Raw genomic sequence first — 107,879 nt, 5'->3', positions numbered from 1 at the left:
GGGCCGGACTCTGATCATACATGTAAAATTTCAGGCAGATTGGAGCATGTACAGGCTGGTTACACAGCACTTCCTGTTTCATGGCGAGAAATCCAAAATGGCCGCCAAGTGGCACAAAGATGTGATTAGGGCTGGACTCTGATCATACATGTAAAATTTCAGACAAATTGGAGAATGTACAGGCTAGTAAGACAGCACTTCCTGTTTAATGGCGAGGAATCCAAAATGGCCATCAAGTGCCACAAAGATGTGATTAGGGCCGGACTCTGATCATACATGTAAAATTTCAGACAAATTGGAGCATGTACAGGCTAGTTAGACATGACTTCCTGTTTCATGGCGAGAAATTCAAAATGGCCGCCAGGTGGTGCTATGACAGTGAGTCTATATCGACCTATGGATGTGATTAGGGCTGGACTCTGATCACACATGTAAAGTCTGAGGCAGATTGATGCATGTCCAGGCTAGTTAGACAGCACTTCCTGTTTCATGGCGAGACATCCAAAATGGCCGCATTCTGCTGGTCACCATGGCCACACCGTCAGACTGTTGCAGAGTATTTTGATAACCTTTGATCAACCATCACTGGTGTCCATCCTGACCAAATTTGAGCTCTCGTGGTTACGGTGTCTGAGTTAATAGCTTTTTAAAATGTCCAAAAATGACAAAATGTCCAAAATATGAATCATATTTCAAAATGGCCGCATTCTGTGGCTCGCCATTTCCACGCCTTCAGACTTTTGCGGAGCGTTTTGATAACTTTTGATCACCCATGATTGGAGTACATCCTGGCCAAATTTCAGCTCTCTTGGAGTTACGCTGTTTGAGTTTATAGATTTTTAAAAATGTCCAAAAATGACACAAAATTGTCCAAAACATGACTCATAATTCAAAATGGCCGACTTCCTGTTGCATTGTGGGTAATGATGCAAGAGGCTTTTTTGTGCGTCTTGATGAGTTACATATGTGTGCCGAATTTCAGAAGTCTAGGTCGAACGCTGTCTGGGGGCTGAATTTTCGTAATTTTCTAGGGGGCGCTATTGAGCCATTTTGGCACGCACGCGTGCCATTCCCCTAAAATATCAAATTTTTCGCCGGTCCTGATGTGTGTGGCGATTTTCATGCGTTTTCGTGTATGTTTAGGGCGTCAAAATGCGTTTTCCCCGTCCGTAGAAAAAAGTATAATAATTCCTAGGGTTTCAATAGGTTCCTCGCACCACTTCGTGGTGCTCGGACCCTAATAATAATAAGAAGGAATAATTCCTTGCATTCCAATAGGGTCTTCGCACCATTCGGTGCTCGGACCCTAATAAACCCTAGCATTCCAATAGGGTCTTCGCACCATTCGGTGCTCGGACCCTAATAATTCTGTGCTATTTTTCAATGTGAGTCAGTGGGTGACCGGTGACTGGCTGCTCCAGCCAATGATGCGATTCACATACGTATTTACGCAGATAGTCAATGTCATAAGCAGGCGTCCTTCTGTGCAGCCACCGTTGTTCTAGCTAGCAGAGCGGTGTGGCCGATGTGGAGTGAAGACACGTTAATAATGCTAAATGTTGCTTATGTTGACCCTTTGTAATAATGGCAAAATGAACGGGCAGTGGCACATTCCCTCACCAAGCCACAGTAAAAAAGAAATGCGATTCTTTTTAAGATGGAATGGCTGTCGGAGTTAGGGTTGCCACCCGTCCCTTAAAATACAGAATCGTCCTTTATTTGACAATTAATTGTTGCGTCCCATATTGATTCAATACGGGACGCAAACTGATCCGTATTTTCATAAATGTCCCATACACGTCTGTCACACACTCATCAAAACTGTATCATGAACAAAATAAAACACAGGAAATATTAAGGGCAGCCAATTTCATTTTCGTAGGACATTTGTAGTGAGGACCCGATGCGAGGTCCAGTGGATAGACGTCTCTGTGTGTCCGGTCCTAGTGCCTGGTCCTATAGTCCTGTCTCTGGTTGCCTGGTTACAGACGGTGCTGCACCCGCGCGTTTAAAAATGTCTACACCCGAAACTCCACCACGTCCAAAGAAGCAAAAACGTTTGCAAATGTACCGACGTGAGTGGGAAGAGTGGAACCCTTGGCAGTAGGTACAGGGCAAAGTATGTTTTCTGTTGTTCATGGACTGGCTGAAGCAAGGCAGCATCAGGAGACCAACATGTAAGAAACATGAGAAGAGAGAGAACCCAACCAGTAGATCACAGTTTATCATCCCCCCAATCATCTCCTGAAGTCCATACTGTAAGGGACATTAGTATCTGGTTGTGAATTTACCAGAGGATGCTTATTATCATGCTGATGTGGTCATAGACTCTATAGTATTTTAGTGACTCAATAAATGCCTAAGTTGTTTTTGTTGTTTGTTTTTTTTTTTTTTTAAAGCTTTTTAGTTTTTAATAAACATTTCTTTAATAGCCTATATGTGATCAATAAATGGCCTTTCCCTATCTAAAGAAAAACTCACTCAGAACTCTGATATGTTAACAGTGCTAAATAAATCAATAAATACATGCATACACACATAAATAAGTTAATACATTAACTGTGTTAAGATTTACATTTAGATGAAAAAAATGTCTGTAGAATTTCTTTGTACAGTATTCTGCATTCAGTTAAAGTTTTTTGCAGAATCCAGTATTGCTCACTGGTTGGTCATTACATTTCATTAGTTTGGTTTCACTCTTTAAAATGATGCCACTTATTTTCAGACAGAACCTGCGATCATAAAACAATACAAATTTTTAGTTCCGTGTTAATAAAGCACTTAAAGCTTTAATTATGGCTAAATACTCCTTTCAAAATTAAATATATCACTCCTTGGGTGGTAGTGGCCCCAAGTTCAATAAAGTTAGAAAGATATTCAAAGATTAGGGCTTCCAGCATCAATAACTCATTAGATATAGGTTGTCAAAACATAAACGATGCCTCTTTCCCATCGTTGTAAGGCAGACAAAGTGCTACAAGCCCAGTTTTATCAAAAGTAGCTGTCTTTCAAGCTGCGGAAATAACATTGGTGTCTATGGAGTGCCCAGGTACAGTCTGCAAATTGCAAAACCGCTGCAACAGCAAAGAGAGACACAAATATTCAATAACTTCACTCTTATACATTGTAGTGTCACTAAAATCACTGCAGCCTTCAACTGGCTCCTGTTGACAAAGTGTTTTAACAGAAATGTAAATGATGTAATGTGATTCTTTTAATGAACCATGTAACTTGAATGGATGTGATGCTGGTGTGACCACAGTGCACACGTCTGATGTTGCTCACAGTGGTCCAAGGGATGCTCAGGGAGTTTGTGTGTTTGCTCACACTCATGAAAAATTAGAGGGAACATTGCTGACAGGAGAAACATATATCATTGACTATTTCATTACAATGCAATAGTCTGCTGAAAAATCTTGGCTACTCGCATTCATGTAGATATTACTTTGACAAATATCATACTCCTAAACATTGTTGCAAATGTTGTCTAGAAACACCCAGATCCCAGTCTAAGTATAAATTGAGAATGTCCTGGCAGCACACACCACAAGACACTCAAAGATTCCTGTGTCCATGACCCAATGAGTTAGAGCTGTTTTGGTGGCATGAGGTTGACCTACCAAATATCAGGCAGGTGGTTTTACTGCTGTGGCTAATCAGTGTGGACAGTCTATGGTACAAAAAGTCATGTGTTTTGTGCGATGGTGCCAAATGCTTTAATGTGCCTGCCAGCGAAGACCTTCACATGGAGGATTCTTGCTCATCTTAAGTTCTTTCTTGTCTCTGTGAAGGCCAACAGACCTTTCCAAAGCAGAATGTTTGGCTTGTAATAGCCTGGGAAAGCACAGGAATAACTAACAACATTATAAATAACTGCAAAAACTTTAGGTGAGCTGGCTGAATGACCACTGTACTGTGGTGACTTTGCTATCACTTACTTGAACACTTATTGGAATTAAGGCGCTATTTACAAAATTTGCCTCACCTGTGCTATTCTTGCTATGGCAAGTCAAAATGTCAGATGTGAAAAAGGTCTGTGGTGAGTTAGTCATAGTGAGTCACTAGTGACCCTAATGCAAAAACATGCTGGAGACAAGATGGAGGTACTGCTATTAGTAATTGAGACAAGGTTCCATCATTGGTGATATCAAAAACAGCAACTATTTTGATCTGAAAAGTAAACACTATTACATACATTATGGCCCCTTTCTATACAAGTATCCTCGTAAGCTATGTCTGTGAGAATATAAAAAGCTATTAATTTTTATGTTCTGCTTCACAGTAGCTCTAAAACATACACAACACAAAATAGCACATGTTGACCATCTCATATATTATCTATGGTCATGTGGAAAAATAAGTATATGAAATGGAAACTGTTGGCTTTTTAAAATATATCCAAAAAGCAAACATGTTATCCTACATTCTTGATACGGTGCCTACAGATATAGGTGGCAAACTTCAATGAAGCCATAAGGAAATTAGGTTTTGCTGTAATTCATTCCACAAAAATATCAACAGATCTAACATGCTTTAGCAGTACACCTTTTGCCTCAGAGGCTAGTATTGCCCCCTTTGCAGTTCATATTTCAATGGCATACAAGTCCTGGGTTTGATTAGGTCATTCCATTATGCTCCATTTCTTCTTTTTGAGCCATTCCATGGTGGATTTCCTGAGTACTGAGGTAGTGCAGATTGGCTAGTGCCACTCAGCTAGCATGTGCAATACAAGCGTGTACAGAACAGGATCATTATCCTGTTGAAAGGTCCACTTCTGGCATAGCTTCAACTTTGGGACAGATGGCCTCAGATTATCTTCAAGTATTCTTTGATATGATGCCGAATTCATAGTTGAATCAATGACTACGAGCTGCCCAGTCCCTAAGGCCCGATATTTCTAGCTCCCTGTTTCGCTGCTAGTATGAGGTTCTCCTCAGGAAATGCTCATTATTCCAACAAACAGTATTCCAAAATGCCAAAACTATAGTTTTGCCCCAGTGTTCATTTTAAATAGCAAAAGCTTTTTTCCTGGTATGCTGAGCAGGTAAAACTTTTAATTACAAATCCTGAGATTAAATTTTGGGGTTTTCTGAGACTTCTTTTTGCATCAAACTGTGTGCTCTTGGGCTGAATTTGCCAGGACAGCCAGTCCTGGACAAACTAGTACTGCTTTAAAACTACTTATAGATTATTTTTACTACAGTGGATTGATTTAATTAGAATAATTTGAAATTAACCTGAAATCCCTTGCCAGACTCACAGGCATCCACAACGTTATTTCTGAAGGCCATAGGAGAACTCTTTATCTATACATGATGACACCACACATACACATCAGTCCCAAGGAGACCACCAGACCTGAGATCCAGATATTACATAAAACATGTTTCACTTGTCACCAGTAGTCATTGGTGCCCCATGTTTGCAACCCCTGAATGTAGCTGTGTAGTACTTAGCCTTTTGTTCTGGGAACTTAAGTATAATCTGTCTTCCTGTCAAATACCAAAAACAAAAACAAAAAAGACCAAATGGGCCCATTTTCCTGTTTCCCCAATGCCCATGGTCTTTCTATTATTAACCAATAACAAAAATTGATGTTTTCCCTTTTATTTAAATTTTTTTTTGTATTTGAATACCATAGTACCCAGACCGTTTTCCACTTTGCTGCATTTGTTTCAATTTTCAAGGTGTAATTGATAAATTTTGAGAATACATAATGTCAATTTGATATATAATTACTCTGAATATATCACCTTTCAGCACTGTTTCACAGAGAATATAATGTACTTCTACAGGAAAGGACAGAGTCATCTGTACTTCCTGAGGAGACTGGGGTCTTTCAGCATCTGCAAGAAACTGCTGCTGATGTTTTACCAGTCTGTCATGGCCAGCGTTCTATTTTATGCTGTAGTTTGTTGGGGAGGGAGCATTAAAAAGAGGGACGCTGCACGACTGGACAGGCTGGTGAGGAGAGCTGGCTCAGTCGTGGCAACAGAACTGGAGTCTCTGGTCAGCAGCAGAGAGAAGGACCCTGGAGAAGAATATCTCCATCCCAGACAACACCCAGCATCCTCTGCACAGCACTGTGATCAGGCAGAGGAGTGTGTTCAGCTCCAGGTTGCCGTCTCTGACCTGCTCCACAAACACGCTTAAGAACTCTTTTGTACCCCATCAGACTGTACAAGTCATCACTGACTGGTCAGGGGGGTCTCAGTCATAATCACATTAGGACTTATTCAATGGGATTGTGGAATGTCATGCACCGGCTGTAGTTTATGACAACTGTTTTCATACTGCCTGTCAAAATCACTTTAAATCACTGTGCATTGAAAGGTGTAAATACTGTATATTGACCTTTAATACATATAATAATTCTATAGATTTTAAAATTAATTAAAAATAAGTTTTTATAGCATTGTGCAGCAAGTTTTTCAGAGTATGTACTAACCTTTAATGTTAATGTTACTAACCTGCCTGTTTTGTCTGTTCGTTATTTCTGTTGTTATATGTAAGCTGCTGAAAACTTGAATTTTCCTCGGGCCAAATAAAGTATCTATCTATCTATCTATCTATCTATCTATCTATCTATCTATCTATCTATCTATCTATCTATCTATCTAACTTAACTTTTTCACATGGCTGCATGTCTAATGTTTACCCAACAGAGGGCGCAAGATTACTTGTTTTGGGGAAGAGTGTTTGCACCGGATTCGTTTTCTTCCAACTGTGTATTTTCCATTAGTATAAAACTTTTTTAGGTGGTATTAAATGCGTGATTAGCATGAATGCTACTTGAAGCTAATGTTGCAATAACGGCTGGCTAGCTTACCGTCCCTCGGCTGTAACGTCTGTAACGCGGTTCCTGCTATCAAACTTCCACACAAAGTAAGACGGAAAGAGCGCTAACTCGCTTTCTGCATTAATTTCATTAAATACGACAAACTACCGTGTTTTTTTTAGCTCAGTTCCTGCACACACCGTCGGTTGAAACTTTCGGTCGAGGCACGCCTTCCGCCGTTGCCCGTGCGCGTGCGTGCGTCGCCCTGTCAGTTAACAGCTGCGGCTCGCGCTCCAGTTTGTTGAGGCTCGCGGCGGCAGGCGGCATGTGTAGCTGGGCAGGGGGCGACTCCGTTTGACCAGCAGCGGTAGATTCTTTTCGTCGACAGCCAGCCGGGGAGGGCAACGACAAGCCTTCATCACGGTGGCAGCGTGAAAAAGAAGCTCCCCGTTGACAGCGAGGGAGAGAATAATGAGAATAGTGGATTTGGGTTCTACTTGTAGGTACAGCGCGGCAGAAGAAGCTCTCCAAAAGGTAAGCAGCAGGCAGCGACCGTTTGCTAGCTAGTTTTTGGAATGAGACGCTGGTGTGTGGGTGGTCAAAAAAGACGTTTTAATTTGGTCCTTTGGCATGTGTGTGTGTGTTTTGTTTGTTTTTTACAACTTGCCCAATTCACTACAGACCCATAAAGGAAGCAATTCCCACCGGTTCTAGCGACTACACGCACGTGTACGGGTTGCTTCGTTGTGAATAATAGAGATGAACGTTAAGCTAGTCCTTACTCCGTAGAAGAGAAACAGTTTACTGTAAGAGTAGATGGTCAGCGTTAACAAACAGTCTGTGGTCGGACAGTGAATGTGCGCTTCTCTTGGGGAATTTCTCATCCTGCATCACTCACTCAACACGGGCTTTCCAGCAGTTAAATGACATGTTGACTTGGCCAGGATGGAGAGAAATGTGTTTATGATGGACCACGAGTCTCTACACTCAATTATCGGGTTATCCACTCCAGCAAACAGTATCTGTTTGCGTTTCCCCCCTTTATAAAGGTCTGCATATGAAGCCATTTCTCTTTGTTTCTTGACAGACTTATCTTCCGCATTTTATCAGAATCACCTTTAATGGCCAAGTATGTACACAACATACAAGGAATTTGGTTTCGGCAGTTGGTGTCACCCTAGGAATATGGAAAGAGAATAATAAAAGAACCTATAGAAAAAAGAGCAGGGAAAAAATAGTAGTAATAAAAATAAATATAACACAATATACACAGATATTTACCAGCTAGAAAGGAATATATAAACACAGTTGTGCAAAATAATAATTGCTACATGATGATACAGTGCAAAAAGCAGAGAATGCTGTTGTTGGTGCAAAAAGTACTGTACATATCCACTGATACTGTATATTGTACAGGTGTGGAGGAATGGCTCAGCTGTTCATTAGGATGTATTCTTAAACAAGTTGTCAAATCACACTCATGGATGGCATTCTCAAAGGAAACGTGATTCTTGTCAGTGGAGACAACCAGGATTTTTACCCCACATTGCCACTGCACAGACAGCAGACACTTCAACATCCAGAAGTAGGCCAGTAACTGGTCTGTATGTCATGTCATGCCAAGCGTGGTCCCCTCTGGAAGGTTAACTGTGCGTCTCGCTGGTTCATATGTGGGATGGGGGAGGTTACAGACAGTCTGAGTGAAAGATCTCCAGCAGGATCGAGCTCTCATCCTCTGGCAGATGTCTGGTAGCCTTTGTTTTACTGTCACCCCCCCCCCCCCAATTATGGTTTTGTTTGTCAGTGTAATGTAACAGATGTGCATGTCGCTAATGGCGAGTGCACATAACTTCTAACGTTTATCCTCATTTTAAATGCATGCTGTTATTAATTGGTGCACAACATTGTGAAGGAATAAGGAGCTGAAGGAGATATGTATCTGTGAATTAGTGTGTTTAGTGTATACAGTTGTGTATTTATTGATACACACGATCTAATAATTTCCTCACAAGACTGTCTTCTGGCTCGCATTACTACAGTTAAAGACTTGATGGATTCTAATTTACTACAACTTGGGTGCAGCCATAACAGCATCACTCTCCACCTTGGACCACTAACAATGAACATGAGGCACTCAGTCAGAAACTGGGATATTGTTTTTGATCACAACTTCAATTTATACCAACACATCAATGCTCTATTTCCATCCTGCATTCTACAGAAGTACTGCCAATATCCACCTAATGCTCTCCAAAAACGTTGTTGTAGACCTTATTCACGCCCTCATTTTCTCCCACCTGGACTACTGCAACTCACTGTTCGCTTGGCTTAACAATGCAGTAACTGCTCGTTTACAGTCGATTCTCAAGTGCTGGCTAAAATACCCTGGCTCTCCATTTGTTATAAAGTTCAATTTAAGATTTTATTCATCTCTTTTAAAAAAAATGCCTGGCTCCAGAACCTTTAACTTATTATTCTGCACGTAGACCCCTTAGATCAAACAATCATCTGCTGTTAAAGTTCTACAGTTCAGGCCTGAAATAAAGAGGGACCTCTGGAACAAACTTTCTCTTACTGTCAGAACAACTTAGTTCAAAGAGCTTTTCACAACCCATCTTTACAGATATCCGTTTGTATACTACTTTATATATTTTCTGATATTTTATTATTGTCATGTTAATATTTTATTGTGTTCTGTTCCTTTCAATGCATTTGAGTACCTTGTTACTCTTGTTTTGAACATTACCATAGAAGAAAAGTTTATTATTATTATTTTTAGGAGTTTGACAAACAATGAGGACAATGAGTTCTTTTTTGCTTTGGTGTGCGCACACATTCACAAGCCCATAGCAGAGCTAGACTTGGAGAGTTTTGTGTTGTTTGTATTGTTGCTATGCTCAGCCTAAAGTTGACACACCGCTTTGAGTTTGATGAGGAAGTTTCACCTCAGAAAGATGACAGTTTCGTTGCTACACTTTTTATGTGGTGATTACTGTAGCATGTGGGAATCTCATCCATATCTCACCATTTCTGTGTCACTCTGTCTGCTTTTCATTGTCAACTGGTTTGATTTCCAATGTCTGTTCAAGCTTGGAGGCTTTCAGAAATTAAGAAAAAAGATAATGCCTAGAGAGATTAGGTCCAAATGAGCCAATGTAACTTCATTTCCATTCTTCTTAATGTATAAGTCCTTTATCTCCAAGCCTGTTTAAAGCCTTAACTGTAATCTGGAATCCAACTATGTAGTTTGACTACAAGAAATGAGCATGAATAAAACTTCTCCGACAATAGTCAGACTACCCTCTCTGATGCCAACAGGATGTCAGCCATGTGTAATGCAGAGCATGTGAGCCATTATTTTGTTTCTGTGAATGGGTCTCAGTCAGCAGCATTAACCTTTTATAGAACTCTCAAAAGTTGGTGATGAAGTCTACTCTAAAATTCCTACTGCAAATTCGGACTTTAAGACATTAAAATGCTTAATTCTTTTCTGGATGCCAGCTTTGCAACAGTGTTGTAAATTCTATCATAATATATAGTTTAGTTAGCACAATTGATGAAAAATTTGTTGGTGGTCATTTATTCTGGTCGTAGTGTAACTCAAATAATACATTAACTTAATCTTTATGTCCCACTCTTAGATTGCATTTAATGTCTATTTATAATTTTCTAATAACTCTTCAATCGGCAGCATTCATTGTATTCTGTTGTGATAATATTATTTCAGTGGAGAGAAGCAACAATAGCCTTTTTGTCTCCCTCAATGGCGGCTTTATGATAGAAGTCCTACAAACGTACCAGTGTCACAAAATGCACCAAATAGTGAAGCCTTTTGCCAACCATGAAACAAAAACAGAAAGGCTGTAGCCCTGCTGTGTGACTCATGAAATGTCTCTTCAGTTTCAGTGTTTTCTTTTCAGATGTCCTAGAAATGTAGCCTGTAGTATCCCCCTCCTATTTTATTCAGGGTGACTGGGTCCTGGAGCTTGTGTCACTACACATTGAGCGATAGGCTGATGCACCCTGCACAGATCATCTGTCTTTTGCACGTCCATAGTATAGACACACTCACACCTACGTGCTATTTTGAGTTCCCCATTCACCAAACCCACAAGTGTGAAATCTTGGCAGCCCTGAAGAGAACAAAAACTACACAAAAAAGCCAAAGCATTCCAGTGGATATGAACTTAGGACCATAATTCATGAGATATCTTATATAATACTTAGATACTCACATTGCCATGATGATGATAATGATTATAAGTATCTTATTCTGAGATATTCATACACAGGACAAAGCGTAATTGTCATTAGGATCATTATGGTGACATTAGTTGACACATTTTTGCATTTTAATGCTAGAACAATCTGATTAGATAAAAACCCAAACAAACAAACAAACAAAGCCCTGCAGCTTTACTGTCATGCAGTTCTGTCATCACAATGTTGCAAGGGTTTTTTACATAAGTTACACTGTATCTAGTCTCATGTCATAGCATGGTATAGTATTATTTACAATATAATCAATCAAATGAGAACTATTTTTTCAGGAATTTTGAGTTAGGTTTAAACTATTGGTTGGACTAAAAGGCATATTTTATAGATGTGATATTGGAATCAGGCAAATTGTTTCGCTTTTTTTCTGCGCATTTCATTGACTAAATGATCAATTGATTAATTGCTAAGATGACAGATTAGTTAAAAATAAAAATAACTATTCATTACAGCTTTACTTGCAACAAAAAATGACAGTCATTATTCACTGTGTTATTTTATTGCATTCGGTAGTGGGAGCCTGTGCCAGACATGTGACTAGTTCGAGGTAGTTTGTCTATAAATTACCCAAATTTATGTCCCACGCTCAAGCATTAGTGAAACTGAGGTTGCACTACTATTGTGATTCTAAATTGTCACTCAGGCCGAACACTGCCATCACCACTGAGAACATGAGAGATGGCCCCATGGGATAATAGCTGAACAGTTAGTTTTTTTGGTATTTGGGCAAAGGCTAAATTGGGCTATCTTGGAATTTCCCCTTTATGATTGTGTCTTGTTTGTGTATTTTTTAGATGCCACTTTGAATTTGTTTTTGCTTCAAATACTTAACCTCCTTCTGTCACTGAACCGTGGTGAAGTTACAGTTTCCCTCCAGTGTAAGACGGCTGCTCTTCCATGTACCATAATCCTGTGTTTCTGTCCTTGTAAACAGAAGTTGAACATGAAAAACGACCAAATCACCAGTGGAGTGTGCATCAGTGAACCTAGCATAATTTCTGCTTATTCTTTGCCTTGTGACCAGCTGACTTTAGCCATGGTTGGTCTTTCGTCATTATCATTATATGTGTTCAACTTCTTGAATTATTTAATCTGTAGTGCTGCACTGCTGTGTGGTGGGGGCATTGTTGTGGTATACTAAGAGTGGAAGCTGTGTCAGATCTTATGTGGTGAGCTCGCTGATGACATTTTGCTGTGGAAGAGGTTTGTTATGCAGAAAACTGAGAATTTAGCAGGATATTTTTGTAAATGGTTAGATACAAGATGGGAATTAAAAATAGCACGACTGTCAGCATGATGTTGCAACTTCCCTAAATGCTGCTTATTTCTTTGCATTTCTTAACTGCAATATTAATTGTCAAACTTCATATTTCAGCTTACAAAACTTTTATAATGTAGTAACAGTAGTTATTTTAACTCTGCATGAAGTTTTCCTCCAGCTTCAGTGCTTGTATTATGACTGAATCCTTGCCAGGAAGAGGATCCATTTATGCGAATGTGGCTTTCTCAGCAGGATCTCATGGTTTTGTGTTTATGAATACTGTTCCCTTGACATTCCTGTCCTCCTCATACCACCCCTCGAAAAAGTGCTGCCACTCTGGGAAATAAGGCCTCTCTGACAGGCCAGCTACTCAAGCATCTATAACTTAGTGTGGTCATTGTTATAATTAGACACCCCTCCACCTCCTCCAAGGCAGCAGCAATGACCAGAGACTGTTCTCAGGCTGGGTCAGATGCAGGGTGAGGTGAACCCCCTTCCTCTAATTCCATGTTGTTGTTTCCTTTGTCAAGATGGGGACAGGGGTAGGTAGTGTGGGATGGTAAGTGTTGTTGGTGAGTCTATGTTCTGTGGCCTAACTTTAGGGAAAAAAACAATAAGGCAGAGGGGCAGTGCGGCAGGACAGAAAGACCCCTTGGGGATAACAAGCTATTCCAAGCCTTGTGCTTTTCCCTAGTCTCTGTGTTCTGGATGTATTTCCCTTGGGCCACACAATCCATGTGTTGCTGCTATTTTTTATGCCTAAAAACTGCAGACTTTTAAAATAAACAGGTAGACAGAAGAAAAATGGCCCAGACAGTGAGGAAGACAAACTCTTTTCATGAGCACTGGCAATCAAGGCAGTTCCATTTTCTCTTACTGGCCTACGGTGGTATTGCTCATCTCCTCAGTTTTTACATAGATTCTCTAGTTTATATGGTGTCAGTGTTTGCCCCAGTTCAGTCAAAAGAAGATTAAGTTGATACACAGTTTGTCCGGCTTTGCTGTGACTCAATAGCCACGAATAGCAAGCCCTGAGAAGAACCGCTGGAGTAAGGATAAACAATTGGCCATTGTCCATGCACACACACCTGCAAAACATGTTTGATAGCATGGGGGCATTTCCATCCTTTATTATGTCTGAATGATTCAGATGGTATGGAAGTGTCTTGATTTTTTTTTACATGCACACATCATCAGTGTGTATGTAGTTACTGGCCATTAGGTGCAGCATGTTTAAAGATTGCAAAGAAGATATGACTTAGTAGTAAAATGCATTTGTGTGCCAGTTATGATACACTTTTACTGAAACATTGCCTCATTTCAACTAGAATCTTGAGTGTACAATTTTCAGACTTGAACAGCTTTACTGTATCTCTTAACTTTTATCTAGACTCCATACCTTCCTTTAAATCAAGGGACAGCTGTTAAACATTTTGTACCAGCTCACTTAGATTTTCTGTGGGGTGACGGAGTGATTTCTGGTCTCTGAGGGGCTCCTCTTTAATTATATGTCTTTTTAAACTGCCAGAACAGCTATATGTTGAGAGGAAATGAATAAAAGATCTGTTAAGTGTGTAGTTGATGGTAGTCTGTGAACCTGGAGCAGAAGCCGCTGTATCATTACCTGCCTTATTTTTACCCTGCTGAAAATAGAATAAAAAACACCTCCTTCTGGCCCTTATCTCTCTTTTTATGCTTTCTTTGCTTGTATTTTTATGCTTCCTTTGGAAACGTGCACACTTGCATGCACACACTGTGTGTCTGACACCCATTACGGAACTGGAGCTCTGAAGCCATCTGGGATTTGAGACCTCTTCATGTGGAAATTGAAGCCATGTGGTTGCTTGTTAGCCTCCTTTTTTTCTGAACTGGGATGATATGCTTGTTCTCCACAACCACCATGGACCTACAACATTAAACTGATGTAATGACAGGGATAATAACATACAGTGCATTACACGACATTCTTTAAATGTAAATTGCTCTAGTAATGATTAATGTAATTGCTGCCATGACTACCATCGTTGGTTAATATTTAAGGGCATTGTGGTTTCAAAGGTTGTGCATTTTATTTGTGTGATGGTATCTTAAAAAGAAACGTCAATGTCATAGGATTTAGGGATACTGGAGACAGAATATGACACTAATGAAAGGCCCCTTGATGTAACATTAGATGTTATATCTTCAAGACTGACAAGTTTAGATTTAGGTGTTCTAGAGTGAAATACAAAGGCTGGGGTTTTGAGATCGTCTTAGTTGTGCTTCATCAAAACTGAGTTTAGCTGTCTTTGGCACTTGATGCTTAATAACTTTTGACCCAAATGTAAGGTAACATAAGCCTGTGCAGGGCAGATGATGGTTTATGTTACATACTGATAATGAAGTAGAGATGATAAGAGAGACATGGTATGGGAGTATGCTCTCTGAGGTTAACCAGGTTCAATGACATGGCGTGAGCTTGTCTGATCTCAGAGCCAGAGTGTCCTTTGGCTGACCACCCATCATTGACTAATCATCCAGTGGTAAAAGGAACTAAACATCTGGCGTGTTCTGCTTTGTCATGCCAGCAGCAGTTGTGGTCAGCGTTTTGAGTGCCAGCCACATTTAAGATGTTGAATTAAAGATCTGATCAGATCTCATTAATCAATAAGTCTGTTCCTTGGGATTTTGGTGCAGCATTTGTATTATCCTTTTAATTTTGTGTTAGTAAACCACCACAATGACCACAATTTATACGTGAAACAGGATTACGTCTCCAGCTCAGTAATTTCAGCTATTGTAAACTTTCCACGCCCTGAGGAAGTTTCACTTGAGGTTTCAGCTCAAGATGTCAGTTCACAAATAGTCACAGTGAATACACACCTTACCATACATTTTCAAACAACAGTCAGATGCTTGCACTCAGAGTTTCCAGGGCCCTGCAGTGAATATTGCCAGACTCCTTCTAATCCTGGGCTTTCATTCTTACTTTGCCCTTGTATAATCCTCTGCCTTAAATCGGATGGGACTCAGATTAAGACTGATTATAAGTCAAAACAGAGATGATCATAGGTCAAGGAAAAATAGCAAAAAATACTCAAAACAAGAAAAAGTAAATCTTATTTATATTTTTTGCTTGTTTTTGTGAGGCTTTTTTGCACAGCCAACTGTGTGATGGAAGCATTGTATTCCATTTGTTTTTGCATAATCAAGCAAATTTGGTTCCCATGATTATCCCATGATAGTCAGTTGGCTGACTAGGCCTCAAGACAGGAAGAAATGGCCTTTCGGGTGCCCATGCTGAGACCTTCTATAAAAATTTCCTCTGCACTAGCATCACTTGTCCTAACAATTTTGCCTGACTATTTATGGTTTTATCCATAAAATCTTAGATGATGTTAGTTGTAACCGGCCTGAACAGTGCACCAAGAAGCACCGCATTTGGAGATAGGACATTCCGATGATAAATCAAGAAAGGAAGTTTTGACTGCTGCATCTCTGGTAAAAACCATGTAATTAGCTGAATGTGATTCAGAATGCCTCGCAAGCTGTTTGCGGTGACAACAGTGCACTGAGAGCTTATATACGCACGCTCGATTTAGAGCTCTATGTCATAACAGGAAATGATGTCACCTAAGCTCCATGTCTTCTACTCTGTCAGCAACCAGTTGTCAAAATTTTGCTTTACAGGAAGGCTGTTTGCATTGCACCTTCTGTGTCTTTAATTATCTGATATTCTGCCCCTCAGTCTGTTAACTATCTACACTGGTCCTTTTGTTTCTTTTTTTAAAGATGTAAATATTTTAAACCTTAATTAGCTTCTTTTGTTTCCCATATAATCTTACAACCTACTCTCCTACAAACTATACACTCGCACAGGTGTTATTATACTGTATGTGTGAGCTCTCTCCCACTCAGTGACCTTCTCGGCTGCTTACTCATTTCTTCCCTCCAGCTCCCATCTGTTTGACACCCTGATCCCCACCACAGCTAGCCACCTTTACAGTTACCACTTAAAAAGAGCTGTTTGAAGGAAATTCCTTTGAACCAACCACGAGAACCATCCAGTGAGGATGGCTTCAGCTGTTTTCTACTGGTATTTTGCTTGTGAGTCACATGCAAAACACTAGCAGTATTAATGTGAGCTGCCCACCCTTTGGTTTTACTCACATCTTTCTTGCTGACTACAAATACCAAATCTGGGTGATTTGAAGGCCTTTTCAGTAAAAGGGTTGGAGGAAGACCCATTTTGTTGTCACAGTCTTTCTTCAGTTCTCATTGAACCTGTTGTTGAAGGAGTGGCGGTCACTGGTTTCCTTTTCTTCCTGACCCCAACACAATACTATCAGCAGTCTGGAGACTCAACACAGGAAGTAAGCATCTGGAACCTAAAGATGAAGCAGAGCAGACCTTTTTTTTAAGTCTAGTAAACAGCTCATAATTTCCCATAAGCAAGTTGATTGAAAAACATCCAGTTTTATTCCATGATGAACCTTCAAGTGAATCATGTTTTACTTGGAAACAATTCTTGATCATTTGTGGTCATGGGCCTGACTTGGCAAAATGATTAATCCATTAAATTAAAAATGTAGTCAGGACAGGGTAGAAAGAGAGTATTTAATGTTAACGAGCACCTGCATTAACAAGGACTTGGTGTGATCTAGGAACACTGTAGTGTTTATTAATGTGTAACATTTGTCAACAGTTACAGTCACTGCTATAATGACATATTTTATATAATTGCAACTGTGTTTGATCATATTGTCATCTGTGTCCACCCAGAGGAGGAGTTTTAATTTTTGATATATACATTAATTAACACCTAAAATGCAAACTAGATCTAATGCATCTAGTACACAGTGCATGTTGTTCACCCACAACTTTTTACATAAACTCTGATGTAAAAAGTTGTTACAGATGAGCTATAATTTCAATTATTTACACCCCTGGAGAGGGACCATAGGGCAACATGCAGACAATTAGAAATCCCAGCCTTGCATTAATTTCTCCATCACACATTTTCATTTTCATCTTTAAAATTTTGGCTGTGCAAGCAAGTTTTCCTGGTCATAGACAAGGTTAGAGCCAGGTTAATGGCACAGCCTCATAGACAGCTTATTCAGCTGCTCAGAAAAATATGCTGATGCCTCCAAAAACCCTGAAATAGCCTGACCTGTGATGGATGTGGAAAAGGGAAATTGTAAAAAGAAAGCCATAGAACAGCAGAGTCCATTTGTCCTGTGGTCTGGTTTCACTGACCACCTGTTAGGAAAAGAGACTGCTGTTTTGATAGTGAAGAATAGATGCTGTGGAAAACATCATCAGTGATTTAGGCAAAAGTAGGAGAGGCATAAGTAAAATGAACCATGCCTACTAATTATGTTCCAGCTATGTGTACCACCAGTTCTGGATACTGCTGGGAGTTTTGTGTTTTTTAAAATGTGTTTAGAAATATGTGAGAAGACGTATTACACAAGCAGATACCCAGAAACAATCAGCGTACTCCCTTAACTTATCTGTCAGTGTGCCAACAGTTTTACCATCGAAAGCATGTTAGTTATGTTAGGAAAATCAAAATGCCTCTGACTCAGCGTACAGCGTAAAGATACGTTGGAAAAAGTTAAAGCGTGTATGTGTGAAGTGACAGGTGTCCTCACACCTGTTGTAGGCATTCCAGTCATACATACTGCCTGAGGCCTCAGCTGGCTACACATGCTGTCATACATCAGTAAAAGTGTTCCTCAGTGCACCACATTTGTTGCAGTGAGCGTGCTTGTAGCGCTTTCCTAATGTGTGACCTTACAACACAAATAATAGAACTTGAGAAAGCGGTTCTGAAGTGAATCTTGCTCATCTTAGACTGTCGCAATTTAAAATGATTTTTAGTTGAAATGCTGTAGCTCATTCTAAAATCAGAATTATGTAAATGTCTGTTAAAGTGCACTAACATAGCTCTTTTTCATTTCTCTGTCTGTGCAAAGTTTACTTTTATTTGCCTACTTTCAATACCTGTAACGTGACAACATTTACGGTTGCAGAATAACAAAGGTGTGTAGTTGTCTAACCTGTTGCTCACAATAAACACCTAATAGTAGCAGGTGGTTCTTGACCCTGATTCCTTTTTTTTTTTTTTTTTTTTTTTAGTTTATTTTTTATTTCCTACATTACATTCAAAAGGGTGAGACTGCCTGAGGTTTGGCTTCTGTTTCTTTTATCTCCTTACATCCACTGTGCGAACTAGGCGGAGCTTCTACATTCTTCACATTCAAACATATCTCTGAAATGCTGATCTGGCAAGATGAGCAGAAAAGGCTGTTCTCTCTCAGAGGATTATTCAACCCTGACAACTGCTAAACTGCCAAGCCACGCTACCAGAACACATCAGGCCAGCGAAGGCTAGAGGGTCAGACCAGAGTCAAGTCAGGGTTATACTATGAGAAAAAGGGAGGAAGGTGGTCCTGGGGCTCCTGCAATTTTGGTTTCATTTAGGGGCTCTGTCCTCTTCTTTCCTCTTGTGCTCAGGCCAGTTAATCACTTTAGAGTATCCAAGTAATTTAAGTTTGTTCCAGTGCAGTTGTGTATGCACGCAGATGGAGACAAGAATAACCACATGCATTTACTCGTACATGCTAGAAACATAAGCCTCTATGACTGCCAGCCTGTATTACACTTCATATGTGGCCGGCTACTGGCAAATAACCCTCAAATACTCTGGATTAATTTAGATGAGTATATACATGCTGTCTTGTTTTTTAGGTACTCTGGCCAGTGATTCTAACCTACAACTAATTATGAATCAATGTCATTCCAAAGTAATATATTTATCTGAGTCTGGAGACACATAAGGGGATTGTTTAACTGTTTTACACAGTACTTGTGCACCCCTAAAGTCACAGCAGGAAAAAGGGGCTGAAAGTTTGCTTGGAAACGTTTCATTGCACAGATTTAGTATTGTGAGAGGTTTAGAGATTGAATCTAAACTGCTCTGACCCACTTGCAGTGACCTGAGCTGCCTTTGTCAGACCAATTTTTGGATTTGCAACCTGAAATTCAAACAAATGTAGAAAAGGCATTGTGCAAGCAGCCATTAACCATCAGATTCTAAACAGTCTGAAAAATGGTATCTGCTGTTGCTTGTGACCCAAGTGATACAACGTTAGCATCTTTGTGTGTGTATACAATGTATTATACAGTCCCTGGTAACACATATAATGCACTTTAGGGTCATGTGACTGTTCTAACAATAACTAAATAATTTTCAGCAGGAAGTTGCTGATGGTCCTGTAGCTTGTGTGTTTGCACTCTAGCTCCTTGTAGTCTTCAGCATGCAGTGTTTATTTTAAAAGAACAAAACGTGATCTCAACCACATGCTAGGGAACATAACTGAATGATCGTTGAATGATGATGTGTTAAATCGGTATGTTTTTTTTTTTTGATTTTTACTGTTTCTTTTGGCTTTGGGTGATGAATAAATAAATCAGCAAGTTATTAATGTTATTGATTTGATGATGAGGCATATCGAAATAAGCTGTCTGTCATGTTGTTTCTGTTTTTTTTTTCCTCTTTTGAGGTTGACTTTGGTTTCACAAAGTCAGATGGTGCTATTCTGTGGCCTGAAAATACCTTGTGTTAATATGGCAGACATTTTTCAAACAAACCTATCCGTAGCCTTAAGTAGTCATATGACCATCTTTGTGGTTGAGTCCCAATGTCAGACATAAATCCACACTGCTGAGCTGTTCGTGAGCTACACACTTAACTCCTAAGATCTTTGTATCGTTCTGTGTTTCACCTGCGCTCTTACCTTAGATCAACCAGATAATACACTACCAGTCAAAAGTCTGGACATACCTTCTCATTCAATGGTTTTCATTTAATTATTTTCTACATTGTAGTTTAATACTGAAGACATCAAAGCTATAAAAGATTACATATGGACTTATGTTGTAAACAAAAAAGTGTTAATTTTCAGTATTAATCTACAATGTAGAAAATAATACAAATAAATAAAAAGCACTGAATGAGAAGGTGTGTCCAAACTTTTGACTGGTAGTGTATGTTGTTCTTATACATTGAGCTAACTTACAGGAATAGGTTAAGTCAGAAAATTTCCAATCAGAATCCAGTCTCTTCATAAAGGCAAGCAACAGCTGATTCACTCCTGTTTTGAGTGAAATTTTACCTTCAAGCTAAATGTTGTGCCTACAAATCAAAACATAATCATCCGTCTATATTACCTTGTCTGTACACCACACTCACACAAACAGCCAGTAATATATCTCTGAGCTATAATGTGTTATCACTGTACACCATGGCACTCATGATGTTCACTGATGGCAGTTTTATCTGCTTCCTTTTAGATTTGGACATGAAGAAGGATATAGACACACTCATAGCAGAGGAACGGGCTGAAATCATCTCTAGATATGACAAGGCAAGTATATACACAGAAATACCATCACTTAATGGTAATGACGGCCTCTCTGATGACCAATTTGCAGTCATGCTTAGGTGATTTATAATGAACACATAGTGCATTTGAGGCTTTGTAGCTTATAAACTGTCACGATTCATTTGGAGGAAACTACACTGATAAGCATTTTCCTGCACTGCCTAGCTTGAGTTGAGACAGATTTGCACCACTCCCACGTTACATGTCGTATTTATGAAGACAATTCAACCTAAAAAGTAAAATCAACATCATTTGCAACACAATGTTTTCTGTAAGAAGGGCGGGTAATGTGTACACAAGACACCACAACAGGGGATTTGATAGTCTCTTGTTGAATTGGAAATAAGTGAAGGATACTTGACTGAAAGAACAGTGTGGAAGATGTAGCCCTTATAACACACAGTGCCCTCATTTCAAGGGTTCCTAAGTAATTAGATGCTTGGTTACTAATTGTTGTGTGTTTCCTCGGTGTCAGAGCATGCCAGAAAGAGCTCCCATGTGGCTCAGAGTTGATTGAGAGTATCCATTTAGATTGAGTAGGAATAAAGAAGTGACCATGCCAAGAAGATTAGGAGGCTCAGTGAAGCAAAATTATTTCAGATAGTTTTCAAAGATAGCTAATTTGTCACCACTCGGGTATAATCTTGAAGTAAAACTGAAAATGTCTGCACAGGATGCAGGCTTGCATGTTTCCTTGAAAGCGATCATGAGAAGACTACATGTCCGTTTACGAAAGATTTATTACAAAATGTAGACCCCTGGTGAGCCTCATAAACAAAAGGCCAGGTTGCAAAAATGAAACCAGAAAGAGAGGTGAAAAACAGAACAACTCATGGTTGAAAGCATGCAATCTCATGACGTGTTAGACGTGGTTCTGGTTCTGTTATGGGTTCGGCATTTATGGCTGCCAGTGGAAATCTTACAAAAAGCAGTGAATGCTTAGGAGAGCATGACAAGTACCCAAAGCATCTGGGGATGTCTGAGCATCGAAGACATTTGGCAGTCAGGATCTTCCACAAAATATTAAATATGATGATTTTGTTGAACCTAATTGCTATCTGTCCAGTTACTTTTAAACCTTTACACTTTGTGTGCTATTTGTGAAAAGGAGGGCTTTTTCCTTGCACATCTTTCTACACTGTGTAAAACCTTTCTTGAATCAAACCTGACTTGAACTTGAAGAGCAAAACTGTGTTCTTGTCCAAATACTTACAATTTGTATTTTCTATGGGTGTTTTAGGGCAGGCAGGAGGGTGTCAAGATTGACCCATGGGAGGATGCTGACTACAACATTTATAAAGTCACTGACCGCTTCGGCTTCCTGCAGTAAGTAAATTTAAAGTTCTGACAGCTTCCTTGTAGTGGTTTGAATTCTTGGAAAATGCCTCATTTTGTGTCTGTTTGCTCCCCACTTTCTCCTTTTCCATCTCTCATATTTTTCACATTTTGATAATGTCTCATAGGCTTATTAAACACAGATTGTCCTCTTAAGGTTTGTGTCTTTAACACATATTGTGTATTTATGCATTTTTTCTCTAGTGAGGAAGAACTGCCAACACCCAGTGCTCTTGAAGAAAAGGCATGGACTTTTTTGCTGCATCGCAAGTTCAGATATTGACCTGCCATATGATGTATTTATGACTTTTCACATATTTAGTTAACCACATGTTGGTGTGTCTCTCCTCTACACAGCAAAAGCAGCAGGAGATAGAGCGAGTGGAGAAATGGCTGAAGATGACAAAGAAATGGGACAAGTACAGGAACAGTGAAAAGGTCTGGAGTGGCATCCATCAGACACAAACATATCGTCTCAATTTAGCCCTTGTTGCTCCTTTTTTCTACTCAGCCATAGGATGTGTTATTTCCGTTTCTATTTGTAATCTGTTTTCCATTCCCCTTTAAGCACAGCGCATTCCTTTATCCCTCCCCTTGCTTTGGTCTAGACAGTTAAAACAAGTACATAAGTGCATTAGATGAGAGCTTGTCCTTCAAAAGTAAAGCAGAGTTCATGCCAGACCCTCTGCCTTTGTCTTACGATTGTTGTGGTAAAGACTGTCTTTTTATGTTTAGAATCTTTGTTCATATTTCTCTGTTACATGTGTTTCAGCTGGTGAAGCGTGTATATAAAGGCATTCCTCTTCAGCTGCGAGGGCAGGCTTGGGCCTTGCTTTTGGACGTAGAGAAGATTAAACAAGATAACCAGGGAAAATATGAGGTACTAATTTTAAAAAATTCTGACACTTCCAATAAATGTTATTTTTGTGAGTGTTTTTCTGACGGTTGCCTAGTTTATGAGTATGATTGCCGTTTTTCTTTTCTCCAGAAAATGAAGCAGCAGGCTCGCAACTTCTCCACAGAGATCAAGCAAATAGATTTAGATGTCAACAGAACCTTCAGGAACAACATCATGTTCAGGGACCGCTTTGGAGTCCAGTGAGTTCTTGGTTTTGCCCAGCTGAAAGCTGTGTGGAATTTTGCTTTACCTACAAGCAATACTGATGATTAAATGCAATGATTTCTTCATTTCCTGATTGCCAACTGAAAAAAAAATCACATTTAAAACACTGAATAATTTGTACCCATCTTAAGCATTTATCTAAGCAAACATACCACCATCCTGTGGATCATAATACTGCCTGGCCGGTAGCAGGTCAAATAAGGGACACAGTTTTGTAAGCTTTCATAACAAATGCCTAGAACCTCTTTTTGTTTCAATGTGGCCTCTCCAATGTTCTTGTTTTTGCTGTCACCTCACATGCTCAGGTCTGCCCTCACTGAGGTTCCTGCAGGGCGTGACCTATGGCCTAAACCTTGAAGCAGCCTCACACACACACACACGCATGCACACATGCACACAAAACCAAAGTGGTGGTTTCCTCCTCTCAGCGTTTTATTAGCCTTCCTGTCAGTGCACAAAGCCCCACAGGAAATGGCATTCATACAGAAATGTGCACCGACATCAAGTGTACTTGTACAGAATAACGCTGCCACAACACAAAGAAATAATTCTAATAAATACAGACATAAATAAAACGTACTTTTAATAACATTCAACAGACAAACACCACCTTGTGTTTTATTGCGCTGGTTTAGGACAATGTGAAGACCACTGTTGTCTTAGATTAACTCTGAGTGTGTAACTGAGTGCTCTCCTCTTGCTCTTTGTAATGTACTTCCCCTTCGACTCAAAGCCACTGAGTCCAAACAGACCAAAACACCACTCCATCCTGCTTGGCTACCCACTCCTTCCCTGCGAGTCAACAGCTGTCTAACTCACACCGAGACACTGACAGCTATTTAAAGGTCCTTTCCTGTCTCTGTCACTGTCTTGAAGACATGTATTTACTATAGAGGCCTGGAGGGGAGACATCCTCTCCACATCTAGATTGGTTAATGCCCCTGCTCCACTCACTTGCACATCCACACACACACAGACACACACAATGGCTGCCTTGTGTTCACTGTCTGAAACAGTTAGGGCTCCAGATGTAATCAGCTACATAGCATACAACCCTACCGTCCTAGAAACTGGAGAGTAGTGGCATGCTTTGAAAAAAACAGTGATAAAAATGTCTTTGATATTCATATATGACAGCATCTGCTCACAAATAGAAAATCATTTTTTTTAAAAAAATCAAAAAATCCACTTTAGAGGTCAGCTTGCAGAAAAACGTAAAAGTGTGACCTGTTTTATAAAAATGAAATTCTGAGCAATACCACAGCACTAACAGATCACATGAGGCTGTTCACATATGCAGTTCACAATACTTAAATGTTGCAGCAATAGACAACGCTGCATAGCTGAGGTCTTATTTAGTGAGAAACACTATCCACATGACATACACACAGAATTATACAAACACTACCAGGATGAAATGATGCAGCCAGTGTTTGTCAGCTTCCCCAGAAATATGTGCAGCTGTTTTTAGTCTCTTTCTGCTGATTGATGGAGGTCATTTTGGGATGAGGTGGTTGTGAAATTACTACTATGTTAGGGAATTTTCATTTATGTAACTCCACTATACTCTGAGGCATTGTTTGAACTTGTTTGATTGTTGTTGAGGAATCATATCCTCCTTTTAAAAGGTGGTTTCTCTGTTCCCTACAGGCAGCAGGCACTGTTTCACGTACTAGCAGCTTACTCTGTCTATAACACGGTAAGTGAGTTTGTGTGTGTGTATGCGCATACTTAACACAGTATTACATAATATAAAGAAGTCTTGTGTACACTGACTGTTCAGAAAAGAGCTGACAGTCCGTAGAGTGTGTTAGTTTTCATACATCAAGGACCAGGCCAAGCACTCTAGACCCATCTTTGCTCATTCTTGTTTAGAGCCTTGGGTGAGATCTTTTATTTATGAGTGTGGCTCAGCCTGAATGTACAGCAACACAGTGTAACAGTCAGACCACCAGCATTCACACCGTTAGACCAGATTCCCCTTTTGATACAACATGCGGTGCTTCAAATGGTGGAGCCGAAACAAAAGCGATTGTTTAAGGAATTCTTTGACGTAAAAATGTAGACCATTATCCAGCCCGCACAACTGTGAGGGTTTTCTGCCTTCTTTGGCTGTTTTTATTTTTCTAAGTAAAGAATAACTTTCAGAAAATTGACAAGCATACCATTTTGTAGTTTCATCCATTTTATTTTTCATTTTTAATGTTAACGTTTGAATTTTGGTTGCGGATTCTGAGGACAGACGAGTATTTTTTGCATCTACTTGAGAGTCTTAATGTGTTTTCTGCAGAATTTCTCTCTGGGGTGAAATCTGGTTTTTACAACTGAGCAGGAGTAGTCTATGTAAGGGCGATATGGATCATATGTATTTGTAACCTGTATCTTTACATTCACATCTATATTCATCTGCATCAATTTCTACTTAAGCACAGATTGCTACCAGTTGGCAGAGGTAGAAATATTACCATCTACAGACAGTCTTTTGCACCGTACATCACCTCTCACATAAACACAGCCTGTGTCTGTTTTTCTGATTGAGTTCTGTAGCCAATTCCTGTGTGGTAGAGGTGTTTGAGCCAGAGGAAATGGGCATGTGCCGTTCCCTTTTTCCTTTTTCCCCTCTTCTCACACACTGCTCATAAGAAACTGGGTCAGTAGGAGAGCCAAGAGAGAAAAAGGAAGGCAGAGATGGAGGGGAGGGGGCTGTGTTTGTCCTTTTCGCCTATGTGAGGGTGGAGAAGAATGTGGAGAATGTGTAGTTTAACCCCACTGTAACCGTAATTTATTTATTGTATTTCCTTGAAAGGATACCTCAGAATGTCAATTTGTAGTTGCACGATAAATCGGCCTTAATATGGACAAATACTGACTGTGTTAGTGTCTCTGTGTCTGTGCTTGCCGTGGGCTAGTTTAGTGTAAATCATTGAATCATTGTGGAGTAATTCAAGTTGAAGACATGACATTACTGGGAATTTATGTCAGGCTACTGTAAATATTTGAACAACCTTTGCTTTAAGTGTTTATAATACCGTAGCTGTACCTCCTTGTGTGCAGTACAACTATGCACTTTTACAGTTTCAGACCACATCAGACATTCAGGTGCTCGCCTCCCTTCATCTCATGGCCTGTGTGTATGTGCTCTATTAAATTATGAATAGTCCCTCTCATTTGCCCATTCTCTTTAACTGAAGCATTTTTTTTTTCTCGTGTGCTCCCCCAGGAGGTGAGCTACTGCCAGGGGATGAGTCAGATCGCTGCCATCTTGCTCATGTACCTGAATGAGGAAGATGCCTTCTGGGCTCTGTCCCAGCTCCTCACCAACAGCAAGCATTCCATGCACGGTGAGACAGAGGAAGAAATGTAGACAGGCAGCAAAACGTAGAGCTGATTAATGTCTGGATCATAAATGTTATTAAAAAAGCATAAAAATATATAGTACCAAAATAGTGACTCAATCAATTCTTTAAAGGGGGGAAATCACCTTTTGTAAATTCTACACCTCCGCCATCGCCACCACATTTATGGTTTGCTGATTTATTTTTTGTCTGTGCTAGGATTCTTCATCCCGGGATTTCCCAAGTTGCAGCGATTCCAGGCTCACCATGAGCTTATTCTCTCCAAAATGCTGCCCAAGCTGAAGAAACACCTGGTGAGTTACAGTACATCTGTTTGACTGATGGTTTAGTTTAGAAGGTTACAGACTGCAGCTGATTTAATCGGGTCATTTCTCATTTTCTATTTAATTTATGTTGCCAGAGAGCACATGTTAAGAGTATTACTGCTGGTCCAAGAGTCAGAAGCATTTGAAAAGTGAGATTTATAACTGGGAGCATATTATGAGAAGCGACTTCCCATAGAGATGTTTTCTCATTAATTCCTCTCCCACAGGACAAGGAGCAGATGACAACAGGGATTTACACCACCAAATGGTTTCTCCAGTGCTTCATTGAAAGAGTGAGTATTTGGATTTCCACAGCTTTTTGAACATAAATCTGCATTAATGTTCCCTCTTAAGAGCTCCTCTGTTTTACATCTAACCCCTTTTATCAGTGTATCCCAGTGCATTTGTTTGCTTTCTTTTTAAATGTCGAACTACATCTAGGGTTCTGTCATTACTTTTTGGTCAGAGTAACTCTTTTCTGCTGTGTCTTACATAACAGACCCCCTTTACCCTCACCTTGCGTTTATGGGACATCTACATTCTGGAGGGGGAGAAGATGCTAAGTGCTATGGCTTACACAACCCTCAAGTTGCACAAAAGTGAGTATGAGGCTAATTGCATTATCTTCTCATGCCGTGCTGAGCTACATGAGCCAAGCCATCTTCATGCCCAGATACAGCCATGGCTGCTGTTGCTATACCAGTTAGTGCTACTGCGTGGATTACTTCCCCTCGGTTGGCTGCCTCCTAACTGGATGACTTACATAACACAAGTGGCCGGTTGCTGTGGAGAAGAATCAAAAGCTGACTTTTCATTGGATGCATACACAAGTATTGTCTCAAGCATATTGGCTGATTTCTTGTAAAACAAAGTCATTTGACGAGCCAGTTCTTGCTATCTCAAAGTAAGAACTGTGTTGAATTAGCAATGAAATTTTTAATTATAGCTCACCTTGTCGCAGAGATTGCCTGATATATATCTGCTTAGATTAACTTTCTTTTCTTTTGTGTCTGTATCATCAGAGCGCCTGCAGAAACTTCAGTTGGAGGACCTGAGGGAGTTTCTTCAGGAGCAGCTGGCAGCTTCTTTCCTCCTCCCTGATGATGTGGTGGTCGAACAGTTGCAAGCAGCAATGTCTGAGCTACGCAGTAAAAAGCTGGACCTTCCTCCACCAGGTGGATCTGTGTTCTTTTATTCCCCTTTTCAATATTAAGCCACATTTACCTCCTTTATCTGATACATTCCAAAGTACTTTTTTCCCCCTTTTGTTTATATAATCTGTGTTTTCCGTTTCCTTTTTTAGCCAAGTCAGAGGAGCTGCCAAAAAAGCCTCTGGGTCAAGAGAGACCAGTTCTTCTAATGCCATTGCAGCCTGACTCTCCTCTGGAGGTAAAAATAAATCTGCAGCCTCACATTCAGCCTGATACAGAGTCCCAGCAAACAGATGGCATCTCTCTACATCAGCCCTCTTCTCCTGCTGAAACCCAGGATTCTCAAAGCCTCTCCAGGGCAAACACACCTAGTTTGCCTTCACCAGACCCAGTTGTGGTCCACACACAAGGAACGCCTTCTCCTCTGAGGCCTTGTAGAGCACCTCCGATACCCCCAAAAGCAGACAAACCCTGTGCTGAGGTAGAGTTGGTCAGAGATGTGAAGGAGTCACTCCCTGTGGTTAGCAATGATGGGGAGAAATGGGATAATCCCCCCAGAAACCCAGAGACCCAGGATGAGCCTGTGGACTGGCCTCCACCCTATGAGCCCCCACCTTTGGATACTCTTACCATGCAGATGGAGGAGGAAATCATGGACCTTCCAGATCTTCCACCTCCACCTTTCTTTTACCCTGAGCAGAATGACCAAATGCTCCTGGACAGGAAATCGCCCTGCCTGAAGGAAAGGCCTGCCTCAGAGAGCCAGCAGTACTCTCCTTCCCCCCGTTCTGCCTCACCACTAGTCACTCAGATGAAGATATCTTCAAAACCAGGCCCAAAACCACCCACGTCTCTTGACCTTGCACAGAAAAAACCTCTTCCCCCAAAACCCTCCCCTCACCGTGCCTTCACAGCAGCCTCCTCCTCCTCTCCCAGAATTCCCCCAAAGCCAACCAAGTTCCCAGTCTCACTCTACGTCCCCGTGTCCGCGGGAGACAGACGGCCCTCCAACACCTCCCAGTACGACAACCTTTCTGAGGCTGATGAAGATGATCGCTACCTGGAGAGACTGCTGGGCTCCACTCCTGAGGAAACTCCCAGCATGCAAAGCAACCCACCATATGCCATCGACAGAGACTATGACCCAACTCTCTACCCCCTGCCTCCACCTCCTGTCTTCATCCCTCCGTCCCCATCTCCCATTCCTCCCTCACTATGTGCTCTTGCTAGTTTGCCTCAGGAGCCAGAATATGAAGGAGAGGACAGCTGGGTGGAGGATTCCATCATTCCCCCTCCTCCCCCCAGTTTTGCCGACAGACTGTCTCCCTTCCAGTGTGCCACTGCCAGCTGTTCAGACACACACAGAGCCATGTCGCCTGGTTACTCTAAGCCTTTCTCCAGGGGCCCCAGAGACCATTCTGCCTTCCCAGCACCACTGTTGTACACTGGGTCTCCTCCTGGTCACTCCAGGTCCTCAGGACAGTCGCCTGTAGGGATTCCCTTGGTTCAGTCCAGCCCAGACTTTTGCAGGATGCCTCCATGTGGACAGCAGCTGCCAAAATCAGTGACATTTTGAAGCGTCATTCTTCAAAGCCAGTTAAGAAGAGAAAGGCCAGTAGCTATTCAGTTTGTCAAAGTTTTTTTGTGTGTGTATGTGACTTTTTCATTAATGTGTACAGATTTCTTTGATTCTTGCGCCTTTTTAAGGGCGGTAGTGTCAAACTTGTATTTAAAACTGCTGGCTGTGTTACTGTTGGCTGCATGGATAGTGGGTGCATTAACTTGCCTGCTCTTGTTTAGAACACAAGACCACATTGGGTATCAAGTTGATAGATGGTAATGCAAAGTATACACAAAAAGGTGCTCGTACCAGCTGCACATTTCACCATTGCTTCATCTCCAGTTAGTTTCATTTTGTTCCAACAAAGTGTCTTAACCTTACACTGAGTGTAGCAACTCTAACACAAGGGCTCTGAGGCTGTGAGTAAGATCGTCTTTGCAGCCAAAGCCTCGAAAATTATACTGAATTTCTGGTGAACTGTGAGCAGGCTCACACATCCTAATGAGAAACTGTTAACTCTGTTTCTTTGTATTATGTTTAGGTTAATACTTGACAACAAAGGACCACTAAACCAGGTTGCATGAAAACAGTGCACATACAAACTTTTTTTTTTTTTTTTTTTTAAACAAAGAATTACTAAAGTTGTAACCACCAGCAGCAGTGAAGAATGGTGCAATATATCCTTGGTGTAAATACTGAAGCAAGTTTCTTTCATATGAAGCCTGGTCAGATCAGCTATTTCCCATCCAGGTAGCAGTGGGTACTCTGTGGGTATTTTGCTGCTTTTTTTGTTTTTATTTTGTTAAGATACTGTCAGTGTTATACCTATTTGTATGATTTCACAGCAATAATGTACCGTGTCTATGTACATGCATGTGTCAAGGTTAAATAAGACCTAAATACGGATTGAATGAATGCAACATGTCAGCACAGACTATTTTACAGTAAAGAAATTCATTGACATTTTTTTAATGAGAGTAGCCCCCTCTAGTGGTCAGAGGTGTTACACAGTGACAGTTGCTGGATTTATAGGATAACGTTATTTTTTATACCGACAAAGAAAGATGGTCGATATAATAAATAACGTTATCCTATGATAGTTAATGACAAAATGAACATCATCAAAATAGTTGCTGGATTTAGTCTCTAAATGGAGGTCTTTGTATTTTAATACAAATTCAGTGACAGGATCTTTCAGGAGAAACAAGCTATGCCCACAGATATGAGCTATATGCCTGTTTATGAATGTGCACATAGTAAGATAGACTAAAGAATATGAGGACAAATCCAGTATCACTCTGATAAAGACTGTTATAGAGCAGGGAGAAAAGCAAATGAATCAGTCATTCACAGCCATATTTTAGAGCCATTGCAGTGTAACTTAATTGCTCAAAGCAAATGTTCTTGAGAAATGGAAGATGAGCCATAATATACTGTACAAGGACCTACTGTAGGCAAATATGTTCATATTGTTGTTTCAGTTATATATGACATTATACATTGTGTCTAAACATGCGTTTTGTTTTTTTGCACTGACATTTGTCATTATAAACAGGTTTTGCAGTTGTCTGTAAGTAGCGTTTTTCTAATGAAGTTGCAGGTTACTGCTAAAGCTTTGGTCTGGGCTTTTACATTGACTCACGATGAAGTACATTCTCGCACAAGGACTTGGCATCCGCACAAGTATGTTTGATTTACCGGAGTATATTTTATCACCTGATCCAGCCACTAGTTGTACATCACTACTCCTTTTATGGATCTGGCTAACATCAGGGAGGCCTCAGACCAAAGCTTGTGTGCATTTATGCAACTATGTGAGTTTTATAAAGAGTCAAACCTTGGTTGACTGTTGCTTTCTTTTTTTTTTTTTTGCGACAAAGACGATCCATGTTTGCTTTTGGATATTTATTGCACGCCCACAAAATCATGTAGTCCTATTTACAGTACATATATATTTCTTCATATCAAGCTGTGCAAAGTGTTTTAAGTAAACAACAGTGAGAGTAAAGAAGCTTTAAACATTGAGGCACTTAAAAGCTTTTTCATTAAATATGGAGACAAGATGATTATGACAATTACACAAGCTGTTCCTAATGAGGCAATCTACTGATTAAACCCCAGCACCCACATGTCCCATACTTTACCTGCCATCACCCTGATTTTCCTCAACAGAAATATGTAAGAAATGGTTAAAATAGCTATATCTTTGGTCAAAGTCCTCTTAAACCATATTACACTTGAGTTCTCATTGACATACAGTTGGTCAAGATGACAAATATACGAAAATATTCTGTAGATACTTTTGTGGAAAATTAATGGCTTTCAAAGAAACACAACCGTCATGTAACATGGTACAAACTGCAAAATGTGTATTACAACAAAATAAGTAGTTTCTCAAAGCCCAGGTAACTTCAGACCCAAAATGTATTCTCCACCACTGATGTGATTGATTTATTATACAAGTTTTAGGACTAAATTATCACTTAAGGCAGAAAAGTTGTCCATAACTTAAAAACTTTAGTGTAAGTAGCTAACTGAAACTGCATGTAACTTCAGAACAGCCACCATCTATCTGTGGAGGGTGTGTTGGACTACACTGCTGCTTTTCCCAGACTGCTCAGTAAACTGGCCTACGACCGAATCCTTCATATCTTGAGCTGACTCATGAGGTTAGAAAGTGAGGTGACACTTTCTCTGACTTTGGCGTCGTCTTCTTGTCCCAGTGACACACCGGCCAGGCGCGTGGAGCCGTTTGCTCCCATAATGCATGGCAGGCTGAGGAACACCTCTGCACCGATGCCCCCCCAGCCCTAAAGGAAACACAACATAGATAAACACAACTTTTTTTTTACAAATTAAATATCAGTGAAAAGTAGGGATCGACTGATATGGGTGTTAGTTGTTTTTAAAATGTATTTATTTAGGGCCGATGCCAAATAATGGTAATCAGAAAGGTCGATAGGTGATATTTGGGGCTGATATGCATTTAATGTACTGTTTTAACAGCATGTGATAGCAGGGAACCATTCATAACTAGTTTTAGTCATGTAAAATAGAAATATGAGTGAAAACTAATTAGCCAACATGTTCAATTAGTTCAACAGAATGCTAAAAGGAATGCTTAGGCTCTCTTAATAGCATCGTCAATTTCTGAAATCTGGTTCTTCAGTTGGTTCCATTGCTCAGGACTCGGGGAGATAACGTTTTTCCCCAGCTTCATCTCCCTGATGTCACTCAGGACTTTACCCTTGAAGTCTCTGACACTAACATATCTCATCTTTCCAATCTGGAACATGTTGTCGAGCTTCCTGGCTTGGAACTCTCTCCACTTTCTGGTTTCTTGACCGGCTTCTCTGGTGCACTTGGCTTCTTGATTTTGCCATTTTAAGATAAAGCAATTAAAATCTATGAGTTTTCATTTCTAAAACAGTCATTGAAATCGAAGGTCATAACTGTTCTAAAGAGAACGTTTTCACGCTACAAAAATATGTGCATATTACAGCTGTGTTCTTGGCCATTTTTTTTTATAGATTCATGTAACTTTAGTCCCTCTCAGACTCTACCTGAGCCAGCGTGGAGACAGAGTGTGCCTTCATCTTATCTGTCAGGATGCTGTTTGTGATATCAGCAATGGAGAGACCCACGGACCACGAGCGCTGGCCTCGATTCTTCATGATGTCAAACGCTCTGCAGGCACAAAAACATCCACATCAGACAAATCATGTTTGAACTTTACATTTTAAAGCCCTTGTTTGGTTAAATCCCTAAAAACTCAGCTCTGTTTATCAGATCATAGAGGATTTTTCCATTACAATAATAGCATCATGCCCCAAAAAGGTTTAAATGTAACTCCACTCCATTCACTGCTTATTTTTCTCATGATCTCTCTTTTAGCTTAGAAAAAAAATATTTTGACATGATAACAGGGTAAAAATACTTTTAAATTAATACGTAATTTCACTGGATGGGTTTTAAATTCTAATGCAAAAAGCATAAATTCCACTTGATTCAGTGGATTAATCTACAAAGCGTTCAAAACACACAAACTAAATACTTCATTGGAAGTCCTACTAAATCAGGACCGTACCTGTCTAACAACGGTTTGGTAGAGTTGGATCCTGGGGCGATCTCTGGCATTACGTTGGAGCCGAGCCCAGCGCTACTCATCACAGCAACTGCAAGACAAAAACACTGACAGGTTTAATTGTGCAGATCATGTACTTGAGTACTGAGAATGGAAAAAGCAAACCAGATGAGGAGGCAGTGCAGCATTTCTGGTTACACTATTACAAAACAAAAGAATGAAGGCAATACGGCATTGGTGTAATGAATGGAAGAGCAGTCGGTGGCAGGATTATATCATCATTAATGCAGCACAACACCCTCATGTAAATATTTAATTGATCCTCTGCCTCACCTTTGTTGTCTGAAAGTTCTCCTATGACCCATGCCGGTTTGTGAGTGTTCAGGTTAATGTCCAGGACATGACTGAGCCGCTCTGAGTCCAGGTTACAGCCGGCTCCGATCACCCGTGTTGGAGGGAGGCCGCTCTGCCTCCAGGCTACGTGGGTCATGATGTCAACTGGGTTGGAACAAGAAAACAAATGGAGTTGATTGTACTAAAAGCTAATAAGCAGAGTAGTCAACAGAGGGAGTGTGTGTCTCTGTCACTGACCTGGTTGTGACGCGATGAGCATCACAGCATTAGGGCTGAGACGTGCCAGGTTTGGGATTATCCCTCTGTACAAGTCGACATTCGTCTGAACCACGCTAACGTACGACTGCTCGCTGCTCCACGCATTCGCCGTCACTACGACAACCCTGGAGCCTGCAGATGCCGACAAATCTAACACAGGAGAGACAAAGTGTCAGCAATTACTAAACCGAGGGCACTTCATAAACAACCACATCTCACCTCATTTACTAAACATCTCAAAGAATGGCTATTGGAAAATCAGATCTGTGATCATAACTCTGTAAATCTGTTTGCCCGTTGATGTGATTAAGAGGAATGTGCAATGTTGTCATGTGGAATAGTGACAATGGGAAATGTGCAATACAATTATATGTAATAGTGTCAGAAGGATATATGTAGTAGAATCTTATGATACAGTGACAGAGGGATAAGTGTAGTACAACAATGTGCAATAATGATAGAGGGATATGTGCAATAACAGCAAAGAGACATTTGCAATGTAATCATGTGGAAATGTTAATTACTGCTTGGTAGCTGCCTTGGTCTCCCAGGTGTTGTCTGTTCTGTGCACTACGCGTTATCACTTGTTGCTTTTTTTTCTTTCTTGTATGTCCTTGTTCAGTTATGGTATTATGTTATTTGTAATTTCTGTATTTTTGATCTGCCAGTGGGACTCGAGATGGAAATTAGCCGCACGGCGACAATCTGTCGTATTTATGTGGAAATGTACATTAATACGAACTGTCCCATTTTAAGATAAGATCAGATCTACTTTATTCATGTCGGAGGGAATTATTTTGCCAGAGTACAATAAACAATAAACAAAGGTTAGTGGAATATATACAATTACACAGAGGTTAGTAGTAAAATAGAAATAGAAAAGAATACAAAGGTTTCTAAAAGTGTTTGTGTGAAGTATCTCAGTGTGTCAAGTGTCTAGAAAAAATAAGAATTAAGATAAATAAGAAAATATAATAAGATAATGCAAGTACAAAGTGTAAACTGTGTACTAATACTAATAACTAGAAAGATTAACCAAAAATGATCTGAAGTAAGAGTAAAGAGATGTATTGCACCGATTTTTCAAAATAAAATAAGCATAATTAACTCCTGAACAGCAAACCTTGCAGAAAAATAACAAAAGCTTAAATCCTTGTTATTTCTGGCCACAAACACTGTGAAATCTCTCAATTAAAGAAAGCGGTCCTCTGTGAGTCATCAAGTACAGTCTTTCCAAGCAGAATGCCAGTCCACTACCTCCAGGACTATCTGACATCAGCGATGACTCAGTAAAGAGGCCCCTCTCTGTGTTACCAAGTGACAGTGCAGAAAGTGACACACCTCTGGATACCTCAACCTTTGGCAGACTGAAAATCTCCAGGTCCGTGCTGCCACCCTTTGTGGAACTCTCAGCGACGTCAATGAAAACAAGTTTATCCACCTTGCACTAGATGAAAAGAGGAGGACAAAATTACCTGTCAGCAATAAAATGTGAGACTTTGACATTTTAACTGAAGCTTGTTAAAGAATAACCAAAACTCCTGACACAGAATGATTACCTTAGATAAAACGCTCATCACTGATGCCATTCCTAAATCTCCTCCTCCAATAACTGAGACTTTGTTGATAGGCTGATCATGATGTCTGACTCCACCTGAAAGGGACATGAGTTAAGCTAACACGATCAAGTATTTATTTAATTTGAGATCATAAATAGTAGTGCTGGGCGATATGACGATACATATCGTGAGAACAATAGAAGTGTCTATCGTGCCATTTCTCTTCTATCGTTTCTAACCTAATTTTATCAATTATTACAGCAAATATATCATTAAATAGCCTGCGACGATTGTATTAGTGTTTTCTTGACACTGTGCATACTCTAAGTTTATATAAGTAAAAATAAAGAAGAATAAAAAAGAGATTTTTCGCAAAGAAACTCCGTCTTGTGGTTTTTGCGACATGACGCTGCTTTACGTTCTTTGATTGTCACGCGGGTTTGCGACATGCTTTATGTTACTTAACTCATGAGTGCTGAACGATGGTGAACGATGGACGCGCAACAGGTAGGGCTGGCCCTAATAGCAGTTTCTGGGCTTCGGATATTCGGGCCCTATTAATGACGAACATTCGGTCCGCTCCGTAACGTCTGGGAGGGGGGATGGGAGGGAGGTGGGGGGACGGACGGAGGAACGACCCGAATATTCGGTTCGGTCCGTGAGGTCAGAGGCGGTGCGCTAACGGAGGAAAGAGTTTTCGGCTCGGTTCGTAACGCCCGACGGGTGGTGGTGTGTGTGTGTGTGTGTGTGTGTGTGTGTGTGTGTGTGTGTGTGTGTGTGTGTGTGTGTGTGTGTGTGTGTGTGTGTTTGTGTGTGCGTGCGTGCGTGCGTGCGTCATTAATTAATATCCATACCACCATGGGGACCGGATATTTGGGTCCAGCCCTAGCAACAGGTTGAAGTTTCATGGAGAAAAGTAAGCAATGAAATTTTTGTCAAACTTTTCAGAGATTAACTGAAAACATACTTTATTGTGGTATATCGTAATATATATCGTTATCGTGATATAAAATAATCCATATCATGATATATGATTTTTTCCATATCGCCCAGCACTAATAAATGGTAAGCCTGCATATCAAGTGAAGCACCATCATTGATCTGCAAATTAGAGACAAATGCCAGGAGCTCATGGGGGTCTTTGTTGTCTGCTGCATTCTTTGATGACAGCGGAGGATCCTCCTCAAACTTGGCAATCATCTCAGTCAGAAGACCCACCACAGAGGACTTGGGCTGGAAGAAACAGCAGCAAAAATCTGATGAGAACACCACACCATCTCATCTGTGCAGTTTTACATTTTAACTAGACAGTATAAAACCTTACATGATCCCAGTTATGCAGACCCGGGAGGTAGATCCGTCCTCGGGCATCAACATGCTTGCCCTCTCTGATGACCATGTTGGGAGTGGGTTTGAGGAGGCATATGGGAGGAGTGAAGGGGAAGGAGTCCATGAGCCACAGCTGAATGGGGAAGTTGTAAGAGCGACCTTAGGACAGAGACACGGTGACATATTCAAGACGACTGTCATTAAATTATAAAAACATTAAAAAAATCAGAAGAGTGGGAGTGAGCCTTACCCTCATATTTGACCGGAATGTTACCAGTTAATTTCAGAAGATCCTTTTGGGTGCTGTCACTGAAAGCTGCAGTTCATAATGGGTGAAATCATTAAGTAAGTAAGAGAAATATGACAGTCGAAGGTAGAAGTATAAAATGCAAAAACTCACTGTATGTGCCTGTGGATGGTCTCATCCCGGGGTAGATTCGATGGATTTTCTGCAGCTCCTCAACGGCCACATCATGAAATTTGTACTAAGAGGATAAAATGAAAGATTCCTCTGTGGTTACTGAGAGGAAAACATGAAGACATACACTGCATGTGTGCAGAAAGCATGTATGTCTGCATAAAGCATGTATGTACACATAATCAACTTTATCTCTTGTCTGGAGAGTATAATCACGAGGGATATACTGATTATTCGTTTGGTTGAATATTGAATCTAGTATTTTTGCAGTTACTGTTACTGTCTTTTTGTTTTCATTGTTTTTGTACCAATTTCTGGGAAAAAAAATCATTTTAAAATGTGCTGTTTTGGCTCTGATGCAGCCTCCTCTCTTTACATGCAGTGAAATCTGACACTGAAGCATGAATGTTGAGAAGTTCTCTTTTAATTAAGTACATGTAAAGCATAAACAAAGTATTTCTCAACTTTGATACCAGGATTTTCATTTTGATTACAAAAGTATATCTGTTCTAAATATCAGTTTTCGATTTCCTTGCTCACTAATAATTGGGGGTCATTAATAAAATGTATGCAAGATATATCCCATGGACTTCAAAAGTCCTTCAATTGTATATTGACCCCCTTAATATTCACATATAAAGCATAGGAATAACATGCCACAGACGCTGCTTATACCTTCATGTCATCTCTTCTGAATAGTAATGCATTAAATTTTTGCAGCTTTTTTGGAGTTTTAACTTGACATGAAATAACACATCAATCGGGTGAAGCTCTTTCTTTTTATACGACAACTTTTTGAAGTGTTCAACAGATGAATTCAGGTTTTATTCAACAGAATACTGCTTCACACAAACCTGTGCACTTGCCTATAGGTATGTTGGCAGCAGTAAGAAGGACAAGATGACAGCGACTATGCATTAGCTCAGGGGTGTCAAACATGCGGCTAACGGGCCAAAACTGACCCTCCAGAGGGTCCAATCCGGCCCTCAGAGTGTAAAAACCACAGAGAAGACATTAACTGCAAATGGTAAATTAGTAAAACTGTAAATTTAAAGACCATGACATATTGTTTTGATCAGAAAGTAAAATAATATATTGCTCATTGTTCTTTTGTCATTTTGTGTCTCATTTTTGTAATATTTTGTGTTTCCTTTTTGTCTGCTTGTGTTGTCTATTTTTTTGTCACTTTGTAACTTTTGCCTAATTTTTTTCGTGTCATTTGTCTCTTTTTTGTAACATTTTGTCTTGTTTTTGTTGTTTTTTTTGGTCTGACTTTAGTCATTTGTCTCACATTTTTGTCTTTACATTTTGTCTCACTTGTGTTTTTTTGTCCTATTTTTGTCATTTTGTGCATCGTTTTTTGTCATCTTGTTTCCTTTTTTGTCTAAGTTTTTGTCTCTTTTATTTCATTTCATTTGTCTCATTGTCATTTTGTGTCTCAGTTTTGTAATATTTTGTCTTGTTTTTATCTTTTTTTACAGTAAAATACTGTATCATTCAGTTCCAGATACCTGTGACTAAAAGTTTTGTGTATTTATAGATACAAATAAACTCTGATCTGTAAGTCGTAATGTGTACATTATAAACTGAGGCATAATATTGCTGAAATTGAATTTATTTTCTTAACAAATTTCAGTTTGCTCATGTTTTGTAAAAAGATAATTCCTTAAATGTGAACATTTTCAGAATGTAGTTTTTTGCACTAAAACAAAAAACATTTGGAGTTGTGGTTATTTACAGGTTATTATGCTGTGATTTTACTGGTCAATTGAGGTCAAACTGGGCTGAATGTGGCTCCTGAACTGAGTTTCACACCCCTGCAATTAGCTTACATTTCGTATCTTTTCGACAAGCAGGTAAACAGCCTTGGCATCAACTTCATTCAACAAGGGCAATAAAAGAGCTAGTTTATCCAACCACTCGTTCTAACAAACACGAACTCATGAACTAGCATGTGCTTTGTCTTTTTATCATGCATTTTATATTATTTCCGTGTCATACAGCTTTCTCAGTTAAGGAGCAGAGCTGGTTCGGCCAGTTACTGAGGGCTGGCAGAAGCTAACACAAACTAGTCTGCTATATGACCCGGCGTCAATAAAGTTTATACTTTAAAGTAACTCATTCGGTAAATAACTAACCTTGGAGAGGATCCGCTCTATTCTATCCGACTTGAGGTCCATCTATTGAAGTATGACGCCGAAAATAAATCACGTTTTTTCTTACTAGAGTCCTCTTCGGTCAACTTTAGCTGTAGTAATAAAAAAAAAAAACTTCCGCAAACTTTCAGGGGTAGCTAAGCGAGGACACCCCGCCCACTAGTTAGCTCAGGTACGGCAAGCCGCGAAGGAAGAAAAAGTCGGAATCACAATCGCTAATCGGTCCTGCTTTACTCACCTTTTAGAATGATTCTCTCAACAAAATGAACGACTTTAAGACAGAATTAAACAATAATCCACGCAATATATGGCAAGAAAATATTTCATTGACAAATAAAAATCAGACCATTTGCTACAAGTGACCTCTAACTTCTGCATATATTTACTAAGATTGTCATGCTCTCAGAAACACTCACTCAAAACTAGACGGTTAAATTAAAAGCCTTTATGCAATCATTTCTGTCAAATGCTTTTAAAGATAAACATACAACATAGCAAATGTTTCCTGCATATTTGACTGACTTCACAATCAAAGTTTGCTTGGAAAAATATGCAACAACTTTGCTCAAAAATACCATGTTATCAACACTTGACATAGTATGTTATTGTTAGATTAGAAAAAAAACTCTTCTCATATTTATAGTTGTCTTTGCAGCTCAACTCCTTTTACAGATCAGGACTGCTGTAAACCCTACACTCAGCTGGGGGGAAATAAATAATATAAGAGGTGAAATGTGAGACCTTTTTACTATGTCCTGATGCCTGGATGATTTGTGCATATTTTGCTATTTCAGTTTGTCTTTTCACTAAAATTCTTCTTCTCTTTTCTTCTTGAGACAATACCATACATCATTCCACTCGGTTTTTATCCACACACACACACGGAGAGAAGCAGCTAGAAAGGGACATTGGGCCAGAGTGGACACAGTCAGTGGGCTTCAGGTGTTAAGATAGCAGACCTGCTGTTCCATCTCTCAGGATACACAAGGTTCTTTTTCTTTTTATTCATCTCAGTGGCAACAAAGCTTCAGTTGTTTTTTTTCCTCTTGGCACTCTTCCTTTTCAGCTCCTCTTCCTCTCTTTTCTCCTCCTCCAGATCCTCCTGCACAGCTAGTTTCAGGCTAAAGTAGCAAAGCACAGAAAAAAAATACATAAAAGAAGGCAAACAGTCCAAACTCCAGGGACAAAGAGTATAAATGTAGATTTAGAGATTTCGAGGGTTTTTTCATCTTAATACCTCCTGGCCTCTTCTTTCTGCATGTCTCTCCAGCTGCTCTCCATGAATTTAAGTGCATAGTCACTTTCATCTCTGTATCTAAGGTGGTTAAAAGACAAAACAGTTTTAATTAATACAAATAACTGGATTTACATTTGAGTGAAATAACTTACTCCTTAGAACAACACTTACTTGGATCGATCATATCCAAAGATTTCCTTTATGTGCCTGGAAATCGCTTCTTGCTCTTCACCTCCATCATCGATGAAATCATCCATTTCTGAGTCATACTCTTCGTCTTCATCCTCATATTTCCTCTTGTACGCAGACGTGATAGGGGGCAACATTGGTCCTGGATAATAAAACAGAAATCTGTTCTCACCGTTTTTGAAGTACAGAGGGAACATTTGGAATCTTCCTTGAAGGTTAAGCGATGTTAAAATTAGACAACTAGAAATTTCCAAATGTTGTTTTTGAATCTGAGTTTACAAATGTCAGTTTCACACTAGAATGTTTTGTTTATCACAGTTAGAAATGCCGCTGCTCTCTGACCCAGTAATGATGACAAAAGGCTGATGAGTGTTGCTGACACACTTCATTCAGGTTGGCAAACAAACTCTTTGCCCTTTACTGGTTGTTGTTTCAGGCTGTCAGATGGTAAATGCATATATATCTCTATGTATCCATTTATTTCTATACCTTAGATGTAAAGATGGCAATGATCAGGTTCAAATTACTGAATTTCATATGAAGCTTTTAAAATGATTTTGTTTTGCTGCTAAGTGACGTTCCGAACGCTTCTTTAGGACAGCATGCAGAACTCCAGATAGTAAGACAACATTGACAATGATATCACGTGATTTCAGCATCTGTGCAAAAAGTTATTTCAGTTCTCGTGAAAACCAGCTGACATCAGCAACATGCTTGAGCAAGACACTGCTACAGTCAAGATCGTGCATGTAAAGTCAAACAAAATGATTTCATTTTCAACGCGCCTCATTTCAAGCAGCAGCTCTGACCTCACTGCTCTGACTTTAAACCACATTTGACTTCATTTTTGTCTTTATTTCACTTGTGTCTGTACAGCCTTCTCTGTTATTTTCTTCATTCCATTTGTTGCTCCTCTGTGATCTGGAATTATAATGTTAATAGTTTTGTTTATATTGTGTAATATTTTCATATCACAGTTAATGTCTTATCACTCAGTAACGTTATCTGTTCAACCTTGGGTATAATCTTGTGACACTGGACAGAAATATGCTGTAGAAGTGACGGTCACCATGAACTGAAATTTGCACACAAAGTCCATATTTAACAAACCTCGCTCTTTGGTCGTATCATCCATTATCGACTCTCTGGTTCTTACCTGGTGGTCTGTTCATCAGAGGTCTAGGCGGCATTCCCGGTCTCTGTGGCATCCCCGGTCTCTGTGGCATTCCTGGTCTCTGTGGCATTCCTGGCCGGGGAGGGATTCCCTGTCTAGGTCCACCAACATTCTTGGACGAAATGGTCTCTGACACCACAGTGCACTTGGGTCTACCAGGTCCTGATCCAATGCTGCCAGACGGTCGCCCTGGTACCAGTCCTCCACCACCAGCTCGACCTGGACCGACCCCTGGCGGTCGGAATCCACTATCTGCAGGGTGACCCTGTAGTCCACTCCCACCAGGCCTAGCTTGTGGCACAGAACCTGGTCTTGTCTGAAGTGTGCCTCCAGGCCTGGCCTGAGGTTGGTTTCCTGCCTTAGGGGGGACGCCCGAAGAAGGTCTCATCACTGAATTACCACCTGATTTTATGGTAGAATTAATTCCAGGCCTTAGTGATTCTCCTTTTCCAGACTTATGGCCTCCAACTGCAGGCCCCTGCTTTAAGGAGCTACCCTGACTGGGCCTGGTCTGTTGAGAGCTCCCATGTTGAAATTTTTGACCTGTGCCAGCTGTACCAGAAGGCCTACTCCCAGGAATACCTGAAGCTTTTCTTTGAACTAATGATGAGCTTTCTTTTTTGAAGCTAAGGTCACTTGTGGTGCTGGATTTGTGGCTAGATGAGGGCCTGGGGGGCCCTTGTTTGGCTGAAACCTGAGATGATGTGGCTTTTGAAGGAACTCTACTGTTTATAGCACCCGATGAACTAGACGAGCTTGTCTTTGATCTGTCTCTGTCACTATGAGACATCTTCGTCCTATCTCTTTCTCTGTCAGTTACAGACGGCTTGGAAGAAGAGAGGCCTCTGTCGCTAGTGTGTGTTGAATGCGACTTCTTCAATGACCCACTGGACAGACTTGGCTTTTCAGAGGAGTTCTTTTGTGCTCTGCAGTTCTTCTGTTCCTTCTCTAAAGTGCTTTTTCTTACTGAACTAAAACTGGACTGAGACTTTCCATCTCTTTCGCGCTCTACCTTTAAGTCTCTATCTTTGTCATGTTTCTTGGCCTTGCGCTCCATCTCCAGTTCCTTTATCTCATCAGCTGTGCGGAGCCTTTCTTCCTTTCTCACTGCCTTTGGTTTTAGGTCAACTGGCTCAAACTGCTTCTTCTCAGCCAATTTGAGCAGGTCGGCAAAGTTCATGGGAGGTGGAGCAGGTTTGGGAGGCCCGCTGGGTTTTTTAGAGGAGGGTTTGTTGCTGTTACTGCTCCCACCAACACCTGTGGTTCTCCCTGGTCTCAGCGGCTCTGGCTCCTGCTCTGGCTCTGAATCTGTCTGTTCATATTCATAATTATCCTCATCATCTTCTGGGTCTATTGAGCTATTCCTAAAACATTCCTCATTCATTGAATTATTCTGCTGCATATCGTGTTTGGATCTTCGCTTCTTAGGGCCTTCTACCACAGGGATGCCATTGTAGCCTCTGAAATTGTCTTTCGTTCTGGATGCCATGGCTCGCGCTTTACGATCCGACTTCAGCTCAACCCTCTTGGCTAACAGTTCATCCTTCTGTTTCTTCAGTTGCATTTCTGAAAGAAAATCGATATATATGCACATATTTTTTAAAAAAGAACATTCTCTAAGTCAGGGGTGTCAAACTCCTTTTAGTTCAGGGGCCATATTCAGCCCAATTTGATCTCAAATGGGCCGGACCAGTAAAATCATAACATAACAACCTATAATAAACCGTAAATTTTTACTTTATTTTAATGCAAAAAAGCACATTCTGAAAATGTTCACATTTAATGAACTATCTTTTTTACGGAACATCATGAACAACCTGAAAATTCTTAAGAAAAATAAGAGAAATCTTAACAATATTGTACCTTAGTTTATCATTTGTGTATTACGACTTACAGAACACAGTGCGTCTATAAAGGCACAAAACATTTAGTCGCAGGTATCTGGAACTCTGCGATATAGTAGTTTACAACTGGTCAAGATCTGGAAATTGTTTAAAATTTACTTTCATTTCCACATCTGTGTAATAGTCCTGACCACCTGAACTGACACAACACACAAACGAAACTGGGAACTATTAAAGAAAAGGTGAAGTTATCCCCCTGCCTTGTAAATGTGTTAAATTTATACAGAAAAAAAATGTGTAAAACTTGTTGCAGTGCATGAATAATAGGGTTCCAGCAAACCAAACTCTATCATACGGAAGCTGCTGTCTCACGTTATATTGCACAGTGTTCAGTGTCTTTAAATATTTTCACAGTAAGGATTCATTTTCAGCTCTGTAATTTTTACACTTTGCAAAGTCATCCCATATGCTGGATTGGACCCTCTGGCGGGCTGGTTTTGGCCTGTGGGCCGTATGTTTGACACCCCTGCTCTAAATAGTATGTACATAACAATCATAACATCATTTTGCCAGTGTTACCTTTCTTTCTGTTGTCACTGTGTTGCTTCTTGATAAGTGCCTGTACAGCAGCAGGATTGACACCTTTCGACTTTGGGTCCTTTTTGGGTGGTCCAGCTTGTAAACTGTATCTCTTCTGTTCAAAAAGAGACAAATACTACATTTTACAGGTTGAAAATGAAGCAGTCGCACAATCTTGGGTACATCAGAATCAGAAAAGCCTTTATTGCCAGGTGACTACACACAATTAATTTGACTTGGTGTATAGACAGCAGTACCTAGCAAAAACAACAGACAGCTAAATAATATTATTATTATTATTATTAATAATAATAATAATAATAATAATAATAATAATAATAATAATAATAATAATAAATAAATAAATAAATAAATTTATATCTGAGAATTATAAATAAGAAATGCTAAAAAGTATAAGAAGTATTAGTACTATGAGTAAGTGTAAACAAAGTACTGTGTTAAAAAAGACATACCTTTGCTTAAACCAGAGTAATATATTTGCATATTATTTAAATTACAAAATTGCACATAAAAGGTATTGCACATGAGGTTGAATACTGTATATGAATTGGATATTGCACTGGTAGTGACAGGAGTCCTTATAGAGGAATAAAATAATAATTATTATACAAACTGAGGTAAAGATTACCATTGATTTGGGCACATTTGTAAACGTCTCCACAGCCTAGCATGCTGGGTTAGCAGCTAGCTACATTATCAGACCCTCACTGACAAGAGCATCTGCTTTTGACTGCTTACACGGCACACAAACCCTCATTTTACGTATTGGCTAGAGTAATGTCAGTGCAAGTGACAGCGTTGTACTTACCTGGATGCTGCTGAGGCCCTGGTTTTGAGAGGCGATGTTCAATATATTGTCAAAGTCCATCATTACGGTAGCAGGTGATGCAAGCTGGCTTTCTGAGGGGAATCAAGCAAAACTCAACCTGGAATGCTGAGGTTATCGTTTAGCTTCCCAGCAGTTAGCCACTAGCAGTTAGCTAAACGGCTCCAAAACCCAATTTATCACACACAGTCCACTCGAAGAAAGTTCCTGAACTGAACAGATAATACTACTTTACTTCACCACCTTGCGATAGCATGCGCTAGCAAAGTTAGCTAACCTCACTGACGTTAACGTCAGCTAACCAAGAAACATTATAGACGAACTTCCCCTTTGTACGGATAACACACGAAAGTACGACCAGAGCCATCCAAACATGTGTGTAATTAACTTCTATTGAAAGAAAAACATCAAAATATCCTCCATTATAATCGCCGGGTGTTGGCAGAGACTAGCAGGGAGAAAGAACGAAAAATTAAAGGACCAAAGAGTAAACTACATAAATGAGAGGAAGTACTTCTGCGTACTTCCGTCTTTGTAAGAGACAGTCAGCAAACACGTCAAGACATGTTATCAGAGAGATACTTTATTCTTACAGTTTCACTCGTTCGGATTTTGAGGATTTTTTTCAAGCCGAGTGACGATAATGAGGTAAACGTTTGTATTTTGGGTTTATTTTCTTGCTGGTTCTTGTATGTGATGATACCGCGGTGACGCTCCACCTGCCCTCATGTGGATTCATGGCTGTCGAGGAGGGTGTCTATCTTGACTATAAGTGTAGGCTGCTAATACAGATAATACATCAATGATCTTAATTGATAATGAACCGTGGGGAAGTTGGAGCGAGGCAGAGACGAGTTTTACTGTTTAAAATAAAAGGGGGAAACATTAATCTGCTTTGGTATAAACTTTAAGCGTTATCAAGTTGCATGGAATGCCTAAAGCAAATTAAGGGGTTTTAGGACTTCACGTTAAATCCTCTCAGTTGATAACCTGTATTACCTAAATTTGATGTATTACTGTCACTTTCCGCCGTTCCTCCCCCGGTTTCCTTACGCAATGTCCGTCCAAAAAGATCTCTGACAGCTGTAGACCACATGATGTCGCTACTATTGTACATATCTAGAATACTCTAGAACTGTGAGTCGTTATAGCTATTGTACAAGTGTGATTCGTGTAATTTCTCCCTTTATAAAATAAGCATTTAATTCATTTCATGTCTAAAGTAGTTTGCAAGAGAACTACACGGTTTCAGCTGGTGAAAGTTACAGTGTACAGTTCTGCAGCAGGACGGAATTACAAGCCAAAATCCTAAAAGCTGACAACTATAATATATATATAAAAGTGTCAAATATCATGAGCTAAATGTACTTTATTAAAGTATAAGCAGTCACTGTGCAGAGGGTCTCTCTTTGGGTTGAAGTGATAGAATTAACATACTTGTTTTATGTAATGTGCTTTCATAAAACATGTCTTTCTAAATACATAAAGTGAATTGGCAAGAAACATACATCACTTGCACATGCAGTGTAGTAGATCAGGAAAAAAATGAATACTCAAATAAACTAACATTAAAATTTAGACAATATATGAGTAAAACAGTTATATTCAACTCATTTGTGGAATTGCACAGAATGAAAGTGATGGCCTGCTATTAGGTTTTTATAAAAAGAAAAAAAAATCATTGTTTAATGGCACTGTTTTGAACTTAATATGCATATCCAACATATCTGGCGACCCCTGATCAGAGTCAAGCAGAATACCAACCTAAGGAGCACTTTCATGGTATGGATGCGCATATAATTTTTCCAGGGACTGAGGGTGTCTTGATCATACCGAGTCAAGCAGAGTGAGGATATTCACACATTCACATTTCCAAGTGAACAATTCGCACGTTATTGTGCAATCTATACAGCTGTCTCGTTTAGATTTGTAAATATTTTGATTACTTTATTATTTTATAATCGCTTCACGTGCTTTTTTTTACTTGTAGCACTTGCTTCTTAGTTATATAACACTTCATGTCTATTTTGCTTGAAACCCTTAGTTTTTAAAAAATCTTTTATTATGCTTTAAATGTTCTACTTCTCAGTGCTTACTGTTATGCATCGAAATACCAAGCGAAATGGCTCGTATATGAAAACCAGCTTGGTAATAAAAAGAATCCTGATTCTGTTATTCTATAGCATCAAGAACTCCAAGTGATGAGAGGTCCAAATGAAGATCCTGAATCTGTATTGATAGCTAGAAAAGAGCAACATTTTTCTCATATAGATATTTCCAAGGCTTTATGTTTAATTCTAACGTCTGATCTGACCCATTTACACTGGATTTCGCCGCATAATCAAAGATAACTCGACAAGAAAACTCGACACATCATACCAATGAGCTCCATTTCTGTAAAATGTAAATACAGGCCATCTGCTCCGATATGTAAACAGCACACCGACTCCTCCTATCAGGGGGGTTCCTGACTTCTTGGCCCGCCCCTCTAAAGGGCATTCTCTGCTCCTATTGGATCATGATAGACAGTCCCCCCCCATGCTACCACTGCCTGCTCCGATTGGTTAACACGTAACGCTACGTATCCTCCGCCGGACCGCCCACCGGATCGAGGACAAAAACAATCGGCATCTCTCTCACAGTACAACATCAACAAGAGGACAGAAACGAATTTATTTACCGTTTTTTCTACCGACACGGGCAGCACGAAGGGCGACATGGTTTCTCCGGTAACAGTGGTGAGTATCAGCATTAAAAAACAAACATTAATAATAGCAGCTAGTTTAGCTAGTTACACGATAACGACACTTCGGAAGGTAGCACCCTTAATACTGTTTATCAGCGTTCAGTATTCACTGGCTCCAGTTACTCATTCAGCGTTTATCGGTGTATTTTCTGTGTTATTCATAGCTCTTCATACTTTGTCTCGGAAGGCCAGTGCATGGCTATCGGCAATAATTGAACTGCCTGTAAATACCAGTGTCTGTTCGCTGAATTATCAGCCCCTTTAAACACGCGGCTTGTTTCCTCGTTATTTAGCAGCTTATTGAAATGCAGGAAGCGCTGTCATTTTCACACAGCAGCGACTCTTCACTTTATTCCTCCTCGATATTCCACGAACATAAGGACGCTTCCACAAATTTCCAAAGACAAAAAAAAAAAAACCCTGTCATGTGACGACCTTTTTTGTCTATTTCCCCCCCTTTCCTGTACCCTTCAGTAACGCATGCGCCGAGCAACTGTGGCTGGCTTTCTTTACATCTCCTTTGCTTAGGCTGTGCTTTATATAGACTCTATTGTTTAGACTATCCATTAGCTCCATAATCGACCTGATAAGGAAACTGTCCATTTTGACAATAAAAATTATAGCTACGTGAATAATTTAACCGGCCCTAGCATCCTCTTACTTTGACAGAGCTGCTATGAAATTTTACCCCATCTGCAGGGGCCATGAAGGATGGTGTGGTGTAACTTGGCCTGTAGTAAACCCTGATGTGTAGTGTTTGAGAGGAGCCTGTGTGGAGGAATGCTTGCCATACAGACTAGTTGCCTTAGTGATGAGGATGCTGGGCAGGTACCGGCTTTGCTCAAGTGTTGCAGCGAGGAGGTTTGTAGAGGCTTGTGTTGGGATAAAAAATAGTTTTAGGCACTGCTGTTTCCCCAGATAGAAGTAACCCTTTTGTATTTAATTTTCTTTATTTTCTTATTCAGCGATCTGTTGAGCTGCGTTACATTTCAAAAAGTATATATATATATATATATATATCTGTTCAGAGGTAAATGTATCACTAAAAGTAACAATTACCCTGTCAAATGCCCCTTAACATGCAGGACAAGCAGGCTGAGAAACAGTTTTTACCCATGGTCCATCAGACTTCTCAACTCAAAACAATAACGCACAGTGTCACTTTTAATAATGCTGCTTACGTGCAATCTCCTGCCAATATTTATTCTATTTTATTGGCTTTTATTCGATCCCATTACCTCCTCACTGTACTGTATGTATCTTGCCTCTTTGGCATATGTTGGAATTCTTAATATAGTTTTGTTTTCCTATTTGTTGTTGTTAATTTAGCTTGTTTCAATGCACCATCCAGTGGCATCTACTTATATTTTCGTCATGCTTCCATGTATGATGACAATAAAGCTATTCTATTCTGTTCCATTGTATTCTATTCTATTGTATTCTAGTCTAAAAATGCTGCTCTCACTCAGTTGTTACATCTACGTATTGTATATTTTCCTGTCTGTAAACTAGGTTCTGACAAACACTGCCACTCTCTGTGCCATCTGGTGAACAGATTGTTGTGCTCTCAAGGGAATTTATCAGCTTTTATCTGCTTCCAGATGATGTAGAATCAACCGCTCAGAGCACACACACTCAGACTAGAATCTTCTTTTTCAGGTGTGGACTTGTTAGCAAGTACCTGCTGTAGCCCAGACATACAGCTGGAGTTTTCCTTTGATTTCTGGCTCTGTTGATAACACTGTAGAGACATGTCACGAGTAAATGTTTTTCCTCAAATTTTCAAAAATTCATGCGTTTTTATAATGCAACAAATATGGTGTAGCGACTTCAACGAATGAGAGTCGCTGAGAGACTGAGGCTGGGAATGTTTGTCTGACTAAACAAAAGAATCCACTCAGATTTCCAAAGAATATATTTAGCCTTTTATTAATTAAAGAAAAAAGATAATCAACTCGTGATAGCATGCACAAAGTCATAATCAAAACAATCAAAGCGATGGAAGAAAAATAGCGGTCAACAAAAAATAAGGTGACCCAGCTCACCCCCTCTCAAACAATAAAAAAAGTCAAGACAGGTGAACAGGTGTATATATTCGCTTAATTATCCACGCCCATATGCATGTGACCCGCTATCCCTCTATCCAACATGATTTCAATTCAGTTATATTTATATAGCGCCAATTACAGGTCAAATTGTCTCAAGACACTTTACAGAACCCATATGCCTGAATATCATAACCAATCAAACACAACAATTAATATGCCCCTTAACAATATAATAAAACTGTTAATTTATGGCTCCTACATAGGGTCTGTTACAGAGGTCGATGCCCCTGAGGTCCGGTATAGTGTTCCTCTATATGCTGGGCTGTGCTAAGCTGTTCTGCTTGTCCGCAAATGACCTCTGTAAGGTGGAAGGAAACGGTGTAGTGTGATGCTACGCAGAAATACCATTGTCATATGACGCACATGTCAGCTGTGGCTGCCAGGTCCATACTTATGTTACAGTTTGAGTATGCAGGAGTTTGCAGGTCTTTAAATCTTTCCGTGTATCAGGTTTCTGGCATCCTACAAGTGGTGATCCGTAGTCGCGAACTGAGTCCTGGTTCAGAGAAGTTGCTGATAGTTAGATCACAGAAGATATGCAGATCAGTGTCATTTTTCCTCGGCTGATTCTGCACCGTTTACTAACTTGTACATTGAATTGTAATTTTGCACAGTTTAAGAAGCGCAGCATCAAGTAAAAATCTGTTGTTTGGTAAAGCTATTTCATTGGTTTTGGGCACTGGAAAGGAGAGTCATTCCATCTTTTGAACAACATGATGTATCACTTGTTAGTAACCCGGTAAATGCAGTCAATCATTAACTGTGTTATGGTTAAACAGGAGACAGAGGGAGGTGTTTACACCCATTCAGCTGCATGAAGCACAGTGCTTTAGCAAACCGTCTTTATTTATAATGTGATCATTCAGATAGATACATGATAACATTTAGCTCATTTTGTTTGACTCTCAAATGAAGCAGTACGTACTCTGTATCTTTTCTTTTCTTCTTCTATTTAATGATCACCACAGCCAGCTGTCACACATGACTGTCCACCATCATTGACGTCCTTTTGCCTTTAGTGTCCCCACAGACAAACAAATTCCTCAGTCAGTGTAAGTGGAGTACAATAAGGCCCTGGCTGTTCCTGAGAGAAATAAAACCATTACAACCACCGTGGAGCCGTTTGTGAATTCCAGCAAGCAATTACACCTTCTTGATGGAGCAACTTGCTGCGATTACTTTTTAGGTTAATGGGAAAGGGAAATCTTTCATCAGTAATGGGAGATGATATGGCAAAAGCAGTAATATTCTAACACCAGGCCCCATCGTAATTTAGAGTCATCCAATTTCTTTCATTGAACATTAAGCTAAATTGAAGCACATATTTGATTTATATACTTCTTGGAAGATTTTAAAGTGTAAATCCAAAGAGTTGAATTTCACCAGTTTCCCATTTAATCAATACTGTTTCAGTCTCACCTCTCTTTTTCTTTAAGCTCTTTTAGTGGGGCCCATATCCACAGATAACAATCAAACTATCTTAAGACACTGGCCCACGGCTCTCAGGCAAAGTATTTTCCCTGCACTTTATCTGTGTGTCCATGTGTGTTGTGATGAACCTGTCCTTGAATACCGACAGTACGACAGAAATATGTGGCGTTTTCTTGTGTCCTGTGCTTAAGTCGCGCCCACTGGCTTGACAAACAAGGTTTTAATATTGGCTGGACTGGGAATGCTGCCAGATTGTCTCCTCTGCTTGGCGCCCATTTGGCCTTAATGGGATAGATAGGCTCACCGTACACTCACACACACACAACCATGGCAAAGTGCATAATGGTGAAAAGAGGGGTGCATTAGTAGCCATTAAACACCTAGCTCTAGCTTTGCCTGAGTCCAAAATTCCTCTCATCTACTTGCATCTGGAAGAGGGTGATAGTATCTGAAATGGATATGTGAGCAGAATGCTAGAGGCCCTCTTGTCCATAAAAGCAATAACATATCAACAGTGACCAGCTTATTTTAATGCTTATCTCAACCTTGTCAGAGCAGATAGTCTCAAACCTGATATTCCTGTTATTAAGAAGTCTAAACTTGAAAAGAAAATTGACGGAAACTGCCTGTATTTGGATAAGACAAATGAGAAAATGGAATATACACACAGGTATAGTATAGTCACACAGAAATCACAGTTGTAACTTGTGTTGTATATAAAGAATCTATTTGAAAGTGCTTTACGGTACAAAGATGTGAGGTGACATCTGTAATAAAGGGTACAGTACTGTAAGAAAGACAGTGAAAAATGAAAGTACCACTAGTAATAGAAAGTAGATAAAACACGAATGCCAGATGTAGACACTGAGACATTGTAAGTTACGGAAAACTAGGTAAACTGAAGCTTATGTTTTAAGCTGTCAGAACTCTTCAAATGTCCACTAAATATTTTACTGAAATGTCTTCATACATTTGGGAGTGTTTGTCTGCAGTGTGAGAGCATTGTTGAAAATGAAATGTCCAGTTTTTGGTTCTGAACATCTACCAAAGCCACACTGGAAGATCTTCTGAGCAAAACAACAGGGTGTCCGTAGTCATTTCATATACTCTACAATCAGGTCTTAATGATATAGAGAGCCGGTGCAGCTCAGCTAAACCTGAAACGATGTGTTTTTGCTTTTCAGTTTTGGTCTATGCACAAGAATGTTGAATACATTGCGGCTTTTCTGTAGACTTCTTTAGAAAAAACGGTCTAATGTGCATTGCTGTATTCTGGTGTGCTTCAGGCAAACGTGAATAAACTTCTCAGCATCCTGTCAGCTTAGTAATGGTCTACCCAGGCAATAGTTCATCTTTGTTAATTCCTAATTTTGAGCATGCTTTTGACCAGGTGTCAACTTGTCTGCTAGATCCCTGGTGTTTTCCTGCAGGTTGTCGTATCAGGTGCACCAGGGCAGGCCTGAGGTCATTCAAACATTGTACTTGATCCTGTACTGTAATTTGGTCTGCTGTTGTATTGGGCAGTTGTGCACTTTTATCCCTCCTCTGGAAGAATAACCTCCCATGATGCCTCATTCACTTGAATGTTGATCTAACTCACTCCCCGTCTCCCTTTTCTAAAGCTTCACTTTTCTATATTTCCTTTTGCGTTCTTTTTTTTGCCTTCTTCTCTTCTTACTTGTTATTTAGTTAATTTTACAATCAAACTTTGCATCTCTTTACTAGCAAAATGCAAATTAGTCGCTAGAAAATAGTCATCTGAGGCATCAAGTCTGCATTTCTTGCCCATTCTTTTTAAATCTTTCCCCTTCTTCCGCCTCCTTTCCCCGTCTTATTTGAATATCCTGATCTCTCATCCAGTGACCTCAGCTCCACTAAACCTTCGCTCACTTTCTCTTCCTCCCAACTCAACCAATTGTCTGTTCTGTCTTTTAATCCCGGGCCTTCTGCCTCAAGAGTGATTCTCAGAATCATTGGTTGGCTGCAAGTCCAGAGGTGTTGTGAAATCCTTTTCTACCAGCGCAGTTTTTGCCTTTTTGTGACCCTGTTGGGCCCCAACTATTTAGACAGAAAGAAATATGACTGGAAACACAGTTGGAAAGAAGAACTTGAGCTTTACACGTTGCACACTTCACACACTTGAACAAGAAGGTGAAATAGAGGAGGAGCTGGAAAAACAAGATGACAAGTGAGGACAGAAAGAAGAAATTAAAAGGTTACTTGGAGTCAAAGGAACAGGGTGGGAGCTTCTTGCGTTTCCCCTTCTGGAACAAAGTTTAGTTTCATCCATAAAACACACGCGAGCATGGCTGACGTCGATGAATTAATGACCACACAAAGCAAAAAAAAAGAAGACTGTTCCTGTCCAAGCTCAAAAACTTGCAGGTCATATTTCCCCTTTCAGTGAAAAAATCAGATTCTGTACCTCAAACACATAACATGCTCATTGTTTTGATTGAGTGTGATGCATTTCCTGCCTTTAGCCTTGAGATAAAATCAGTTGCAAGATCCTAAGTGCACCCGACCACAACTCGGTTAATAATGTGAATAATAAATCTGTTTTCAGGTCAAGAGTGAAGGCCCTAAACTGGTGCCATTCTTCAAGGCGACCTGTGTTTACTTTGTCCTGTGGCTGCCCACCTCCAGCCCATCCTGGTTCAGTGCCCTGATCAAATGTCTGCCCATCTTCTGCCTGTGGGTGTTTTTACTGGCCCACGGCTTCAGCTTCCTCGGCGCTCACTCCAGCGCTCGCAAGATCCTGGCTGGTCTCATCTTTTCTGCGCTGGGTGACGCCTTTCTAATCTGGCAGGAGCAGGGCTACTTCGTCCACGGTGAGGAGAAACTTTACACTTTGAGTCACTTTGTAATAATTATCTCGCTTGGTTTTAATTTTTTTAATTGGATTTTACAATTCTGTGACAAGAACAGTTTCAGCTTGGGCCTTATTTAGGGGATTTGGGTCATCGCGAATCTAACTGTCCCCATGAAAGCACTGTAAAGAAGTTAAAAAGGACAAGAAGAACAAGCCAGGTGTTCGTACACGTTTTAAATAAACCCCTTCAGGTTAAACAAACATGGAAAAGGAAAACAAAACATGAGCAGTAGATTTATTACCCCAACTCTCAGAAACATCCTTTCTGGTTTACAAACAACTCTTGGTTCAGCTTTGACTGGCTGTACTTAGCATAGTAAACACAACAAGTTTCCCCACAAAATCACACATTATTTCAGAGTATTTGGGAGCAACTTTTTCTGTTTCATCTCCAAGTAAAGTTTTAGATCTAAACTACTCATGTTTTTTGCCTGTTAAGTACAAAGTAGTCATAACCAATACAAACACAGGCCAAAATGTAAAAAAAATAAGAAACAAATTGTATTGACACTAATTAATTAATTTCTGCTAACTTAGATGAGTTAATTTGCTTTTGTTTTTAGCTGTCCTCCAGCTTTGGATCACTATTGTAGTATTTGGCTTTAATTTAGAGTACGTACAGAAAAACTCGACCAATATAGGATTTTTGGGGCCAGTGCAGATATTGATTTTTAGGGAGTAAAAATCACCATAGCGACATATTGGCTGATATTGTTTATATTCAGGAGGGTATATTATATTAGAGTTAGACTGAAAAGGGAAAATTATTGATTCATTTTTAATGAACTTTCCAGAAATGTATTTACAAATTAAGTTAGCAACTTACTGTGAATACACGACTTGACTCCACACCACCATCTTCTTCAGGTACATGTCCACTAGATCCGACAATTTCCTGCATCCCATTCATTGTCTATGTCAAACGCACTGCGTTGCATGCTGGTCCGGTTGCGGTGCATTTCGAGCTGCCATGCGGTGCGTCTCCTTGGAGCTCATTTGCATAAAGTAGACTCGAGTTCTACTTTATGCAAATTCAATGCGGCATGCAGAGGTCCGACGCATCACAAAACTTGCGGCAAATGTCTAAACTAGCCATCGGTGAACTAAAACAAGGACGGATTCAGCTACTGCACAGCTTATTTCTCACCTCAAATGCTTTCAGAAATACATTTCACTGAAGTGTTTTTGAAATAAAAGAAAGTTTGTGACTGAGCCACCATGTTGGTCCGACGCATCTGCCGGACTCTCAAGCTGAAAGCAGGGTCATGTGACCACGTACTGGCCCACTAGTGACCGCCCACCATGCAGGCGATTTTCAGATGCAGTGTGTTTACATGCAGAAAGAGTGGACACGTAGCTTTAGTTATGATGCATACTCTACTACTTGTGCTGCAGAAAGTGCTGAGAATGTTGTAAACACCTGAGCCAGAGCCATGCTACGTGTCCACTAGATGCGTTTTTCCCGCATGTTAACGCGCCACATCTGAAAATCGCCCACTTGGTGGGCGTGTACTTGTGGCCAGTAGCTGGTGTTCAACTCCTGCCGACCTTCTTCTCCAACTATCCTGCCCCTGATTGGACAAACGCATCGACTTGGCAGCTGTCTGTTCCTGGATTTCAAGCTGGACCAACATGGCAACTTGGTGGCAAGCTTTCTCTTTTCATTACGAAAACACTTCAGCAAAAAGTATTTCTGAAAGCATCTGAGATGAGAAATATCCTGTGCAGTAGCTAAATCTGTCCTCGTTTCAGTTCGACGGCTAGTTTAGACATTTGACAAAAGTTTTGTGATGCGTCAAACCTCTGCATGCTACATTGAATATGCATAAAGTAGAAGTTGAGTCTACTTTATGCAATTGAGCTGCAGCCCGCTCCGAGGAGACACACCGGATGGAAGTCAAAACGCACCGCAACCGGACCAGCATGTAAAGTGGTGTGTTTCATATAGACAATGAATGGGATGTGGGAAATTGCCAGATCTAGTGGACACATACCTCCACTCTACTAGACAAATTATGTAATAACCAATTTTCTAAACTAACCCCAGCATCTTACTAAAACGGGTTTTTATTTTATATGTTGTCATCACAAAATACATATTGGCCCAATATATTGCTCGAGCTCTAACAGATAACATACTACCTTGTGTTCTTCTATTTAGATGTAAATCTTACATATGTTATCCCACAGGCCTTCTGATGTTTGCCATCACCCATATCCTCTACTCGTCTGCCTTCGGGATGAAGCCCCTCAACGGGCGCGCTGGCCTGGTGATCACTGCCGTGTCCTCTCTGAGCTACATGCTGCTGTACCCCTACCTGTCCGGCCCCTTCACCTACCTGGTGGCCGTCTACATCGCCCTGATCGGCTTCATGGGTTGGAGGGCCATCGCAGGCTTGCAGCTGACCAACGACCTGTGGACCTGGACCAAGCTGTCGGCGTGCCTCGGCGCCGTGCTCTTCATGGTCTCCGACCTCACCATCGCCGTCAACAAGTTCTGCTTCCCCGTGCCCCATTCGCGAGCCATCATCATGGCCACCTACTACGCCGCCCAGATGCTCATAGCGCTGTCCGCCGTGGAGTGCCAGGATGTGGAGGTGGCCAGGAAGAGAACATGAGGAGCGGTGGTCTCCAAAGAGCATGAGGCTGGGATGGCGGCAGCTGCTCCCCCTCCGGCCCTGAGTGATCATGGACACATCTCACTGCCAGATCCCCGACCCCCGGCCTTCATCTCAGCGTGGCGCTCCCACGCTGTCGTCACCATGGCGACCGGTCCACCACAGTTTATACATGGCTATCACCCACTAATATGGTAGTGTCACACGTGTCTTCTTACCTAGAAGATGGTATTATCTTCATCCTCTCCCGACAACAGTCCTACCTGCCTCCTCCGAACCTAGAAAGGCTGTCTCTTAACCTAGTTACCATGGAGACGAGCGTAGTGATATTAACCTGCTATGTCGAGAGTATTCATTTAGTTTAACTGCTACGTTTTAATTTAATGGGAGCGTGTCGTTGATCACCTTTAGGGAGTGCGTATGGGAGAGCGATGTTGTGTGTGTGCATTTATGTGTTTGATTAACACTCTTACCTCGCCTTCCACACAGTCCTCTCACACACAGTCACACACTGACTCCCAGCACACACGCCTATTTTATGTGGTCCAGTAATGCAATTTACAATTTTATGTTTGTAATGTGTTTAATTGCTTCTTACCTTGTTAAAAAGGGAGTTTTTTTTTAATTTGCCCAGATTTGTTTTTGACTCTCCGTTGCTCTGTGTTCCCTTCAATTAGGGTGCTATTCTCAAAGCCAGGAGCATATTCACTGCTGTTTTATCATCCACAGTCCCTTCCATTTCACTCACTGCCTTTGTTCGCTCACTATTTAACATCCCACCCAGTCTCTCTGGATGAATTGAATCTTTTTTTTTTCTATTAAGATGTCCTTGAATAGCAAGATGTACAGAGGAATAATGGCAGAGACAGACAAAAAAAGTAAACCAATGAGGTGGAAAGGCAGGAAGGGAAAGTTGCGTGTCTACAGAAATTGTAGCTTATTGTAGTACTTATGTTATGGCCCAGAGGGAGGTGGAGGTTGTTTGTGGAAGCTTGGTCTTTCCTGTTGCGTTCCTATTGACACTGCTGTCAGTGTCCTGCCGTCACAAAGAGAACACAGTAAACACTGTAGTCACAGCAGACTATACTGTACACATAATAACATGCTGTACACTCCACCTCTCTCTCCTTTTTGGCCTGCCGGGTATTTGTTTTGCCTGCCAGTCGTTTGTTAAGAAACATGGGTGCAAACGTCAACACACACCTGACACCTACAGCTCCTGCTGGTCGGAGTTATTAGGAAAAGTTCATGGGGATCTTATTGCTAGACGAGATCAGCCGACTCACGCTGTTGCTGGCCTGAGCTCTTGTAATGAAGACTGAAAAGAAAGGGCTATGTTACCGGCTGGAATCTTTTTTTTTGTTGTTTACAGACGCTGTGTGTGTCTATCTGGGCCTCAGAAGGCATTCACTCACTCATAACGACATGAACACAAACACACACACAAACGCACACATCTCCAGGGCAGCCTGACCAAAGGAAGAAAAAAAAAAAAAAGGAAGACAAGGGAACTGGCTGGTTATGTGAGGGAACAGTTATCCCTTTATTCCTAATAATTCCTTCTCATCAAACACTTCATCAGCTTTAATCCACCACAGCTAATCCCCGACAGGTCGGCTGATATTTTGTCTTTCATCTCTCACATATTTCTCCTTCTCACCTTTCATTCCTCCCACCCTCTGAAAACGGTTTATTTTAAAATGAAGTGTCTTACTGAATATTTAAGAATTATTCTGTAATCTTTTCTTTCAGATGTCTACATTTATGCATGTTTCTGAGTGTGTGTGTGTGTGTGTGTGTGTGTGTGTGTGTGTGTGTGTGTGTGTGTGTGTGTGTGTGTGTGTGTGTGTGTGTGTGTGTGTGTGTGTGTGTGTGTGTGTGTGTGTGCGTGAGCGTGCGTGTGTGTGAGTGTTGCGTGAACGTGTGCATGTGACAAGTCAGAACCAATTCAAGGCCAGAAATGCTGTGAACTGAACCGACATAGTTTATACAGAGTAGACACACTACTGGATATTTTAATGTATTCTCACGATGCTCTTAAGCCTGTCTTCATCCCCAAATCCTCCTCAGAACTGTACCTTTTGTTTCGTAACACACATGTATTGATATATATGAGGAGGCAGATCCAAACTTCGGAAGGTCTTGACTTTACTTTTGTAGTAATCATTTCATGCCAAGTATATGTCAGTGGCATTAACACCACTAAGAGGTTATTTTAAAGGAAAGAGTTTTATTACAAAAGTATGCTAGGAAGTATTAATCACTATGAGAAATCAGTGATAAGGGAGAGATATTGTTGTGTAATCTAAAAACACCCAAATATCAGGTATGCTAAATACAGTATCTGTTTATAAAATAGGCATGCGTGGAAAAGAAACAAACCTGTGTTGTGGGTTCCTTCTGCTAGGTCACTGACCCCGAGAGCTGTCGGTAACACACCCTCATACGCACAAAAAAACCCACACACGCATCAAAACGTGTTTATGCACCACATCAGCCACCATGACGGATCTGCAGGCAGACCATGGTGTTGACGCTCTTCAAGGTTTTTTGAATATCAACAGCGCAGTTTATGCTTTGACCAAGAAAGACACTGGCCCAAGTGGCTATTCTTTCCCAGATAGTTCCTCAATCTCCTTTCAGCCTGTCAGCATGCTTGTCAGCACAATCTCTCTGCTTTGTCAGTCACAAGTGTTTCATCAGTCTGGCTATGTGACCACTCGTCTTCTGTTCCATGTTTGAATTTGTTTCCAGCATTTGAGATGAGCCTTTGTGCTGACGGCCATCCACAGAGGCTCGCTAGCAGACGTTTGTGTTTATTCTGTCTTTAATCAGGGGTTAGTGGAGTACAAGTAGAGATGCTAGTTAACACAACTGACTCTAGTACGCTGCCTCAAGTACAACTATGAGGGGATGGCAAGACTGAGTCAAGCAGTCTTACTCATTCGTACTATGTGGGCAATTTATGTAAGCGCTACTTACTTTGTCCTCTGACTTTAGTTGTAGTGGGTCCACACCAGAAGACATGCTTTATTTAGAAGCATTTTTGTAACGCTTTCTCAACCAGTTCACACTCAGAAATGTCACTCTGATGTTTGAACATCTGAAAGCAAGAAATAAATTAGTTATTGTGCCTATTTGGAGGATTTAGTTTTAATTATTGGCTCCATTTCACCTCCAAAGGGCACAAATAACCAAAGCTTAATAGAAAACTGAGCTCATCTGAACCAGTGTAACTTATTAGCATTACAGGCCTCTCGTGTGTCAAACAACCTTTTGTTTTGGAGGTGACAGTCGCCTCCTCGCCGGTGCAGGATTGCTTCTGGCCTTCCAGTTAGGAAGGAGGTTATTGTTGAGCGATATTGTAGCTGGAATTAGGTTAGGAGGTGAAATATGACACACAGGGGAAGACTGTCTTTCCATCCAGCCTGTTAGCTGCCATCCTGTTCCCCCCACAGATGGCAGGCCAGCAGGCAGCATCACTTTACCTCAGCCTGTCAACAGCCCTGTTGTTCTGAGCTTTGTGTGTGCAGACAAAAGGGACCTGAGAGAGCTGTGGGAGGTCAGTATGGTTCGGCCTCCGCAAAGAGCTGGAACCAGTAGCTAGAGAGAGCCTCACGTGGTCCTCTGCAGAAGTTGGCACTTTTCTTTTGATTTAAAGTTTCTTTTCTTTGATTTGAACCGTTTGCTGTGAATGCGCTGTGGCTCACCATCGTGCAGCCGTGACATTCAAAACATAGAGCTGTAAAAGTTTGTATATCTTTACTCATGCATGACAAGTAGCTTGAAATGAATCCTTTTACCACAGTGCTCACTATACACCCAGGTGTTTTTTTCTACAATTGACAGTCCTGCATCATTAGAATAAGCTAATGAGAAGTATGTAAAATAACCACCTTCTCTTTGTAGTGTACCATGTGCTGCACTTTTCTTACCCACATTAAGGCCAGTCTGTCTCTCCTGCAGTGTTTAAAACCAAGGATTGGTGTGTACTGTATCCTCTGAAGTACGTGCTCCTTTTTTTTCCTTTTCTTGATTTTTTTCTTTGAAGAGAGAGAAGACAAAAGTTTTGAAAGTGACAAATCAACATGTGAGAATCTTTTCTCTTGAAGTGTTACCAACCTGTATGTATAACTCTTTCTTGAAAGTGTTATCCTTTCTTTTTCAAACAAGGAAAACCTCATTTTTTTCATTTTTATTTTTGCTTGTCACTGTGGGAAAAGTTAAGTTTATTTCCTACAAATAATTAGATTGTTATTTTTCTTTTGAAGGCCCATTACAATGCATCATTTGACTTCCTTTTATGACAAAGTGTTTCTCATTTTTTTCTTCTATAATATACTGTAGGCTACCTTGCTGTCCTTGATTTTCACTTTGTGATTCATTTCTTTAGAAATAGTTTCTTTGCTGTAGTGAAACTGCTATGAATGTGAATATCTATTGGAGAAATAAATGCAATTACAATGCAACTTCAACACGTTGTGTGTTGGCCTCTTTTGTTTGTGGTTTTCGTAGAATCATTCAGAATGTCAGCTGATATTTATAACTCTTGGGGGTTTTGCTGTTGGTCCTCAGCAGCTAAAGTGCCATTACGGCAGAAAGGACTGGAGGACAACAGAGAGCTCTGTTCTAGTAACTGCTGCACTCTATTGTCTGATCGAGGTGGGAAATGTGCTTCCAACAGCCTTTAACCCTGTAGAAACTCACCCAGGCTGCTACCAGTGAAGCCCACTCTCTCTCTCTTCCTTCTTTTTGTCTTCGTCTTGCCTTCTCTTCCTGTGTCTGCTTTCTTCCCTCCCAACATGCTCACACACATCTTATAGTTTATCCCCGTAGAATCTGTGCCAGTTCTCTCCAAATGTGCTTCATTCATTTGCACCCAAAGTCTCGCCATCAAAGAACTCCAGTCTTCTGCGAAAATGAGGCGTCTCTGTAATGGCCTTTATAAGAACACTCCTGGTGACACACATTTCCTCAGAAATAATGAAATCCAATAAAAACACTCCAAATAAACACTGAAGTAACCTCACTGAACAATACTCTTCCATTGAAATGATATTGGAGAACGCTATGAAAGCCTTTCATCCCGTATCTCCTAGGTTCAGTAATTTAAAAGCTGTGTCATAACACAGCAGGGAAAATGAGCTGAAAGCATTTAGTTCCCTTTGAGTGCAGAACTCTTTCATTTCTCCAAATACCTAGATTGAACATTCAGGGTTTCACTCCAAACTACTTCCACTTTATTGTGCCTGAGCTGAGCAGTGAAAAGGCGAAAGGTAGCGATGACGTCAGTGTTGGTGCTTAATTGATTTGAACCTCAAAATCCGACACTGGCAGTCCCCTGGTGGGTCTATAGAAATGGAGCTGCTGGAGCCAGCGATAGTGACGTCAGGATGGAGAGGGGTTGTAACCTCTCTCTGTCTGTTTGGCAGCTAATTCACAGACCACACTCAGCATCGGGCCACTTGGAAGCAATGCCTTTTAGAGAAGCTGTGAGGCATCTGGAACTTGAGGACACTGCAGTCAGAAAGTATTAAAGACTTTTTGTTTTTTTGTTTCTACATGAATTAAACTTCAAGCGACCAAGTGGGGTCATTTTTGACCCCAGCTGTATAATTATGTTTGCCGTTTGTATATCTTTTGTCAGAAAGATGTTTCCTACCATGAATTTGTCAATCTACTCGTTCTACAGCTGCTCATAGTTTTTTGTAGGGATCGACCAACTGGTGTGACAAAGATAATGGAAACTTGTCCGGGGTCATAAGATATATAAGTTTCTTTTGTTTTTTTTCTTACCATTGTAGGCTTTGGTTTTACCTTTCCACCTCTAATCACTATATTTCAATTTTGCTCGTGGAAAAGCTCCTTATGACTATTCAATACTTATGCTAACTTTGCATTGCATTTTGACCATTACATTGTTTAGATATTTAGTTTGTGTAGATTTTGTTTTTTATGTACTTTTGATTTAGTACTGAGGAAACAAAAGGAAAAAAAATGTTTTCAGAGAAGTGGCAAACAAAGCTTGTCTAAACAAATGTTATTGTGTTCTTACAGTGCGTCATATTGTTCTTATGGTTCTTACTTTAGCTCTGGATCAAAAATGATTAAAATCCATGAGTAATTACATAAGAATATTTTAGAATATCCGTCTTACAATACATGGAGTAAATGACCCCACTCTGTCATTTCATTCGCTAAAATAGCTTGGTCACTTGAGGGTTAAATGCATCACAGTGTGGTTAGAGTGGACTTTAAAGTTCAAAGAATCAAATAAAACTGTATTCAAAGCACCCTGGATGATTAGAGTTGGATCCTTAATTCATCAGTGCCTCAATTTCAATACAGCAAAGCAGAACTGCATCCTAATAATAATGGTTTTAACAGTGAGATGATGAGATCAACTCCATCGCCTGACCTCAGTGCAGCTGAACATGTGAGTCACTTGCTGAGACCAAACTGAGGAGAAAACCCCAAAAAATCAAGAAGTGAAAATGATGGCAGCGGTGTCTATTTGTGACTGTGAGTCTCAGCTGTCTGAGATTTCAAAGGGTTTGCATGCAAATATTCAACACTGTCCTTTTAAGGTCTCATATCTTTCTTTCTTGTACCTAAAATCGGTCTATTTAGATGATAAGGACTTTACAGGGACAGTACAAGCAAAAATATTCTTTTCTTTTCATCCAGTTTTACATTTTGGAATATTTTCCTTTTCTAACATCTTTTTACTTTTATTTTACAACAATTTTTTACTGTTTATCTATTTGTTGTAAATGAGCACATTTTTAATTAGGTATCATCTACTTTGCATGTTTGAACACAAAATTTCAGACAACTTGTGTTACAAAAAGTATTTAGCTAAATCTAACTTCAACTTTCATGATCATACCTGTCAGTTAGCAAGTTAGTAAGGAATAGTGGTTTGAAAATGATAATAATAATAATAATAATAATAATAATAATAATAATAATAATAATAATAATAATAATAATAATAATAATAATAATAATAATAATAATAATAATAATAAAATCGAGCTGTTACAATGCAAACTCTTAATGACCATTTTCATAAAATTAGTTTTCTTTCACCAAACCTCCTAGTTTGATTCCAATCTATATACAGAAGGCTTTCACAGTACGGTCATTGTCTGATTTATAGAACATTTTATTCTTAGTTTTTATTTATTTTTTCTGGCTGATGACAGTATTTTATGAATAATAGAGAGATAAAAGGACATACCATAATTCACTCAATAAATAGCTTTGATATTAATATCTCAGCACAATGAAAAAAATACTTTGAAGCTGGCTTTATTCATTTTTTTTAGATTTCTGTTCTGCAAATGTATGCAAATTCCATATTTAGATAATCAGTAATTTGCACAAGTAAACAACATTTAAGGCAGCTTGCAGCACAAAAAACAATTGCCTCATTGTAAGTAAACAACTGGGGAAATTTCATGGTTTTATCCATCAGTTCCAAATTTAGTCGTACTCAAAAAACACCAGGAAAGTAGGATCATGAGTCCTTCTTACTGCAGTTGCGGCTCACTGCATGTTATGGAGAGTTAAAAATTCCTGTGTCTGTGTGAGATTGACTTTTTGTGGCTTGTTTTTAAATCAGCCACAGTGTAAAGCTGGATTCAAACACATGAGATTTCGGTTTTGACTTGTTGCATGATTGGCAGGAAACCATCCTCAGACTATTTGCTGTGTGGATGCGGTGAGCTGTGCACTGTTACAGCAAATAAGTCTGGCGTTTAATCTTTTTTACACTCTATAAGGCATGTGGTCTGCAGCAGGTCTTGTGAAGCGAGTTATTTGGGAAGAAGTGGAAATCCAGGAGAAAAAGAAACAAATGAAATTCACATTTCTTTATAGAGAAAAGCATTTGTGACTTAGAGAGGACAATCTCTGGCTGAATGAGCCGACTAATGAGAAACAATCTGCCCAACACACCAAACATTAATCTGCTCCTGAAGCAAGACACAAGAATGGCAGCGTGTCTGACCTCTTGTGTTCATTTGATGTATTACCAGAGCTGAGAAAACAACAGTACAAGCAAGGATGAGGTGAAGAACACATTTTTTAACTAATACAAGCAGAAATCAAAGAAAATCAAGGATCGAGCGCCTAAATTATTTCAAGTGGCAACATTAACTGAGGCATGAAAGGAGTGACTCATCTGCAGTTCTTGCAGACGTTTTACAAAATAAGCTTCTCTTTGTTTCCCTGATTGGTCAGGCTCTCCAGCAGACCCTTGTCATCCTTATCTGGAAGACATATAGAGAGAAAAGAATTACAAAAGTACATCCATTCATCCATTGTCTATACACTCCTTAATCCTCATTAGGATCACAGGGCGCTGGAGTCTGTCCCAGCTGACTTAAGGTGAAGGCAGGAGATGCCTGGACAGGTCGCCAGTCTATCACAGAGCTACATATACGAACAAACAGTCACACCTATGGACAATTTGGAATTACCAGTTAACCTCAGCATGTTGTTGGACTGTAGGAGGAAGCTGGAGTACCCAGAGAAAACCCACATATGCACAGGGAGAACATGCAAACTCCATGCAGAAAGATCTCAGGAAGGTGGGGACGTGAAGCAGGGATTACAAAAGTACAATACACTCTAATTTTAATTACAAAATCATTCCACTCACACACTCCTTTGTCCAAACCTACCATATATGACCAGTTTGCAGGAGCACTTGGCTGTGCCAGGAGGGTTCTCCAGCACCAGAGTGTATTCTCCTCCATCTGTGGCTCCACATGTGGGGATGACCAGCGTACACACTCCACTGGCTGTGCTGTGCCAGAACCGAGGGAAGTCAGAGATCTTGGATTCCCCTTTAAACCAGCAGGCCTGCAGAGGAGTTTTTTTTTTTTTTTACATTAAGTTAAAGTCAAAGATGAAAGATTTTTATTGTCATTTTCACTGTGCATTTTCATACACAAGAGAACGAAATTTCGTTTCTCGATCAGTGACTGCAGTGCAACAGAAACATCAATAGATAGTATACATCATGTTAAAATATGTTCATAATGTTTTGTAAAAAGATAGTTCATTAAATGTGAACATTTTCAGAATCCACTTATTTGCACTAAAACAAAGGTGAATATTTAAAGTTATCGTTATTTATCGCTGGGATTTTACTGGTCTGGCCCGCTTGAGCTCAAACTGGGCTGTACGTGGCCCCTGAACTAAAATGAGTTTGACGCCCCTGCATTGGGGGAATAGGTGGTTGATATAATCAACTGCACAGATTAACATCTGCAGTCTTTTGAACCTGTGGTGTTGGTAGTCCCTGATAGGCACAGCTCATGGTGCAGTCACGTCCTCTACAAACAGCATGGTCCTTCAGCGGCAGCAGGAAAGTAGGCTTCACCTGACGTGGTGGTGATGCATATTCCTTCACCCGAAGGCTACTGATGCACTCTTGAACACACATATGTACAAGAGACACAAGAAAATGAGCAACACTAGTCACTTTATATGCATGTCACTAGTAAGACTGAGTCTCTGCTCTTACTTTTCTCCTTGGCAATGATGAAGGGTTCCTTTGAGTCTAAGGGATCGCTGTCACCGATGGAGTTCTGTGCAATGACCCTGAAGTAGTATTTTCTCCCTGGAAGAAGTCCAGTCACAGTGTACTTGCTGCTGAAGACAGACTCGGCCACAGTGAACCAGGAGGCAGTGCTTGTGTCTCGTTTGAGGATGACATAATGAGCTCCATCATCGTCGTCAGCCAGGTCTGGAGTGTGATCCCACTGCAGAGTCACCGTACCCGGGACCTCCTCTTCCAGGAGGAGGTTCTTTGGAGGTCGAGGAAAGTCTGAGGACAGAGGGATGAGGATTAGGAGAAGAAATGACAATGACTTTGAATTTCCTATCTTTACTGGAATCTGGAAGTTTCAATACAGCCATGAAAGCAGCTACAGAAAATACAGCAAGTAACCATTCAACCCTCTGAACGTCAAGCAGCTTTGGGGTGTTTTCTGCTCTTGTTAATTTTTTACTTACTGTGAGATTATTTTTTCACTGCAATATAAAGTCCTGCAACTCTATGGAAACAACACAACCATAACTAGAGGTACAATTGACTCAAAATTAATTCTGTGCAGCACGACACAAATATAATGCCAAATCATAGGAAAAGAAAAAACAGAAGTTGAATTTCTTTGATTATTTATGTAACAAAGACAAAAACAAAATCAACATGTACAAAATTTTTCCAAGTGGCCAAGGTGTTACCAATACTTTTAAAAAAACTGACTTTTTTCATGTGGCTTTTTTCCACAGTGGAGTCCATTCTAGCTCCTCACTTGTGATGTTAAAAGCAGATTTTTTTTTGTTAGTGACAGCATCTGTTTGGTGCAAACAATTTATTTTTGGCAAATCTTCAAATTTTTTTTATATCCCATTTGCAAGCTTAGATTAGGTATTTAATTTTTTAGCAGAACGGCTCATCACACATGATGCATTCGAGGACTGTTGGAAAATTGAAAATCTGTAATATTTTTAGTTTTTACAGTTTCTGTTTCTGACAGATGGTGTATTTTGGATTAAAGTAAAACAAAAGGAAAATTTTATGAGAGGCATCAAGCCTCCGTAGCTGTAACCCTGACATTGACATCATAATAAGCCTCTCCACAGTCATTCTTCAGGTGAACACAGTAGATGCCTGAGTCAGCTCATCGAGAGGAAGAAATTAGGAACTGGGAGTGGTTCTTGCCCTTTGTGATGACCTCTTTCCCTGTAGTGAGAATGTTGTCCCTGTACCAGGTCAGCACAGGAGGAGGTGAAGCCTGCGAGGGTGAAGATGGGTGACAGTTTTATGCTGCATATTCCTTGATTAGAACGCACAATCATTTAAATATTAACCAGTTTACTTGACTGATAGAGTCTTACAGTGAAGCCGAGGTTAAGGCAAAGTTTTGTTCCAGCTCGGATAACCATATAGTTTTTCAGCTTTCCCTGGAGATCAAACCTGGGTACAGCTGTTTAGGCAGAAAACAGACAAATGAACAGAAATTCAAAGAAATACTGAAAAAAAGAAGACATAGCTCCAAAAGAATGTGGTTGTATTACCAGGTGGAGGCATGGCCAAGACACCCTCCGACAGCTCCACAGGCTCTCCCACCCCTCCTTCATTAACAGCCCAGATATGAAAGTAATACTTCATCCGTTCCTGCAGTCTTGCCACCGTGAAGGCAGCACCACTGATGGGGATCTTAGTGGCTTTCATCCACTCTTTCATTCCTTCAGGCCGGAGCTCCAGGATGTAACCTGAGGGCTCGTCTCCTTGCTCTGGAGGAGTCCACTTCAGTGAAATGGAGGAGTTTGTGGAATCAGACACACAGAGGTTTCTCACCAGACCAGGAGCTTCTACAGGGTTGGAAAGTCAGATGTTATAGTTACGATGACTAGTTTGTACACTGATCAGCCACAACATTATGACCACTGACAGGTGAAGTGAAGACCATCCATCATCTTCTAATAATACTACGTTCTGCTGGGAAACCTTAAGTCCCAACATTCATGTGGATGTTTGACATGTACCACCCACCTAAGCATCCACATCCCCATTCCCCTTGACAACAGCAGTCCTTGATGCCAGTTGCCACCCCCAACACACCGCAAAAACTGCTCAGGAGTGGCTCGGAGAACATGTCAAAGCTAAACTGTTCGCTAGGGTTCCACACTCCCCAGATCCAAATCTTGTTGAGCATCTGTGGGATGTACCAGGATTAGTATGATCTAGGTAGGTCCCACCCTGCAACCCATAGGACCCACAGAATCCACTGCCACCATCCCGGTGCCGCAAGACAACCCAGAGGTCCTGAGTCCACTGGGTCAGAGGAGTTTTAGCAGCATAAAGGAGACCAGCAGAGTATTAGTCAGTTGATCATAATGTAGATTTTTTACGTGTTCACCTTTTTTTTCTCTGTTTGTCCTGACTGGCTGTCTGTTATTTATGGTCTTCCTGAGTGTTTTCCATTTTCTTCACCTGTCTCTAAAGCACTTTGTAAACTCATTTTTTTAAAAAGCTGCTATATAAATAAAGTTATGATTACTGTTATTATCATACATCCCTCAACTGTCGAACCTCACATGTCTTTTAAGCTTTCTGGCATTTGTACCTAGATGTATGATATTCATGTCAGCACTGATGATGATAATCTGCAGTTTGAATGATCTTTCACCTATGGGCTCTCCTGCACGGACCTCCTCTGTCTCCAGAGGCTCACTCAGTCCCTCTGCATTCACAGCCCTGATGCGAAACTGGTACGCTTGGCCTTCTTCCACTTTGCCATCACTGAACACGGTGGTGCTGCCGTCCACCTCTCCCACCCTGGTCCAGGACTTCTTACCTGCTGGACGCCTTTCAATCATGAAGCTGGTCACCTGTTTACCACCGTTGTCACGAGGAGCCTTCCACTTCATCCTGATACATCTTCCTGACGGCTCAGGAAACTCAACTTTCCCCTGAGGAAGCTTTGGATGGTCTAGAGAATGCGGGAAAACAATGTTTAAGCATTTAAAAGTGAAGTTTAATATGTCAAATATGTTGCTAAACGTGTGTTTTCACCCACCGATCACACTGAGCTGCAGGTTGGCGACAGCAGTACCACAGTCACTCTTTAGACGGAGCATAATTGCGCAGCTGTCTTCTCGCACACATCTGGTAAACCAGCAAAGCAAAAGGAAATATTTAGAAATGTGAATCTGCATTTTCATTAGAGCATCTGGGAGGAGGATCTCTGCTCGTCCACCTGTTCAGCACCAGCGAGGTTCCATCAGCTGTCCGCTCCACCTTCGTCCTCTCATCCTCCATCACCTCCACTCTGTCCTTTCACCAGGTGACCTTTGGAGGCGGTTTGCCCTTGAAGGGGATCTTAATGGTGGCTGTCTGGCCTGCCTTTACAGTCACAGGTTGGGTCCCCAACAAGTCCAGAACAGAGGGATCAATCTCTGGAGGGTCTGGGAGCAAGAGTTCAAATACACTCGGGTGAGTTTGTATTGATTTTCTGGGAACAGCTCTTAATAGCAGATAAGAGACAGCAGCAAACAGGGCAGTAAACTAAAGTCTAACAGAATAAAGGATCAATATATAATTGAGGGACTTTTGAAGTCCAGGGGATATATCTTGCATACAATTTTACTAAAAGTAAAAAAAAAAAGTTTTTTATGTTCATTATTCTGCCCGCAGATAACAGTTCATCATTTATGATTAAATAATATACAGTTTAAAAAGCAAGTTAAAACTAGTCCATCGGTATTTTATTCTGAAAAGTTAAAAAGGATGCGCTTTGCATTATGGGAGAGAGAAGCAGACACATGGAGATGGCGTTCCTCCTGTTACGTTTTTTCCTACACCCGCGAAAGCAATGGCTGTAAGTTTTTTCATTGTTTAGTGTTGAGGATTACTATGAAATACTTCATTTGGCTGTTGTTTATTTGTAGAAACGCATTTATTGTGGTTTAGTCCGTTTTGATCTCAGAAATGTGTTAAGCTAATGTCCGACTATGTTAGCATGTGAATGAGCACATCAGCATATCAATGGCGTTACATGATAAGTTACGTAGCATGTTAGCATAGCATTCATTCATTAGTCTGATGTTTAGTGGTTGTTGGTAGCACTTTGCTAGCAGTTTATATCAACCTGACAGCTTTATAACCAAGCTAAAAATACACTTTCCTCTTCTCTGTTTGTACATTTGCAGTTTCACTCACAAGTTTTCACCTGTCATCCATGACATGTGAATAAAGGAGCAAGGCGCTCGCTTCCTGGCTCGTGAAAACCGAGTTTGGCTGGCTGTTTAACTGCGTTGACATACAAGCTGTATATAACACGTAGAGAGCACAGTACATTCATTATGAGCATGTCTTTATAAATTCTATGTTTTTTTTAAATTATGGATCACTAAAAAATGACTGGATATAACTAAAATGTCAACTAAATAACCGTCCCAATTTAATAACAACCACCTTATAATTAGCTAAACAATAATAAAATGAGCTTATCCAAAAACTGTTTTGATTGTGTTCTTTTTATTAAGTAGAGATAATCATGACAGATATTTGTTTTTTGGCAATATATCAAATTTTATATGGAAAATAACTAACTGTATCTGTGTTACCCATTCCAAAAACACTTCTCAAGGAAGTGTGTTAATTCCAAAAACTGCTCCACATGATGTCATTTCCTCCTGAAGAAAAGACTGGCCAGACTCCAAGGCTTTCTGAGTTATTTAATATAAACTAGTGTGTGAGTCAAGTGTGGATTTATGGCATGTCAACAGGTTTACTACAATATCTGTAGAAATAACTTTCAATTTCAATTTACTCAATTGTATATATAATATTTAGTAGAGTCTTTCTGTAAAAATGCCATGTATTTGGTTATAGGCGGCCATGTTGATTTTAGGCTTGAAAACAGCAAAAATGTCAACTATGATACCTGTCAACTATGTTACAAACAGTCCCACAGTTATATATTGAACCATAAAGCTGCCTGGATTTAAATGTTTCCCTGGCGTTTCAGTGTGGCAGCAGCTTGTTAATACAGGAAGGCTTCTACACCACATATCCAGCTATCTAACACTCAGACTGACCTGCAATGCTGAGCACAGCCTCACTCTCTGCTCCTTTGGCTCTGAAGGTGTACTTGCCCTCGTGAGACTCAGTCACACCAGAAAAGATGAGTTTGTGGATGGCTCCTTGTTTCCCCACCTGAACCCCGCTCAGCTGAGAGATCTGTCAAATGTAACGCCAAGGACAAAACATGACACTTCCTTTGTAAGTGAAAAATAAATGATTAAATTTAGAGGTGTGAGTGGGTAATAGAAGTTGACTGATATATTCGGTGGAAATGTTTGATTAAAATGAGCCTACAGTCATACCAGCAGCTCTGTGATGCTGCAGTGAGACACGTCCGCTAATTAGTTTAGCATGTTTTCATGCTAATGCTCGCTAATTAGAGCTGAACCCAAAGTACAGCTGAGGTTCATGGGAATGCTATTAGCTTTGCAGGTAAATATTCAAGGTGATCCAAGGTAATCCCTTTAATAGCTGATGAAATTTCAGACTAATCAACTAAGTTACCCTCTGTGTGGTGACCGAGGAAAGGTCAGGGAGTAAAACTAAAACCTAAGTGCTGTACATATTATCAGATAGGCAGCAAAGACTTCTCATTAAAATATAATATAGAGCTAATAAACTAAAACTTGTAAAGACCTATTAATAAAATAAAAACAAAATTGTTTAAAATACTAAAACAGGCAAAAGAGGATAGCATCTTTTAAAATCAATTTCTATAATAAAAATAAATATGAAATATTAGGACCATTAAAAACAACCAAAAATCTGTGCAAACATTTGAGGTTTTCATTTGTCTGTTTGGACATGAGTCATTGCAACTCTACAATATCCTACCAAGTGTTTGCTTGACATTTAGGTGAGATGGTGAAGTTTGGCCACATTTACAGATGCTCATTTGAAGTCGAACAACAGTTTTTGCCCCCTAGTCTCATATTATCTTTTACCTCCACTCCATCCTTCAGCCAAACTCCATCCACCTTCACATCATCAAGGACGACACACAGCTCTGCAGGAGAGCCTGTGGCACACTGAGCATCCGACATACCACTCTTCACTGAGGCAAAGCGCTCTGACAGCAAAGAAAAAGAGCTTAATTAGGGTGTTAATGAGCATTCAGCTGTGTTGCATTGCATGAGAAGTTGGCTGATATGGATAAAAATTGAAACAGACAGAAATTATTACCATCTACAGTGAGATTAGCAGAAGTGACGTATTGCTGTTCATCATTGTCCTGAGTGCAGATTACAGAGTATTGTCCTTCATCTGCCAGGTGACAGTCCTCCAGGATGACCTCTGCCCTCTTTCCCTCCCGCATGAAGACGTAGCGATGATCTCCTGTGATATCACGCCCATCCGTCAGCCAGCGAAGGTGCACGTCCTTGGAGCTCATCTCACACTCCAGGCGAGCGTTGCCTCTCTCCTGCACACGGACATTCTTCAAGCTGCTGGTGAACTTGATGGGAATCCCTGCATTAAAGCAGAGAGTGACTTTGGAGTCAACTTCACCAGCAAGCTTCACTTTTTGGTCATTTCTCTACTACAAGCCCATGCATAAAACGGAATAAAACATGATCACAGGGCCGAGATATGAGCAGAATTTAATTGCGTACCCACTTAATAGGTTTGCTCTTTATATTCAATGGCTACACACACAGCAGACCTTCGTCACAGAATTATAGTTAAAAAACAAGAAAGATAGAGTGTACTCATGAATAACTATAATTAACACAACCTCAATTACTATGCTTCTGTTCGTGCAGCCCCAGAGGACAGCCACATGTCCTTGTGAAGATATTTACATGCCCCATCTTGCACCTTGGGCAAGTAAGCATCTTGTTAGACAGAGCCGTAATAAATGAGCTTGTTGTGAGAAGGGATTTGGTTGGATTACTTTCAACTCAGCACTAGAAGGGAGGATTTATTATGCTACCCATACGTCTTCATTTGGAAGATAGCGAAGATGATGCTGTTTAGCATAGCTATAGAGGAACGAAGGCTCTAATCTCAGGGGAGGCAGGAAAAAAGGGAGTAGCTGCTCAGCTGCAGTCAGAAGGTTTGTTTCCCTAGAAATACTTGCTCCACCAGAACAGCCCTTTTGGGGAAAACAAAACATCATAAAAAGTTTTAAAAAAAGAAAAGCAGACATAAAAAGTTTTTTATGAGACTGAAGCCCATGAAACTGGTCCGTACGTTCAATGAAGAGAGGCACTGTGGCGGTGAGGTCTCTGATGCTGATGGTGTAATCTCCGGTGTCACTGACTTTCACATCTTTAATCTTCAAGGTGTAGGTCAGACCATCTTCAGACAGAGACACATCAAACTTTTCGTCTCTTTTTACTTCCTTTCCTTTTACCTGCAAAAACACAGACACTTCTGGGAAAACTATATTCATATGACTTTTTTTTAACCTTGTGTTTTCCTGATATTCACCTCAAATGTTGTCATTTATGTGTTGTTTTTATTGACATAACTGGAATACCAAGAATTTCAAGAAACGCTCCTGAAGAAGATACTCCAGTTTCATCTTAAATGGGATATAATATGATTGTGTACAAGTGTAGCTAAATCTTTAAATCCGTCTTTCTGAGCCACTTACTAACCTTCCAGACGAGAGGTGCATCTGTCTTCTTGGAAAGACGGACCTCAAACGCAGCAGTCTGTCGCTCCGTCACTTTCTTCGGCTTGAAGTCAGACAAGAATTTAAGAGGTTCATCTGAATAAGGGATGTGACAGAAGACAGAAGGGCATTCATGCATTCATGTAATCTGAAGTGCATAGATTAAATCATGTAAAAACCTCATTGACATGGATTCCATGCCAACAACAAGACGTCTGGCAATCTTCGCTCTGATATGTGTTTGATAAGTTGAGGAAATTGTCTGTTAAACAATCTAACAACACCAAATCACCACACTGACAAGACACCACATGCTGCAAGTGTCAAAGGATGCAAATGGAAAGGTAGAAAGAGCGTAAAAGTGACACTGAATATGCAAATGCAGTCAGCGATGACACTGACATCTGAATTATGAGCAGAAGGAAGGAGTCAGGAGTCCCATTCTTCACTTACCTATGACGTTAAGCTGGGCTGACAGTCTCTTGTCTCCAACCTGCAGACTGTAGGTGCCCATGTCACTGAGGCCCACACTAGAGATGCATAACATGTGTTTGGTTCCCATCTGTTTCACTTCGTATTTCCCTTGAGAGTACTGGATTCTCAGCAGCTCTGCACCCTGAATGGAGAATAAAATGCACAGATGAGGGAGGAACTTTATGTAGTTTATGGCACAGAAACATCTGTATATAAGCAAACTTTGACCCAGAGCCAACAGCTCAGTTTTTACCAGGAACCAGTGCATCCTGATGTTTGGATCCTTCAGTTCCAGGATGGTGTCAAAGACGACGTTGCTGTCAGCTCTGACACTGATGTCTTCCAGAGGCTTCAGCACACGCACCATCTGAGAAAACATTAAAAGCTCAAATAATTATTCACAGATTTTTAAACAAACCACAAACATGACATATGACACGGCAAAGACTTTTCTCTTCTTCATATTAGTTGACTTTATTGTTGCTAGGCAACATAGCTTGGCTGCCATGACTGTGCTGTGTGACTGTGTAAACTTTTTTCTTTTCCATCATGCTCTATTTTAAGCTGTTTTTCATATCACAGCCCAAACCTTCTCTTGTTTATGTGATCCTGTGACATGTGAACAAGCTCTCTGTATGACAGGCCCACCTCCACCTCCGCTTTCTTCTTCATCTCCTTCAGCTTCTTGAGGATGCCTCTGAAGTTGGTGAAGCCGTACTCGGCACAGATCCTCTCGTAGTCCTTCCTGTCAGCTCCAGCCAGGATCTTTAACATCTCCTCCTCTGTAGGTGGCTTCTTCTCCTCTTTCTTCTCCACACTGCTGCAAAAGGAGAAAGATCTCAGATAGGAAACACTGCGTGCATGTGTGTTTACATGCACTTACACAGGTTTATGCAAGGCTTCTGTGCATGTATGACTGATAGTGTGAGCTATGCATATATGTGATGGCAGCTCAAAAGTATTTTCTTCCGTCCCAGCGGCAACTCTGATACACAGCGGAGCTCTTCAGATCTCATCCCGTAGATATTTCTGGATGCATGCATGCATGCAAAAAAAAGTTCTGGGGGTGGATCAGAGAGAGCTCCATCGCACCTTGACAGGTTCTGGGAGTGTCACACCAGCTAGTATTAGACAACAAGCTTGTGTTCCTACCGTTTCTTCAGCATCTTTTTGAAGTCCATCGCCGGATCTGGAAACAAAGAGAGAACAACTTCTACCTGAGGCACAGTATGTAAACCAAGCTGTAAATTCTAAAAAAACTATCACGTCTAGGAAATGTTTACACGATATACATGTGTAAAATGAAGTGGTGAGACTTACTTTCTGTAACGGTGAGGGAAACAGAGAAGGTGGCTTCTCCATGCTTGTTGGAGGCAATGCACTTGTAGACATCCGCATCCTCCAGGCTCAGGTTTTTAAACTGATGTGGAGAAAGTGCATTACAGAGTATAGGAAAAATGGCTTATTGACACCTCTTAGTAGGGTCATTTTAGACCTCACTGCAATACTTATTGTAAGCAGTAGGAGGCAGTGCAATTCTAAGAACACCAGTAACCATTTAGCATTGGAACTTAACAGTCATCCCTCACCAGAGAAACAGATGGCAAGGGGAGATGCATATGTCAGCACCCACAAGTTAATTGCTTTATAATAGCTATTTAAGCTTCACTTAAGCTCCCCGGCTGGTACAGAGAAAGCGCTAAATCCACTCCAGAGTGGTTATAGATAAAAGGATCAGAGGGAGTTTTTTTCTTTCTATCTACTTTTCCTCATGATGCATGGTGTGCCGTCTCAGCCGACAGCCCCAAGAAGGCAGAGTCCTTCGGCTTAATGATGGACCATACAGCACCACAGCACTCTAAGTGTCTCTGACAGGCACATTCGCTTTTAAAAGCCATGCATTCTGACTGCATGCTGTATCTCGGTGAATGCATTTAGCTTTAAATGCAAGGGGAGTCACACTTCCTGCTCAAATCACGTGCTACATTTGGATGAATGAATGACATCTGTGCATAGATGTGATGGATAACAAAGCTGTCAGTGAAGCAATGAGAGTGCACAGATACATGCAAAGATAAGATGTATTTATTTAGTGACAGAAATAAAATAAATGTGGCTCAATTGCAACAAAAACAAGGATATTTTACAAATGAAATATGAGTTTAACATTAATTTACAGTTGAAAAGTATGTAGTATATAGTATCATGATTGTTGTTTTCTTTAATCACAGGCTTGGAGTTGTTAAAATAAGCCCAAACTGGCAATTTAATACATTAGAAAAGCTATGGAATGTGTAGTTATAGTGTCAGACCTTAAGTATATGTTGATTGGTAATGTTGTCATAGAAAGATGTAGTGGCATCAGGCAGTGGGCTTCCGTTGTCCTGCTCCCAGCTAACACTGGGCTGAGGATTCCCTGTCACCTTTATCTTAAACACTGCCTTGTTACCTACAAATAACAAAAAGACAGATCAAATTAATGCTTCTTAATTGCCTGAAAATAATTGCAAGAATAACTTCTGTCAATCGTCTTTTTCTCTACATTGTAAATTATTTTTTAATAAATACATCATTAAATCATACTGGAGGGAAGAGAATGAATGCTTAATGCACATCAGATCAATTCTTTCTCTCTCACCTTCTCCTGTTTTCCTTTTGAGACCACTGAGTGTAGGGTCATTCTGTGAATGCTAATGGTATGGCTTCTCTGCAGTATTCTGCATACTGTGACAGGCTATCTTCCACAAGTCTCTTAATCTATAATTCACAGGTAGAACCAGGGTGAATCAGGTTCAAACACCTACAGTTTATGCAGAAGAGGCACTAGTATTCAGCAGAAGCAGCAAAGGCTTTCTTCCATGGAGGTGACGAGCACCACAAAAAACTCTATCACAGCATCTCTGTGTTTTGTGAGGTCTTTGTCAGGACTTTGATCAGAGTAGACTCACAGTGCACTTCACCCAGGGAGAAAAACACACCAAAGTTTACACAATGCAGCAAACTTTTTGTTTCCCGGTGGAGTTTCAGTTTGTGTCATGCAGAGTTTCTAGACAAACTATGGGCGAGAATCTAAAATGAGCTTGCATACGGTCTCAGGGGCGCACAGTTGTTTAGAATTCAATGTGAGGAGAGATATTAGGGGATGCAAAGGGCATTTCGGGAAAATTTCAAGGTGCCAGTTGGCCTCACCTGGCTGTGATGGGGCGTAGCTTCTCCTCAAAATCTGGAATATCGGGGGGTTTCTGAACCTGGCTGAAGGACTCCACTGCAGCTGAGGTTTTATGCTCCACACCGGAGTGCTCTGGTGCATTCACAGTAACAACATCAGAATCAGGCGCAAACATGTAAACTCTCACAGCTGACAGAGAATTTTCTGTCCAGCAGTTACTTTGACTTATTGTGAAGGCTACTCTAACACATGATCCATCATGACCTGACAATAAAAAGAAGGTCTAAAGGGGAGAAGATCATGTTGATGGATTGTTCCTACCGTCTGTGGTCTTCGACAAGCTCTGAACCACTTTTCTGAACTTGCTGGAGCTCATGGACGAGGTCAAGGTGGAAGAAGACATCTGCATCTCTGACATATGCTGCTCCATTCTGCCTCCAGCGACCTGGAGAAGCTCGGCTGCCATAATGATGATGTTAAGATCTGAACCTGGCTGCTTACAGACACAAACAGAGATGATAGATTTACAAAAAGCAGACAATACTTATATAAATCCTAATTCTACTGAGTCTCATTATGCAAAGCATCTTTTAGTCCTGTTACATCGCCTCAAGTCAATAAGAGGAACCAGAGGACGATCCAACTCACACAGCTATGCAGCTCATATGCTTGTGTTTCGTACCTTTGTGTGTGTGAGGGCCTGCTTGAGCGTTTGCGTGCATGTGCATGTCTTGAGCACACGTCTTCCCTGTAGTAATTGGGTTGGTGTTGCCAGAAGCACGCGCCAGGAAATGATTGAAACTCACCCCCCTTCCCTCGGCTCGTCCCCTGCCCTTTCCTTGCTCTATCATCCCCCCAGTGACGACTGCAGTCTTTGCCTTTGCCAGTCTCACACAAAGATGCAATTAAAAAGGTAATCCACACACCTGCTGTGTGAGATAAAGCGTTGTGTTTGTACCACAGATGAACTGTGCTCTTCCTCTCTTACTTTGAATCTGGATTTCTCCCCCATGCCCAGTCCCACATTTCTGTCTTTCTGCATGTGTGCAATAATGTATAGATATCAACAGTAGCTTAAGGAGGAATATTTTTAACATATTTTGACACTTTAAAATTGTTAAATACTAAGTATAAGCAAACATCAAGGTCCATCTATGGTTTTTGTCATAATAAACATGAAACGTGTGTATTGTAAAAGAAATTGTGTATGCAAGATCATGCCTGAGCCAGTGCAAGAAGACAAACTGTTCTCTCAGCCCGGGTTTAGCATATAAATCTGACTATACAAGCCCAAGGAAGAAACAATTAACCACAGGATGAGTGGTGGGAAATGTAAATCCAAAACATATTTATGTGCAGTTTTGCCTCCTGCAGCAAATATGCAACATGTTGGGGTTAGACAGCTAATTAGTTCTTGTAAGCTTTGATACCTACCATAGGAAGTTTTTTTTTTTTTTTTAAGCAGACACAGCAAACTCTTTGATGGTATAACTCTACAGTCTAAACGAGTAGCAAGTGACTGGAAGCTACAAAGTGCTGAACAGGTTTCTGTCTCACTCCAAGTGGAACACAAGAACATCTCCTTCCCCTGCCTAACTTCTCTGCCTCATTGTTCACTGTCCTTGATCTCTTTCTTTCTCACAACACCCAGCATGGTAAATTGTTAAAGTTTTTTGTTTTTTTAAACTCCCCCCTTGGCTCTATTATTTCAGAAAGACACACAACCAACCAAACTTACTTGCTAAAGAACAGCCTTTACTTTCTCACAGATTGAGTCTGCGCCCCGGGTTTCTGGTTCAACTGCTTCCAGCCCAAATGTCTCCTCTTATGATGCTCTTAATCCACACACTGCTCCCCTCTCAGTGGGGTCCTGCCAGTTTGGTCTCCACTGCTTTCTTGGTTTCCTTTTTGGTGGATGAGCCATGACGGAGCACTCAGCCCGAACACCTGCTGTTTCCTATCTTTGGACAAATAAGGCTCTGATCTGTTCTGGGTTTGCTGGGCCAGAATGCTCCGAGCTGGACCAATGCATCACGCTAATGCTCGCCTCAGGCCGGTTTGTTTAAAGGTCCACTGTGGGCCATCTGACCAGTATTTTAGAACATTAACATTCTTTGAAGAGCATGTGCTGATGGAGAGTTTCCAGCAACCTTTGCCTCTGAGACGATTTCTTGTTTTTCTGCCTCAGTGTCAAAGGTGTGTGTATAATTAAAATTTGCACTATGCAACAGTTTTAATGTAGATTTAACATAAATTATCATTCTCTGTTGGTGTGTGACCTTATGTGCTTGAGTGTCTTCAATGCCACTTCAACTTCACTATTCGTAATTAATTGCAGACAAACACATTTACTCTAGATAACAAGCGCTGTATAGTATATAGAATTATATCATAAAAAACATAGAAGAACAAAATATTCGAAGACTCATTTTCATCTTTTCCAGCCCTTCTCTTTCAGCTAAAACAGGCACATAACACTTTGTGGCAGAGGAAGAGGAGGATGGCTACAGAGCTACCAATCAACTCCCATCTTTGGTATTTCTTTTCTATAAATTGGCAGGTTTCAGCAACATGAGTGAAAATTAGTGCAGTTTTTAAAAAGTTAACACATGGTGAGCCCAGACCAGCATCTTCCTACTCAAGTCACAAACTAACACAGACATGCTCACATTAGTTTTAAGTCTTTCAGCAATAATCAGCTGAACACAAAAACCCGTTAATGCACTTTTAGTTTACATGATTATGGACTAAATCTACAGATTTTATTAAATGTAAAAAATTTATCAAAGCTTTACCTGAAACCAATATGAGGATTTAGTCTTCTAGTCAAGTGGATAACCATACAACATTTTTTTTTTAGTATGAAATCTCTTTTCACATTTGCTTAATGTGGCCAATTCAGACAACTGAAGCGTCATATTAGCTTTAGGTAAACGTTAAAAATGAGGACTATGAATTCTGTCATGCATCATTTACACTGAAATTGCACTAATAAGAAATCTTTTAATGGCCTTAAAGAACGAGGGGGAAGATTAGAGCAAGAAAATCCTGCCTCAGTGTTCATTTGGGCTCCTGACTATTGTTTTAAGACAGGCTTGAAAACTTATGATTCTGCCTTTCAACATGAAATATGCATATTACACTATCACCTTTGAAGGGCTATGGTTGATTTTTATAATTTAAGTAATAGAATTATTAAATTGTTAAGTGAGCGATGCTTTTTGATGTAGATTTTGCCGCCCATCTATTGGCCAGTCTGATGGAAGGGAATAAGGCTTGCAATGTATTTGAGTTTGTTTGACTTGGTAATGAGTGTGCACTCAAGATGAGCTCCTAAAAGAGAAACAAATTGTTCACGATGCTTTATGAGGGGCCCAAGCAGTTACTCAAACCCAATGACTCCTGCATCCTTTGTATGGGCCTGCCAAGAGCACCACCAACTTATGATGGGAGAAACTAAACTGAAGCACAAAGAGTTTGTTATTGTTCTAAATATTTAAGAAATCAGCAAAAATCTGAATTCACTGATACATTCATATCCTTTATGGGTTAATAAAAAGATAAGATTGTTAAGAATGTTTTCTTTTCTTAGTTTTTATGTTTATTTTGTACATTTAAATACAAATTATGATTAAAATGTCTCATGTCATTTAATATTCAAGTCAATGCCAGTTTTTTTTTGCAGAGTTTTGGCCTCCTCCATACACTCATCAAAGTTGAAAAGGCTTAAAAGACGTCACTGTTTTAATGTTTTCAAGCCTGAATTGAAGTGACAACAGGTGCCTCGTAAAATGCAGCTTATTTCTGTTGCTGTTTTTTCATTTTACAAGACCTAAAACCATCAAATGATATTTTAAATTCCAGAAAACGTATTCATCTCTTACTCACACTGTTTTTGCAGAATTCGCAGCCACCTCAGAATGAATCATTGCTCGGCAGAAACATGAGCACCTTTTGTGAGCGCACGGCCAATTGTTCAGTTTTTGGTAGCGCTTGTTGTGTAACCTTTTCAAATAGGTTTTGTTTTTATTCACTTTTAGAATACATAACAAGGACAGAACAAAACAGGACAAAATTGCTAACCAGTGTTCCCTCAAATTTTTCATGAGTCTGAGCAAACACACAAACTCCCTGAGCGTTCCTTGGACCACTGTGAGCAACATCAGACGTGTGCACTGTGGTCACACCAGCATCACATCCATTCAAGTTACATGGTTCATTAAAAGAATCAAATTACAGCATTTACATTTCTGTTAAAACACTTTGACAACAGGAGCCAGTTGAAGGCTGCAGTGATTTTAGTGACACTACAATGTATAAGAGTGAAGTTATTGAATATTTGTCTCTCTTTACTGTTGCAGCGGTTTTGCAAATTGCAGACGGACCCTGTTCACTCCATAGACACCAATGTTATTCCTGTAGCTTGAAAGACAGCTACTTTTGATAAAACTGGGCTTGAAGCACATTGTCTGCCTTGCAACAATGGGAAAGAGGCACCGTTTATGTTTTGACAACCTATATCTAATGAGTTATTGATGCTGGAAGCCCGAATCTGTGAATATCTTTCCAACTTTACTGAACTTGGGGTCACTACCACCTAAGGAGTGATATATTTAATTTTGAAAAAAGCATTTAGCCATACTTAAAGCTTTAAGTGCTTTATTAACACGGAACTAAAAATTTTGTATTGTTTTATTGTCACAGGTTCTGTCTGAAAAGAGGTGGCATCATTTTAAACAGTGAAATCAAACTAATAAAATGTAATGACCAACCAGTGAGCAATACTGGATTCTGCAAAAACATAAACAACTTTTTTAAAAATCTAAATCTTATCTTAACACAGTTAAGGTATTAACTTATTTTTGTGTGTATGCATGTATTTATTGATTTATTTAGTACTGTTAACATATCAGAGTTCTGAGTGAATTTTTCTTAAGATAGACAAAGGTCATTTATTGATTACATATAGGCTGTTAAATGTTTATTAAATACTAAAAAGCATTTTAAAAAAAACAACTTAGGCATTTATTGAGTCACTAAAATACTGTAGAGTACAGACCACATCAGCATGATTATAAGCATCCTCTGGTAAATTAACAACCAGATACTGATGTCTCTCACCATATGGACTTCAGGAGATGACTGGGGGATGATAAACTGTGACCTACTGGTTGGGTTCTCTCTGTTCTCATGTTTCTTACATGTTTGTCCCTGACAGCCGGGTCCTAATGTTTTTTGAGCAACACACCATACTATGACGTTTTTAAAATGATGGTTCTACTATGGAACCAGTTTGACATGTTCAAGTGTTCTTTGTGTGAAAACTCAGAGATTTCAGGTATCAGAAGGTGGTTTTCAACTTTCTTTGTTAACTTTCTGCTTCAACTTTAAACTAAATTTCCTTCACTAACCCAGCCCTCTGGACTTCCAGTAAGCTGTGTTCCTATTGGCTGTCCAGGTGGCTGCTTGGCATTATCAGGAACACCTGAGCAGCTCAGTGTCTTCCTGCTTTATTTAGCTGCAGACAAACATTTCCTCTGCTTCTCTCCACTGAACTGGGTTTGGCTCCGTTGCTTTAGGTTGTTCTTTAGGCGTTGGCTTGCAGCTTCCAGCAGTAAAATCGTCTTTAATGTGTTTCTTGGTGTGTTTTAGGGCTTTGTACTGGATAGTTGTCTTGGTAAAGGTGGTTCTTTAGCCACAGTTAGCACATGGTGCTAATGTCTGCAGTGATTAGTGGGTTTGGTACAGCTGAGTTGTGTCTTTATCTTGGCTGTAGTGAGTCTTCAGAGGTTTTTGGTCAGACACATTCTGTATTCTTGTTTGTCAACCAACGTTGGTTGTCCAGAAGGTAAGAGTTCCTGTCCTGATTCTCTGTTCTCAGAGGTTCTCTGGTAGGCTGCAGGAGACTTTAGCGTTTGGGTTGTGCTAGTTTGGTTTTTGTATGGTTTCATTTGGACGACTATCTTGAAGCCCCTCCATGTGGTTTAGTGAGGTTTTCTGCAACAGTTCTACAAAGCAACCTGCAGCAGAAGAGACTTTGAGAGTTTTTAGGAAGTTCTGGAGAGCAGACTTTAGAGCAGCAGAAACATTTATCAGCAGTTTGAGCAGGAGAAGGTGAGCTTCAGAGTAGAAATGAGATGGAAACCTTCTTGACCCGTGTGGTGAGGTCCTGTACCAAGAGTTTGAGCAGGTTGTGAAGAGTCTGTAGTTCTTTGGTCTGAAAGCACAAGAAGAGTCGACTCATTAAAGGAGAAAACAGGAGATATTGTTGGTTCTTCTGTCACTCTGCAGTTTCCAGTTTCCTTAGACTGAATATCAAGTTTATATTTTAAATGATTTACCATGTGAGCCCAAGAAGACTTCAATAAACTCCCTTCATCCCCTGGACACAACATATTTTATTATCCGTGTTAAATCTTTTTTTTGAAATGTTTTTGAGTATTAATCATAGTTTTAGCATAGTTTTTTCTCTTTGCTTGTTTAGTTTTGTCAACTGTGTAAAAGGTGCTAAACAAATAAAGTTGAATTGATAAACTGAATAACTGACTAACACATGATTGTGACAACAGAAGTATTTTCATTGTGATTTAAGGGTATGTTTCATTTTTAAGGTTGGGGTTAAAATCTTGACAGAAAAAGAAGATTAAAGAAATAAACTACATAACAAAAAGCAATTAACTCAAAGGAAAAAAATGTAATACAATAAAACTTTTCAAAAGTTTTACTATTAAAAAGATTTAAGAAATTTAAGATGTAATTTTCTAATTAAACATTATTTTTTTAATTAAATGTTTTGTCTTTTTAAAGGTTTAATAATCTAATTAAATGTTTTTCATTTTTTAAAATGTTTAATGTTCTTCTTGTTGAATTGTATTTTTAAATGTTTAATTATGGAAAATATTTTATCTGTACTTTTTAATATTTGTATTTTAAAAATTTTGTTTAATTTCATAATGACATGTATTGTATCTTGTTGAATTATCTCATTCAATAGTTTGTCTGTTTAATAGAGTTAAACATTAAATACAAATAAATATTTGAATTTTTAAAATACAAATATTAAAAATTACAGATAAAATATTTTCCATAATTAAACATTTAAAAAATACAATTCAACAAGAACATTAAACATTTTAAAAAATGCAAAACATTTAATTAGATTATTAAACCTTTAAAAAGACAAAATATTTAATTAAAAAATTTAATGTCTAATTAGAAAATTACATCTTAAAGACAATAAAACTTCAAATAGGAATTAAACAGAAAATACAATGAAGCATTTAAAAAGAAAATTAAACATTAAAAGGTGGTAAAACATTTAAAAAGAAAAACCTTAACAAAGATTTAATCAAAAAATTAAACATTGGGAAAGAAAAAGGAATTTTTCAAACAAGCCAATAAAACAACAAATTAAACAATTAAACATTAAAAAGACAAAACATTTCGAAATCAGACATTAGAAAAGAATAAAATGTGAGAAAAAAGCAAAACTAAACATTTAAGAAGAATCAAACTAAAGACAAAACATTTGAAAAGACACCAGTTAAACTTTAGAAGATCAAATTAAACAGAAGAGACAATAAAAGGATGAAAAAGAGCAAAAACAGATAAAGTTCTTAAAGCGTTTTCTAGTCTGAAATGAAAACATCAAGTTGTTTCTTCAAACATTTCCTCTTTCTATGTTCTTGATTTGATTGTGGACAGATTTACTAAGAACTCATTTAAGAAAACTGCTTTCCAGATAAAGTCTACTAGTAGTTGAAGGCATTGATCAAACTAATGTTACTTTCTGATCTCCACAAACTTTACTGTTCAGTGAAGAGAATCAAAGTTTGTTAAGGATTTCTAAAAAACCCACAGGTGAAGGTCTGAGAAGAACTCAGATGAATTGTCTAAATGTGAAATCAAGACTCATGGTCACAAGTTTTAAGGCTTCTGTTAAGCAGAAAGTTCAAACTAACAGAGAAGTACTGAGAAACTTCTAAAACTTCAGTCCTCAGAGTGTCTGAAGGTTCAAACTAACAAAGAAATACTGAGAAACTTTTAAGATTTCAGTCCTTGGACTGTCTAAGGGTTCAAACTAACAGAGAACTACACAGGAACTTAGAAGATTTCAGTCCTTGGACTGTCTGAAGGTTCAAACTAACAGAGAAGTACTGTGGGACTTAGAAAATTTCAGCCCTCAGACTGTGTGAAAGCTCAGGTCCTGAGGACTCGGGAGGTCTGGAGGCTTTGGAAAGTCTTGGAACTGAGGGTTCCACCCTCCAGCACAAAGGCTGAAGCCCAACCTCCTGAGAAAAACGGTCGAGTCGAGACTCGAGTTAAAAAAAAACTCGAAAACGACAAAAAGTAGATGATAAATGCGCAAAAAAAAGAAGAATTAGTATCTGAGCGAGTAGCTCAGGGGGATAAGAAGAGGACTACCAAGCGGAAGGTCGCAGGTTCAAGACTCACCCCCGGCCTTTTTCTTTGTTTGTCTTTGTCAGGATTTTGAAAAACTTTAAGAAGGGTCTGGTCTTGAACCAACGACCTGCAGCTCCATAGGCAAATCCTTAACTCACTGAGCTACAGATCAGATGAAAAGAAATAAATTCGTCGTCCCTTTGGCATCGTAGTTCCTGAAGTGACCACATGGGCAGAGCCAAGGCGGAGTCTGGGTGGAGTCAGGGCGGAGAGTAGGCGGGGAGGTGGGTGGTGGCCTCCCCCCCTCTACTCCCCCACCGCCCACCACACCTTCCCCCGCCCGACATGTTTTTCGAGTCTCCACGAGTTCTTCGAGTCTCCACGGGTTTTCCCGAGTTTCTGGAGTTTCCACGAGGTCAGAGGCAGAACAAGTTGTCATGAAGAGGTGTTGAAGTCGGCCAGGATGGACTGACTTTTTACAGCGACTAGAAGGAAGACCACTAGAAGAGCAGGTCTTTAACCACCATCCATAAAATCCATGGAGTCGCTCCAGAGAAATGAAGGGAGGTCAAATTTTATCAACCTCCATCCACATGTTCAACTTAATATCTTTACTTGGACATTTTTAGCACCACAAACCTTTAGTATCACACTTTATTTCATTTATTAGGACTTTAATGGAATCCACCAGCAGATTTACTTTTTGTTGACAAACTTTATTCTTGTCGTCGTGGGACTGCAGTATTTAAAACTGTTCCTTCTATTTGACCTCATGTTTATTAGTTTTAGTGGAGAAAGTTATTTTAATTGTCGATTAATCTCTTAAAAACCAAATAATAAATTGGGTTAGTCAAGAGCTTTAAATTTCTTACTTTGTCATATTTTAAGTATGACAAAAAAATATAAAAATATAGCATCTTGAGACAATTTGACCTGTAACTAGCGTTATATAAATAAAATAGAATTAAAATTGTATGTATCTTGTAATGTTGGAGTAATTCAGCCGTATATGTTGGAAAACACATTTTCTTTGTCCATTAATCTGTCATTTTCTCCAGTAATTCATTTCTTGTTTTGGTTTACAAAATGTCAAACCCAAATATATTCAGTTTACTGTCATAAAAACCAAAAAGATTTACATTCATGATGCAGGAATCAGGCAGTTTTTCACTTTTTATCTTAGTTTACTTTGATAATGTGTGAATTGTTGCAGCTTGTGAGCCATAAAAGGTTTTAATCTTTGGGGCCGAGTGTCAGAAAAACATTTACAAACCAACATCAACAAAGCACTCAACAAAGATTTGAACATCATTAAAGGGAAATCCAACTTTTGCATTACAATGTCTAATTAAAGGACATTTATTTCCAATGTAAATGTGTGATATTCATCCTCTGGAGCTTTCTCTTCACATCATCTTCCACCTGGACTGGTTTGGTCGGGAGCATGTGCAACAAACATTTGAAAAACTGCACTTTAACATCAATGAATGACACTGAAGTTTAATCTCTAAATAAATGAGACTGAGTCTGGATGTGCTGCTCTTTCATTAACTCCTAAGTTTAGGGAAAGTTCAAACAAAAGAGTTCAGATAAGACTTGAGAATGAGCTTATTTTGACCAAATATCTCAGACTTTCTGAGCTTCAGCACCTCTAGCAAGATAATTTAACAACAAGCAACTCAAGACATCCAGAAGTTGGCGAGAGTTAGCTTTAGCTGAGCCAAAGAACATGTGGGACGCTAACATAGCAAACATTTCAGACTTTTCTCTGTGAATTCTGAGAAATAATTTACTATTTAATGACAGAGCTACACATCTTAACTCAGTCTCATTAAAACAGACTCTAATTCAGTGTCATCCATCCATATTAAAGTGCAGTTACCCAAATGTTTGCTGCATGAGCTCCAACAGAACCTGTCCAGGTAGAAGGCCACTTTGACAAACAGGAAGTGGACGATTCCAAGCAGATTTATAGAAGGGGGAACCGGACTGTACTAAGTTTGGTCGAGTATAGAGGGGTGTTTTGTGTTTTTTTTAAGGTTGATAATGATTATTAGTGAGACATTTGGAGTAGATATTCATTTGCAGTAAATGAAAGTATTTAAAATCTTGAGTTAAACTTAGAACACAAACTCTAACAGAAAACTTTGTTGATACGTTTTTTGTTTACAGATGTTAAGTTAAAGGAGTTTATTCGTTATGTATAACCAATCAAATCACTCCAGAAGACAGAGCGACCACAGGTAGATCAAGGTTCAGAGCCAAAGTAGCACCATTTTTAAATGTATTTATTACCGTAAATCAATAAAAAATAAAATACTGACAATCAGTAAATCAGTCAGCCCACAATTACTACAATTCTACAATGTATGTCTCTTTCCTTTGACTTGTTATTTGTACAATATACGATGTATATGATGGTGTTTTTTCATACCAAAGGCTATACTATGATGTTTTCTAAGAGACATACGATGCTACTCTGGTTGTTCTGGCCCTGGGCCACTGCACTCCTCCTCTGTTGTTTTCTGGATTGTACTCAGCTGCATGCCTTCATCCACCCGGCCTCCGTTGACTCGTCCCGCCTGCCGTCTCTGGAGCTGGAGCTGGATTGGAACAGACCAAAGTACAGTCCAGTCACGATGCCAGCTGCCTCTCAAAAGGCTCCTTCATCTGGCAGCACTTCTTCTGAGGGGAAGCTAAGCTGGCCCAGCAGAACTTTGGAGATGTGTTCCAGTGGTTGGTGGATGTGTGGGGAGATAGAGAGGGACCTTTGAATTGTTCAGAAAGGAAAACAGGGAAGCCATTGGTAGTTTCAGTTTAGGGTGCTACTGCGGTGTGTTTTTGGGCTTTAAGAGGTGAACAGGAAGAGTTTTTTTTCGTATTGATTATCTTTTACTTTGTTCCTGGTTGGAATGCCCATCAATGTCAACATGAAGTTCACTTTTAGTTCTGTTGATTTATTTTTATTTTACTAACACCCATTTGTTTTTAACCCCCTCACATGTTGTGTTGTTGTAAACTTACTCTTTAAAATAAATTCTCGTCTAACCCTCTGGAAACCAGCGTTTGGACTGTTTTTGTGTTGCTCCTCACCTACTGACAGCTGTGGACTAAAGGCTATACTGTGACGTTTTTAGAGCGACATGCTATACTATGATGTTTGTTGGGTGACACGCTATACTATAGGCTATTTTAATTGACATATTACTGATGTTTTTTGTTTTAGTTTTTTTTAGCAACATATAAGAATTCGAACAGTTTTAAAAGTTACTATACTTTTACTTGTGCAATGAAATTATTCTATGGCATTTTTTAGATGACATATTATACTCTGATGTTTTCTTGAATTACATACTATTTTGACAATATACTGCACTATGACATTTTTTGAACCACATATCATACATGACAATTTTAGGCAACATCCTATCATTTTGCGCTTTTTGAACCAAATAATAATCTGTTTTTTTTTTCTTGTCAACATGCTGTACTATGAACTACAGGCCATACTATGTTATTCTTGAGTAAAGCATACTATACTTTGACATTTTCTGAACTACATCCTATACTATGGCGTTATACACAGAGTGCTTTGGTTACATGTTGATTTATAATCTAGATTTTTTTTTCTGTTTTGTTTTTTGACGGGATTACCACAGACCTGACTGTGAACACCGTTGACACCCACCTGAGGGAGACGCTGTCTAAGATCTCAAGGCTGCTTGGTCGTGGTCTTTCTGGCACGTACTCTTCCAAGATGAGCCTGGGAAGTTTAACACTGATGGAATGACACCAGGTCTAAGCCGACAAACTTCCAATTCCTCCTCAACCCATAGTCTCTGGGAAACCTACATGGAGTAAGAAAAGTAGACAGAGAAGTAATTAAGTCTGTACACAACATATTAAAAAGAAATCATGCTAATAAATTAAGTACAAAGAACCGAATTCGCCAATATATTGGAGACCAGAGCTATTTAATTTGATAAGTATAACCTTGTTTAGAACATTTCAATTATTTGAAGAGCAGTCCTAAAGAACTGCCTGTAATCCCAATCATAAAATGGGTTTGGAGGAAGAACATAGATGGTAATCTGGATATACATGAATTAGGCTTTATAACTACTGTACTATTACAAATGCTGATACTAGTTCTACGACTCTAACAGCTGTTTATACTACTACTGCTGCTTGTACTTTTAGTATTACTACTCCTGCTTGTACAACTATACTACAGCTACTATTAATCGTCTGGTATTTGCTTGTCAAGCTGCTAGCTCGCTTTAGCGTTTTGCTAGTGGCTAACTAGTTAGCTTTCATAGACTGGAAGCTCTCAACAAGATTTCATAATGAAAAAAGAGCCAAAAACTATTCTTACCTATGAAAAGTCATTCCAAGTTTCCTTGTCTCAATCGTACGACGCAGTGTGTAATTGTATGCAGCACAGTGAGACGGCATACTTCTTGTTTCCGTTTTCACGCCGTCTACATCAACGGAATGCACTGAAACTTTGCCCTCACTAGCTTAGCCTCGCTGTAGCACGCAGCTCAAAGGGGCGTGTCCTCTCTACTCATTCATATCTATGAGAACAACGATGGCTGCACATAAGGACGCCTGACGTGGATTAGCTGCGTAAATACCATTATATACAGTCTATGGTAAATACGTATGTGAATCGCATCATTGGCTGCAGCAGCCAGTCACCGGTCACTCACTGACTCACATTGAAAAATAGCACAGAATGAATTGCTACGTGTTTATTTTATTTACAATTTAGATTGGATTTTTTTTTTTTTGTGCGCAGATTTTGTGTCAGCAGTGCGCAATTGCGCACGCGCGCAGCTTAGAGGGAACAGTGTTGCTAACATAACCAAGAATTAACTTTGACGTTGGAATGATTCATTAAATAGGGCACTTCTGTGACCATTTTTGTGAGAAATCATTGTTGATGAATTCTGAGGGAATAAAAAATGACGATCCTTTATTATTACAGTAAATACACTCAGTGTACATTGCTTTTAATGTAGTGACAGGAAATTCATATTAACTCACAATATTGCATTATTGTTGTGTCCCTTTGAGTAAAGCAGAGAATAAATCACTATCATCCAACAATTTTGTTCTTGATCATTAATGATATAAGTAAGATGTAGAGGATTTTGTAGCATTCATGCTTTGACACTGACACCCAACTGTTTAATATCATTTATCAGATGCTGTAGCTCACTAACTGATAAAGCACATTCATGCTTGCTAAAGTTCCATCACTCACGTTGATGCTGACTTTGCCCTTGTTCTTATCAACTTCATTTGGAGCCCTTTCAGCTTTTAAACAATCAGGCAATATTTGCTGCTCATATTAGCAATTTACATTAACCCAACACCCCTAATTCACCTCACTCCTACTCCTATTATCATTTTCTTGTGACAGCAAGGGGCATGGAAGTGAATTTAAACACCCATGTACAGAATTAGTTGGTGTGCTGCCGTTTACCTTTATGATCTTGTACCAAAGTCAGACGTGAAATTTAGGAAATATGCGTTTGTTTATTGGCCTTGAAACAAGCTCATCGCCAGAGTTGTAATGCAAGAATGTTTTATTGCAAGTCTGGGCGACTCGTCATGGATATGCTCTTCTAGGTGACAGCAGGGAGCGCTTAAGTGTGATTGTTTGGTTTAAGCGTGAGAGAAAAATAGATATAGAGAAAGGCGGAGAGATAGGCATAGAGAGCCCCATTGGCATTACTACCCTCTAATCCTCTTTACGCTACACCTGGCTGGTATATTAATCACGCAGAAATGACCTAGATTTATTTCTCAGCACATTCATACTCACAGAAAAAAACAGAATGAAAGAGTTGGTTGAATTTTTGTTTTATGTGACTGCTGTTTTTTTTTTTCTCTGACAGCCCTGAATCTGAGAAAGCATAGATGTTCACTGTTGAAGACAGACAGGCTCTAACACTACAATAGTCACTTTGGTTCCAGTTGTTTCAGCTTCTTCAGTGGCTACATAATGAATACAATCTGTGCTTTCACAAAGAGGCTATAACATTGTCAACAAAAATTATACTGATGATGTCTTTTGATACTACACGCTTCAGAACGCTTCTCACCGAAGAAAACAGAAGAATCCTCAATTTCACACGTTTACAACTAACATAAGCCTGACGCAAGACCTATTTTTTCTTTCCTGTTTCTGTATTTAGACTACTTCACATGGGACTGTACCTCATTCTGTGATTCACTATTGCAATGCACAGCAACACCACTAATAAAATCCTTGCGGAGAGACAAATTTCAGTAGCTGCAACGAAGGTTAAGGTGGATAACTGAGCGAGTTTGGCGGGTCAATATATAACTGCAGGGCTTTTTGTAACATAGTTGACAGGTATCATAGTTGACTTTTCTGCTGTTTTCAGGCCTAAAATCAACATTGTCGTCTATAAACAAACACCACATGGCATTTTCACAGAAAAAAAATTATTATATATACAACTGAGTAAAATTGAAAGTTATTTATAAAGATATTGTAGTAAACCTGTTGACATGCCATAAATCCACACCTGACTCACACACTACTTTACATTAAATAACTCAGAAAGCCTTGGAAACTTGCCAGTCTTTTCTTCAGGAGGAAATGACATCATGTGGAGCAGGTCATGTGATCTGGAATTAACGCACTTCCTTGAGAGGTGTTTTTGTAATGGGTGATTTCTCGGACACAGATACAATTTGTTATTTTCCAGATAAAATTTGATATATTGCCAAAAAAGAAATATCTGTCATGATTATCTCAACTTCTTAAAAAGAACACAATCAAAACTATTTTTGAATAAGCTCATTTTATTATTGTTTAGCTAATTAGAATGTGGTTGTTATTGAATTCAAACGGTTATTTAGTTGACATTTTAGCGATATCCAGTCATTTTTTATTAATAAGTGAATGTTTCCATAATAAATAATTCTGGAATTTGAAAAGACATGATCATAATGAACGTAAAAAAAAAAACATGATTTTTTTTTTTTTTTTTTTTAAACTTTTAACCAAAATGTATGCAGATATATCCCATAGCCTTCAGAAGTTCCTCAATTATAAATTGACCCTGGCGCTGTTACTTTGCAAATGCAATCAGAGAAAACAGTGCAGGTGTTGTTTAATATGACAACAGCTGTCTGATGGTAAACTGCTCCTTCTGAACTACGCATCTCTGGAGACATCTCATTTTCAGATCTAACTGTACTTGAAGGAGACAGCTGCAGATGAGAGCATGTGTCCATCTTTGGTGCACATGTGTGGATTGTTGGACATGGGCTAAATGTAGAAAACTTCTCAAACTTTAGGAACTTTTTAAACATCCTTCTACTGTGACTGCCTGTTTTTGCACATATGGGCGACTGTACCAAACAAATCTGCACATTTCTGTTTTTCACAAACCCTCTTGTCTTTTCTCCTCATTCCATCATTTGACTTGTCCTTGTGCCCCTGCTTTTCCCTTACTCATCTGTAAACATGAAAGAATGTTATTTCCCCAGAACTAAAACTCAATAAGACACAGTGGAGCAGAAAAGAAATGCCACTCTGCACCTGTGTTGGGGAGGAAGGAGCTCAGGCATAGAGGGCAGCCAGAACTGATCTGGGGGGGATGCAGGAGGCAAAACCTCTTAATCCCTGTGACATTTTAGCTCAGACCTCTCATCAAAGCCTGCGAGCTGCTGTGCTGCTCAGGAAACAGGAAAGGTTGGAGGAGGGGGTGTTTGCGGAGAGACTGAAGGAGATGAAGACTAAAGGATGGACATACGAGCAGATGAATGAGTAGGAGGAGAGAAATCTTGCTTCAGTCTCCATGAACAGGCCAGTGTCTCCCATGTCTTGTCCTTCGGCATCACAACTTCTCTGCTCAAAATGCAAACATCATCACACTGGGAGACGGTGCTCCCTGCATACTGAATCCCTGGTGGATTGCCTTTCCCTTTGGCTGTGCTCAGCAGTATCATAACTTCAGCGCCACACGTTGACACCTGTCACAGCCAACTGGGCGCTTGCTCCTCCCCGTGGGCACCGTCTCTGTAATACCTCACAAAAACAGCAGCTCGTCTACCTCTATCAGTCCCTACCTCCAACATGCTGTCTGTCCATATCATCCCGCTGCACATCGCCTCCTTCTGGACTCATCCAAGCATGGAGATCCCCGGAGGGTGGGAACGAGGTGTCAAATGTTTCTGTAGGATAGAAAGAGCAAGAGAGGATGCAGAGTGAAAACAGCGTGATTTCAAATTGAAAAAAACCAAACCCCATCCATATGCACCTACATGAGAGAGTGTTAACAACATAATGTTTGTCTCTTTGCCAGTTTACACCTTCTCCTATGTTCCCTTCACACCATTAAATGGAGCTGTATGTTGTGTGTCCACCTTTAATGTCAGTTAAAAGTGTGCAGGTCCCTCACTGTGTGTTGAAACTTGTTCCTTTGTGTGAGTCAAAGATCACACTATGTTGCAAAACGTTCCACTTTATTAACTAAACACTAAGCTAAAGGATAGCTTGCAGAGACGACATTCTGGCCACACGACAACAACAAACCGCGCACAGCATAGTGTGTATATGTGATTGGCTGAGCTGCAACAGACGTCAGACACATAAGTACGGTGGCTCATTGCGAACAAACTTAACAGTCATTTAGTCAAATGATCTACATCCTTTCCCTTTAGCTCACACCCTATATACTAAACAGCAATAACAAAACTTCAGGTGTATACTTACGACACAGACTTTTCAAGTAAACAAGTAAGCTGAAGTCTGTAATAGAAAACAGTTTAAAGTGGATAAACATATCACTTTAACAGGTAAGTCCTCGTATCACTAATAAACATAGTGCATTACCAAGTGCATGGATGAAATGTAGCACAATTGTTCAGTACACACAACTTTTCAAAATTACTGATAACCACATAAACCATATTGTACAGAAAACATTATTTCTTCTTCATTACAAGTACTTTGGGTTGGGTTTACAGATGCGACCTGAATGTGTTGTGTACTGAGCATTTTTGTTCTCAGTGGGGACATGTGTGATAGGTTTGGGCTGTAAAGGGGACATACTATGTGGTTGTATGGGGTTCGGCTCAGATGTTGCTGTGATGGTGGCGGCTCTGCAACAGGAAGAATGTGACGGCGGTTTCTCCTATATGTCTTCCCGTTGAACTGGATGATGTAGGAGCGTGGCTCTTTACCTATCTCTTTGACAGTTCCTAGCTTGTCATATCCTGTTGGGGTTTGCATTCGGACCACTTGTTCTGCCAGAGGCTGCAGTGGGTGGCTCGACTTGTCATAGTAGCGCTTTGAAGTAGCCTTTTTATTGAGGAGTTGGGCATGGACTTGCTGGGTGTCCCTTGGAGTTGGTTCCAGTAGTTTAGTACATACAGGGATGGCTGCACGTGTCTGTCGTGACATTAGGCGTTCTGCAGGTGAGCCTAGTGTTGGGTCACGGGGAATGTTTCTCAAGTTCAGTAGGTTAAGAAAAACGTCAGTTTTGTCTCTGTGAGATTTTTTCATCAGCTGCTTAGCACTGCGTACTGCTCTTTCGGCTAGGCCATTTGACTGAGGAAAATCAGGGCTGCTGGTGGTGTGGACAAAATCCCACTGTTTGACAAAGTCTTTAAATTGTTGACAGGTGTATTGTCTAGCATTGTCAGAAATGAGTGTGTGTGGTGTTCCATGAACTGAGAAATGTCTTTTCAGTTTCGTGATCACAGATGTCGCTGTGAGGTCACGAAGGAGGTCGATTTCAAACCATCCAGAATATGAATCCACAAGCACTTGATAGTGTTGGCCATGCCATTCAAAAATGTCTGTAGCCACTGTGGACCATGGGATATCTGGAACTGCCTGAGGGTGTAGAGGCTCTTTCTGTTGATGAGGCTTTGTGCTGTTGCACATGACACACGACAGCAATTCTTCTGTGATTTCGTTTGATAGTGAAGGCCAGAAAAATATGCCTCTTGCTCTGCGTTTTGTCGCCTCTATACCTGGGTGACCTTTGTGTACAATGTTTATGTATTCCTTACGCAGAGATGTGGGGATGACTGCCTTATGACCTTTCATCACAATTCCATCCTCCACTGTTAGTTCATCTCTGTAAGAAAGAAGGATCCGATAGCAGGCTGCAGCTGGGTTTGTCTGGTGGGCCATCCTTGCTGGATAACTGCACTGAGGATTTGCAGTGTCTCATCTTCTGCTGTGTGCTTTTTGAGTTCCTCCAGACGGGCGGTGGAGATATAACTCACACTCTTGAAAGACTGTCAGCTAAGTACATGTGTTTACCTTTTTTGTACACCAAGCTGATGTCGTAGCTCTGCAGCTGAAGCAACATTTTCTGAAGGCGGGCAGGTGCTGCATAAATGGGCTTCTTGAGAATAGTCACCAGAGGTTGGTGGTCTGTTTCCACGATTATGGGCTTTCCATACACATATTGTTTGAATTTTGTGCGTGCAAACACAACAGCCAAAAGTTCCTTCTCTATTTGCGCATATCGTGTTTCAGTTTCTGTGAGGATGCGCGATGCAAAAGCAACAGGTCTGCCATTTTGCATGCAAGCGGCTCCAAGTCCATAGCATGATACATCACAGGTGAGTGTGATCGGTTCTCTGACATCATAGTAAGCTAGCACAGGTGGGCTAGACAGGCAGGATTTGAGGCGATCAAATGCCTCCTGATGCTGCTGAAGCCAGCACCATGCAGTCTCTTTGTGAGTCAGTTTCCTCAGTGGTGCTGCAATGTCACTGAAGTTTGGAATGTACTTGCCAAGATAATTGACCATGCCAAGGAAGCGTTGTAGTGAAGTAACATCAGTGGGGACAGGCATGTCAGTGATTGCTGCAGTTTTGGTTGGGTCCGCTTTCAGGCCTTGGCTTGTGAAGATGTGGCCTACATAGCTGACCTGGTCCAAGCGAAATTTGCATTTGTGTGGATTTAACCTGAGGTTGACCTCTCTGGCTCGTTCAAGCACTATTTTCAAGTTGGCATCGTGTTCAGCTACACTACGTCCACCGACAATGATGTCATCAACAATGACTGCACATGGATAACCTGCAAACAGCTGATCCATTGTACGCTGAAACACCTCACTTGCTGAGCTGATACCAAAGGGCATGCGAAGAAATCTGCAGCGTCCAAAAGGAGTGCTAAATGTTGTCATCATTGAGGATTTCTTGTCAAGATGTATCTGCCAGAAAGAATTCTTTGCGTCTAGCACAGAAAACACTGTTGCCCCCAACATTTGTGCAGCAACCTCTTCAACACTCCGCATAGGGTGGTGAGGCCTTTTTAGTGCTGTGTTAAGGTCTTTGGGGTTGATGCAAAGTCTGATGTCTTGTTTGTCTTTTTTATGTGCTGCTACCATTGATGACACCCAGTCTGTGGGCTCACTGACCGGAGTTATGACACCAATGTTCTGCATACGATCAAGTTCAGCTTTGACTCTTTCCTGCATCGCAACCGGGATGCGGTGTGCTGGTCTGACTACAGGCGGTACATCAGGGTCCACTGTCATGGAGTATGTGACTGGCAGTTCTCCAAGGTCATCACTGAAAATGTCTTTGTACTGTGAGAATGCCTGTGTGCTGAACTCCTTGTTGCTTTCTGTGGAAATGTGATGGACATCAGGGCTCATTTTCACGATTCCCATGTTCAGACATGCACAGAATCCCAGTAGTGGTGTCACATCTTTATCTACTATGAAGAAAGGCAGAAAGTGGTGCTGCTCCTTTAAGAAGCACTTCAGTGTAACTTTGCCTTTTGTCTCTATTTTTGTGCCTCCATAAGCGGCGAGATTTGTTGTTTTCTTTTGTTTAGCAAGTTGCTCACCATTATTGACCTCGTTGAATGTTTGCAGAGACATCACATTACATTTTACTCCAGTGTCCACTTTCATTTCAGTTGGTCTGTCATTTATGTATATAGTAACAAAGCCTTCATCCTGCTCTTGAGGTTCAGAGTTCACACAGTCAACATAATTGTCCACTTTAACACCATTAACGTAAAATGTCTCGTCTTCCCTTAGTGTAGACTGATCTATCGTCACTTCGTGTACAGGGTGTCTGAAAGGCTTTGTCTGGGTTAGGCCTGTTCTGACTCTGCGGCCTTGACTTGCAGCACTTCATGTAGTGGTTCATTTTCTTGCAGTTGTGGCATTGTTGTCCAAAAGGAGGGCATTTGTCTCGCTTAGCTGCATGACTATTTCCACAGTTGTTGCATTTTGTGATGATCTGTGTAATCTTTGGCTGGTACTTTTTGTTAGAAACCGGTCTTATTACATCAACATTGGTGGCTTGCGTGGCCAGTGTCCTGCTATTTTCTTCAGTCATTTCATGAATGCGACATATTGAAATGGCTTTTGGAAGTGTTAAGTCACTATCTCTCAACAGAGATTTCCTTAAAGAGTCACTGGTGATGCCACAAACAATCCTGTCACAGATAAGCTCATCAGCTAGATCTCCAAAGTGACAGCTTTTAGCTCTGATCCTTAAATCACTGATGAAAGACTCAATGCTCTCACCTTGCCTTTGATTTCTTGAGTGGAATTTGTGTCTTTCCATTGTTTTGTTGCTTTGAGGATTGCAGATTTCATTAAACTTTCTTTGCAGGCACTCTGGGTCCTCTCTGGACTCCGCTGGGATGATGACGGCTCCGTCCGGGCCAGGTGCGCAAAACTTCGCTGCATATACAAACGAGCGCTCTCGTTCAATGGCTTCCGCTCCTGACAGGTTGAAAAGAATATAAGCCCTTGTCTTCGCAGGTTTATCGGAGTGTGCGGCAGCAACAAAAATATCATACTCCCGTTCAAAAATACGCCAATTCTCGACGACATCTTCATTGAACACGACGGGGTCTGGTCTGCGAAATCCGGCCGCCATCGCGTCAGCAAAAAACAACAGGTTGTCCGGCGAAACAGCTACTCACAGGCGAAAAGTCCGTTAAACTTCTGACACCATGTTGAAACTTGTTCCTTTGTGTGAGTCAAGGATCACACTATGTTGCAAAACGTTCCACTTTATTAACTAAACACTAAGCTAAAGAATAGCTTGCAGAGACGACATCCTGGCCACACGACAACAAACCGCGCACAGCATAGTGTGTATATGTGATTGGCTGAGCTGCAACAGACGTCAGACAAATAAGTACGGTGGCTCATTGCGAACAAACTTAACAGTCATTTAGTCAAATGATCTACACCAGAACTGGGCATCCTACGGCCCGCGGGCCACATCCGGCCCGCCGGACGACCCTGACTGGCCCGTATGATCATTGGAAAATATTAAAAGTCAATGCAAATATATATCATCACAATACATGCAAGTAATACGCCTGCACTGCTTTTATTTTGAAAGATCTGCTAAGTTAACGTTTTTTCGCGCGTGCTTTCCGTACTTAGCATGAGGTTTATGCGCTGATTGGTTTGTTGGTCAGCTTCAACCCGGGAAGATGTCTGCTAACGGCAAAGAAAGAAAGATTGATTCCGAATGCAGAGTTTTTAACAAGACATGGACTTCCAACTATTTCTTCACTGAAATCAGAGGTAAAGTAGTGGCCTAGTTTGTGGCGAACAGATCGCGGTGCTCAAGGATTATAATCTGAATCGACATTACGAGACCAAACATGCGGAGAAGTACAAACATTTGATGCACAGCGGGGAGGATATCTGAAGGTTCGCTAGCTAAACTGCTAAAGCAGCAATGACTTTGTTTTACCAAAGCTCACATCAAGGGATGCAGCAGTCAAGACGAGTTTTCTAATATCCTACAAAATCGCCCAAAACAGTAAACCATTCTCTGATGGAGAGTTTGTAAAAGAATGTCTGGTGGACTCTGCAGCGCTTATATGCCCGGAGAAAAAAGGAGCGTTCGCTAATGTGCCCCTTAGGAGGCGAACCGTAATGAGGCGGGTGGAGAGCAGCGCCGAAAATCTACAAAGTGGACGATTTTGACGTTTTCTCCTTGGCTCTGGACGAGAGCTGTGATGTCCGTGATACAGCCCAGTTACTCATCTTTGTACGTGAACTAACAAAAACCTTTGAGATGACGGAGGAGCTGGCAGCTGTGCAGCCAATGAAGGAACCACGACGGTGAGTGATTTATTCACTGAGGTAAATACACGCATGAACAAGCTGGGGCTAAAATGGGAGAATTTGGTTTGTGTTACAACTGATGGCTGTCCAAATTTGACAGGGAAAAATGTTGGACTTTTGAAACGGATGCAAGATAAAATGACTGAAATAAACCCAGAACAGAAACTGATATTTTTGCATTGTATTATACATCAGGAGGTGCTGTGTAAGTCAGCGCTGAAAATCAACCACGTGACTGATGTTGTAGCTAAAGTAGTTCACTTCATCAGGGCAAGAGCATTGAATTACGGTTAGTTTGTTGTCTTTTTGGAGGAGATGATAGTGAACATGGTGACCTTGGTTACCAGACAGCTGTCAGATGGCTCAGCCTGGACAAGGTGCTTAAACGAGTTTGGGATCTGAGAGCAGAGATTCAAGACTTGGGCATTGTACATCATTGTATTGTTTCATTTACTGTTTTTATTGAGATATATTGAACATTGCTGTAAGATTATTGGGGAACTGTTGTCTTTCTTTATGCTTCACGGTCATCTTAATGTATATTTAGAAAAACTGACAACACCTCATAGCGTTCATGATGAACAAAAACTGACAAGTTTCAAATCTCTGCCAGCTGATGGTCATATTGTTGTAGAATAAATTCTGAGTGATGCTTACTTACTTCGCTTGTAAAAACAGTGACTGCTGAAAAGTAATTAAAGCACTTGGAAAATCAGTTTGACATTTTAAGTATGTCTTTATGATAGTAAATATCTACAACTCAATAGGCAGCAGTCATAGTTTGAATGAAAAAACAAAATCTTTCATTAAATAGTTGTGTTCTGTGTTCCGCATTTTCATTATATCATTGTATTGTTTCATTTACTGTTTTTATTGAAATATATATTGAGCAGAGCTTTTCAGTGTACTGGTCCGGCCCTTAACAACCGTCAAAGCTTCTCATGTGGCCCCATATGAAAATTAATTGCCCACCCCTGATCTACACTGTGCATTGGATGCTTGCCTGCCCTTCAGTGAAACAAATAACAGAGGAACAAACAGACACAATATCAGGTTCATCGACTGGGTAGAAAAGAGACTTGTTTCTGCCTCCAGTCTGACAAATACAAGTCAGATGATCAAATGTAAAGAGGATCAGAATCAGAAACCCTAAACGCCTGTGATAATGTCCCGCAGCCAAGTGAGAGAAGGAAGGGGAGTAAAAAATAAAAAAAAACAGTGCATGAAACTGTTTGATTACAGACTTTGGATGACTTTCAAGCCCAGTGTGTGTGATGAAATACCTTCAGTTTTTCCTGCAACAGCCCGGGCAAGGTGAATGCTGTGAAGTTTTTGTTTCAGCGTAAATAATGTTGGCCGAGGTCATTCATTCATTTCAATATGGCGCAGATGAATACCAAAGCATTTCATTTATGCTCAGTGTTTGCTCTGAAGATTACATTATTAATCCACGGAGACAGAGGATTACGGTTTGTGGTCCAACTGATTCAGAAGGCACAGCTGGAACAAACTAAATTGAGGTCATATTCTTATAGGCCGGGGTCCATGTCCTATTGATGCAATATCCAGATTCATAATGGCATCAGTGGCTTACCATAGCTGCAATTGGATGACTGGACACATATCCAACTGGGGATAAACCACATGTTTGATGCATTTCCCCCCCCCCCATTGCATTAGAAAGGAATATATGTTCTGTAGAGGTTTATATAAAATTCTCCTTTTCACACATTTCTTTCTTTCTCTTGCATTCTAAAGCAGACTACACCCAGAGCTCGCCCCCACAGGTATTTAGTCTGCTGATTTGACATCTTCTCCTGGCTGTGTGGGTGTAGTCAGGCTATGCATGACTGACATCTCCTTAAATCCTTTTTTTGAAGACACCTGCCAGTGCAGGATCATTTATACCTTTAATATTCTCAGTGTCCCAGTGCTGTACGTTAACTCTATGCAGTATCTACTCCTAAATAGTATAGCAGAGGTTTTTTCTTTTTAGTTAGTCAACATACTTAACCATTTCGTGGTTTGTCTCACTGGATGTGGAGTGCAGGAATAAGCCTGGGTTGGCTTCACATTTCTCATGGATTCCTCCCACAATTCCTCTGTCTATATGTAACCATTTTCAGTCTCTCTTTCCCTGTGGGAACCAACAACAGCAAACACACTGGGGCCAGCAACCTACCGCGCTGAAAATATTCAAGACTTGTCAAGGATCTGGAGTAAGCAGTGAGTCAGCCTTGCCAGATTTTCTTTAGTGAATTAACCTCCCTTTGTGCAAATGTTAAACCAAAATAATTCCGCAGACACTACTTTGAGGGAACACCATTGCTGCATTCTGGGCTTAGCACCCCTCAATACAATGGTGATTGATTTAAAGAAATACAAATGAGCCAGTGCTTTTCCCACATAGCGGAATGATACTGAGGTGTAGCCAGACTATTCTGTGCTGTAGAAGACCATTCTACAGCACAGAATGGTCTGGCTATGCAAAACTAACTAGAATCATCAATTCACCTACCATTCAGGACTGTAGAGGTGAAACCAGAGCACCTGGAAAGAACCTGCACATTCATAAGGAAAGCATGTAAACTCCACACAATCAATCAAAGTTTATTTGTATAGCCCTTTACAACAGCCCAAAGGGTGACCAAAGTGCTTCACAGTAAACAGGAAAACAAGAAAATAATTTAAAAACAGCACAGTAACTTAAAGCAGGACAAACAATCACACTCGCACCTACGGGCAAATTTAGAATAATCAATTAACCTCAGCATATTTTTGGACTGTGGGAGGAAACCCACACATGTACAGGGAGAACATGCAAACTCCATGCAGAAAGACATTTTGTGACTTTAGCATCTTAATTAAACTTATCATCAACTCTGTCTACAAACAGGCCCTGTCCAAACCTCAGGCTAACAGCCCAAGACTCGGTTCCAGGTTTGCAGCGACCTCTCCAAGCCTCCTCCTGCTTTCCCTGCCAGCTCCTCTCCAACCTTCTCTCCATCCCAGCTGACTCCCCAAAACCCTGCCTGTTTCCTAATCAAACGGTGAGTTAACCAGTTCCCCTGCCTCCTGCCTCAGTGTCTGCACTCGGATTCACTGGTACAGTCGTGACAAATAGCTGGTATTTTTTTCCCCTCCTGTGAGAAGATCTGTCATTTTCTTTTATGCATTACACTGTGGGCGAATAACATCACCACGCTCAGAGTCAAGGCTGCGTTAGTATGCATATTTCCTGCCTTGAATAGACTTATTTAAAAGGAAAAGCAAATTGTGAGTACATGATATACTCGAAACCTACTTGGATTTACCTTGTATTATGAATTTGTTACACAACTCTTCCTGTGAGTAGTATTGGATAACATCAAACTCTAACATTCCCCAAATGAAGACAGATTAATGAAAACCGTTTGAGTGTTTAAAGCCCATAATAAATCTGCAAATACGGGCATTTTTATAGCAGATAATAGGACAATGATTGAACAAGTCAAATAAAAAAAACTGTCTTTTGAGGTATTCTAATATAGATAGATACTTTATTAATCCCGAGGGAAATGTAAGTGTTCAGCAGCTTACATACAACATAAAATAACAAAAAAAGCAGGTTAGTAACATTAACAATAGAGGTTAGTATATAAAACTGAAATTAAAATTCAATATACAGTATTTACACATTTCAAGGCACAGAAGTAGAAAATGTATAGTATAAATAATTTATAGTATAAATTTATACAAATGAATCGCCACAAATCTGTACACTCTGGAAATATCTTCAAAGTTTGTAGATGGTGAGATGGAACATAACAACATAAAAACTTTATTTTTTTTTTCAAAGCTTACGCAATAAAGTGCTGCTTCGATTATGTAGAAATTGTGCTTTTATCTTTTAACCAGTAGGCGGCAGTCAAGTGCGTAAAAGCGTCACCACAGTGCAGGGCAGGGCTGCAGTATCTTCTATCTGGATCATTTCTAACACAATTCATGGACAGCTGTAAAGTTAATCTGTGATTATTGAAACATTCTCTTGAAATATTACACTTTTCACAAAAACTATTATGTCCACTGCCTCACACCAATTAATTTAGTTGAAAAAACTTGAAAAAGCATTCTGAATTCCATTTGGATTTGTCAAAAAATAAGTGATCAAATAGCCTAGATCATGTGGTAATTTCAGAGAGGATGCACTCCCACTACTGAGGAATTCAAATGTTTGATGTTTGGCAATCCTGAGACAAATTAATACTGCAATGTTGAGAAAATTAACACTTTCTAGAGACTAAAAATACACTAAAAGATGATTTCTGTTTCAATTAATCGCCCACAGTCTATTCCAGGGGCTTCATTTCTTTGCGTAATTTCTCCATTACCTGCAAAATGACTAATCATCGCTCATCTAATTAACACTAGCGGGCCATGAGATTCCAGTTGAAAATGGGAGCATTGAGTGGGAGAAAGCTGCACAAGTTTGCAGGCTATTGGACGGTGGATCAGACTAGTGGGCTACCAAGCAACGGTGAGGGTAAACGCAGTCGTCCCGCCTCCTGTGACCCCTCTGCGGGGCTGCGATTGGACGCCGGGGCTTGTCACTCCTCCGTGCGCGCAGGTTCGGTTGCTCTGCGCCGTTAAGATGCTCAATTGATGGGCGTACTGAGCTGTGCATTGAAAGGGGAGCTGCGCGTACGTGTTTCATTGTAGCAAAAACAAAATAACATGTTCTCCCCCGGTTATGTCACAGTTTGTTGCCGCTTTCTGCGCGTCACCCCGCCCGGAGCGCGGCTGGTGCTTTTCTCCTCCCTGCGCTCGCTGACAGGCGGGTTCTGACGATGCTATCGCGGCGTTTTAATGGAGAAAGAAAAAAGAGAAGCTCATGACAGAATAACAACACGAGGCTGGCTGCTGGCGACGCGCATCAGTGTTGATTAGTTTGAATCCAGATGAGTGTGTTTTGCTTGTGATCTCTCTCTCGCACGCATGGTGGACGCCTCGGACGGTGCAGCTACTTTGGGAGAACTGGGGTGAAAATGCACCTGCCGTGAACGCGGACGGAGCAGCCGGAGCACATGGACATCCGTTTTACCCCCTTTCCTCTGGAGCTCGCATTCGACATCTCCCTCGCTACGCCGCCATGGAGCAGCTTTCGATCCACGCCGTTTAATATTTACTCGTCCAAACCCACCGGAGGACCAGGATGACAGCTGATCGCCCCTCCTCTCCCGGCACTTAAATAAAAACGCGCTCCATCTGAATCCGCTGACCTCGATTGGACGCCAGAGTCTCCGTTTCAGCTGTGTTCAACAATAGATGGAGCGCACAGGGCTGTGACATTTGGCCGATTGCCGCCCTCAGCTCTCCTCTCCTGGTCAGGTTACCAACACAGTCCTGGCACCGGCGGCCCTTTAAATTTCATTTCTGCTCATTTTGGAATCTAAATTATCCTTGTGGAGAAGTCCGAGCAGCCTTCTCCGCGTGGAAACTACATTCCTCCTCTCGCTCTTTTGATGCCTACTTTGCGTAAAACCCCGTGGCTGGGGATGATCCTTGAGTAGCCGATAAAATAATCAGCGTCGCGGTGTCAGCAAGGGTTTCAGCTTCAGGGGATTTGTGTAGATTATCGCCGGACTGCTATTTTGTTCCCTCGGTCTCACTCTTAGCTGAACTTAGCGGCTTTTGATCTGCAGCCCTTTTCCCTGCTTTCCTCAGCCGCCTCTGCTAAACGGGGGGGAAAGCCTGTTTACAAGCCTCGCTATTCACGGGGAGAGAGAGGGGTGGGTTGCATTCATAAGCGATGACTGCCACAGAGGTGTTTGGACCCAGATCTGAGGATACGACGAGTCTGGCGCTGCTGCTGCTGCTGTCACCCCGTGGATGTGGGGGAATGAGACGCGCTTCGGGACTGTAGTCAACACTCGCTGTTTACGCACCAAGGCTGCCCGGGATGCCCGTGGCTGTCCGTCAGTAGATCCGACACAAACGCGACGCAGCAAACCCACCTCTCTCCGGACTCCGTTTCGACAATCTACCGGGCGGCTACCGGATGATGTTTCAGCAAGGATGCTGCGTTTCCCCGTGAAGAAGATCAGGAAGCAGTTCAAGCTCCTGCTGCTGCTGGTGCTGCTCACTTCCGCAGTGTGGTTCACCTACCTGCACATCAACCAGGGCAAGACCATCAAACTGCACTTCAACTACGGAAAAGGTAGAGAAAGCTTTAAAGTTTGTCTTCTCTTTCACCCTGATGGATCACGTTCCCTTATAGGTCCATTTAAACGCCCTTTAAATGCCTTTTATGAACACTGTAGGGGCTCCTCTGGAGATTAAACTAAGGTAACAATACTATAAAGCCACAGTGGGGGGATATTAAAGGAATACTGAGATGAAATCACTGCTGCCGTAAAGAATGATGATCCCACCTTAAAGTTGGCACAGTCAGCATACTAGCAGATACAGGGAATAGAATCAGCTTTAACATTAGAGATGCATAAACATTACAGAAACTGCCAGTTGGACAGACTTAAGATGAATGTTCCCCTGCCCTATTGACTTTCTCATATTTCCTCGCTTTACTACTGTGATGGATAAGGAGCAGCTACACCACAAGAAGGAGCAACACACAGACCGAGCATGTCTCACAAATTAACTATAGTTTCTTCCTCCAGGCTGAGTAAAGAGTGTCTCAGGCCGGGCCAAAAGCCAGACTGTCAACATTAATAATCAAAGGGCTACTCATGGAGACGGCTTCAGAGGTCACAGGCGTGACAGTCAGCCTTGGAAAACTATTAATGGGGGTGCGGTGGACATTGCAGGGGATGAGGCAGATTTCCACCTGCTGCTGTTATGCTCCTCATTACTAAGACTTGATTGCGTTCCTCCACTGTGCACAGCGGCGGTGGCTGGCTGTTGGATGATGCTGAGTGTAACGGGAGCAGTGGTAGTAAAAAGAAAAACACTGATCCTAAGCGCTGGATGTAATACACCACATGACAGATTTAACACTGGCTGATGGTGTAGCTGCTCCCCCAGCTGTCTGTGTAAGGTGATACCCGGCGATTATGATGTCCTTGAAGAGTGTACACTGCGCCCACACATGCACACACAGTTGACG

At 40.4% G+C, this 107,879-nt stretch overlaps 6 protein-coding genes and 1 long non-coding RNA gene across 8 annotated transcripts in view; 3 read left to right on the top strand and 4 right to left on the bottom strand.

Annotated features, from left to right (window-relative positions):
• The first annotated feature begins 7,060 nt into the window (after positions 1–7,060).
• On the top strand, positions 7,061–31,418 carry si:dkeyp-19e1.3 (serine/threonine-protein kinase WNK2). The gene is made up of 14 exons (XM_023284656.3): positions 7,061–7,312; positions 20,655–20,728; positions 21,987–22,072; positions 22,286–22,325; positions 22,439–22,519; positions 22,854–22,961; positions 23,070–23,179; positions 24,855–24,903; positions 26,425–26,545; positions 26,759–26,853; positions 27,093–27,158; positions 27,365–27,464; positions 27,888–28,040; positions 28,169–31,418. The coding sequence occupies exons 2-14, from the start codon at positions 20,663–20,665 to the stop codon at positions 29,590–29,592; spliced, it is 2,499 nt and encodes an 832-aa protein (XP_023140424.1). The 5' UTR covers positions 7,061–7,312; positions 20,655–20,662; the 3' UTR covers positions 29,593–31,418.
• A 49-nt stretch (positions 31,419–31,467) lies between these two features.
• On the bottom strand, positions 31,468–39,887 carry uevld (UEV and lactate/malate dehyrogenase domains). The gene is made up of 12 exons (XM_023284657.3): positions 39,718–39,887; positions 37,562–37,646; positions 37,412–37,477; positions 37,157–37,320; positions 36,924–37,065; positions 35,833–35,927; positions 35,615–35,720; positions 34,253–34,423; positions 33,995–34,159; positions 33,665–33,752; positions 33,141–33,264; positions 31,468–32,387 (listed from the first exon to the last, which is right to left on the bottom strand). The coding sequence occupies exons 1-12, from the start codon at positions 39,757–39,759 to the stop codon at positions 32,223–32,225; spliced, it is 1,413 nt and encodes a 470-aa protein (XP_023140425.1). The 5' UTR covers positions 39,760–39,887; the 3' UTR covers positions 31,468–32,222.
• Positions 39,888–39,941: 54 nt separating this feature from the next.
• On the bottom strand, positions 39,942–46,097 carry spty2d1 (SPT2 chromatin protein domain containing 1). Its single transcript, XM_023284683.3, has 6 exons — positions 45,588–46,097; positions 44,759–44,873; positions 42,318–43,901; positions 41,144–41,303; positions 40,973–41,050; positions 39,942–40,856 (listed from the first exon to the last, which is right to left on the bottom strand). The coding sequence occupies exons 1-6, from the start codon at positions 45,648–45,650 to the stop codon at positions 40,763–40,765; spliced, it is 2,094 nt and encodes a 697-aa protein (XP_023140451.2). The 5' UTR covers positions 45,651–46,097; the 3' UTR covers positions 39,942–40,762.
• A 23-nt stretch (positions 46,098–46,120) lies between these two features.
• Positions 46,121–61,855, top strand: tmem86a (transmembrane protein 86A). Of its 2 annotated transcripts, none has more exons than XM_023284653.3 (3): positions 46,121–46,253; positions 54,457–54,721; positions 56,953–61,855. In XM_023284653.3, the coding sequence occupies exons 1-3, from the start codon at positions 46,170–46,172 to the stop codon at positions 57,378–57,380; spliced, it is 777 nt and encodes a 258-aa protein (XP_023140421.1). In that variant the 5' UTR covers positions 46,121–46,169; the 3' UTR covers positions 57,381–61,855. The 2 variants fall into 2 exon arrangements, with proteins under 2 accessions (XP_023140421.1, XP_023140422.1); XM_023284654.3 differs by lacking the exon at positions 46,121–46,253 and adding an exon at positions 48,186–48,343.
• A 2,823-nt stretch (positions 61,856–64,678) lies between these two features.
• On the bottom strand, positions 64,679–79,263 carry LOC111578075 (immunoglobulin superfamily member 22). Its single transcript, XM_055009176.1, is given in 26 exon segments — positions 64,679–65,656; positions 66,071–66,251; positions 66,676–66,824; positions 66,919–67,226; positions 68,007–68,194; positions 68,298–68,386; positions 68,478–68,789; positions 69,488–69,895; positions 69,983–70,071; positions 70,163–70,370; positions 72,006–72,147; positions 72,936–73,060; positions 73,174–73,458; positions 74,182–74,344; positions 74,592–74,704; positions 75,062–75,224; positions 75,336–75,449; positions 75,731–75,899; positions 76,077–76,085; positions 76,235–76,271; positions 76,403–76,502; positions 77,395–77,531; positions 77,808–77,839; positions 78,272–78,383; positions 78,573–78,744; positions 79,240–79,263. Coding segments are annotated over 26 exon segments (3,897 nt in total). The 3' UTR covers positions 64,679–65,588.
• Positions 79,264–88,926: 9,663 nt separating this feature from the next.
• LOC129348192 (uncharacterized) lies at positions 88,927–91,225 on the bottom strand. Its single transcript, XR_008600666.1, has 3 exons — positions 91,030–91,225; positions 90,343–90,502; positions 88,927–89,422 (listed from the first exon to the last, which is right to left on the bottom strand). It is a non-coding gene; the product is annotated as an uncharacterized LOC129348192 (long non-coding RNA).
• Positions 91,226–105,404: 14,179 nt separating this feature from the next.
• The window catches only part of b4galnt4a (beta-1,4-N-acetyl-galactosaminyl transferase 4a), a 156,943-nt gene continuing 154,468 nt past the window's right edge, over positions 105,405–107,879 (top strand). Inside the window, exon 1 of the mRNA XM_023284670.3 lies at positions 105,405–106,973. Coding sequence (XP_023140438.2) covers positions 106,646–106,973 — 328 coding nt within the window. The 5' untranslated portion in view covers positions 105,405–106,645. The remainder of the gene's footprint in view (positions 106,974–107,879) is intronic.

The sequence above is a fragment of the Amphiprion ocellaris genome, chromosome 3, assembly GCF_022539595.1.
Source record: "Amphiprion ocellaris isolate individual 3 ecotype Okinawa chromosome 3, ASM2253959v1, whole genome shotgun sequence".
Lineage (NCBI taxonomy): Eukaryota > Metazoa > Chordata > Actinopteri > Pomacentridae > Amphiprion > Amphiprion ocellaris.
This window is presented reverse-complemented; position numbering and strand designations above follow the sequence as displayed.

Bases quoted from the DNA above. Each gene is read 5' to 3' on its own strand.
- si:dkeyp-19e1.3 (XM_023284656.3), top strand. From the start codon at position 20,663: ATGAAGAAGGATATAGACACACTCATAGCAGAGGAACGGGCTGAAATC. The intron at 20,729-21,986 runs GCAAGTATATAC...TGGGTGTTTTAG, and splicing joins TCATCTCTAGATATGACAAG to GGCAGGCAGGAGGGTGTCAA. The intron at 26,854-27,092 runs GTGAGTTACAGT...CCTCTCCCACAG, and splicing joins CCAAGCTGAAGAAACACCTG to GACAAGGAGCAGATGACAAC.
- uevld (XM_023284657.3), bottom strand. From the start codon at position 39,759: ATGGACCTCAAGTCGGATAGAATAGAGCGGATCCTCTCCAAG. The intron at 35,928-36,923 runs GTGCTTCACTTG...TGTCCCTTTCAG, and splicing joins TAATTTGCAGATCAATGATG to GTGGAGTCAGACATCATGAT. The intron at 34,424-35,614 runs GTGTGTCACTTT...CTCCTGTGTTAG, and splicing joins AAAGGTTGAGGTATCCAGAG to ATTTGTCGGCATCTGCAGGC.
- spty2d1 (XM_023284683.3), bottom strand. From the start codon at position 45,650: ATGATGGACTTTGACAATATATTGAACATCGCCTCTCAAAACCAGGGC. The intron at 41,304-42,317 runs GTAAGAACCAGA...TTTATTATCCAG, and splicing joins TCTGATGAACAGACCACCAG to GACCAATGTTGCCCCCTATC. The intron at 41,051-41,143 runs GTAAGTGTTGTT...TAACCACCTTAG, and splicing joins TTTGGATATGATCGATCCAA to ATACAGAGATGAAAGTGACT.
- tmem86a (XM_023284653.3), top strand. From the start codon at position 46,170: ATGTTATCAGAGAGATACTTTATTCTTACAGTTTCACTCGTTCGGATT. The intron at 46,254-54,456 runs GTAAACGTTTGT...ATCTGTTTTCAG, and splicing joins AGCCGAGTGACGATAATGAG to GTCAAGAGTGAAGGCCCTAA. The intron at 54,722-56,952 runs GTGAGGAGAAAC...GTTATCCCACAG, and splicing joins GCAGGGCTACTTCGTCCACG to GCCTTCTGATGTTTGCCATC.